Raw genomic sequence first — 144,179 nt, forward strand, 5'->3', positions numbered from 1 at the left:
ACTTCCTATAGCCTGTTCCTTGCTATGTCCACACTCTACACACATCAGTCTTCCCTCCAACTCAGTTCAGCTCATTATCTTTTTACCTCTGTAGAGCCTCTCAAAGGTCAAAAGAAGGAACAATCATTGAGCTAATCACTGGCCAGAATACATTTTGGTTTTCAGTTAACATTCAAGGATAGGACTTAACTATTTTTGATTACTATTGCCATTTTCTATTAAGAGGAGAAAGAGGGGTGGGGGTGGCTCAGTCGGATAAGCGTCTGACTTCAGCTCAGGTCGTGATCTCACGGTTTGTGGGTTCGAGCCCTGTGTCTGGCTGTGTGCTGACAGCTCAGAGCCTGGAGCCTGCTTTGGATTCTGTGTCTCCCTCTCTCTTTGCCTCTCTTCTGCTCATTCTCTCTCTCTCTCTCTCTCTCTCTCTCTCTCAAAAATAAATAAACATTGAAAAATTAAAAAAAAAAAGAGAAAGAACATCACAAGTAGAAGTAGGAGCTTTCTATTTTGGGTTTCTGTCTCATAAGACTATTTATTAGACCCAATTACTGAATATAATTCAAAAACTTTCCACTTAACTAAATATCCAGTGTTACTATTTGGTCATGATGCTTTAGACTAAATACAAGTTAAAAAAAATACTGCCTCCACCAGACTGTGAGTGCCACAAAGCCACAACAACATTTTATCTTCATATCTCAGTGCTTCCTTTCTGGATAAGTTAGCATATTTTATTTTAATCTTTAATATTCAAGTGTAACTTTAAAAAAATATATTTTTAATGTTTATTTTTGAAGGAGAGAGAGAGACAGAGCATGATCAGGGGAGGGGAAGAGAGAGAGGGAGACACAGAATCTGAAGCAGGCTCCAGGCTCTGAGCTGTCAGCACAGAGCCCAATGTAGGGCTTGAACTCATGAACTGTGAGATCATGACCTGAGCCAAAGTCAGGCTCTCAACTGACTGAGCCACCCAGGCGCCCAATATTCAAGTATAACTTAAACACCAACACACGGTTTAATGCACAAAGTCTTTTGTGCAGAGCACATCATACACATGTCTTATTTATTTATTTATTTATTTATCTATCTATTTATTTATTTATTTAGTGTTCATGTTATTCTGTTTGTTTTCCTTTTGTTGTCCCCATGGCCTTAGTTATTCTTTTTAAACATTCCCAACTGTATCTCAGCAGTGCCACAGGATAATAAAAGAAAGGCTGAGGGTCAGAGGAACTTGCACCTCTAAGAGGCCAGGACACTGGTGACAAAAGCTAATGAGCCAGGAATCCTGATGGAGGCACCCTCTCTGTCCTGAATCAAACTGGGAGCTCCCAGGTAGTTTATCTGAAGAAAGCAGCAATTTCCTTACAAGCATGAGGATCAAATACATTATATATATACACAGCACCTGACACATAGTGGGTCCTACATGAATGTCTGTCCTAGAAATTGCCCTAAAACTCCATAATTCCAGCTCAGTACATACTTTTCTTCAGAAATTTCTAAACATTACCACTGAGTGATAAACTGTACTTTCTCAGGATTACTGCCAGCTCTGGTCTGTAGCATTTCCTCTGTTTCAAGAAAAAACTGTCCCTTCTTTCTCAACATCATGGCGACTCAGCTGTCCATACACATGTCTTATATGCAGAGGATATTAACAAACATTTTCTCCTATCCACGTAGAAACCATGCTCTCTGTGGTTCCAGGAAAATATCATGTTCTCCCCACTTTGGTCTTTTATAAAGTCTATTCCCTTTGCTTGGGAGGCATTCTGTTGTTCCCTGCTTACTTGCCTATTGCTTGGTTCTCCCAGACATCAGATCCCCCAGGAGCACTTTTACAGGGTGGGAGCCCTTTTGCGGAGCTCTTGTCCTAATCATGAGGTACGAGACCTGCCTGTTTACTCATCTAGACAATCACCCCCTTGAAGAGAGGCGTTTGTGTCTTAATCACCACAGAACGTGAAACTGACATATAATTATAGTCACCCACCAAATGTATGTGGAATGAAGACAGGATAAGTGGAACACATCATCTAGATTACATTTGAAAACCTCTTCCATCAGTAGAGGTAGCACAAATGACATGTGAGAAAACTGCAAAGAACCACACTAGGATCTGCTCCTACCGAGGCAGGCCATGGAGCCCCTAAAGCAAGACGCCAGGCAGGGGCAGCCGCTTGCATGCTAGATGCTGTCTCTTCTCCTGAACTGAGAAGAATGGCGAGGAAAAGTCTCCCAAAGTCACACACAAATGCTGGCTCTTTCCTGACTTCTGCTCCCTATTTCAGGAAGAGGGGATTGCAGTTCTTGTTTTAAAAATTAAAAAAAAATTTTTTTAAATATTTATTTATTTTTGAGAGTAAGAGCATAAGCAGGGGAAAGGCAGAGAGAGAGGGAGACACAGAATCTGAAGCAGGCTCCAGGCTCTGAGCCTTCAGCACAGAGCCCGATGTGGGGCTCAAACTCATGGAACCATGAGATGTGACCGGAGCGGAAGTTGGATGCTTAACCGACTGAGCCACCCAGGTGCCCCGAGGGGATTGCATTTCTTATTTAGGATGTCATGAAATAAACATATCCTTATTAGGAAATTAAACTAATGCTAAGGGTTATTCAGAAAAATCAGTTTTGGAGAGTTAGACCTATCCAAAGCTGAAAAGGGCTGCCTCGGGGATCGGATATTCCTTGTCTTCACAGGCTGGATGAGACTTGCGTGAACATACCGGAGACAGAATATGTGCATTCAAGAGGTTGTTGAATCAGTTCCCGGGGAAGGCTCCTTATCCATGTGAGATCCTGTGGTGGTGTGATATGCACCTGCACGTGCGTTGTAGAAGAACCGAGTCACTGGTCTTATAAACCGTTAGCAAACCCTTCCTGGAGGCCAGGGAGCATATTTATAACTCTCACCTGGAGAAAGAGGTGGGGTCCCTGGATAGTACTAAACCTGCCCAGCTTCTTCTCGCAGAAGGTCACACCTCTCCTGTCCATAAGAGCTCTCCACACATGAAGGGCTTCCTGTCATAGTGGAGACATGGGAGCTACTCCTTAACCATCAGCTTTATTGTAGATGCAAGGCATGCATGAACATTAAGGGAATTCCTTGCCCAAGTATACATGGCAGCATTCATGAGAAACACTCGCTTCTCCCTTCCAGCTGAACATCTAGTACGATGTGTGAAACAGTGAAGAGATGTCATGAAACTAACCCTGTTTTTACGGAAGATTCAAATACAAGCAGTTAATTGTTAGGCAACTGAGGCAAAGGTTTGAAATGGAATTTAGAGAGATTACCTGATCCATTAAGAGGGTTTCAGACTTTGGACCTGATTTCTCATAGAGCCTGGGATACACCTCCATTCAGGTATAACGGCTTGTGGTAGATATTTACCTACACTGTTATCAGGACATTATTACCATTGCTTCATGCATAATTATTCTATTACATTCCTCTTCAAGTCTTCTGAGAAGTCTCTCTGGAGACATTCTGGTGGCAGTAACCTTGAACTCTTAGCCCCTCGCAGTCTGATTGCCACCAACCATTCCAGGGTGTTTTCTCTGTGTGTTTATGCCACGAAGCTTCCTCTAGTTCTAGTTTTGTCTTTCAAAACTCTGACATTATTGCTGGCACTCAACACAACATTTACAGGGAACTAGTTAAAATTTAACTGATACTTGGGGAAAACTCTTGTTAGCAAAGATTGTTTATGCGAAACTACATCTCATAAAGAATCTCCAGTCTTTTTGAAGACACAGAACTTAAAAGTCAGCTTTTGGGCCGAATTTATATATCTTTGTCTCTCTTTCAGTTGATCTTGGCAACTCCTCACATATAACCCAAGACCAAAATAAAGTTACATTCGGAAGGCAGTCACGACTCAGTGATCTTATCCTGCAGAACGCCTTCTCTTGGCGTTTACATCATATAATTTGGTAAGCGGTTTACACATTTTCTCCTGTGATTTTCAAGGGGCTTTTATGATCTGCCAAGTGGACAAATGTCAACAGGCTTTAAGGATTGATTTACCAGGATTTCTGTCTCTTGTGAACAGATTACTGTAGCTCAGAATAAAACACATGTAAACAAGCCCAGCAATCTTAGAGGAAAATGCAGTTCCCACAGGACGGGGCGGCTTGATCTGGGGTCCTGGTGGAGTTGATTCTGTCACTATTCAGTCTTGGAAGAATAACAGCTTTCCCTTTCACACGCGGCCCCGGAAAGGTTTCCTGAGTCTACACTGCCTGTGTGCAGCCAGAGAATCAAAGCGGCAAGGTGTCAGCACCCAGGCACCTGACCGCCCACACGCTGCAGGTCTCGCTAAGTACTCCTGCTCTGCTTTCTCCTGGCACTCACCCATCGGGTCTCTCAGAACCTTGAACCTGTCCGTGTAATCAGAGGTGATGCCCTCCCGTGGGCAAGAAGACTCGGTCCCAGCGCAGCAGAACTGGAGTTTTCAATTACCAGCGGGAACTGAGTTGAATGCCTCTGCAAAGCTGTTGGAATTTCCCATTTTTTATTCTTTGTAAAAGAAAAATAATGTCAAATCATAGCATTTATGACTTTTAATTACCCTGTTTGAAAGTCTTTGAGCCTTGAAGCTGATCCTTTTTTTTTTTTGCTTTATCCCTGATGAAGATTAAAAGGAAGACAAGGAGGAGGACAAGGTCCCTTGTTTCTGCAGACCAGCTTTGTCACGTTCCTCACCACTTGGTCATAGGAGGCAGGACCACATTCCTCATGACCTCCAGGGACCATGACTATTTTGGGGGGACTGCGGGGAGGAACTGGAGAAGCAATTCGTGGGGACTCCCCTAGAACTAACACCTGATTGTTTTTAGCATCTCCACAGCTGTCCAAGAATGTGGGAACCACTAGGAGAGCCTAAACAGCTTACTCCTTGTCATCTTGGCTCTGTGTCCTGAGTCAAGGCAGGCCAAGAAATCCACAGTTCTCAGGGGTGAGTTGAATGTAGATCTCCCTAAAGTTTCCATTTGCTACATATTTGCATACAATATTTATATCATCCACTTACTGACTTTTTAATCTTAAGGAACTGACTTAATGTCTGTTCGTAAGGGGGGTACTAATACTAAGATCTATCCCATTAGCTTACTGTGAAAACGAATGAAGAAACATACACAGAAAGCCTTGCACAGTACCTGGCACACAGGAGACGCTGAGAAAACCTTAACCTCGTTTCCCATTCAAGCGAACCTCAGGCATCAGTTCCCGCCTGTGTGGGCCACTGGCAACGCACATCGGCTCTTTTACATTCGCAGCCCGCTGGATGGGCCCCAGACATATGACATGGGCTGATTGCATTGAACTGGAACTTTCAGTTCTGCCTTGAATTGGTTCCCCTGTGTAGACAGTCTGTGTGATATCAACCCTCTAGTTCAGGGAGAAAGAGGCTGTTTGGGCATGGGTATTATTTTCTTAAATGCAGAATAAAACGGGATCAGCAGGATGTTTCAGTGAAATATCTCGTTTGAACTTTCCTATTCATTTGCTCTTTTATGCATTCGCAGCTAGGGGTTTCCAGCTGATCCATTTGATTGCTCTCATGTACAGAGTGTAGAGACAGCAAAGAGGGGATTCCTGTAGATTCTTAACTTGTTAACAAAGGCTGCTATGACTGTGGCAAGCCCCAGAGCTGACAGCCAGTTTCAGTCCTTTGTAGGGGTTAAGAGAGGGAGACAAGGCAGGGAAAGAGGAGTAGGAAGTTTTAATAGAGATGCTGAATCTAAAAAGCACCAGGGCGTAGAGAAGGGCCAGGAGGAGGGAAGCCGTGAGTCCTGGAAACCCCACCAGCAGGGCTCTGGACTTGGAGTTGCTCAGCTCCGTCCTGCTTCCAGACGCCCGTCGAGCAGAAATTCTGTGAATGAGGTGCCTCCCTTGTGACGGGAGTGCTGAACCAAGCCTCAGGACACCTGAAGACTAGGCTCAGTGCTGTCAGCTCTGTGGTTGTGGGCACATCTCCCAGCTTTCCTGGGGCTATTTATTTTTTTTGATTTGTAAAAGTCACTTACATATAGTCATAAACAGGATTGCTTCGAGGTTCAATTGCAAAAAGATATCATATAACTAAAGTGCTATTCAATAAATGGTAGCATCGTCGATGATTTTCATTCAAAATCTATAGTGTGACTATACTTACCCTTAGTTTCTTATTGGGGAGAATTCTGGGCCTGGAGTGAGGGTAGGGGGTGTGGAGGGGTGTGAAGGAGGCAGTGTGAAAGCTAACTGTATGGTACTTTTAACTTAAAAATAGGCAGTGAAGTTGGCTGGGTTATCGCTGTCACGTGTTCAACCTAAAAGGCTCGTGTAAGATGGACACAGTAGAATATTCTAGCCCATATGCCTTTCTGCAGCCAGGCCACAGAGCTAACACGAGGGAGACCTGGTTTCTCTCTGCTTCTTAGCGTCTCCGCTTACCCGGTACAGCAGCACAGAGCTACTTACCAGGGCTTTGTTCTCAGGTTTGAAAGGCTTTCACTCGGGGTGGTGGATGGTGTTTGACGGATTGAGCCGAAGCTTGCGGAAATCACCAGTGGCCTTCCGTTCTTTTTGTGGCTGTTGTGAACCTGCTTAAGATGCCTGACGTCTGCCTTGCTCTTGACTTACCCTGAAGCCATTGCTGAACAACAACTCGTCCCGTGTCCGCAAACCAGAGTCTTTGACAAGTGTGGATAACTGGGAAAGGTAAACTGACAACGAAATGAGTTAATTCTCAAAATATACTTTTTTTTTTTTGGTATACCCCTAGGACTTCCAGTCGGCAATCTCTAGGCTGTTTTATGGTTGGCTTTAATTTATCTAACTAATGACATGAAAGATGTAAAATTGGTGAAACTATAGTGTTTGGCTTGCTTAAATTAAGTTTATGAGTTTTGCTTCAGCCTGCCAAACAAGTTAAATATTTCATGGCTATCACAGGCTACAGTTCTAATATTTATAACTCTTGTGTACAGATTTCAAAAAATTATAATTACAACTCCCAGGATCCCAGATATAGCAGATGTTCAATATTTTCTACAATGTTGGCAGAAATGCTTCTCATGCTCTTTTTGATCCCCAACCCATGTATTGTATCTGTTGGAACAAGCTGTTGATAAGAAAGTCTACTGTCATTTTTTCATCTTAACGACCTTGGAAAAAACTCTAATGTGAAATAGGAAAAGAGATGGAAAAGGTGATTTCTCCTCTCCTAAAAATATGTTACTGCATGGAAATAATGTGTTACCTAAAGGAGAATGACACAAAAGTGCATTTTTGTCATGAGCCACATTTTATTTACTCTATGACCACAATACTTTTCTGTATAATTTCCATCTTTCTTTAATTAAAAATGCAAATTCACTTTTTTGGCTGCGACCGACTTTCCTTGACCCCTTTAACAAAATATCTTCCTCATTTGCCCTCCCGAAAATTTTGGAAGACCTCTATCAGTCACTTTTTTAGATTTTGAAGGTCTCTGTAAAATGGAATGGTGCTCTCAGCCCTGGTCATCGTTAATTCTGGTGCACAAATGTATTAACCCGCTTTTTTGGTGTTGCACACAGAGAGAAATTCATGGGCGGAGGAGAAATTAATTTTGTATTTGGAAGTTTCTGGCTTATGGGTTCTAGAATGCCTTCTGGCAGGATGCAGGCTTGAAGGGCTCTGAAATATTCAACTTCCTCTACTTCCCAGCTTGCCTAAGGCCTGCCTTGGATACAAGGAAGACATGTTAATTCTAAAATGAAACAGAACTGATTCTATTCCTCACTCAGCTTATGTACACATTGATAACAAAGAGAGACGTAAAAAATGCAACTTACATTTTAGTTGATTTTCTTAGTGTTTATATTTAAATATTTTTAAAGATTTCGAAACTTACAGTCTTTGTAACATTATTTGTACATATGATCTATGAAATCTATTCTAAGATCTAAAAATTTTCTTGAACCTCAAATTCAGATTCATTTCTTCCCAAGGCACAAGTGACTTCTCTGTCTTCAGTCTCAGAATCAAACTTTTAAAATACTCTGTGATGAAGTGAAATATGATTTCCAGAGAGCTTCTGGCCTGAGGAGACGCTGGAGGAGTATGTCTGACAGAGGACTACCTACTGGAAATGGCTGTTTGAGCAGTTACACATTTAAGAAACCAAGAATTGTAAAATGTACCTAATATCACTAACTATGATACTCAGGAACGTGACCTGGTTTTCAGGAGGCTCTCAGGTAGGGAACAAATGTCTTCTGAGTGGTTATATAGCCAGTGGTTTTATATATATATATAATATATATATATATATAATATATATACAAATGTCTTCTGAGTGGTATGACACACACGGTCACAGCCAGGCCACTCAGGCACATGAAGGCTCCCCAGGACATATTTGTTGAGTGCACATGGGAACATTCGAGGGGAGAGACCTAAGCTGAACTTTAAGAGTGCAGGCTAAGAGGGCTCCATCAGCTTTTCCCAACTCCTCCCACTGTCCGAGGGTTTTCTCTCCGGGGTTTACATTTCATTCCTCCCTGGACCTCTTTAAGTGACACTGAAGGGACAATGTGAAAAAGTGTCAGCTCTGTATCTATGTTGCTGTTGAGGATGGGGAAGTTGAAAGAAGCTCTTTCTAGAGGCTGTACATTGTCCTCGAGGTTGCCCTGAGGAGAACTCAAAGCCAGCTGAGGCCATGTGTTAATGCTCCGGCTGCTCCAAGGTAAAAGTATAGGAAAAGGGCATGGACCACAGACCTGGAGTAGGGTGCATTTGAAGCTCCAAGGAGGACACATAAGGGATCTTGTAGATTTCATCTGTGAAACAGGGAAGCTAATCACTTCACAGAGTTGAAGGATTCCGAGGAGTACACAAAGTGCCAGGCGGCCAGCAGATGGTCAATGCTTGTGTCCCACAACTCCCTTCTCTTCAGAGTTCGTGGACCATGAGAGACATTTTGAGTGACACTTGGAAGGTGCAAGTGAAACGGCAGCCATATCTCTTGGAGTTGGAACATCCATCCAGGGCACATGGTGCCACTGCAGCCCATGTATGTTGTCACCCATCTGTTGGCTCACCTGGTTGGTGTGGGGCAGCACGTGGGCCTGCTGGATCTCCTCCTTCAGTCTCTTGCACCCCCAGGGCCAGGTATGTGTTTAGCTCTCGGATGAAGAACATAAGCTTCACCTGTGGAACATCCTCATCATCAAAGGTGGGGTCTCATGGGGGGGGGTGTGAGACACAGATGTAGGTTCCTGTCTCCCCTTTGCAGATTCTAATTATCCTTGTGGTTCCATCTTGTCCTCGTTTCCCCTCTTCATGGCCATCTCTTCCTCCTGCCTGCTTGCCCTACGGCCTTCGGGCTTCGGCACCAAACACAAAAGCAACAGCCTTCATGTACTGTTTAACCAGCTCCCACAATTGAGCAGAGCCCAAGCCCCATGGTAAATCCCTTTGTATGTATATATTTCCTGGTGGTTCTGATTCTCTGTTTGAACTCTGACTCATATATCTGTCAAAATGCCTCACTTAGGCTGCTGCCAGTAGCAGACATCTCATTCATTTCACTTCATTCACAGTTATTTGGTGAGAGTTAACTCTGCTGGACGCTTAGGATACAAAGATGAACAAAGCAGGATTTGGGTCCACGTAACACACAATCTGGTGAACGAGAGTAAAGCTTCTATATTAATGTGATTAGCTCCTGGCAACTCTGCTCTCGTGGACTTCTTTGCAAAGAAATTGGATTGGATAATTCTCCTGGGCTGGTAGAGGACCTTGCATCTCCAGATTCTGGCCATGGGGCTATTTTGACATAGAGGAAATCCTAAGCGGTCCCAAAGAATTCCCAGGTATTAATAATGCTAACATGTGACATGTCTAAAGCACTCACACTTCAAAATCTCTTCCCAGTACATTATCTCATTGAACCTCACAAGGACATTATTAAGTACGCAAGGCAGGTATTATCACACTATTTTATAGATAAAGAAACTGGGCTCTGGAGCAGGATTTGAACCCAAAATTTCTGACTCCTAGGATAGAGCTCTTTCCATGATGGCACAGATTGTGTCCTCGACAATCTCAAATTAGGATCTTGTTTAGTGAAATGAAAAGCCTAGAGGCCTTGAAGACTTATGGATTGTCCTATAAAACGTGTGGTTATCTGAAGGATCACATACACGCCGTATTTTCAGTTTTGAGTAATGCCTAGAGCCAAGTCCAGGGCCTGGAGAGATCAGTGTTTAAGCCCTTAAATGTATTTCTTTTGGATACCACCTAGAATTCATAAATAATAGCCCATTTCTCAAAACCCAGCACCCTACGTTCTCATTAGGCATGCCTTATGTGTGCTTTCCATAACAAAATCCACTTAATAGCCCACAGAGATTTGTCGCATTGGATTTATCTTGCTGCCAGCCTCCAGAAATGTGTAAATGCTACTATCTCTCTTTTTCCTTTTTGGATTAAATCTGATTCACTTTCTCAAAGTTGAAATAATTTATAAATCGTTTTTAGGCCAGGGAACCTGAAGCAAAGCCCATTGCTGTTGGAGAGAATGAAGAAAAAGAGACATCCTTAGGGGAACATTAAGGGCTTTGTCTTACCTTCCAATATACAGTATGCGTTATCATGCATTTTGCAAAAATCAGCGTTAGGCGTGTGCTTGCAAGTTTTAGTAGGTGATTGTTCAAATTATGTACCACTTTACACCAACTGCTCAGAGAATGAAATAGCACTCTGAGTTGTAGAACTGATTTGCAAACCCATAATTGCCTCAGATGATCTGCTTGTAGTATTCTTTCATTTAATCTAGCGTTCTCTAGTACCTGAGAAATCTCAGGTACTTAAAAAATATCCAAAGACAATTTAATGCTCATCAAATGCCTAAGCGATAGTTATCTCTGGTCAAAGCCAGTGTTATGGGTTGGTGTCAAAGAGGCACGCGTAATATGAAACATTTCATAATTCTTCATAGGATGCATTTGTCATTGTCTCCAAAATGCATTTTTAAAAAAAAATTTTTTTTTCAACGTTTATTTATTTTTGAGACAGAGAGAGACATAGCATGAACGGGGGAGGGGCAGAGAGAGAGGGAAACAGAATCGGAAGCAGGCTCCAGGCTCTGAGCCATCAGCCCAGAGCCTGACGCGGGGCTCGAACTCGCGGACCGCGAGATCGTGACCTGAGCCGAAGTCGGACGCTTAACTGACTGAGCCACCCAGGCGCCCCCAAAATGCATTTTTTTTAACGTTAACTCTTTTCCTTTCTATTTTCCTTCCTTGAAACTACTTTAGAGTAGAGGTTGTGAAGCATATCAAGAAATATTAAGGGATTTTTCTAAAGTCACTAGAGCATAATGTAAAATCACAAACGGTGATAGTGAGGTTACTGTTTTCCTATAGGGCCAAAACACTTTTCTTCATTTGTGTTTAGTGCGCAGGAACACACATTTTCTTCTGCGTTGTAGTGAAATTAAGGTGCTCCTATACACAGGTGAAAAGTCCATGTAACCTCACAAAAGAAAGCAAAGCAAAACAAACAAAAAACAAGAGCAGGAGATTTGAAACATCAGGAAACGCTGTAGGATAGATGCTCTTTTGATCTGAATCCTCAATCTTTATTCTTTGAGTGGTTTATCTACCCACTGGATGAGAAAAAGCTGAAACTTCTCACTGCTTTCTTAAGACTGCTGCTTGGCTGTCGGAATATCTTTGAGAAATAGCCTTGGCAATGCGGGAAACTTTCGATGCAGACTTCTGTTGCAGCCTGTTCCTACGTGGCACAAGGTCGTTAAAGGTAAGACCCGCCCTCGTCGATGCTGTTGGCAATGTGACTCTCGGGCTGGCAGGCGTGGTCGTGGTCTCAGGTGGATGGCTTTTAGACTTGCTACTACCAGCCTTACTAATACTGTTTGCGGATTTCAGGTGGTGTCCTGGGTTTTATTTATCTTAAAGAGAGATTGTTTTCCAGATCTGAAAAGGCCAAGAAAAGTTAAGGATTAAAGTGCCAAAGGAAAAAGCATTCGTTTTCCACGGTCCTCAAAAACAACAACCACCACCAAATACTTCCTTTTATAAAAAGGTCAGCTATCAACTTTTCCCTCCCACACTGAGTACTGAGGACCTGGGAGTCAGAGTGGAGGCTTACTCCTCACTGGATGATTTTAATACCTTTTTGAATTTTGTATCATCTGCATGCATTACCGAATCAAAAACTTAACATAAAATTTGAAAGGAAGGTTTAAAATAGGATCTAAGGAGTGAGCTGTAGAGCCGCGCATGAACGTATTTATTTTTGTCAACACTAAATGGCTTTCACTAAGTCAGTGCAGTTTAGTTTAACCAACAACTATTATGTGCCAAGATTTGGGTGAGCCCTGGTGGGGTTTGCAAAGAAACTGCCTTCCAAAAGCTTAACATCCTAACCACGTCAACAGAAGTGGAAGTTAACAGAACAAAAGCTCAAAACCTCTTTTCGGTTGGGCAAGCGTCTTATTCCGTATTAGTGTTGTACGTTACTCTCAAGAAGCCACTTTTCTCTGTAGAACAAAGTGGTTTATAGACCGGGGGTGGGGACGGGAGGAGGTTATACACAGTTGTTACAAGTGGGGAGAGTTCTGCTCTTCCAGCCCATCCACGCACCAAGCAGAGTGTGTGCTACTTCACAGCCCTCGCAGACTGATGACAAGGTTGTAGGGTTCCTGCCCTCAAGGTGTCACCCTCTGGTTGGGGTGTTGACTTCGTTCTGAACTTCCCTTGTCTCCAGATGTCTGAGAAAAGGCTTTTGAGCTATTGTATTAAAAAAATAAAATTGTGGCCTGGGAGATTTTGTTTGCTTGTGCAACACAAATTCAACATTTATCATTCCTAAAGTCTTCCCGGAGGACTCCCTGGGGGAGATACCAGGGCGTTATTCCTAAAGCTTTAGTATAATGCATAAATAAGAATAATTCAAATATGTATGGTATCTTTTATAGATAAATCATTCCTTGATGCAGGGATAAATATATAGAACACAAAAGGATAACGGAGCTGCTTAAGTTCTAAGCACATCTCGAGTGGAAGGATCACAACTTTTTCGACAGGTAGGTGGTAGATTTTGCCATGGGATTTGTTAATAAAGTCTTGCCTGAAAGTAGATAGCAGAGAGATTTCCATCCCTCGCAATGAAGAAAAATGAATTCTTTAATTCCCACAAAGCTAAGAGAAATCTTAACGCAGCAGCAAACTAGCATCAAGAAAAAAAAAAGACACATACAGAAATGCTTTATTAGAAAGGCAACATTATTGGAAGTAGAAGGCATTCTCTCACAAGCGAGACAGTGCTTAGAGTTCTGATTTATTTGTGTGAGAAAGATACTATCTTTTCTCTTTTTAAAGTTGATAAGAAGGAAGACAGACTGTAAGGCTGAAAAATAATTCTGTCCAAAACATCTCTTAGGTTCTAATAGTTTACTTGTTTTTTTTTTCTCACCATGTCTTCACTTTTAAGAAGGAAATCACATATGAAAACTTAAAAAGTCCATGTGTTTTTATGTTTACATTGTTAACATTTATATATATATATATATATATATATATATATATATATATATATATATTTTCCATAATAGTTACATTATTAATATCACTTGAGAGGGTTAGTTCTGAAAATCAGAGTATCTTCTCATTTATTCTACTATAAAACTTATCATTGAAATGATATCTGCTGCCTTGCTTAGTTGGGGCCAAAAATAAAGTCATAATTCCAAGTCTCCAGCAAGGTTAGGCCTTATATGGGAAAATAGACAAATTGAATCTTAAAAGATTTAATCTTCATTGCCTTTTTCTTTTGGTAGCTATTCTTTTCCAAAAGCTAATATAAAGCTTTTGGAGCTTGAATTGTTTTATGTTGTATATTTGTCTTTGTTTTTATAAATTTAATAGTCTGTAAGTTCATCCTCAAACACTAAACCACTACATAGTTGAGATGAAATCTGATTTGAACCATTCAGCTTTGTATTGCCAGTGATGTTATCAGAGGAGCTACAAGAAGAATTTCTCTAAATGGTCGTATAAATCTCACAAATGTGAAGCTGGCTCTCGAATTTGTATTCCACGTAATGGGAAGACTTCTTTGAATGAAGGGGTCGTTGTGATGCTAGGTTGATATTAGATCATTGACACTTAACCCGCTGACTCTTTAGCCTAAAGGAACTTCCTAATGGAAATGCACTTGGTTTTTTCAGCTTGCTTTGGTTCTGACCAAAATTCATATCACCACTGAGTTCATAGATAGGAAATAAGCACATCCATGGGAAACACAAAGAAAGTCTTCTTGGGGTGATAAGAAAGAGAATAAGGAATGACCGAAAAGATCATCCTCTATGGAAACAAAATTCATATTAAGAGTGGAAAGATGCTATAGCAGTTGTTCAACCTGGCCTCAATGTTCAGTTGGGCACCCAGCGGTCTGGCACCCACTGCAGTGGGGGTAAGCCCCTTGCTTGATGAGAATAGCTGCTTCCACTTGGTGTATGTTGTCGGTTTCACACACAGGACTTCCTGGGGGGAGCAGAATGCCAATGCCAAGAAACTGGATTTCTGTTGTTTAGATTGGGAGGCTTTTCTAAAATACCCTACAGCAGATTTGCACAATCTTTTTTTGTATTAGATCCGTTACCTCTGCAGATGCTCTAGAACAGAGGTTCTCAAACTTTAATGGATGTACAAATCTTGTGAAATGCCAATTCTGGGTTAGCAGAATGGGCCAGGATTTCCAGCAAAGTCTCAGTGGGTCTCTGTGACTAATAAGCTCTGGGATGAGGCTGACCCGGCCGGTATGTAGACCACAGGATCCCAAGACTTGATTGGAAGTTCTCAGATGTGGCCCCTATACCAGCCACGTCAGAATTACCTGGTTATCTGTCAGAAATACAGGTTCTCCCCCTCGACCCCAGATATACTGACTCAGAAACTCTGAGGGCAGGACTCAGCCCTTTGTGCTTTAAACTCCAGATGCACCCTCGAATTTGAGAACCGATGCTCTCAAACCCGTGGTTTTTGAACCATACCTACAGTCTGGGGTCTTTAAAAATACCAAGGCTGGGCTCTCGCTCCAAGTTAAGAAGCTAAGGCAGCATTATTAGTTTTATCTCCGTCTTGCAAATGAAGAAAAAGAGGGTGGAAGACGTCCCTGTCCAAGTGTGAACAGTTAATGAGTGGGGGTGCTGGGGCTGAAATCTAAGACTTTTTATCCCAGAGTTCCTATTCCTTCTGCTCTCCTACCCTGTCTGCTGTGGGCATTTACAGGATGGAATCCAAAAGTGGAGACCGCTATCGTTTATACTGTTCTGCCTACAGCCGGGGCTGAAAAGCCCATCAATCTAACTTCTTTCGAGAGAACTATATTCTATGAGGTCCTTCACATCACTTGGCATGTCTCCCAATCAGTCACAAGCATACACTTAATTTCTTTTTAAAAGCCACCTGGTTTTGTTTTTTGTTCCTGCGTATGCCTTTTTGTTAAGTGGGTGAGGGATGTGTAATCTATCTCATGCATAATTTGTTTAAGACAAGTCATTAAAAATGCACTAAAGTTTAATATGCTGTATATGTTCCTGCTAGAATTCTTTTTCCCCATGTAAATGATTTTGAAAGTTTTAAAAATAGTTTTCAAGGTTTTATTGCATGCCATTGTTTGCAATACCTTGTTGTAAAGCTCTAAAATTAACATTTCTTTCCTATCAATTTTATCTTCTGTTTGCCTGTTATTGATTTTTTTCTTTCTTTTTTTTTTTACCCTCTGCGTGTCTAATGGAAACAGAGCTAATGGGTCTTTGCTTTGTTTATTCCCTTGCTTATGCAGCAGCATTGTTTTGATGCGGTCAGCACAGCTCTAGGAACAGGGCTTTGAGTGGCAGCAAGAGGGAGTTCACCAACACACTCCATTTTATTTGCGTAGACTCTAAAAGAATCCTCTCTCTTGTCCTCTTCTACCGTCTCTGTTCCTTTCTGTGCGTCTCATTTAGTTGTGTTCTGGTGAGGCGGCCTCATTTTCCTTCAAGGATATCCCTGTGAGTGATAATCACAAAAGATATATAACCTCCTAGAGTGGCTAGGAAGATCAAACCAACTGGCACCTGTGAGAAGCTTCACCCTGATTCATGAGGCAATCACGACTTCTTACTAATCTGCCACCACCAGCACTGGTTCTTTAAGCAGGGGAATCCTTGAGGGGGAAGCGTGGCGGGATGCTGATTGCTATATTTTATCTACCAACCTGCAGATAACATGGAACAAGCGTGCCTTTCACTTACTCCTTAATAAATGGAAGATGTATTTATTGAGGCTTCTTTACTAGGGGTGGGAAATGCAGAGTTTAAAAACATGAACATTGCCAAAATCCATCACACAGGTGATTGTGTCTTTTGTCAAATTTCAATTATCTGTGATAATAAGCATCAAGTATAGAATTAGAGAAAAGTAGGTATGCTGAATCAAAGACAAAAAGGAGCGGACCTTTCCCTGACAAATGAACTATGTTACCAATTGTTACTGAGTTCAGCTACCTCGTCTAGTATGGGCAGATTAAACCTTAAGGTTATCTGAATTTAGTGTCAAATTCAGTGTTTCTATCTCTTTGCCCACCAAATCTCTCACTAGACTCACCAGCATAGTAAATCAGCAGATCTGGTCTCTGATGCAAATATTAATGAGCAGTGAAATGGCCCAAAGACAGGAAGCAGGGCGAAGAAAGGGGCCTCGATAAACCACAAATGGATAATTATTCCCTAGATAATTAAAAGCTGACGCTATGCAAGGGATACAACTCAAAATACTGATAATATGACAAAAAATACTTCTTGTGGAATTCTCTTCTGAACTTTGCAGACGTTTCACTTGTGGAGTTCTCTTCTGAACATTCCAGAAATGACCAGAATGAGGCTCCTTTATCAAGTGATTTGCAAGTCCCGAGCATCAGCTTACTGCTCCTCTCCTGAGCACAGGCAGTAGAGGCGCTAGCGGCCCGGGGCATGGGTGGGAACTTGAGCTCCATCTCTTTCCCTGATTTGTTGCAAAGCTTTAAAGGAGTCACCTTATCACCAGCTCTCTATTTTCTTATCTGTTTAGGCAGGATTATGTTGGCTGCTCACCCAGCAAATATATTTAAAAGATTAATGGAGGAGTGCTTGCATAGTAACTTTGAACTCTTTATGTCAAAATGATACACCATTCTTGTTATACCATTAAAATTAATAAAGAAATATTGAACTCACTTTTATCTAAACACAGAACGCCACCAGCCTACGAGCTGTATTTAAAAGATGTAAGCATTTGGTCTCAATGTTTGCTAGAAGTAAGGAACAGGGAAGGTTAAGCATAGCTTCTGGCCAGTATTTTCTCTCAGATGTCTATTGCACATACCACACATCATTAGGATTTTCTTCAAATCAGTTGATTGCACTTTTAAAATGTTTCTTTTACTTCCTTTCTTCCATCCAACCCAGCACCCTTGTTTCTGGTTGTTTAGAATTAAGAACTGAGAGGATCTGCCTTTGGCCATCAACTGTCTCTGGCCTACAGCGGCTGCCCTTTTGGTAATTTCAGTAACCAATGACGAGTAAGGACAGTTACTTTAATTTGGCTCCCCTAAGGGCTGTAAGGAGTTAACTAACTACAGGAACTAAAAGACTAAGAGAAAAAATAGATCAAATGGCTGTGATCATGGATGACTAATATTGTTTATTAGGGCTAAAAAATGATTCAACTATGCTGGTGGCTTTTCAGAATTCTTCAACTATAAAAACATATAACTGCATCATACTACAAGTTAGTAAATATATATTGAGAACTTCCAGCATAAGCAGGGTTGACTGGGCCCTGATAAGATGCAAAATGGCTATGAGGTATTATCAGTAGGAAGATTACAGTCTCTCTGAACAGATGAAACTACCTGAAATTTAGAAATGCATCGATCTCTTCAGTAATTGAAATCTCAGCCAAAACCATGGCAAAAGGAGATTTAAACTAAAAAATATATAATGTGTAAGTCCTTGTTAATTAATGCTTGCCTTCTCATACTTGAAGTATTTTTTAAGCCTGATTTATTCCAAATGTGGTATAAACCTCACTAATTATATGTACATACTGAATATCAGACCATATTAATTTAGCACTGAGGTGCAGCTAGCTCTGAAAGAGAATGGGACAAGTATTTAAAAGTTCTTCATAATTTGAAAGAGCCTTTTAGGTCAGGAAATGAGGACTATAACATCTGGTTAAAACTAAAAGAGAATTTTAACTAATTGTTCAAGCTGGACTGTAGCCAAAACCCTGGAGTTAACACACCTGGATAATATCCATATAATGTTTCTAGAGAAATACATTCTGGTAAGGAAGCAAATAATGGAACTTTAAAGACTAATGAGGGGAATGGAGAAATTTTAGGAAACAAATTTATGGAATGATGTTGTATAATCATGTTTGAAGCTTTAGAAGACAACCTAGGTTATGCACCGAAAAATAGAAACACTATGAAATCTATGTTGTTGTTTTTTTTAAAAAAAAAACTCCAAAATTCTGTTTACACAAACAGACTTAGGTTTAATACTTCAGTTTTCTTCACAGATGACGTTGAGTTGCCATCTAGTGAGGTAGATTTGGGTTTATCTTTCATTTCAATTTTGATAAATATTTCAATTCCCCTAAAAACCAAAGAGAGTGCATTACGTTTGAGGGAATCACAGTTAGTGAAGACAAAAGAGAAACAGGAGAAATTTCAAGTTTTAGATTGTAAGTAAGAAAAATGAAAATCCTTAGACAATGTATTTAGTAACCCTTTGGCGCTCGTGTTTGCTCAGCCAACCACTTCCCTTACCCCTTCAAAAAAAAAGCCGAAGTATTTAAAAATAAGTTACTGAGTGATTGAATTAATAAATTCTAACTTTCGTGGTATAGTGACTGCACAGATGATCTCATATTCTGGTTTGGTGTTATTGAGAGGTCCAGTGTTGCTAATGGTATGGAGGCTGTGAGTAGAAGTCACTTTAAGGAGTGTGACCTTGTTGATGAGACTGTCTCTAGTTCTTTTGCTCCATTCTCACCAGTATATACAACGATCTGCTCAGACTGAATGCTTTGATTTCACATTGGAAATATGGAGATAGAACCAAAATTTTGGTTTATAGCTGTGAATTGGAAAGGGAGACTGATACTAAGAACAGTAAACCAAAGACCACAGTTGCCACCGCTGAAATCACAGCATAAATGAAGGGAAGTGGGACGCGGCCCTAATGATAGGTACTAATTTTCCCATCTGTATAAGATGCCCAAGCCGTGCAATAATTGAGCCAATATAGACTGGGTTTTAAAGAACCAGTATGAAACTTTAGATTTCGAAATATAAGTTAAAAAACAGTGTCTTATGGATTTAAAAGATGAAAGAGTAAAGTTATTCTAGGTACTAGATATAATTAGTTCAATTTCCACTAGAACACTGAAATAAATATGGAGGGGGAAAATTACTAATCAACCTCTAGATAATAGCAGAATGATGAGCCATAAGTATTTAAAAAAGAATAAATAATGATAAGAAAATCTGATTACTTTTTTGATAGGATTCTGGAAGATTAAGTCAATGAAATTGCTATATTATACTTTGATTTTGCTTTTACAGTTCATGAAATTATATTTGCAAATTTTATGCAAATTTACTAAGAGATTAATGTTGTCATGTTCTATAGACTTAGGACAAAGAAAATCCTGCTAAGACCATTGGTTAAAAAATGTATAAAGAGATTCCAAGGTCATGGATTCTGTGTCTAGAAGAGCTGGGTAGTTTCATTCTCTTTTTATAGCCATATTTCTCTTCTTGTTTTGGATGTATATGTTCTGTAAATACTTGTGGTTGATCATAAGAATGGGCCAGAGAAATCAGCATACCTAACAACAAAAGTTTATGTGGTATCATCATTATATCATTCATTCTTTCTAAGTTTTTTGAGCTCTTACCATATCACCCAGGCACTGTCTGAAGTACATGGGTTATATCAGCAAACAAAACAAATGAAATCCTTTCCCTAGTGGAGTTTATATTATGGTGGCTGGAGGGAAACAATAAACATGATAAATATGCAAATTATATAGCATGTTAGAAGGTGATTTGTGTTATAGAAAAAAGAAAAATCAGAACAGTGTAAGTGTATTCAGTATGTGGAGAAGGAGTCCAGTTTAGAATAGAGTGGTCAGGATAGATCTAATTGGGAAGATGACATTTGAACAGACTTGAATGCCATCGGTGAGTTAGCCACCTCAGGCAGAAGAGTGTTCCAGGTGGAGAGACCAGACAACACGGAAATCTCAGGGAGGGAATGTGGAACTGGTGAACTCAGTAGCAGATAAGGTCAGAGAGTTAACAGTGGGCCCAGTCGTGTTAAGTCCTTTTGGTCTTTGCAAGCACTTTAGCTTTTAATCTGAGTGACAGGGGAGTCGTAGACAGATTTGCATAGAAGAGTAAAATGAGCTGACTTATAATTTGAAAGGATCATTTGGGCAGATGTTGAAAATAGACTCTAAGTGGACAAGGATGGAAGCAGCATGACCTATTAGGAGGCTCTTACTATTATACAGAGTTAACTTTATAGAATAGAATCATTTTAGGAATTGCAGCCTTAAATTTTACAGCCTAAATTCCATGAATACAAATATTTTTATTTCAGTTACATACTTAAAATGAAATTATTTCCAAGAGTCATTTATTGAAACAATATTTGATCCTCAAATTTTCAAGAACATAAATCAAATACATAATTTAATTAGTGTAATGATTTATGTGTGCAATATTTTACAACTTTCTATACACTTTCACAGGCAAGAACTTACCTTAAACCCTTGAAAGACCCTGTAAGATTGGAGAGCTGATTATCATCATCTCATCCGAGGCAAAGATAGTTTATTCAACTAGTTAGTGGCAGAACCAGGATGGGAATCCAGGCATTCTTACTCTAAGCCCAAAGCTCTTTCCACTCTATCACTTTGTCTAGACAAGTCTTTGGAATTTGTTATAATAGGACATGACCTATATTAAAATTACTGTTAATGACCTACAACTGAAGGAAATTTTCAGAAAGAATTAAATCGGAGGGGAAGGGGTAGTGCACGGGCAATTAATGAAAAATAAATAATAAAAATCAATCCTGATAACTTTGGTACTTTATTTCCTGACCTCTTACTTTCACCTAGAAATCACTTATTCAAATACTACCAGAAATTGGAGTGCACTCAAGGTCAAAACTTATGGTGGTGTGGCTACTAGCCAAAGCTAACTTTCTGTCAAAAATATCTTTAAAAGAGGCTAAGCTGAAGGTGTCTTCTAGGTCAAATATAAAGATATTTCAAAAACCTTGGGTCAAACACACTTCTTAAAAAATTAAATGATGTGAGATTTGTCAAAATTTAGTAAGGTCTGTGAAACTCCATTTAAGAAGTTAAACTACCATAGATTATCATGTGTTGCTTGCCAGCCTTTTAAGCTTTAAAACGCTTTTTCCAAATCAGGTTGAAAAACAGTCAAATTGTTACTTTCAATTTCACTGCCAGTGGCTTTTCTTTCCCTACCTTATTTGCATCTCAAAAACTCTGAACAACCCATCTTATATCTGCAGAATATGAAATATTTCTCAATACATGATTTCAAACTCTCTAACAAGTTTGACCTTGAGTGAGGGTTTTGAACTTTGCCCTACAACTCTGGGATTCTACCAGCATCATGCAACATTGATTAGTCTTAGAAACGTTACTTCTTAGGTTGACCAGTAGGCTCACTTTGTTGGGCTCAGCTAGGATCCCAGAGAATTCAATTTCTTCATGTTTCCTTTGCTTGAGAGGGAAAAGCAGTGTGAAGACCAAAGTGCAGAATCTTTCCCTGAATAAAGTGAACAACTCAACCTAGATTGGGTGTAAAATAACTTTTATTGAGCTCCTACAATGCGTCAGGCACTGGGTTGGATGCTTTCACATTTATTATTTTGTTTATTTCCTTTCAATACCTTGAGGCAAATGTGAAATGTATTTATATTTTATTGATACAGAAATCAAGTCTCAGAGAGTTTAAGTAAGTCCTCTAAGAAAGAAGATGCCAACGAAAAGTTGTTTGACTCCAAATCTCTCAGAGCGTGTTTCGATTTTTGGCCATACTGACTCTCAAAATTAATCTAACCCCAGATCTTATACACGTTCCTCTGAGCCCCGCTGCCTGCATATCCTTCACATTGAATAGAGATGTGAATGCCTTCGGGTGTCTGGAGATGCCATATTCACACATATTGTGACTACAGATTAAATCCATTCAATCACTGGGAAAATATTCATTGGCTTGAGGACAACTCAGTCAATGTAAATTGTAGTGAAAATTAAAATTAATTGGCTGAGATAGCTGTACATCTTAGGACCAAACATTATTCAATGACATCTACCTTATTAGGTGTTCTGTGTACAAAATCAAAAAGACCCCACTTGACATTGAGAGTGATGACATAGCTAAAAGTCAGAATCCAAGTTCAGAGAACCTCTTTTTTCAATTTCTAGTTTGGTTAAATATAATTATGAAAATGAATTATTATTAAAACAGGAAAAAAATCACAAGAGGAAGTAAAAAGATTATTATGTATTCATCCAAGGAAAATATTGATGATTTCTGAAAGGGATGCTGACAGCCTATAGGTGAAATCTGATTAGAAAATTAATGTCAGATATATTAGCCAGAGATGATCTCTCCATATTGATTTAGATCACCTCACTCATAAGAAGGACCCCTCCTAAGGTTCGGTATTCTTTCAGTTACACTGACCTAGATTCATCGCACTCCATTTTTCTCTTCCTTGTCCTCAGGAAGATATCCTGGTACCTATTTGTCTTTGTCTTTCCTTCCCTAAAGTCCCAAAGTTTGCCCCCTCAAGATCATTATGCTTTCTTCAAATTAAAAAAGAAATGACTTAATTTTTTCCCCAATGATAAAAATCATACCATAACGTGTGTCATTTACATTGTTTTAGAGATATGCGATCCATTCTTGAGATTTGCCTAGCTGTCCGTAAGACCTGGCCTTGCAGAAGTTATGCAAAGTGCATTTGTGAGGGATACTATGATATAAACCTTCCCAATTTTATTATTTTCTACTTGGTTAATATTTGAACTTATTTCATGATGGAAAAATGTTGCATTTACCCACAAATTGTCAGATGGAGGCAATCTTTTCCAGGTTTGTGAGTTAAAATTTGGAAGAATAATGAGAAAATATTAAAATGGGACCAAATGATCGTGTGCTGGTCTCCCTCCTTTATTTTCCTTTCCTCTCTTCTTTTTCTTCCCCTTCAGCTCTCTCCCCTATGTTCTATTTATTAACTTCCTAGCTGAAAAAGGCAAAAACCTGAATAGGTACAGCAGAATAAACAAGTATGACCCCTTAGTACCATAGTGTAAAAAAGATATCAACACTGCTAAGTGTATATGCTGTGATACACACAGGTACCTAAGCCAATCTTTACAGCAACTGTGTACTATATCATGAGAAATATGCATTGCTCATGATTTTAAATAAAGGTGTTCTGACTAAATACAAGTTAGTGTTTATCATTGTTCTTTCTACTCATTTCCTTAATCCAAAGGATTATATTTCTTGTTATTCAATCAATCAAAATGTTCTGGGGATTGGTTTCTTTATATGTGAAATATTGGGGTTGGACAGATGAGGTCTAAAGTTGTTTTTTGTTCTAAAATACTGTGACCATAAACTATCTTCTGAAACATCAGGTTTGGTGTCTTTACATGCTGTTTTTTTTTTGTTTTGTTTTTTTTTTGTTTTTGTTTTTGTTTTTTTTTTTTTTTGCATTGTGAATTCATCTTTCATCTCACAAAACAATTTCCTTTATCCCCAAATCTTAGGGTTTCAATTTCTCTTTCCTCAGTGTTGGCAAGGCATAGAATCTCTCAGCTTTAAGTCTCCCAAATTTTACAGGAGATACATAAAGTGCCTAACTCTTTGTGGATAGTTTCTTTTTTTTTTTTTTTTCTAATTTTTATTTTTATTTTTTATTTATTTATTTTTTTTAATTTATTTATTTTTGGGACAGAGAGAGACAGAGCATGAACGGGGGAGGGGCAGAGAGAGAGGGAGACACAGAACCGGAAACAGGCTCCAGGCTCCGAGCCATCAGCCCAGAGCCTGATGCGGGGCTCGAACTCACGGACCGCGCGAGATCGTGACCTGGCTGAAGTCGGACGCTCAACCGACTGCGCCACCCAGGCGCCCCTTTTTTCTAATTTTTAAATGTTTATTTGTTTATTTTGAGAGAGAGAGAGAGGGAGAGAATCCCAAGCAGGCTCCTTGCTGTGAGTGCAGTGCCCTATGCGGGGCTCGATCCCATGAACTGTGAGATCATGACCTGAGCTGAAACCAAGAGTGGGAGGCTTAACCAACTGAGCCATCCAGGCGCCCCAGATATTTAGGTTTTATTGACGGATAACAGTGAGACTGAACTCCTGTTAGAGAACGAGTGTCACATTTCTCTCCGCTGAAGACCTCTCATGGAGAGGTGTGAATTTGGCTTAAACAATAGGGCAACTTTATCAGATATTAGACTTAGGATAACTTCAGGCCATCTTGTATTCACCCAATGGGAAATAAAACAGGGAAACAGGCTTACAACAGCAGGGAAGGCTACCTCAAAAGAGATTTGAGAGAATAGTTTTGTTTTCTGTCTGTACTGTTTATGAATTCCTTTAAACTTCTAAGCACATAGCATACAGTGTGGATGATAAAACCTAACCTTGTCTGTTTCAACAAAGACTCAAGATCCTTTACAAAGGTTTTGGACTCAGCAAAACAAAACAGAATAAAAGACATTTCAGCAAGGATTTTTCTCTTAATTGTTAAGCATATTATCCACACAATTATTTTTTGTTGACTTAGACTAAGTCATCAAAATGTGCTTAGCAGGACCCCTAAGAAGCCTTGTGAGTTCGTTTTCCCAATACAAATGAAATATTTTCACTTAGAAGCTGAAACACAATATTTTTCCAAGAAATTAATTCTATACTTAGAAAGTTCTGCTGAAAACAAACTATGGTTTTAATAAGGGCCCTGAAATTCAATGACATGCGAATGTTCCCATATTAGAGTACAGCTTATATTCATTAGGTGTGTGACCGAATTTCCTGTTTAATTTTAGGTTAATGAAATAAATACTTTAATATAACTCTCTCTCTATTTTTTCTAATCCTAATATTTTATGAATGAACAGGGCAACAATCCAAGTTCTGGGCTTAGTTTCTGCCTCTCACACAGGGTCGGAAGGCTGGAAGTACTTAGCAGGCCATCCATCCCACTCAAGGACAAAGGAAGTTGTAAGAAACCTTTGGATAATAACAGACATGCAGTGAAGATTCCTGTGAGATTCCGGTGAGTTTTCACCGGGGAATGGATATTTCACCATAAAACCCAAGGGGAGGCTACAAGATGGGTGTAGTGATCTTTTTGGGGGACTTGAGAATTAGTGGCCTCACTAAACTACAAGGAGGGCAAAGTGAAATGATACCTTTATCGTTTCCAACGGCTCCGAAAACTCCACTCTGCCATTTCATTTTACCTTGGCAAACAACTGCAATGAAAAATAGCCCAGACACATTATAGGATATGCCCTTATGCATGATATTTTGTATCAGATATATCAGTCACATTGCAAAGGACTTAGATCAACTTAAAAAAATAAAACCCAATAGAATGATTACAGCCGCTGCCTAGAATGACAAGTATTATCAACAAAAATTAATCAGGCGCATCTTTTAGTGAACTCAATTAATAATGTGCAACAACAGGGTCTCTTTTCTTAAGATGAAAATTAATTAGTGGAGGGAAGGTCACTTGGAGATGCTGACATCACTCATCAGAATGCTCTGGCAGCTCTAATTATTTGTCTTCCAGGCTTGGGTGATCAGAAATTATTGCAATACCTGAGCAACATTTTGAAAAAGCTTTGTGCATGGCTCTTTTAATTAGACCTGGTATTTGATTAATGCAGTGGAAGCGTTTAGATCAGCCTCTTATCATTGAGTGACTTAGAAGTTTTAGGGAATTATACTGTGTGAGACAGGGTCACTGAAGAGGTTTTGAATCTATATATTTTTATTATTAAAAGAGTTATAATGTTAAATTAGATTTATCCTTCTCTTATAAGCACTCCGTTCATTGCCAAGCAGGATAATGTATGGGATAGAATTTTATTAATTCATCTTTCAAGCATTTTTTTGCCTCTCAACTAAAATAGTCATGCTTAGAGTTTTAGAACTGAACAAGTTAATTTGAAAATCTTTAAGGACTCAGTGTAGGACAACGTCGCAAAAGATGATTATAATCATTATGTCAAAATTCAACGTTAAAAAATGCAATTAGGCTTTTTTATGTACAGACATTGCAAGCTCATAATGTGAATATAGAGACAAATTATCTTGGAAAACTAGACCAGGAAAAATGCAGTGAAATTGACAATGCTTATATAAATGTATTTATATGTATTAAATTTATTTATTTCATATGTTGAATAATTGTATTTCCAAATTTTTGAGGATTAAAAAAATTAACTATGTGATAACATTTGTCCATATTAAATATGCAATAGTTTTTATGTAAATTTGTGGCTTTTAATGCAATTTACATGATATTCATACCAAGAGTACTGCTGATGTTCAGATGCTATATGAAATGTCAGCTAGGGTTTGGCTATAGGTTTCTTTCGAGACCATGGGATGAAGTGGACTTAGGGTGAATTTCATAATAACTTTTTTTTATCTGCAGGGGAACATATTCAAATCTTTAACACTGTAATCTAGAAAACACATCTAACGTTGTACCTGACTTTTGGTGGTTGAAGATCCATTTACCTGTAATTTTCCCTTTTACCCTAGGATTGGGGGGAGGTGAGGCTCAGGGGTGTTGATACCTCTGCAGGGACCATCACGCACGGGAGTCACAGGCAGACCAGCAAGCTCGGCCTGGAGCTCCCAGCTTAAGACAGTGAAGGTAAAGTACATCCTTCTCCTTTCTCTTCTCCTAACCCCGGGGAGCATTCCTGTGCAGGAGACTTTGCAAAGGGTGAAATATGGTGTCAGGATTCTCATGACAATGCGGAGTGGTACTTCATACTTCAAGAGGAAATCTCCCCAACATTCTGTGTCTTCTACTTGTCCCTCTGTGTTTATTTATTGATCCTAGTCCCTTTCCCTTTATTCCCTAAGGCCATGCAAATCTCTGGATATATGTGATTCCTTTGGATGCCTGCGATTGCAATAGAAAATCTAAGGCAGGGGCACCTGGGTGGCTCAGTCAGTTGAGCGTCCCACTCTTGATTTCTGCTCAGGTCATGATACCAGGGTTGTGGGATTGAGCCCCTCATCGGGCTCTGCACTGAGTGTGGAGCCTGTGTAAGATTCTCTCTCCCCCTCTCTCTCTCTCTCTCCCCCTCCCTCCCTCTCTCCCTCCCTTTGCCCCTCTCCCCAGCTCTCTCTCTCTCAAGTAAAAAAAGAAAAAGAGAAGAAAAATCTAAGTCAGATAAAAGACTATCTAGAAGTCAAAACTCCCTCCACCCACCTTCTCATGAACCCCAACTGCCCCAAAGCCCTTCTGGCTGGAGGAAGGAATTATAAAGTAACAAATGTTTGCAAGGGATTGGCAGGGCTATACCTGCTGAACAAAGAAGGAGAAAGGAGCTAATAGACCTCAAATTTGGGTCTTAACGTTTTGCCATCCATTTTCTCACTGACCTACTAAGTATGAGTATTTATACACATGCATCTCTTGTCAAGTATGTAGCTTATTTTGTATGCAATTGTTAACCCCATTAGAGAAATAGCATGGGGGTGGTCAAAGGAATTTGATTTTAGATCAAAGAAACCTGGGATGAAATCTTGACTCTACTGTTTAGTCTGTGTGATCATGGGTGACTTACTCCATCTCTCTGGATCTCAGAGCCTTCACCTATAAATGGAGAAAACAGCACTAATCCCATGGACGACTGGGAAGATTAAATGAGATAGTGTATTTGAACAGGCTTACTATAGTGGTCAAAATGTACAAGCTCAGTAAAGGTTAATTCCCATTCATAATCTTAGGCACTAATATTTTGATTATCTTTCAGCTAACCGGTTTGCATTATTTTCAGTTTTATAGATCAACCTTAACACTGGATGGACTATATCTTCAAGACAATATATATATATCCTAAAACCAACAAGTTGATGGTGTTTATTTATCTTAAATATATAGCTTATATAGTCCAAATGATCTATATTGGAATTGTCTGGAATGTAGCTACGATTCAGATATTAATGAAAAATAAAGTAACTTGTCCTACACTCACTGGTAAAACACTTTGGGTACTTATTTCTATTGATGAATTATGCATGCAAAGGCCGAATGGGGCGCACTGATTTATTTTTCCTCTTTTATGCCTTGATTTTCAGGCTGTGTGCAAAGCAGTGTATATTTTTTCTGTCCTGCACTCCCACTGACTATATTATGCTCATGGGGCTCTTCAAGTGGAGGAGACACGCAGCTATGCTCACGGATGGCAGGTCGGCCTATAAAGCCAAGGTAGTGAGCAGGCATTTGGGAGAAAAGATTTTAAAATTAGTGTCAGATGTGGAATTGTTACGCTGAAGTACAACATCTCCACTTAGATGTCAATTCCATTCACACTTCTACTTCTCAAAATCCCACCATTTAAGAAATCTATGAACACAAATCTTAAAAACCTAAAGTCATGGCCACAAAGCACACATGTAAAACAATGAACCTGTATCGCTTTTAAAATTTCACAAATATTTATGGAGTACTTATTATGTGCCAGGTGCAATTCTAGGTCATCATTAAGTATTAAGGAGAAAGAAAAGCAGAAATTGAGAACGGGTGTCCTTTCCCAAAGACAATGGAGAGCAATAAAAAAAAATGGCTTAAGAGCATGTATTTGCCTTATGTATTAATTGGTATCACACCTCTGGAAGATAAGAAACACCTAGTCATTAGTTGCCGCCCCCTTTCAGATTTTCTGCTTGAGGTACAGCAATCCATAGTGAAACCCACTGCAGTCAGTGCTGATTGATGCTCATGCATGGATTCACAGGGTGCCCAGATACACAGGTGGAGAGGGGTACTGTCTCTAGCCTCTCTCCTCTCTGGTTCCCACTTACTTCCAGAGCTGCAGATCCAAGCAGGATGTGAGTGGCACAGTGGTGGAGAAGCCACACCACAGGATTAGGAGTCTGGAGAAGTGGTTTCTAGTCCTGTACCTGCCACAAATCTGCTAAGAACTCTTCAAGGAGTTCTGCGGTACGAGGAGCTCTGCGGTACGGTACGAGGAGTGTGTCCCAAACAGATTGGGAGTTTACCAACATCAGCTAACTCTTTCTCATTCATATTTGTATCTCTAGTAACAAAGGAAGAAAGGGCAGGTACAATTTCTCACACAGGGTAAAGTTTCCTCCTTCCTTTTTTCACCCTGCTTACTTGATGTAGAACAGCTTTGTCTTCCAAGGGCAGATAATTCCCTGTGTTGTGACAACTAATTCTTTTTATTGTTAGAGAAATCAATGCAAATATATCATCAGCCTGTGGCACCATGACTAACACCCCCATTTAAATATGGTGATTGAAACTTTTTTCAACATTCTGTTAAGTAATTTTCCTAAAATGACCTCCACTTCTTAAAAGTGGCAAATAGATTTTGTCAGCGGGTATTTTAGTCATTTCATAGTTGAAATCACTTCTGATACTTGCTAATTGTACGAAAACACATTTGGTACTCTGTTAACTGCCAGCAACTGATTGGCTCTGGAGAGTAGGATCTGAAAGTACTAAGTACTGTCAAAGGTAGAAAAGTTTTTGAAGTCTTGCAGGTAAAAGATGCAAAGTATCAGTGAAAAGAGAAAAACCTTTTCTGATAGGAATCTAAAGTGAGAAATGTTCAGGGTACTGTTTTAGGGACATCCATGTTGAGGAGTTATCATTAAATGCCGCCATCCCCGGCTGGCTGTGGGAACGTAGGCCAGCTACTTCACCCCAGAGCCTCAGTTGTTTTACTTAGAAACCGAATCTAGGCTGAGACGGGCTGCTTGGGCTCTGCAACTCTCCAGTGTCAAGATCTTGAAAATGGTACTCAAGTCACCCGAAGGATTGCAAAAATCACGAATCTTCTCTTAAAAGGAATAATCGAGCACGTCTGAACCGCAACCTGAACTCCGATTTTCTACAACATCTATTTGTTTCGTGCGGGTCAACTGTAAGATTGTTCAAAATTTTGTCGTGGCTTAAAAAATACCCTACTGCATTTACAGGTGAGTAACTCCTTCTTCCCTTCCCTCCCTGCTCATGTGAATGACAATTAGGAAGAAATATTCCCCTAGGATTATTCACCTAAAAGAACTACATTTATCCACCCAACTTGCCTACTGAGTTTAAATACATTATTTAAAGTTGGATAGACTTGAGGCGTTTTCAGATTTGAAGTAAAATGCCGTAGTTTTGAAAAGATTCTATTATCCGTTGCCTGCTGGAATTTGTATTAATTTATAGCATTTGGAGAAAATTACAATAAACAAGCCCTTTACTTCTTAGAATCATACATCTTATTGTCTACATGATCTGATGAGTAACTGGTGAAATTAGCACAACCTTCCTCTGCATTGGGACACTGGGTGTTATTGGCAGTAGTATATATCATTTCTTAACAAATTCCTCTGTGTTTTTCTGAAGCCTGCTAGTTTGATTCTATTCAATCAATAAAAAATGTTCATAAGAAAAATATTGCTAGTAAATTCTTGTGCCTTCTCAGGACACATCATAGTTTAACTTGTCAGAAATATTTCCATGTGTACACAATAAAACCTTTCTGTTTGGTAAATGTAAGGATGCTGAAGTTGTCATTGTCAAATGCATCACCTGAAGCTATATAGCTAATGATACGCATTTGATCAACTTGCCAACTGTTTTATATCTGAGAAACAAAGGAAACTACACATGTATATTAAAACTGATTAGCATTGTACCCTAAAGCAATTAAATAAATATTAGAAGAAACTCCCACAGCCCTTTGTTTTGCTATAAGGGGCTCAGCTGTGCTCCTTCTAACCCTAACTACATCACTTCAAATTACCAGTAAATTAACAGAGGAACACTTTCAACCTCAGAGCAGATTTGATCCAAATAGTCTTTAAATGCCATTTCTGTTCCTATTAACCTAAAGATCGGCATAGCAGATATTTTCGCGAGGCTGCCCAGCAGTCCAGGGCATTAACGGCGAAGTTGTGACAGCACTTTTCATGATGATTTATGATTCCGTGTTTAACTTGATTACGCCAATGCTGACTCTGAATACTATTTCAATTAGTGCACAGAAGGTCACATCACAAATATTCCTCTATAATCTATTCCTATTAACACTAATACACAGAGTAACCAAATCTTTTCACCCTTGTTGATTCACATCATCCATAGCCCTAACTGCCGCCTTGTTTACCAGTTTACTGCTTTGGACACTTCCGAAATGGTAATTTTCACTCCTTTGAGTATCATTAATAGCTGTACTATGACATGGGGAATAAAGCATCTCTCTGCTGGCGTTTGTGCATTAATAATTATCAAAGTCTCAGATTTATTAAACAGGAGGTATGCTTTCTAAAATGCCTGTCTAAAGCATTATTTCATGAGCAATTACTAAATAAATATACAAAAGATTTTTTAGGGAAATGAAACCGGCTTCCGCCTAAAATCAATTTTAGCAACAACTTTCTCTCATTATTGCTCCCTTAACGACTTCAGGGAATTGCTCCTGTATATATGTAACCAATCATAATCCAGTTTCCTTTTTTTTTTTCCTTTTTCTTCTTCTTTTTTTGACTAATTTCTACATCTAATCACTGGGGAAAACAGAGAATATTGGGTCATCAGGTCTTTCTTTTCTACCTGCAAACTGCTTATTAAACAGTCCCTGTGGTACAAAATTAAGACTACAAAGAAGAATGGAGTTTTACGAAAAAAAAAAAAAGTTTTCAATTTGTCCAAAGGTTAAAGTGAAACCAACTGCTAGAGACAAAATCCGCACGTCATTTAAACAATTAGTGAGGAACGTTCAAAGACCATGTTCAAAGTGCACACAATTTGTATTTTAAGTTGTATGTGGATGGGATCTAGACCCAAAGTTAATTAACAATAAACGAAGAGAGCTGCATCGCAGACGTTTAACTGCACGGATAGGCTGGCGTCCAGCGGGGACCGTGGTGGGAAGCCAGAGTGTTGAGCTGGAATGTCACCGTGCTCAGTGGGCCCCCAATAAATGCCTTATTAACAATGATGTTGTCAGCCTTGCAAAATATTAAAAAGGCCTTGTCTCTGTAGTTTGATTTTTTTATTTTTTATTTTTAGAGACCCGAAAAAAATCTTCTATCACAAGGTATTTACACAAAGGAAAAAAAAATCAATAGTAGAGAATTGTTGCACAAGCCACTGTTGCCCACTCCTTGGCAATCTTGCTTTCAGAGATTCTCCGGCAAGCAAAAATGACATTCGTACTCCTCTCACAGCTGCTTTTACTGATTTTTCATGCAATCGTTCATATAGGCTTAGTGCCTCTTGGAGCAAGAAACAGCTTTCCTTTTTTGGTGGGAGAGACTGAATTTGCATGATGAGGACAGTTTTTAAAAGTCAAAATAACCAATTGAATTTATAAAAATAGCTATCGACATGGCCTTATTTCTTTTCACTGTTTTTATACAATTACTCCATACGCCACTTCAGCAACATGCAGACAGCTAGCCAATACTGATTATGTATCAATCTGTCCCTTCGTCCCCACATACCGGCACACTTACTTCTCTTTAGAGTTCCCTTCCGGACATCCACCCTTTTCCTCGACTGGACTCCTAGGTCATCTTTCAGACTCTTGTCTCATATTTCAAAGGCACCGGTTATCTCTCACTGACCCTTGCTAGGCTATTAACTGACAAATGGGGTAGCACCCAATACTGAATTAACACATGACCCCACGTATAGATTTAAAAAGGGAATCTTGGAGAATGTAAAAACAAAGCTGCACTGGTAAAGTGATGTGTGGTGGGGTTACAGTTTATGGATGACAGTGTTGCTAAATAACGTTTTTCTGAAGACAGCAGAGAAGAAGGTATCTCTTTCATTTGTAAAGGTGTGCACTTGAGTTTTCTGCTCACTGGCATGCCAGAGAACACAGGCTTGGGCCCCCCGTGCAAGGAGTAACAAGGTCTTAGGAGGGTCAGGGTCAGTCCCTGACTCTGAGATGTGCGTGTCTAGTGTTACACATAGAAGATCCTGAAGCCGAAGGGAAATTTGACTCCAAGCTCATAAATTTCCAACTCTCTGTTGCTTTCATGTTTTACAAAGTCAACTCCAAAAACCTGAGAAACTGGGAAGAAATCATCCCTGTCCATAACATACGTGAATGTACTGTGTACCGTGCCTGCCACGTAGCAGGTGCCCAAGGAAAATTAGTTTTCTACCTTCCTTCCTCTCTGTTACTTCCTACTCTCCCTCTCTCACCACCCCCTACCCTGGACTCAACTTTCAAAGTGCACTGGCTGGGAGATGGAAGTCAGTTATTCTGGATGTGTGCATTGTATATCCTGACCCAACCCCAGTCTTGATTGATGTCAAAACAGTTGGAGCAAACAGCTGTTTGCAAAGAATTTCAAACAAATAAAGGATTAACTTTCCATTCTGGAATGCTGATTGAAAATTTATTCAGGAGTAGAAGAGTCTGAAAGGAGTAGAAGGGGGAGAGTAGGGGTAGAATTTCATGCAAGGATAGCAAAGTGAGAGAGAGAATCATCTAATTTCTCTTAGTTGCCTGAAGACATACTTAAGGGGGCTTAAATATGGACTGACAAAGATGAATGAATCTCCTTATTGTTGCATTAATAGGATAGTTAGAGTTAAGCATCAGTGAACATTTATTCTTATAATAAAAGCTTTCTTTAGTTTTCCATATAAATGTACTTCTTTGTATAATAGTATCTGTGTAGTAATCATAAGTGATGCTTAGCCTACACGTCTGAGTGATTAGGGAATAGTTATAAATTTTTATATGCATATATCTATATCTCCACGTGGATATAGCCTTCCTTCCTTTTACAGGTGGTTCATAAAAGGGTTGTAATAGAAAAGATCCACTTCAAGTGAAAGGTTGAGCTGTTACGTCTAGATTGAGAGCGATCACAGAGATTAGCCCCTTGCCCTGAGTAATTTATAAAAAGCAAATGAGGGACTGGTGGCCATGAAAATAAATATAATTAACCCACTTAGAAAAACCTTCACCCTCGTTATGGATAGTTTCTGCTTGATCAGGCTGACTAGAGTAACACACAAATAAATTAAGAAAAAAATTCCCAGATTTTAAAGTTTCTTTCTAATTTCTTCATGAATAATTGGACTATAGAAGAATAGGCCCATTTTTCAAACTCTGAATAAGCACCTCATGTATATGAGTCAGTTCATAATTTTTGCACAGATGTCACACTCCACAGGATATAAAAACAAACTAAAGATAGCTGGCCATATAATGTGTAGATATATCATTGTTACAGATGCTCAGTAGAGCCTTGTGCATTTTTTTTTCCAAAACAAATCTCAAATCTACATATTTTGAAGATATAAATTTCTCATTTGTTATTCTTGGACATGCTCTTTATTTTTTTTTTAAGTGAATTTTTAAGAAGTTGCAGGCCCACCAAGCTGGCATGAAACGGACTCGGCTGGAAAAGCGTCCCGTTCCTACACAAAGAAGATACAACAAAGACTGTGTTTTTCTGACACTGCCTAGAGATCCTGCTTAGTGAAAACCAACAGCCTCTCCCATTAATTCAGGCTTTTGGCTCAGTCATTTGGGGTCCTGTGCCCTGACAAAGAGCCCACAAATGTTACTGACACGTGTAATTTACTGCAGATCTTCTCTTTGGGCCTGGAACACAACAATCGTGCGTCGCTTAGAACTGGGGGGTAGAGGGAAACATCTTTCCTAGGCGGCTCTTCCCGTTTGTACCCACCAGTGATTCATTTGAGCAGAACCACTGTGTCAGCGGGCTGAGGAGATTGTGTGACTGTTGTTCCCTCTGTTTCGACAAGCCCCTAAACAGAGAGTTGAATAAGATTAGGGCAGTTGTCTGGGGATCCTGGGGACAGCTGCTTCGTGAAAGGGAGAATGTCAAATATCCATCATAATGCTTTCTTCAGTCAACACCCTCCCAGGGAGATGCCCAAGTGGAGGTTTCGTTTTGGTGGTGGAATAATGTTCTTATGGGAGGGATGTCGATATGAGTCTGCATCCCAACTCTGCTCTCTGTGTGTCGCCTTAGTCAAGTTATTTAATTTGCAAAGTCTCAGTTTTCCCATCCTTAGAATCAAATGACAGTAGTACTTAGCTTTCAGTTGCTGTGAGAATTGAATAACGTGCAAAGTGCCTGGCACAGAGATCTCATCTTTGTATTTATTGCCGCCCTCCTATGCATTGCATGAAAGGAAACACTGGGCAAGATCCTACCATCCTCCTCTATCCTTGGCTGGCCGAAGTGTCCTCAACGTATGTGACAGTTGAGGGACACAGCTCTGATCTCGGAGAATGTTCTTTCCTGTCATGGTAGCCTGAGAGATAAGAAAAGGGCACATTTATGCAGTGAGTAGTGAAGTCTGTTGTAAGCAGTTTTTCTCTTCATCTTTTGCTATCCTCCTCTGACTTTTCCTTTCTCTTTTCCTCTTTGGGGTAAAACTATCAAGTGTCTACATCTCAGTATAAATGTACCTCAAAAACTGCATACCTCCGTGAGGGAGAAAGCCCCGATAAGATAGTGACAATGATGGATGTTGTATGTGGGAAGGAGTGCCATCTGAAGGCGACCAAAAAGACTGAAACTGTTCTGGAGCCTGGCCGAGGTTAAAGGCCCCTCCTCTAAAAATGAGATGGACAGAGATATGTATTCACATAACGCCCGGCTGGAAGGGGGTGCGGCACGGAGCTCAGAGGACCTGCATTTCAGTTAATCCGCGACATTCTGGCAGTATGACCTTAGGCAGGTCCTTCATTCCTCGTGATGTTGAATCTTCTCGTGCATATGACCGTAATACCCGCCTCACAGGTTTGTTGTAAAAGTCTAAGAAATGATGTCATTCCACGCGGAAATCTTTGAAGGTTATGAGCACCACCCCCATGACGTTTGTTAGTGATAATAATTAAATCATACATATCAAAGATCTCCAGAGCTGTGAAAGACTGATAAGGCGATGTGGACGAGAATGAGAAAGCATTCTTCAAAGCATGAAACGATATAAATACCTAATAATTTGGGTGTAGAACCTTTATTCTACAGGTCTGTAGGAAATACAAGAAACAAATAAAGGGAAGCACTATTTCAAATGGAAGGAGGTAAACCCGGGGAGCTCATTCTTTCAGGGGTGACATGGTTTGAGGAAAATAGTAAATTTCTTGGCAACCACCATCCTCGTCATCATCATAACAACAATAATAATATAGTTATGGCAATAACAGTAGCTAACATTTTCACAATCTCGTGTGCTTCCTAAACTAAACTAAAATTTTGTGGAATGATTCCAGTATTGAAATGAAAAAACTGAACTCTTTAATTATGAAAAACCTTTGCAAGCGTCTTCCCTGGTATCAATCTCGATGGAGCTGGGAGGGGCACGGAGAACTGTGGAATGAACACTTTCAGAACAACTGAATTCCATCTTCTGGACAATTAGTGCTTGCAAGTTAAATCCAGAGTAGGGAGAAGGAGTGAGTTAGGGAGGAAAAAGAGCTAGTGTGGAAGGGAGGGAGAGACTGATATTTCTTAGGCAGCTACTATGTGCCGGTGCTGCACAGAGTACATTATGAGTGCGTGTATACAGTGAGGGACGAAGATCTCTTAGGTCTCTGGGGTCCAGTTTACAACACGAAAGCAATAGAAATTCAAGACGAATGGAACAAGCATTTCCCCAATACAGGTGCTAAGCTACTACCATAATTTTGAATACTGGGTTGGGGAGACCTGACATCCAACCCATTATGGTAATTCTTTTGTACTTTCTTTCCCTTTTGCAATTTTCCCAGAAGTTAGTGAGTAGATGAACCTCTACCACCTATGTTCAGGAGCACACTTTCTCTGATGTCGAGTTCTGGTTTATTATGTTATTATAAATGATAGATCAGGAGGACATTACGAAACATGGAGGGGTTAAAACGAATAATATTAAAACGAATAATAACATCTTTGAGTGCACAAAGACACTGAGTGCTTCCTATATTTTCTTTCTTTCTCTTCTGTTTTTCCTTTCCTTTCTTTCCTCTCCTTTCCTCCCTTTCTTTCTCTTTCCTTCCTCCCTCCCTCCCTCCTTCCCTTATTTTTCCTCTTTTCCTTCCTTCCTTCCATCTTTCTTTCTTTCTTTCTTTCTTTCTTTCTTTCTTTCTTTCTTTCTTTCTTCTTTCTCTTCCTTCCCTTCCCTTCCTTTGAGTTCTTCTTTCTCTGTTCATAGCAATTACAAACTAGATAAAATGATTTCCTTGTCATGCCTTTCACTATGTTTACCACAATTCTCACAAAACTGGATCTTTTGTAACTATTGTTTTTGTAACTAATTATTTCTTACTATTATACTATGCATATACTTTCTTAATCAGAATAAATTCAAGGATACTGACACTGCATTGGCAGAAACAGAATTATGTGTGTGCTGTCGACATTTATAATTTCCTGTGCAGCCTCCTTCCTCTGGTACAGATTCTGGAAAGACACATAGACAAAATGACTGCAGTGGGGTCTCATGTCTGAGGTGAAGTTCATTTCTAATAAATGTATCTATCGCTACAAGGTATAGATTCTTATTTTAAATTAAAAATTTCCCAAATGTGAACTACCTCCCCCAAACAAGCTTTGTCCACTACATTCCTGGCAGACTCACTAGTTAGACACATTTTTCTCTAAATATAAATTTCTCAGATCTATATGAGTGAAACTTAACAATTAATTTTAAACCCTGAATTTGGAAAAACAACCCTAGATTTCTTTTTCCTACACTGACTTCACCCCTATTGAATACTTCCTATAAAAAGTGACATTGCTTATGGTGTCGACAGCTAGAGAGCCTCTTGGGGCTGCACCAGGCTGCAATAAATGAAAAGCTCTTTTCAGACTGAATTTTAGTTGTGTATTGTTATTTGTCTTAGAATCCATTTATTAGTCCAGAGATAATGTGACAGTTGACTCTTACAGTAACACAGTACTCATTAGCTAGCTTGACAGGGAGGTGCCAACATCCGCTGGAGATTGTATTTTATTAATCTTCATGGCTCATTTGGAAGCCTGGCTGGCTATCTTGTAATGTGCCCTCGTGCTGACTGGGACAGGGATGCGTAACCATGCTTACGACTGAAGAATATCAACTTGCATGATAGGATCTTTCCCTTTCTTTGACCTGAAATGCAGAAATCTAGGAAAGCTCGAGTGGAATGCTGTAGAATCCAGTGAAAATTGCCTTCCTCGGAATCTGTAACATTCCTTCTAGATGCTAAGAACCACTTGATTTTAAAACTACTTAGTCCTCGGTTGGTAGATATGCTAAAATCTGAGAAGAGATTTAGTTTTAAGTTTAAGGTGAGAGTTGAAACGCCTTGAAATAGTGTAGTTTGCTATCACATCTTTGTTCCCTTATTTCATTTTTGTGTGGTAATAAAAATAGTCTTCTGAGCTGATCTGATTTTTTTCCAGCTTATTGAATTTGCATCTATCATGCTCTTTGGGTCTGAAAAATCTTAGTGTTTGAACACACTAAACGTCATGACTCATAGGTCTTATTCCGTTGACTTTTTGTTTTCAGTTGGATTTTTGCTACGAGTATATTTGTTTGGGATTTTATTGTGTCCTTTACCAATTATACAGCAATTTCTTATAAGGTCGTTGCTTAATTTCAAAAAATGAGTTTGATAATAAACAGTTTGCCAGAGGGTTGAAGAATTTCCAAGTCATCACACTTTTGGTGACTTTCTGGACAAATAAGCTATTATTTGATTTCTAAACCTCTACATATAGTATTCTGACTATATTTCTAGAAGAGTTTTCACTTTTTTCTTACCAATTCGAACATGTTTTACTCCATATTAACTGAAAATAGATTTGATTTGGATGTTTTCTTTGGCACTACACTAATAAGGCTAATCAAAATGAGATTCCAAGCCTTAAAAAAAAATGAAATCAACATGTGGTTTAATTCTCACTACTAATACTACCCTGAAAGACTGTTAAGCTTCTGATAGAAAACAATAAAAAACAAGGAAATTCACTGTTAAAACGGCAACATACCATATGTCCTTTAATACCTAATTACAACAGGGGCACAATAAGAAAGTCATTAAACCTGCACCCTATTGTGCATAGGTATCAGAGGACATATGGTGCATTTCAACCATTAGTATGAATTTGATTGCATCTGTGATTTTCTGTTACAACTTTGACTGTATTTTCCAGAAGAAAATGTTGGTAGACATATTGGTCATTGAGAAGAATTGCCAACAATGAGAAACGGGACCATTTTTACCCCTCCAGAGGTAGGTGATTATAAATTGCATAAAGGCCTACTAATAACCTTGTTTTCTCTTCTGACTTTCAATGTCTTTTGGTGCTTTATTCCCTCACTGAAAATTTCTCATTCAGGCAAATTATTTTTTCTTGCCAGATAAGGAAATTTGACCCAAGTCGTTGTAAAATGTGCATTTCTCACTAAATAGTCCCTGTAATATTGTAAATTTATATAACTATGTATCAAAAATTGTAGATGACGACAGGGAGTACCATGTCTGCGCTTTTTCTTCTTACTTTTATGCAGATGGAATTAATATTCAAAATTGGTAATATTTTCTCTAGGGCTTGGTTTCAGAGTCATATATACATATATATGCATACACACACATATATGTATATATAAAGCGAGAGAGACAGAGAGAGAGAGAGAGAGAGAGAGAGAGATACACACACACATTATGAAGGCAAATATCAGGCATGAAGGATGTGGAAAGAAGGCACCAGTTTTTACCCTTAATCTTTACATCTCTAATCCTTAACTTATAGCAGCCTAGTCATCCAAGTGCCTGACATGCTTAAAAGCATGATAAATATAACTTGATTTAATTCAATTCATATGATTTCTTTGTATTTCATTCATTCACTCCTATATTTATTGAGCAACTGTTAGTTGCTGTGAGCTATTCAAAAAAAAATTTTTTTTTTTTTACATTTTATTTATTTTTGAGAAACAGAGTGAGACAAAGCGTGAGCGGGGGAGGGGCAGAGAGAGAAGGAGACAGAATCTGAAGCAGGCTCCAGGCTCTGAGCAAGCAGTCAGCATAGAGCCTGATGCGGGGCTTGAACTCACAAACTGAGATCATGACCTGAGCCTAAGTCGGACACTCAACCGACTGAGCCACCCAGGCGCCCCTGCTGTGAGCTATTTTAAACGCTTGGACTACAACAATGCAAAAAACGGACAGGCCCTCACTAACCATACATGCTAGTGGAGAGAAACAGTGAGACAAATATAAACATAGTTTTTCAGATGATGATAAACGCTATGAAGGGAACAGCAGTGAAGGGGACAAGAGTGGACCAGGGAGTGTGGGTAGGGCTTGTGCTGCTTCTCTGCTCATGAGCCAGATGGTGGTTGGAGTGCAGGAGATGAGGGGCCAGTTGGGAGCCCTGGGCTTCACGTAACCAATGTAAACAAGAATAAGGGTGGAGACTCATCCCAATGATCTGAAGGCAGATAGTAGGCGGGAGGTGATGGGTGTTGGGGGACAAAAGTGTAGGGTCTTGTCATGGGCCCCTGGAGCTCTGGGTCCCCTCTCGCTCCCACTACTGGGAGAAAGTGAGCTTACCTGGAGCTCCTGGAGCACCTGAGCTCTCTCTCTTCCCCCTGAAGTTGTAAGGACTGAGCCAGGCTTGGGACTCTTCTGTCTAGCACGTGTTATTTAACTCTGTTATTGCCCCAGACCTAGATTAGAGACCTAGAAAAGATGACAAAAATCCTGAAGATATTACTACTGTTCAGGTTTGATCTTAAGTATGTTTTTCCTTTAGCTGGTAAATCATTACTTACTTTGAAAGCTTGAAAAAAATCCTAAAAGTAAAGTTTCATGTTCCATAAAGTTTTAGTAATTAAGAATGCTATCACGTGTTAAAAATTTATCTCAGACCACTGCAATGGGGGCACCTGAGTGGCTTGGCCAGTTAAGCATCAAACTCTTGACTTCTGCTCAAGTCATGATCTCACAGTCGTGAGATGGAGCCCTGCGTTGGGCTCCACGCTGAGCTTAGAGCTTAGTTGGGATTCCGTCCCTCCTTCTCCCTCTGCCTCCCACTGCTCACATTCTTTCTCTCTCTCTCTCTGTCAAAAAAAAAAAAGTACACTGCAATGAATTGTTTAGACTGTAAATATTGTATATTGTCTTTGCTGTAAAACACTAGTTTCATCAGTACTTACACATGTTGGCTTGCCTGGAACACACACTTTTCTCAAAAGAGTTCTAGCATTATAGTTTAAGGAACTTTACCAGTGAAGCTTGCTTCATGCTAGGGACTGGAGTCAGATTAGAGCCTGGTCCTAAAACCAGAATAACTAGAATTTAACTCCTTGAGTTTAGGAAATGACTACAATAAATGCTATACAAACAAGTGAAAACGGTGAACACAAGACTCCTGAATACGGAAGTCTTAGTGTTATGCAATTACAGGAAGTCTTGTCAAACCTAAGTTTATGTACTTTTAATAGAACTTTTCAAGCTTAGGATTTTTCGAGGAGGACAGAGAGGTGGAAGGGAAACTTTCTTAAAAACTGGCATTAGTGGGTAAAAAAAAGAGAGGATCATACAATGGTAAGGGTTCACTATGCATCTTAATGGTTTGTAACATAGTAGTCTAATTAGTGACATTTAAATATCGTTTCATTTCTCTTGATCCTCGTCTCACCAAAAGCATTAAAGGCCAACCCATTGGGACATAATTACAAGTCTAAAATATATGAAGTCAAATACTCTTCTGATCACTAAAATACAGTTAAATTACTGTTTTAAGCTTATTAAGGAACTTTTAACAGGCATTAAAAGTGGTGCATTTTACTAACTTTTTGATATGGTTATAAATTGAGAAGTTTTCTAGTTTGTATCACTGGACATAGGTCTTTATTTTTCACATTTGTTTAAACCTGAATGAACTGGCCAGTAGAGAAGGGACATCACACTGAGATGTCAATGAGTCTAGTGATAATGGACTGAAGTTCTTTTTTTCAGGTTTAAGCATTTCCATGAGCAGAGTAGAACTTAATAAATTAAGAGTTGAGATTTAACATTTGCAACTGAATTGGAGGGCCTGACCCAGCCATTTCTTTCTTCTGTGCTAATTTTCCATCTATAGCATTGTGAATATAATTTTTGCTGCCTACTTCCCAAGGCAGTAGTCAGTTGGCTGTGGATGGCATTCAGTGAACTAGGATACAAGTACAAAATACTGTTAACATAATTAACATAACTGAGACTCTTGCACTGGTCACTTAATCACCCATGGTGATTTCTTAGCACTTTATGGACATAACCCTATGCTAATTAAGGTATGATAGATTATCCATCTGTCTCTGTTTTAGAGACCCCTCCTATTATAAATATTGCCACCACCACCACCCCCATTGGACTGTGAATGCCCCAGTGACAGGAACTGTGGTAACTGCATCTGGTTCCTCATAGGTTAGATGCTCAATAAATGCTTGTTATTAGAAACGAGGACAGATCTCTGTTCACAGTAAATAGTCAATCCTGTTATGATTGATCTGTTTGGCAGGAAAATAATTCAGTAAGAAATTAAATTTTAATTTATTTTGCCCTCTCTTTTATGTAACGAAATTAACCAGAACTTCTGTTCCCTTATCTTAAGGCTGTTGTTTTGCAGAGCAAAAAAAATGGAATTTGCTTGAAGATACTGCTAAACTGCTTCTCCGACATCATATTTACTACTGCTCTTAGAGAACATTATAGCAGACTTTACAGAGGGGACAAGGGGAGAGAAAAATGCTTGGAGAAAGAGGGATGAAAGTGGGTGCATCTGAATTAGGGAGTGGGTCCTCAAGACTAAGAAGGAATGTATTGTACTCTTGGGGACTTCTCTGAGGCACAGGATTTGGTGGGAAGGTTCATGGTGAATCCAAGGGTTGAGCTTCTGCTAGGGTTCCAGGTTCTGTAAGAATTCCTGTGCCCTGGAAGCCAAGCATGAATCCTTCCCTCTCCCAATTGGGGAACATTCAGGTTGAGACAATAGCAAAGAGCAGCCAAGAGTCTTGAAGACCAGAAAACACCTCTCACAATGACTCTGCTTGCTGAAGTTTGCTGGGATCCATGTGGGTGATGAAGAAGACCCTGGAGTAAAACAAGGAAACTGTTTTTGAAAGTCTTATCTAATATAAGCACCAATATAAGCACTTATCTAATATGGCACCAAGACTGGAGCTGCACTGACCAAGTGATGCAAAAAAAAAAAAAAAAAAAAAAAAGATTCTATGGAAGTGGGATAGGAAAAGACATTCCCATAGGGTGATGCAGGGACCTAAATCCAAATCCCTTCCAGACTTTCTCAATGTTTTTTATAAAATAAGTCTACAGTTTTTTCTTTAGGGCATTGTTTCGTTGCCACAATCGGAACCTAATCTCCTTTGAAGCATTATTTCCAATTATACTTTCCCACATTTGAGTACTTCTAAATATGGGTTTGACTAACATCTTCCCATGTAAGTTAGGATCTTTGAGTGACGACACTGAGACTGTACGGCTTTGAGGGCTTCTGTGCCTTGATGACATTGTGGTAAATCTGAATCAAGTGTCTTGACTACACAGGAATGAAACAAAAGAGTAAACACCTTTATTTTTGAGATTAGTAATTCTGAGAAACTTAATGAAGTTCATGTAAATTTAGGCATTTGAGTGGTTAGAAGTAGGAAGAAGCAATGGGAAGAAGTCAGGACAAATAGAGATTAGGCTGGCCTGCCATGTTCTGCTTGATGAGCCCCTTTCTTCTACTTTCTAATTCGCACATGTTCTCATGCTCTAGTATGAACCCTTTCAGAGGAGATGGCAGCTGAAGACCAAGCAAGATAAAAAACAACAACAGAGCCTGAACCAAGATGATTAAAATGCCCTAAGCTGCCAGGGTCCCCGGGGCATGTGACAACTCCTGGCCCAACTGAGCACTGCTCATCAGGGACCTTTCAATAGTCAGTGTCTCCAGTTTTTGTGGCCTCTTTTACCTGAGAAGAAGGAGTTTTAAAACCTCTCTTATCCACCCTAAACCTTTCAACACAAATATAGGAACGAGACATACGATGGTTTCTGATGCACAGAAATGAGTCTTGAAGTGGCTGTTTCATTTGATCTATTTTGGTCGTTAGTGGATTGAGGTCTAAGTGTGAATTTAGACAGACTGGACCCCATACTTCTTTGTGACTTTAAAGACCATGTAGCTTATTGCTTCTATTGAAAACCTGGGTCTATTTAAATTAGGTACTTGATTTCTCTTCAACCTTCTCAGGTTTTTTTTTCCCCCTAAAACATGCATTATTCAGGATGAGTCGGAAATAAATTCTACATCATCCATGGGTATAGCCCTCTGAATAACATTTGCTAAGGTCAAGGAACTACTTTTAAAAATTATACTTTACTACCCATGCAGACTGTAAAAAATTCAGTTTTAGTGTACCTTATGAACTTAGTATTGTTACTATGCTTGTTAGAACTAGGTTTTTAAAACCATAATTTAATACAGGGTGAAGCAGGTCACAACGAAGACACGCTTATCAATGATGCAGAAGGAACTGAAATCTAAAACATAAAGTCAGAAATGTATTTTGCAGATATAATACGACTATGCTATTTTGTTACCCTTCCATTTTAGAGTGAATGGAGGGGGACAGCAGTTGGAGCCCAGGAACTTGCATTTGTTTCTCGATACTGCATAAGAGCTGCATAACCCTGGCCTCATAACTGTAACCTCTCTTAGCCTCAGTTTCCTTTTCTGCTAATTAAAAACCTAGCACTAAGTGAATTTCAGCTGTAGGGTTTATTGCCATCCCTATTGCTAACCAATGTATCTTTTTGAAGCCAAAATGTTATTTTAAGGCAAAGTTCTGACTCATGGTTTGATATGGCATAGACGAACTGTAGTTGAAATTTTAATTCAATTTCATTTAGAATGTTAACTTTTATTTCCTTGGGAGAAAAAGCATAATTGTTGAAGGCCGTGGACTTTTATCAAATGAAAGAGATGAGAGAGGCATGCTGTAACCATTGTTTCTTTTCTGCATTAATAATCAGTCCTGGTAATGAAAGATAGGTGATAAAGCAATTTAGTTTATGAATGGTGAGATGAATATATAGCATCAAAGATCATAAAGCCATATAAAAGTTTGCAATTATTTATGAGATCTTTGAGTCGAGCAAACTTGACACTGAAAGAGTTTAAGGTGGTTTAAGGTGTTGCTGGTCACTTACATTCCTAGGGTCATTTAAATATTATGCTAATGAAAAGAAAATGGACTAAAGTATTATCCCGTTAATGAACTTAAAAGTAGACCGTAGTAGAAATATATGATAAATAAATACAATGTCAAGTTAGAAAAAATGTTGTAGTTTCATGTTGTTGGTTTGCAAATTGAATTTTTACATAAAATTTACACTAAATGGAACCTCATTATATAGTGATGAGGTCCAGTATGATCCAAATCATTAAAATCACTGTACTGCTTAATGATTCACTAAGTGGTACTGCAGTGCCATAAATTTAGCACTAGTTTCATGATTCAAAACACCAGACTGAGACACCAGCAAATCGTATGTGGATCATTAAATTTACAATGAATGTCAGAGATGAAATAAGGGGGAAAAAACACTTTGAGAGATAGGGATAATATGTGCTCTAAGGTGACATACATCAAGATAAATGATCTTATACCACTTGTGCTTGGATAATAATGGGGGGTAGTTTTTTTTGTTATTCCTCATTTCGTAATTTCCAGAGGGGCTGGAAGTCTAAACTCCTACGAATTAAAGCAGCTGTCATTTTTTGACTACCCTGTGATCTGTTTCATTTATATTTATAATATATACATTTATATATGCCATTACATTTTAAACTTAGCTGATTTTGCCTAGACATTATGGCTCATCTAATTTCCTATCATATTAGTTCAAAATGATTTTTATGGTTGGATGAAATTTGGACTGGAATTACATGAAAGCTACTGAGAATATAAGGTTTAATTCTGAAATCCTTAACGATGCTTTAAATCACACCCTCACCGAATTCTTAGCATTATCTAAGTATTTATTTGGGGAAAAATCTGTGTGCTCCAACTTACAAAATTGCATATGTTAAATATATGCTAGATTCTCACAATCCATAAGTTTTGCTGTTTAGGGAACTGAGGAATTCACACTTGAGAGTACATTGCTTATGCATATGATTTGGAACATGAAAGGCAAACATTTCTTTGGGTCACAAGTAAATCCTCTCACAAGTCTTTTATATGGAGTAGGGTATGGAAGACTGTGATTTTTGATAGATCAACACTGAAAAAGCACAACAAATAGCTAGGTGGCATCTCAAACACATTGGGTTAGCCAACAGTGCTAGATCTTTGTCAGGAAAACCTTGCATACCACATAACGGAGATTCGGAGGTGCTGGCTTGAAGTTCTCAGATATGCTATACTAACTTCTGGATCTGGGGGCAATCTTGAGATGTACCACAGCCTATTTTACTCAATTAAATCAGTCAAGCTCTGTGGATTTGCAGACGAGAACTTTGCCCACGTGTTAACTTTGCCCACATGTTACCTTCATCCGTGTAAGTTGTATCAAATAGCTTCTGAGGGCCAGGAAGTTTTTGTTCGTTTGGCTATTTATGTCTATCAGAAGAACGCAGGAACAACGACAACAATAAAAATTCCAAGAGGATGCCAAACATAACTGCAAACTCAGTGAGGAGGCAGGGCATGGGGATCATGTCCTTTATTTCAATGATATGTCTGTTAAAAAGTCATGTGGGAGCAAAAGCTGGGTGCTGGTGAAGACAGTTTGTGGAAGTCGTACAGCAACTACTGCTGTCTTAACATTTTTTCTTTTAATGTTTACTTATGAGAGAGAGAGAGAGAGAGACAGAGTGTGGGCTGGCAAGGGGCAGAGAGAGGGAGACACAGAATCCAAAGCAGGCTCCAGGCTCTGAGCTGTCAGCACAGAGCCCAACACGGGGCTTGAACCCACGAACAGCGAGACCATGACCTGGCAAGTTGGACACTTAACCGGCTGAGCCACCCAGGAGCCCCCTGCTGCTCTCTTTTCCTAGTGCAGCTTGGAAGAGGATAGGCTTTTTCCTTAAGAGACAAGGATAGTTTGATTCTGGCTGCTGGATCCTAAAGTGGAACACGGAGAAGAGATTATTCCTTCTTGTAAAAATAAAACTGCTTTTAAAAATTCTGCTTTTGTTTAGGGGAAAAGATGGAAAAGATAAGAAAAGAGGAAATGTATTCAATGAAAGCATGTAAGATTGATTAGTCTACTTAACCTTTGGGGTTTTCCTCACTTACCTCAGTGATACCGAGTTTTATTCCAGTTGGCCAAATACTTAAGATAATCTCTTCTTTCGGAAAGAGTGGTATTATTAGTAACCATAAAAATGAATTTGTACAGCCTCCCCCCTCACCCAACAGTTATGAAGGTCTTGGACCATCCAAGTCAAACACAGGACAACAAACAAATCAAACACCAGAGACCAAAGGGAACCATAAAAAAGAAATGTATTCACTTTGTCCTTGAAACTGTGAAAACAATTTCTAGAATAAACAGGTTATGAAAACAGGATAGGGTATTCTGTCAGCCCGTGCAGGGTCTGTTATCTAGAAATTGCTCATAGCAGAGGGGTACAGATTGTTAGAAGACGAGACAAAAGTGCTATTGTAGTCTTCCTTAATAAGCCTTAGGACAAGACTGTAAAATGTGGCAGTTTAGTAAGGTTCTGAGACAAAACAAATGGTATATAGCATTTTGCTACTTATTCGGAAATCCACCTCTGGTCAAATGCTGGGCTCTGAAAGAATTTACCCTCTTTCTTTTCTGCCTCTGAGATTTCTGTTAACTCTGTGTAAGAAGGATAATGTTTCGTAAGTTTCTTGATTTATATGCCCTTAACAACAAACAAATTTCCCTCTATCAGGAGTCGGTCCAGGTTAAGAGGGAAAGGGGCTATGATTTTTGTAAGGATGAATTCCTTACAAGGTGAATTCCTTACAAGGTGAATTCCTCCTCTCTCCCCCAACTCCCCTAATCTCAGATCTGAGGATTTGGTGGGGAGATGAGGAAAGGTCTAGGGGAGGAAAGTTATCAGAAACGTGTTCCAACATTCTCTCTTTATGGCCTCAAAGATATGAACAGAGAGGAGGTAAATTAGCCAGGCTAAGATGCAAACAAAGAGTAGAAGGACTTTCGTTCCACTGTTTTTTTGTTTTTGTTTTTTTTTTTGATAGGCGTGTGTGTGTGTGTGGGTGGGTGGGGGCTATAAAGAGTGCAAGGAGCCTGTTCACTCATATGGGGCAGCCCATGTATCATAAAGTAGAAGAGCAGAAGGCTCAGGCAGAAAGAGGGCTTAGTTTGCACCCCTGAACTTCCATTGGTTACAATATGGCATGAATAAGGAGATGAGAGGCAGTGGGCAACCCTGGAGCTTGACGTCCAAGGGACTGAGAGGGACCCTGGAGGCTAGAAGTTGGATAGAGGATGTGACAGAGACTCAGGGAGTGGGAGTTGTCTGCAGCATCAGCAAGAGTGGAGGAGTTGAGCAGAGGTCAAGTCCATAAGATAGGCCACTAGGTGATGACTGAGCGAAGAAAGAGTGAACCACTAGTTCATGATCTGCAGTTATTAGCTGTGGAGTATAAATGAGTGCCGGTATGTGGGAAAGAGCCAACCATTCCACAGAAGATGCCAGATAGACAATCCATGTTCAAGAGCCAGCGTAAGGCCAAAGGATCCCATTAATCCCAACACCTTCCAGTTTTATGTCTCTCACCATACACCAAGACACTGTTTTGGAATGTAGCAAGGGAAGCAGGGAACAATGACTGAACATCTTCCAAAGACTGATTTAAACGAATGGAGAGAGTTCCAATTATTGGTTTAAGCTTCATGTTAATCCAGATTGGACTAAATTTAATTTTCCCTCCATTCCTTGATTGGTTGGAGCCTTTATGAGGAAAATCAAATCAGTTATACAGGAGCCATGTTTTCCTTGCATATTTGAATTGTAATGTGATAAACATATGTAATGGGGCAGAAAATTTAATCATCTCAAAAGTTGCTGGTTCTCTGTGGGTTGAAACTGGGAGGAACTGCCCTTCCTTGAGCCGGAACAAAGCTGGAGAGACCAGTGGGATGGAGTCTCTACAACTAGGTCATTAGGCTGGGGGCCAACTGAATGTGCTGCCCAGACAAGGCCTCGAGGTCCTATAAAGGAATACATATGTCTAGCTTGCAGAGTATATGCAACAGCATAATTATTGAGCCACTGGTGGAAAATTCCAATCTGAAAATAAGAGCATCTGGGATGAATGACTTCTCTGTAAATGTCTGGCGTGCGTCTGAACGATCTGTTTCTTCACCATTGTGAACATTGACTATCCATAAAAACCTCATCATTGTCAGAAACAATGTTCGGTCAGCTGTTGGTCAACAATATAAACAGCCTTGTTTGGATTAGGTCTCCCATCTCTTTAATGTGATTCCAGTACTTAATATATTTTGCATACTAATGCCCTTTGACTAGAGAAATATCTTTGTAGTGATCTCTCTTTTGACTTGTGAGCTGTTTCTTTTGCTTAACACAAGATGCCTGCTGTTTCTTTAGTTTCGGGATGCAAGGTGGTGCTTCAATCATTTTATGAAGAATTTTGACTCAATCGCATTTTAAGTGGGTTGGTTTCCTCTCTTTTGTGAGTAGAGATGAGGAATAAAGAAGAGAATGAGGTAGAATGGAGAGAGAAGGCAAAGAAATGTATAATTATTTTCCCTTTTTAGCATTGCATATACTGATTTATGCAGGTTTCTATTTTTACTCATCATCAGATTTCTGAACTTTATAGAACCTTGAAACTTTGTCTAAAACTAAGGCATAGAAGAAGCTCCCTTTAAGGATGTCATCTAAATAGCTGCATTTGATTTAATTTCCCTTTAAGATGGGAATTCTGAAAATACCTATGCTTTTTCAGGTCCCTTTTCAGATAACCCCAATCTTAAATCATTAACCAATGTGTTCTGAATATCTATGATGTACTGATTCTCTACAGAGATTCCATCTTCCACCTCATGGAAGTTCAGGCAATAAAGAACAGCAAAAACATGTGTTTTTGGAGCGGCGGGGGGGGGGGGCAGGATTACTGGGAGGAGTGTGTAGGAAATGGTGGAGAAACAAAACATGCAAAGTATCCCTTTCCACACAGATGTATTAGAGTTTGAACAAGAATGTTGGATGTCCTGTGTTTCCAGCCCTACTCCATCTTTAACACCCTGGGTGACTTTGGCCACATCTACTCTAAAGTAATCATTGATTTCACAGGCATGGTGTGGGTTATAAAAAGAGCTAAACCCTGTGAAAATACTTAAGTCATAAAATACCACACAATCATGAAATATTAAGCATATCCTAATTACTGAAATCATCTAATGTTTTTACATTTTATTCTCAGTTAACCTGCATAACATGACCCTCTTCCTACTCTCATTCTTTGTTCAAAATCCAGAGCTTCTGCTCCAAGCGTGTCTTCCTTATGGGGGTGACGAAGTTTTGTTTTCCCGGTCTTTCTTAAGTACAAGGAAACCCATATCCCCATCTATGTCGAGCATGTGACAGTTGATTGACTGTTAATAACCTTGACAATGTTATTTTTCTTAGAGAAAAAGGAGACTTGATGACTTCTTTGTTCAATTTCACCTAAAGAGTAGTCTTGCCCGGTGCACACTAAGTGTCATTGGTAGGGAATTGTCCAGGAGGCATTCAGTATGTAAATGTTCTAATTAGATCAATGTAAAAGAGCAGTCGTACATTCTGTTATAGCAGTGTGTCTGGTTCCATTAATAAAACCTCCCGAAGGCATGCACTACTAGTTTTCTCAATTAGTTTGTCCCAGATCATTTCATCTTAGGGGAGGGAGGGGAGGAAGGGTGGAATAAGAGGGTGAAGGGAGGTGGCAAATTACAGGTATTTTCTCCAGCTCAGAGAGCTGTCCCGATGTGTCCCATATTCCACCTGGTCACTCTATTGGTCTTCAGAAAAACACATCCCTACACAGTATTTGCGCAGGTTAAAAATAAAACAAACCTTTCCCTTCTTCTTCCCCTAATGAAACAAATAACACTGTCACTAGCACCACCTTTTCCTCTCCTCTTCCTCCCTCGCTTCTTCCTCCTCCACTTCCCTATTTTTTCTTTCCGGAGAGTGTAGCTCTATGTAAAATTCCTAGCACAGCGCCTGGCACCTAATAGTGATTTAGTTAAGTACCTACTCATTTCATTTTCTCAAGCCTACAGCATGTCCCAGGCCTCTGAAAATGTAGAACAAAGATCACAGCTGTAGGATGTATAATAAGGGTCCCCAATTCATAATGTCTGAAAAGACTGCAAGTCTTTATCTTTACATGGGACTACCCTTTTGGGGCTGTAGAACTGTTTGTTTCAGAAGGCTCTGAAAATTTTGAATGCAAGATGTGTGCAAGAGAGATTTTTAAATCTCCGGGACTCTGGAGGAACAGAGCAAGGCGAAGGGGCGTAAACTGGCTGAGAACAAGTCGTGTGTTGGGTCATTGGCTGTTACACTGTGCTCTTCACCATCCCTTTAGCTTGTTCTTTCTGCAGGTATTTGCCTCACTATTGGGGGGATGAGCCTTGACTCAGCATTATTTCCAAATTCCTCCCTTCCACTCACTCCTTCAAGAATTGAGAAGTCATTAAGGAATACGGAGAGCAGTACGAGGTTGACGAGTGGAGTAGGGAGCTAGGGCAAGGGCAATGATGTTAGAAAGGCTGGAGGCTGGGAACAGAGAACAGGTATAGACGCTTCTGGGCTCTGAGAAGTCTTGGTTTCCCTAGTCTACCTATCCTACCCAAGCAAACCAAAGAATTTGCTTTCATAAGGTGTCTTGACTCTTTTCACCTGTCCCTCTCATCCCTCCTGCAAGAGAGACAAAAAGGAGGTGAAGTGGCATGGGAAGACCACAGAATTAAAATCAGAAGAAATGAGCACTAATGTGACTTTACCACTTGCTAATTGCCTATATCACAGTCACCTAAATCTCTAAAAGTCAGTTTTCCCAACTATAAAATGGGGACATTACCTGCCTTACATAGTTTATAGAATTGTGCCTCAAATGTGATAAAGTATGTGAAAACCTTATGTAAATCTTATTACCTTATATACTTCTTTGCTCATTTTGTGCAGAAGCCACAAAAATAGTACTAGTGGAGTCTTCTCGAGCAGCTGTTTTGGAAAGTATGACAGAGAAAAAATAACGCAATAACAGTTCATCAGTATCTACAGGGCTAGTCCACAGAAGAGAACAAAACACCTTCTTGGTATATTATTTTTTGAGGAGCAATAGAGAGGAATAGGTTAGATTAAAAAAAAGAATTTATTGGGGCGCCTGGGTGGTGCAGTTGGTTAAGTACCTGACTCTTGATCTAGGCTCAGGTCATGATCTCACAGTTTGTGAGTTCAAGCCCTATATCGGGCTGTGTGCTGATGGTGGGGAAGCTGCTTGGGATTCTGTTTCTCCTTCTCTCTTCCCCACCCCCACTTGTGTGCACTCTCTGTCTCTCTCAAAATAAATAAATATACTTAAAAAAAAAGAGTTTATTTGTCACGAAATAATGGGATGGGTGACTATTTTGATTACAAAAGCTTTTCCCCTGGAAATCTTAATGACCAAGGAGACTAGGCATTCAGTGCATGGCTTCCATAAACATTTAAAAGGAAATACACTAGCTAGAAGTGGTTACAATGACTGTCAATTGCCAGGTAGGTTTATTTGGTAACGTATGAGTTTAAACCATATGAAATTTCTGATATTTATCAGCCTGTGACCTACAAAAATGATCTCGTACCATTAGCTTCTCTAAGAGCTAGAGGCAAGAGAGTGAATTGTGGAGGTGCTCTAGAATGTATAACTGAGAATAACTGGGTGGGTTTAGAAAAGGTAAAGGCATCTAGCTTGCTCAAGAAGCCACATTAGAACACCTAACTGTGGATCTGAAGATGAAGAAAGTCCAGAGTAGTCGTAAGAGGATGGTAAGACATCAGAAAAATTGGGATAGACTGTGCTGGTCTCTGCTCAGAATGCTCTTCTACCTTTCCATCTGGCTCTCCTCTACTCATCTCAGGTCATATCTCAGAGAAGCCTTCCTAGAAGAGTAAGTTTTAGATCTTTCTCTTACATGTTTTTGCAGTACTCTGTGATATCTCTTAACAACACGTAGGAAAACTGCTATTGCGTGTGTAGATGTGTTTATATTTCTCTTGTCTCTACTAGACTGTGGAACTCCTTATGGGCAGGGGCCATGTTTTCCTTGCTCATCACTATATCTCCAGTGTTCGGCACAGCATCTGGCATTCAGGGGTTTCAAAATGTTTAGGAGAATAAGGCTGAATAATGTCAAGGAGTTTGAAGGGTGATCAGTAAGAATGGTGATCTGTTAAGTATAAAACTAGATGGTACAGTGGAGAGGAAGAATGTGAATCAGAGGCCAAGGAAGACAGAAGAAATAAATCTGGTGATATGAGCTATGGGTGAAGAGGTAACCAACAATGAGTATGGTTTGAAGAATTTGAGGTAGACAAACTGAATTTAAATCATTAAAACTATGAAAAAAAGGTATCTAGCTCCATGATATAGTTGTGGAAGTGCCCCTAATAAATGAGAAAGCTACCTCCATTTGTCCCCCCCCCCCCTCCCATGGCCCTACTCTGAGCTGCCAGATATTGAGAGAAGACGGTCTTCATGACAGAAGCCATTGGAAGATATTGTGACTTAAAGGAGTCAAGTTCTTGAAGGGACAAAATGTGAGACGTGAGATCAGATAAAAGACAGTGGACCCACAGTTGAGTTGTGGTCTCAAAGGACAACAGGCAGGAGCTGAGGGAGAGTAGAGTGAGGGGGGAGAATGGCTGAGGGAGAAACCAGGTCTAGAGTGGCAGGAGTGGATAGTGTAAAATGTGGAAGTCCCTGAGGAAAGAGGTGAAATGAAACAGAGGAAAAATGTCCACTGTGATGAATATACCCAAGCAGGGCTGTGGAGCTGTTGCTAGAAGTCCCCGGCTGTTCAGTAAGACCCAGGGTTTCTGCCACGATGGAGGGCTGGTCAGTGTTTCCACAGCCTTCTTCCCCAGCTAATTTAAGATAGAAAAGGTAGAGGGGTGAAGTCCCTGCCCTAAAGTTTAGTATTAAATCAGGAGAACAAGCAAATCTCTCTCTAATTATTCAAGTTGTTTAATGATATGCTTTAACAGTTATTTTGCTGCATGGCAATTAGATTCAAATGGTAAGTCAGTCACATAAATGAATATAATTAGAAGTGTTTTTGCATAGTTAAATCAAGCATTTAGAGGCCTGTTAGGCAAATGGTGGTCCAGGGAGAAGGAGAATTTGTGGCTCTTAGCACTTTCCCTGCTAAAGGGAAGGATTGTTGCTTGCTCCCAAAATTCTCTCCTTGGTGTGGTCCTTAGGAAGTAGGCTGCCTGCCTTCTAGTCAGATCATCCTTTGACCTTACAGTTTATCCCTGTCCTTCTCCCCAGAAGGGGCACAGAGGAAGAAGGAGGGATGGAACAAGGGTGGGGGCTGGGCAGGTAAACTCCTTTCCTCCAGGGAGTATAGAGAATTCTTGACTCTGGGCAAGTATTTTCTCATGTCTTGCCTCAGTTTTTTTTTTTCTTCTCCTATTTTACATTTTTATTATTTTAAAATATTTGGCACAGAGAAAAGGAAAGGGAAAGAGCATAAATGCCCCCCCCCACCTATTATGAGCTTTAATACATTTCATATTTGGCATATTTACTTCAGGATTTAAGAAAATAGACGGTACATTGCAGGTAGAGGTGAGGTTCCCTTTTGTACAACTCTCTGAATTTTCCTCGACCTACAGGAGCCATCAGGTTGAAGTAGGTATGTATCACTCTTATGTGTGTTTTTATACTTTTCCTACTTATGTATGTTTTCTGAAGTAAATATAAACTTTTTGAGTGTTTTTAATTTTCAAATGAATGATACAATGTGTTCATGAGTTTGAAAGGTTTTATTCAGCAGTAAGTTAGAGAATACTCAAATATCAAACTCAAGCCACAGGACTTCAGCATTAAGAGTGTTAAGCACAGGGGCGCCTGGGTGGCTTAGTCAGTTGAGCGTCCGACTTCGGCTCAGGTCACGATCTCGCGGTCCGCAGGTTCGAGCCCCGTGTCGGGCTCTGGGCTGATGGCTCGGAGCCTGGAGCCTGCTTCCGATTCTGTGGTTCCCTCTCTCTCTGCCCCTCCCCCGTTCATGCTGTGTCTCTCTCTGTCTGAAAAATAAATAAACGTTAAAAAAAAAAAATTTAGGAAAAAAAAAAAAAAGAGTGTTAAGCACATGTAATTATCCTACAGATCAAGAATTCCATAAGTGGGCTATTCCAGGTCAGGTCGGGCAGTTCAGTGATACCATCAAAGACCCAGGCTGTTTATATCTGTCTGCCCTGCCATGGTCGGGAATTACGTTTCTTCCTTAGGTTTGTTGCCTCCGTGTAGCCAGATGACCGCAACCAAGAACCATGGTCTCACACAACTACATTCAAGGGAAGAGAAAAAGGGCCGAGAGGAAGATATTTCCCATGTAGCTATGCACTGTGCACAGTTCGGGACTGGGAATATAATGGATTTAACTCTCACGAATAGGTTACGTTTTATGGCACAATTAACTTTAAAATGGAGAGACTATCCAGGTGGTTCTAAGCTAATCCCAAAAGCCTTTTTAAAGCAGAGTTCTTTTCCCAGCTGGTCACAGAGTAGGAAGTCAGAGATTCAAAGCAGAGAACCATTCATTCAATGCCTTGTTGCTTGGTTTAAGATGTAGGGTATCATGTGGCAAGGAGTGCAGGTGGCCCCTCTGAGCTGAGACAGGCCCCGGGCTGAGAGCAAGCAGGGAAAGGAATACCTCAATCCTAAACTTGTAAGGAACCAAATTCTGACAATAAGAATGATCTTAGAATAGCAGATTTTCCCCCAGAGCTTCCAGATGGTAGCTCAGTCTTCTCAACATCTTGCTTTCAACCTTGAGATACCCTAAACACAGAACCCACCCAACCCATGCCAGATTTCTAACCTATAGATGGTGAGCTAATTAATGAGTATTGTTTTAAGCTGCTAAATTTGCAGCAATTTGTTACACAGCCATAGAAAACTAATACAACTTAGCCAATAATACTGAGTTAAATTAAAATATATCCAACGGATAAAAAATTATACTACTACTAGAAACTATGTTATCAAAGCACATTTAATGACATTTAAAATATTCATGATAAACTAAGAAAAAAAAAGGAAGATACAAAACTTGTGACTACATGTAACTATATATAACCATATGTATGATCCCAAATGTGTATTTGAGATCTTATTAGCCAGGGACCTTGGTCAAGTTGCTTAACCTCCGTTAGTGTCTTCGTCTGTAAAATAAAGATTTTACATTTTACGTGTAAAATAAAAATGTCATATCTCTCCAAATCCCCTAATATAACTTCATTAACTATTTGGCTTCCCTAAAATACAATCAAGAAAAGCAAATGAATGCTTGATTCTTTCTTTTTATTTTTATTTTTTAAGTGTTTATTTATTTATTCTGGGAGAGAGAAAGAGCAGGAGCACAATTACTCAAATCGAGGAGGGGACAGAGAGAGAGATAGGGAGAGAGAGAATCCCAAGCAGGCTCCTTGCTCAGGATGGGGCCCGATGAGGGGCTCCATCTCATCATCATTATGAGATCATGACCTGAACTGAAACCAAGAGTTGTACACTTAACCAACCAAGCCACCCAGGTGCCCCAATTCTTTCTTTTTCTTTACCAAGTTTTAGAATAATAAATTGGTGCCCTATCTACCTGCAATATTGACCCATGAGTTTTCAAAAGAAACATTGCTGTGAACCTCATGGGATTTAAAATATTTTGATTCATTTTAACATTTTAATTCATTGTAGTGATTATTATTCTGTTTGATGTTCAAATTGTTCCATCTTTGGCTAATGAGAGCACCTTCAAACTGACTTTTGTGTCTTTAAACATGACCTCATTGGTCCTTGATAACTTCTTTTCTTTTAAGCACAGTCACATATTCCACATATTCTTTTCTTTTAAGCACAGTCACATAGCTTAGCAGCCCTAGAATGGCAACCAACCACTTCTCCAAGGAGCTCTGGCTTATTTTAGTAGGAAATAGTATATAGACACCAAAATCTGAGTGATTGAGATAGTTCACATGGTTTCCAGGCCTTTCTGGTGTATACACGTAGAAGAAAATCTTGTTTGACAATGACATGAATATAAAACTTATTTGTTTGATTCTTCCATCTAATAGTTTAGATAATAACAATATTGCCAGTAATAGGCAAGACTACTGAATGCTATTTAAGATTTTTCTGGGCCTTTTTTGGTCTATATGATATATTCAACGGAGAATGTACAGTCACAATGATGTGTTTAAAACCCTGTGATATAATTATTCTCTGTGTGATCGTCATTCTAATTCAATATGTAATTAGTTAATATTCCTCTGTTTTGGTTGCCTTTTGATCATTAGAGATTTCTTAATTTCCTTTTCTATTTGATTTACAAATCTATATATTGTTTACTTGTTTCCAAAGTCAAAATTATAAAGCATGCTGTATTCAAAGGGGCTCAACTACTTGGTGCTACAATGATTACAACGGACTTCTTTCAACCTAAAGGATGGCAGTGATGCCTTCTTATCAGGATGTTGTTGTAGACACGGGTTTCCCTTCCTTGCCTGCACAAGATCTCTCAGAACCACCAGACTTTAAGAAGACTTACAAAATGGCTGATATATAAAAATTATATGCTATACAACGTTACTTCAGAGTAAGTGGCCCGTTTTATAGCAATAAAGAGATGTGAAATTCAGCACAAGATTGACTTTTCTTACCTAAACCTCATCAACGCAGCAGAATGGTGGAATTGGCCCAGGAAGCAGTTGGTGAAGGTGACAGCTTAGGGATAGCACTTCTGGAGTCAGGGTACCAGCCTCCAAGAGGTGGGATGTGCATTGCGCCCCTAATTTGGTTCTGAGTTCAGCAGTTAGAATGTAAGAGTCTGGAAGCCAACAGGTAAAAAACAAAATTGGCTCCTCTCCCAATTATGACTAGTGACTCATTGTGGAATTTGTACTTCCTATCCTTGTAAGCTGATTCAGCTGGATTAGAAGTTCTGCTTTCTGATGGGGATGGGGGAACCCTTCCTTCATGGTGAATTTGAAACTATTACTACCAGCGGGGTGCTTGGGACTCTTCATGCCAAAGAACTAGCAGTAAAAAAGCGCTATGATATTGGCAGGAGAAATCGAATCTTATTTTTGTGAAGAGTTAACGAAGGTTGCTGCTACACGATAGGGCAGAGAGGGGTGTGCCTGAAAGAAAAGGTGCACTGGAGTACTGCCTTGAGTTCCCATGCCTGGTGCTAACCAGCAAGTAGTTGAAGCGACCTTACCAAGGGCCAGTGAACCAAAGTCTCGTACTTCTTAGGGATGACAGTCTGGTTCTCCCCCAGGCACACAGTCTACAACACCAAGATGCTGCTAAAGAGTGAGGAAAATTTAGAGCGTGTGGTGAAAGAAGAATTATAGATTCAGGACCAAAGGCAGCAATGGGGATAAAAGTTTGTTCAATATGGCTTCTTGCATTCAATCCTTACATAAAATACAGTAGGCCACCACCATAAGAGGGACTTTGTGACAAAGTTTAGCGGCAGGCATAAATAGATCCACTTGTTCCCACATTTTACCTCAACTACTTCTGGGGTGATCAATTCTGTGAGTATTCTGACCATCCTTGTGCAGGCTTTTAATCGGCTTTGTGCAAGTATAATCTCATAGTACTTCACCTTGGGCTCGTGTGTGCACCTCTCACTTCAGTAGGAAGCCATTCAGTCCTCACACATGCTCAGCCCGCAATTTCAGGGAAGTGAATGCCTTGTGGCCACCTTTGACCAAAGGGTAATGAAAGCCAAAAGATAATGCCTTCCCTTTTCAACCTTTAGGTAGATAGTTTTTGAGAAACAGTTCCCAAGTCTCTTCAGTTGGTGGCCCTGTAGCATGAAGCACTCGTGACTCTTTTTGGTGGCCCATTTAATAATGCATTCTTAAACTGATTTTATCTCCTTTACTTGTCCTTCCCCTTATATCTTACTTCTACTTCCTGGGATAATGTTCTAAACCAATAACCTGCACGCAAACCTTTGTTTTAAGCTCTGCTAACAGAGAACCCCATGCTAAAACATGGTCTCAAAGCAGGCTCACTCTTGATTCTGTTCACTGCCGTGTCCCTAGTCTTAGGAACAGTTCCTGGCATTTATTAGGCACTAAGTAAATATTCGCTAACTAAATGAATGAATAAGTAAATGAGTTCCCTTTTATTTAGACCAACAGGAAAATGAGTTTATATTTTTAACTCCTAAAATATCTAGGACTGAGGAGTAGAACCAAAGGGGTCAAAGCAAGCTTAAATAATAGGTTTAGAAAGCCTACATATTTGTTCCATAGATTTTTATGTTTATCTTCTAGCGTGTAGCAAAAGACTGGGGGAAAAGAATTACTTTTAAAACACTAGGTAGCCAGTGCTAGAGGTTGAAGGCATTTTTGGAAACAACCAGCATCTGTACCATGAGGACATGTAACTTGAAGTGAGCGTGAACACAAAGAAGTGTTTTCAAGGGATGGTGCCATCTTAGAAGCTTACCCTTGGTCTTGGTTGCTGCCAGGTCAGACATTCAGCAGCAGCAGGAAAGCTGGATCAGCCTTGATGAAAGAGAATCTGTGCCCTCCTCCATCTTTTCACCTTGAATACTCTTCTGTGAGCCCGTTAGGCTGGTTAAAGATAGACCTTGGCTGATAACAACTGGCTGACCCATAACCTTTCCACTTGGTTATTTGGTGTCTACTCGGCAGTAGTTATTCTCGGATGTGCAATAATGTACTGATCGATTCAAAATTCTTTACATCTTATGGCCATTCCCATAAATTCACCCACATGTTTCTTCCCCAGATCTTCTTGTCTCCAGTATTTCATCTTGCTCTTTTCAGATCCCTCCTCAACCAACCAAGCCATTTGTCACTGCCCATAAGTCAAAGTCTTCCTTATTTTGGGCTCCCTCTCTCTGCACACAAGGTAGAGGGTCAGGTATGCACTTGAAGTTCTATCCACTGGGAGGATTTTCCTACACCGCTGTTTTTCAAAACCACCCTGTAGTTTAAACAGTCATCATTTTGGGGATTTGGGGATTGCACCCGTATCCTGAGCTGACTTATCTGTGAACAATGCTCAGGTTGTTTCTTCCTCTGTCAGCTGTCACAAGGAAGTCCCCATGAGACCACAGCTGTGACCTGAGCAAGTGGTATCACTGCAAAGTGGTGGGCAGGCTGAGCATCTGTTTGTCTCTCTGTGCAGCTTAGTTATGTCTTCTGAACATGCTTGAGCCTGATCCTGGTGCTTCTCAGCCTAGCCGATCTAGTGACTTCGTGTGCTTGGGATAGCCAGCTTATTTTAGGTAGTTATAGCTATATGGCTGTTTGATGTCCCAAGGTCAGATGCTCCTTCTTTACTGAGACCCAGTAGCATGGCAAGAACACTATGAATGGTGTATAGTTCTCTGTTGCAGATGGCGTTGTCTTACTTTCGAACTCCAGGAACCTTCTTGTGGGCTTTCTGATGGGGCTTGCTAGTGATACCCCATGGTACCTTTTCCTGGTACAGATTCCTTTTGAACCATCTAGTCTGCTGAGTCATATGGCTCAAATGCGAAGGCCAAGCTGGCTGGCAAGTGATTCAACTTCAAGATCTTAACCTTCAAGTTTGCTTCCAAGGAGCAGTCCCAGTACCAACTGTTTTAGGTCATGTTTCCTAGAAGCGGGGTCTGAGACAGGGATTCAGAGAGATACTATTTGTTTTCTGGGGATAAGAGGAGAAAAACAAGGTAGGCAGTAGAATGCACTTATGACAGGATGTAGGTCCAGATGGAGAGTAGCTTTAAACTATTCCATCGGGAGCTCTGGGGTATGAATTGCAACATCAAGGTGGTTCGTGAAGCTAGCCCATCCCTGACCCCAGAGAGAGTCATTGGCTTATCTGTTCCCAGGAGTGGAGATGTGACATAATCTCTCAGATCAGGCAACTCTTGCTTGGTTGAGATCAATTACCTGGAAAAGATTTTAGTTTATGCCATTAGTAACCAACAGCCCCAACTAGGGAATGGCTACACCAGTCCTGGTCAAAGAGATCTGGCCAAGACATGAGCAGCATTCAGTGTAGCAAGTAATATACTTTCAGAGCAAGATAGAAAATTTGACCAAATGTATTGAAATATCAGATAAATCACATTTTCAGGGATACTTTATTTTCTGGGCAGCACTGTCCATACAACCTTTTCTTGTGAAACTGAATGATGCCTTATACTGTAGATCTTTGCTAGTGTAGACACATCTGGATATTACCTCAAAAGACAGCACAGACATTAACATGATTTGTATTCAGTAAACTCTATGAATTTCTTCTAAAATTATGATGTTATTTCCATCAATTAATTCTGCAATTCTTCAAAATCTTTGAATATTTTGAGCTTTGATAGTTCAGGCATGGGAAGCGAGTACCATCCCCAGTTGCCATCTGCTCAGTCCACATGTCCACATGGAATCTGCTTATTCGTACTTTGAACAAATCAGCAATGCTCTTTTGTTCCCCTGCAGTCTCAGGTTCAGGGTGTTTAGACGTCTTGTCATATTCACAAGGATGTACAGCTTTCTGAGCCACTGGGGGGCTGACAAGTTGGGTCTCTCAGAGCCTATTAATTCCAAAAAGTCCTTCATCGGAGGTAGCAGCTCAATAAATATCTTCAACAAGTTTTTCTGACTCAGTCATCTGAATGCACTACAATAAAAGAAGTCCAAATTCTTTATCTTTAAGAAGTACATAAACCCTTTATGATTTAGAGCATACGACGAAGAAAATTCAGTTTTGATCACTTCTACATCATGCAATGAACTTGAATTGCACAGTTCATAGCACAACAGTGCTTTGGAAGCAGAACATGCCATTCTCACTTTTTGACTTGAATAAATTGCTGAAACCTTTCTTTTCCTTTTCACTTCAAGTGCCTAATGGTGTTACCTGAACTTAACATTTCCTGTTTAAATTCTGTTTCTCAAATTCCTTAGATTCCAAGCCATTAGATCTTAATAGTTTTTGAGTGCTAATTAGATGAAACATTTCTTTGTTTTTCATTTCTTCTCTATTTTTTCTTTGCTTTTCTTTGTACCCTTCCTCCCTCCCACTCTTTCCCTTCCTTCCCTTCTTTCTTTGTTAAAATCTTTTATTGAAAGTCTCCTGGCCACTGGGTGAGGGAGAAAAGGTGGACTGAATTTGACCTGCAGGGCTCATTTTTACTTTGGGCCCAGTGAATGACCTTTTATTTTATCTAGCAGAAAGCTTCAGGTAGTGACGAGTAATATATAACCTTCATGCTATACAGAATGAAGAAACATTGAAACTAAAATTTATTCTTTGGAAAAATCAAGCAAGGAATTTTTAAAAACTTACACCATTCCTGGGAATGCAAACTGGTGATGCCACTCTGGAAAAAAGTATGGAGTTTCCTCAAAAAATTAAAAAAAGAACTACCCTACGACCCAGCAAATGCACTACTAGGTATTCATCCAAAGGATACAGATGTGCTGTTTCGAAGGGACACATGCACCCCCATGTTTATAACAGCACTATCAACAATAGCCAAAGTGTGGAAAGAGCCCAAATGTCCATCGACAGATGAATAAAGAAGATGTGGTATATACACACACACACACAAATCTTGCCATTTGCAAGTTGCCATTTGCAACTATGTGGATGGAACTAGAAGGTATTAACGCTAAGCGAAATTAGAGAAAGACAAATATCATGTGACTTAACTCATATGTGGAATTTAAGAAACAAAACAGATGAACGTAAGAGAAGGGAAGCAAAAATAACATAAAAACAGGGAGACAAAACATAAGAGACCCTTAAATATAGAGAACAAACTGAGGGTTGCTGGAGGAGTTTTGGGTTAGAGATGGGCTAAATGGGCAAGGTGCATTAAGGAGGACACTTGTTGGAATGAGCACTGGGTATGATATGTAGGGGATGAATCACTGGATTCTACTCCTGAAATCATTATTGCACTATCTGCTAACTAACTTGGATGTAAATTAAAACAAAAACAAACAAACAAACAAACAAACAAAAAACCCTTAAACCATTCCTTCACTTCCAGGACAAATTTTTTGGAATTCTATGAAAAACTCTATCTTCCTTTAAAAAATTAGCTTTGAAGTTTGAAAAGTTCCCCATATAGAAAGCACTAATAATCGGGGTGCCTGAGTGGCTCAGTCGGTTAAGCATCCAACTCTTTTTTTTTTTTAATTTTTTTTAAATTTATTTTTAATTTATTTTTTATTTATTTTTTATTTATTTTTTAATTTTTTTTTTAACGTTTATTTATTTTTGAGACAGAGAGAGACAGAGCATGAACAGGGGAGGGTCAGAGAGAGGGAGACATAGAATCTGAAACAGGCTCCAGGCTCTGAGCTGGCAGCACAGAGCCCGACGCGGGGCTCGAACTCACGGACTGTGAGATCATGACCTGAGCCGAAGTCGGCCACTCAACTGACTGAGCCACCCAGGCGCCCCACCAACTCTTGATTTCAGCTCAGGTCATGATCTCACAGTCGTGAGACTGAGTCCTGCACTGGGCTCTGGGCTGAGTGTGGAGCCTGCTTAAGATTCTTTCTCTCCCTCTGCCCCTCCCCTGCTCGTGTGTGCGCGTGTGTGTGTCTGCCCCCCCCCCCAAATAAATAAAAAATTAAAAAAAGAAACGCTAATAACCAAAACTTTAAGGGCAATATGTTGCATCAAATTCATTTATTTAAATAATTTATTTCAAATAGCCTTGACTTCTTCTCAAGAATTCAAAGTACATGGGAAAAAGAAGAGAATAAAATGTATGCAAAGCTTTCTGTGATTATGTTTTTATTAAAGAAGGGGATCTCGAGAAATGGAATGATTCCAGATATGTTTTTCAGAATGAACAGGGCTTGGATATGGGTATGAAAGAGAGAAATGTCAACCATTTGTTTATAGAGACTGGATGGATCATAGTACTATCTCCTGGCAGGAAAGAGTAAGAGGGGAACATTTGGAGGCAGGAGAATGTATAGACTTTTAGTTTGGGGCACATTAAATTTAGATGCTTATCCAAGCAGAGGAGTGGAGATATCACATAGGCCATTGGCTAAAGAAGTTTTGGGCTGAGCAGAATGGTCTAAGCGAGAAATTAAAGTTTCAGAAGCTGTCAACATAAATATGGTGCTGGGAATCTTAATCACTTAAGGGAGTATAGAAGGAAAGATGCCTCACACAGTGCCTAGAAGAACTTCAATGTTTGGAGATTCAAGTTTTTTTATTTTTTAATTTTTAGTTTTTTTAGAGAGATAGATTGAGCATGAGTGGGGAGAGAGACAGAGAGAGAGGGAGAGAGAGAGAGAAAGAGTCTTAAGCAGGCTCTATGCTTCGTGCAGAACCTGATGCAGGGCTCACTCCCATGACCCTGGGATCACGACCTGAGCTGAAATCAAAAGTCAGACATTCAATGGACTCAGCCACCCAGGCATCCTCAAAGTCAAGTTTTTAAAGACATTTGACTGTGATAGGGAGCAGACCAAGGAGTGGCAATTGGAAAGGGATGAATGATGTTTTTTACATAAGTGAGAATGCTAGAACACATTGGTGTGCTGAAGAGGTGGTACACATATGTAAGAGAATATTACTCAGCCATAAAAAAGAATGAGCTCTTGCCATTTGCAACAACACGGATAGGCCTAGAGGGTATTACGCTAAGTGAAATAATTCAGACAGAGAAAGACAAATACCATATGATTTCATGCACATGTGGAGTTTTAAAAAATGAACAAATGAAAAAAGAGAAACAAAAACCAGACTCTTCAATATAAAAAACAACATGGTGGTTGCCAGAGGGGGCGGGGGTTGAGAGATGGGTGTAATAGGTCAAGAGGATTAAAGAGTCAACACTTGTCATGATGAGGACTGAGAAACGTGGAGGATTGTTGGATCACATACTGTACACGTGAGACAAATATAACACTGTATGTTCATCATACTGGAACTAAATAAATGGATAAATAAAAAAATTTTGAAAAGTAGTGACTTGTTCTAGATGGAGAAGTTGAAGATACAGGAGAGATATAGGAAGGTACTTGAAGAATAAGTTCTGATAAGATGAGAAAGGCAGGGGTCTGGAGCTTTCCTGGAGGGATAGATCTTTGATGGTAGAAGAGCCATTTTCTCTGGTGCAACAGGAGGAAAAAAAGAGTTGACAGAGCTGCAGAAGATTTGTGGACTATATAAAGATTTCGCTAATCTCTTTGATGTAGAATAACTTTCCTCTTAGGTTGGAAAAGAATCATGCCCTGAATTTTGCTGGGTGTTCTGGTAGCCAAATATTGCATCAAACCTCAACGCTCCCTCTAAGTGCTCTGCATGTCATCATTCATAATTCCCCTTTTAACACTCTCATTCTCCTCAGAAATTCTGCCAGAAGATCTATATGGCTTCCGGAAGTTCAACCCCCTCAACCTCTGCACTTTTAAACCTTTCCTAAAAGTTCAGCGATTGACCCATTAGCACAGTTGCTTGCCTTGACCTTCCACAGCAGGTTAAGAGAAGGTTGCTCTTAGTTCTCTCCAAGCTTATTGGATATGGCAAATAATATTTCTCCTTATTCCATCTACATTTTCCTCCAACATTTCATTTCTTGTCTTTACCCCAGGGTAAAGAAATAAATGCACGCTAATTAATGTGTGCAGTGGATGAGATGTTCCAGAAATCATTTAGCCTAGAAAACATTCTTTATAATTTCCAAAGTAAAAACAGTAGAGATTAAAGGGAAAAAATTTGATCCGCGTTACAACTTGTGAGCAGTTTTTAAATTCTGACAATACTTACCTAGTAAGCATTAGGTATTGCTATATATGCAATTATTTAAGGATGGTTTTTCTTAATCATTGGAAAGATGTGGCAGGTTCTTGCACCTCATAGGATACAGCAGCTAGAATACAGCACCTCCTAGAATTCAGCAGCTGACTCTGAAGAAAGACTGGGGCAGACTGGAACTGACATGATACTTTATTACATTATCTGCTCTTCTCCACTCCACTTCTTTTTCTGTTTGTTTCCTGAGATGAGTCTGTATATGGTAAAGATTAGTGTTCCTAAACACCTATGCTACGTCTTCTTTTAGGGCTGCTAATAAAAAAAAAAAGGAGAAATTCAGGATCAAGTATTTTAAAGTGTGATTAAAACTTTAGTCAAAATGCAGCAACTTGAAACCCCCTGCACTTGACTTTAAGGTAAAGGAGGGATTGCAGCACTGAGATACCATCTGAAACTTTGTTGGGGGGAAAAAGCCCAAACCTGTTAGCATAGCTTTCTTCATTCTCCCTGTTCTTCTCGTTCTCATCATCAGCTGAATTCCTGACCTGGCCCTCCTCAGTAACAGAAAAGCTTATATTCTTGACTGTTCAAGGCTCTCACCTTGCTGGGCTCTGGAAATTATTATTTTCCTGCCACCTCAAGTGAGTTTGGGTGACAGATTTTATTTTCCAAATAAAATATATACATATATACCCCCAGTACATATATATATGTATGTACATATATATGTATATACCCCATATACATATATACCCCAAATCACCGTGATACGATATGATGTTGCAATATGGCATTATGGTCTTTCATTAGAAGACGGGGTCTTTGTTCCTTCTTGAATCTGGGTGGGCCTGTGAATACAGTGGAAGTGACATTGTGTGAATTCTGAGACCAGGTCAGAAAATACAAGATACCTTGTGCTTGTTTTTTTCTGCTGAGATGTGTATGTTTCAATTCAAATGCTGTGAGGATGTCCCAGTTGGCCCACAGAGAGGCCACATGGAGAGTGTCGTGTGGAGAACTGAGACCCCCGGACAAAAGCCAGCATTGATTGTCAGACATGTGAAGAAGAGAGGCTTCAGTTGACTTTGGTCCCTAGCCTTTGAACCATTGCAGCTGACCCCAGGTGGCACAGGTGGCACTGATGCTGAGAGCCCTTGGACAAATTGCGGATTTGTAAACAGAAGAAATGTTACCACTTATCAAGCCACTAGGCTTTGGGAAAGCCTACATCAGCAACTACTGGAACATTCTGCTACAAAAGTATCTCTTCTTGGGGCACCTGGGTGGCTCAGTTGGTTGGGCGTCCGACTCTTGATTTTGGCCGAGGTCATAATCCCAGGGTTGAGAGATTGACCCCTGTGTCAGCACGGAGCCTGGGTGCGTTTGGGGATTCTCTCTCTCTCCGTCTGCCTGGCAACCCCTCCCCCCCCCAAAAAAATTCTTCTCTTTTGGTACATTTACTTATCAACTCTTTCTCATCACCTATGAATTTACTCAAGTGTCTCATTTGAAAAAAAAAATCTAATCCTGTCTTTTACTCTGCACCTCCTTCCAGTGATAGCCCCATGGCCCTTGCCCCCCTCCTTCAGTCTTTCCTTTGCTGATTCCAGACTTGTTCTGACCCTCCCTTTTTCCAGTTTCTTCTCCCTATTGTCCTCTGTCCATCCACAGCCTCTTCTCTCTGCCCTTTAGTCTCTCCCTGGTGTCCTCTTGAGCCCATCCTCCCCAGCCCCCACTCTTTAGGAAAGTCTGCCCTGGGTGGGCAGTCCGGGCTGTGTTGGGTGCTGTGTGCCTACTTCCCTTCTCTGTTTTCCTGGCAAAGGCCTATGGTCTCAATCCCACCTCCTAATTTGTTTATATCCCAGCACCAGATGCAAACGGCACATTCTTTAAAATGCTGCTATAAAGTCAAAATGAAAACAAGCCAATTAGCAATTCACAAACCTATAAACTTTATAAGAAATACAATGTTGGCAAATTGGTAGAACTGAGAATTTAACAAATTGGTCATTTGGCAAACTGGTTACCCAGCAAATTGACATAATACCTGGGGTCCTCACTCCTGTCCTTGTCAGATCATGTCCGTTCCTTGCTCATTTGATACTCCTTTTACTTGCAGGCAAACTCTAGACTCCTTGCAGAATATAAATAGCCACATCTGTCCACTGTGTGTTGCTTCAATATCTTTTCTCAACTCCACCCTCTTGTATCTTATGGAAGCTCCAGGAACATGGAACTGATTAGTTTCTGTGAACACCTCGCTGCACATGCCTTTTCTGTTTGCAACACTAGCTCTGCTCCTGACCACTTGGCAAATTTCTTCCCAGTTTCAGGTCTGTGACTCCCCACGGGCAACCTTGCATATTTCAGCCGGCAGGTCAGCCATCAAGGTTGCTGCCTTTGTACAAACCTTTATCACCAGGGGAGTGTTTCATGACAAATGAGTTTCTCCAGTGGACTGTTAGACCTTTGAGGGCAGGAATCCTAACATTCACCTCTGAATATTCATGACCTAGCATAGATATTGACACATAGTAGGCTCTCAATAAATCTTTCTTAAAGGAATACCATTTACTTAGAAAATATTACTCCAGCCATCTGTTGTTTAAAGATAATTCCTTCACAAAACCCATTTAAAATTACTCCCTCAGGCTATATAATAAAGGCACATATAAAGAACACGTCTGCATTTTGTTTAAGACTTCTACTAAAATCAGAGTTCACTTTGTGGTTTAAAGCCCCTTGTATAAATATCCATATTACTAATTTCTCTTAGTTTTAATGGAAGGTAAAAGCTTGTATCTACTGGCCCAAGGCATGCTTCCTTTTATTAGATATTTTATCAGATAACAGGAGGTAGGTCCCCTGCTCCCTTCCCCCCTGCCCCTCCATTTTTGCCTTTACTTGTAGGGAACTCAGGGCTAAACTAACTTTTGTGCATGTGCTTTTTATCATACTTGAATTCAGATCTTAGCTATGTTCCTTCTTAGCTGTGTGACCTTTCTGGGCCTTAATTTCCTCATATATAAAATTGGGTTATCATAGGTGGACTCACAAAATTTTTGTGAGAATCCAATGAAACTTTGTAGGGAGATATATTTTGGAAAGTGTTAATCCAAATATGTTATCACTCTTCTTCTTTTTAAAGAACTGATATCTTAAAACTATGACATTAGAATTTGATATTTACAGTTCCTTCTCTTGCAGCCAGGAAACAGAGAGAGGATTCAACTACAGTAACCTCCATTTCCTACCTTGTAGGTTAACTTGTCCTATTTGTATTTTTACAACAGTACTGAACACATATCTTTAATTGTAAGTGACCTCAAATCCTTTTATGAAGGTAGATGAGATATGTGAAGTCAAGTAGAACTTCAATAAGAAGGAGTTAATCTGTTACTGAAAGGTAATTTCATAGGACACTAGAGAGATTTATTAACTTTTTCTGCGAACAATATTAATAACTTATATTTCTTGAATTCTCATTGTGGGCCCAACACTGTGCTAAGTGCTTAAATGCATGATCTTTTAAATCCCTACCACAAACCGATGAGGTAGATACTCATCATCTGCATTTTGTAAGGAGAGGAAACTAAGGTAGAAAGGAGTTAAAGAGCTCACATAGCTAGTTAGTGCTAACTGCTAAGCCTGTGTCCTTACTTAACTTGTCTCCTACCCTAAACAATATTCAGGCACATTTCAGACATTTAATACATTAGAATTATGAGACATTCAATAAGGCGGGAGACAAATGCTTATTTTGAAAATTTTTTTATTGCAATGATAATTTCTTTTCCAGGATTTTCTGTTTTTCCTTGATACTCTCTCTAAAATGATATGTATTCTTATATTTTTCCTAGGAAGTCATTACTGTCAATTTTTCCTCTTCAAATCTGTTGCCTCTTATCCTATGTCCACTTTCAGTATTTTTTGGTACTATGGGCATAATTGTGTTATTTTTCATTACTATATTTTAAAATCGATTCCAGCGATTATGATTCCATTTCCTTACTTTTTTTTGTTAATTGCATTTGTTAATGTCTTGTGATATTCTTGAACTACAAATTGGAAGCAGCCTTTTAGACGTGATCTTGCCTTTACATAAAATTTTATTTCAAGTCACTCTGCACTGTGAAATCAATCAGACTCAATAATCATCAATAAAATAAAAATGTTTCTTTTTCCTTTGGATTCAAATTCATTCAGTTTCTTATGAGACTGTACGGGTATTCTTTCCTTATTATAAAACTTCAATTTCTGAAAGTAAGCAAAATCACATCATGAAAGTTCTTTCAGTTTAGAGTGTTGTTACAATTTATAGATTCATAACAGGATTTCTTAAAAAAAAACTATCTTCCTTAGATCATCAAAATATCATTTGATTTACAAACAGCTGAAGAACACTCATAGCAGTGAAGTGTGAGAAACCTGACTTATTGTTGGCCAGTGTTAGGAAATATGTCAAAAGATAATGTTTGATCTTTTTAAAAACCTATGTAAATTGTTTTGTTTTATGGAACAAAATTGTGCGTGTGTGTGTGTGTGTATATACACAAGGTACCACATATCTATAAAAAGTATACATATGTGTACATATATATGCATGTAGGTATGTATGTGTATCACTGATAGACAATGAAATATGATCCGAATCTCTAAAATCTCTACTTGAATGTGGACATATCTGGATGGATGTTCCAACATTCTCAAAGGTGTCTCTCTTACATGTGGAATGTGTCACTATTCATAAAGTGATCCTAGACTCAGCTTACCTGTTAAGGTTTTTGTCAGTCTGAAGTCCTTTGTTTCGCACTCACACATTTTACCGCACTTAGCCATGTGTCTTGCACTTCGTAAATCCTTGATAAACCAGGTATTCATGTCCTTCTTCTCATCGCACACCTCACATCTATACCATTATTGTTTTGTGCCTACTATAACCTTCTCACGCATCTCCCTTGCTATGATCCCTTCCCCTCCATTCTATAGACACATACCAGAAGAATACTTTAAAAATACAACTTTATAGGAGACATTCCTCGAAAAAGGGTTTTCAGGGGCTCTGGTTCGTCCTCCAAACTCTTTAATTTCTCTTTGAACTTTGGTCTTACCTACTTCCCCACCTTCTTTCTTACCATGCCCCTACACAGATCCTCTGTTGAAACATAACTGTCTATTCCGTGTCCCAAACCAGCGAGCCCAACCTCACCGAATCTTCTGCTTTGTCTGTAATTCCCTTCTCTTTTCTCCATGTTCCTCAGTGTTCTCTTTCCTTGAGCCTCCATGTTCACATCCTTCAATAATTATTGATACTCTAGTAAGTATCCACTTTTCATTTTCACTGAGCCTTTTTCATTCATGCCCCAACTGTACGAACAGATGATGTGTCTCTTGAAGGCAGGGATCACCTCTCACTTTGCCTTCTACTTAGCAGGTCACCAATAAGATGTAACAATGATGCTGCCTTCTCACTGAAGTCAGGCATATCTGGACTTACAGAGCCATCATGACCAGCTTCTTGCTTTGGCTGGCTTTCCTATGCAGATGGCTACCTGAGCACCCTGGCTCTATCACAGTGGGGCCGAACCCCCAAAGTCCTTGCTTCCCTCTCTGAGCAGAGGACATCAGGGCCAGACACTGCTCCTAAGAGCCATCTCTTTATTTTTTGACCTGAAGTGAATGTAAGGTTAGCCAGGCTAACCTGAATAGCCTGAGTAGCCAAAGCTCTGTTCTGTCTCCTGTGAAGTATTCTGTCAAGAATTGCCTTTCAGGGGGCATGTGGGTGGCTCAGTCAGTTGAGCGTCCGACTTTGGCTCAGGTCATGATCTCACAGCTCATGGGTTTGAGCCCCATGTCTGGCTCTGTGTTGACAGCTCAGACCCTGGAGCCTGCTTGGGATTCTGTGTCTCGCTCTCTTTCTCTCTCTGCCCTTCCCTAGCTTGTGCTCACTCTCTCTCTCTTTCTCAAAAATAAATAAATAAACTTTAAAAAGAACGTTTAAAAAATTGCTTTTCATTTACCTTTGTTGTCCTTGTTAAGGATTCTTACTCTTTTCTTAACTCCTAATTTAAGTTTACTAAGCAATTAAAATGTTCTTCCTTCCTTTCCTTCTTTCTGAACCACATCAGCTCTTAAAAGAGTAAAAAAAAAAAAAAAGGTCAAAACTTATTTGGAGCGACTTTTGAACAATTTCATTCACAATTATTCAAGGAAATGTAGCTGAATATAAAACACAGTAAAATTTATATTTGCAATAATCCATCCCCTTCCCCCATCTGTTTGGTGAAACCAGACACTTTGTTAATTATATCCAGTTAGTTTACAGGGAGAAACATCCAATTTAGAAACATTTGGCTTTATTAAAAGAAACAAAATACAACTACAAGGGAAGACAAAAACTGCTTTAATACACTCATAGACTTTTATTGCTTCAGTGAGTAGGTAAGGAAGAGAAGCAATTCTTTATTTCCAAATTATAAAGTACGATCAAATTTGAAGCTGTGAAAATATTGAACTTTTTCAAGAAAAAAAAATAAATGATTTGAAGCCCTGGTGATCACACAGAGAATCCAGACAATTTGACAGCTATGAATTTATCTCACTTGTGAATGAATAACCTTTGTAACTCACTTGGGACTTAAATATTCCAAACACATTTCCCTGGAAACACTTCAAAAGGCATAGTTCATTTCTGTCTTTACCAAACAGCTCCTTTGGTTACCTTTAGTTTGCTGGCTTTGTGGTTTGAGTACAGACTTGAAAGTTTGAAAATTAACATAGTTAAAGCTTGCCAGTGGGTTTTACTCCTGTAAGAGTGAAACAAGATTAACTCTTTGATTATTTTATGGTGTAAACAGCTTCTTTTACCTCTGTAATAAGGGAACTTCATTGATACTACTTAACAAAATTTCGACTTTGTCTGAGCTAAAGTTCAATATATTTCTATTTAGAGAGGAAATACCTTCACCAAAGTGCATGTAATGGACCAGAATTGCATCCGATTTAGTTGAACTCTTTATAGTTCTTAAAGACTTGCGGAAAACAAACTACTTTTTATATTTTATTTTATTTAAAAAACATTTTTTTAATGTTTATTTATTTTTGAGACAGAGAGAGAGCATGAGCAGGGGAGGGGCAGAGAGAGAGGGGGGCAGAGAGAGAGAGGGAGACACAGAATCCGAAGCAGGCTCCAGGCTCTGAGCTGTACTCAGAGCCCGACGCGGGGCTTGAACTCAAGAGCTGTGAGATCATGACCTGAGCCGAAGTCGGATGCTTAACCGACTGAGCCACCCAGGCACCCCAACAAACTACTTTTTAAAGATAGATCCAGGGTTTCAGGTTAAGTGTACTAATAGTTTTAGAGAGTTTTGTCTATGTATGTTTTCCGAATCACAAAGTACGAGCACACTCTCAGCACTGTGCTAGGTTCTAAACACTAGTCAAGCAATCCTGCTTCTTGGGATTGAGGATGGGTTCACTGTTTTCCTCGCCCCACTCCACGCAGCAGGCACAATGAATATGGTTGATGGAGTGACATTCCTGTAGACTGGCATGTCAAACCGGTTCCTGTCTAGTGGTAATACTTGAAAATATTGCCTAAAAAAGCACAATTAGGACACTACTATTCCAATGTAAAAATATGCTCACTTGTGGTAGTCTTGAAAATGTTTCTTTCAGGTTGAAGACTGCAGACTTCATGACTTTAGTCTTATCCCTGGGAAGATTTCATGGAGAAGGAGGGATTTCAGCTTAAAGGAAAAAAAGAGATATGTCCATTTTAGGTTTGAAGATGTTTATAGAAATAGAAAGATTATAGTCAAAATAAAAGTTAACTTTCAGAAGCTGAAATTTAACCCACATTTGCTTTTTCTGTCCTCATTAAAAATATAATTTACTTTAATAAAATTTGCTTCATAAGTTTCTTCTATTTCAAAGTAAATGTGCTTGTGTCTTTAACAAAGAGTAAAGAAAGATCTTAGGATAAGCTTGACCCCTCTCCCCTCCCAGGTCAGCTCATTTTTTAAGAGAGCCTTCACTGGAAATCTGGCAGTCTCTTCGACCAGTTCTACCAGGTTTTCTTCTCCTTTCTGGCAAGGGTCTCTGTCTTCTGTCATACATGCTCACTGGAGAGAGAATTTCAGCCATTATCTTTGTTTAAGTGACCAAATCAACATTTCCAACCCCTGCCCTAGCTTCACGCCTGTTATTTCAGTGCTGTGTTCAATGCATAAATGTGTTTAAAGCTCTACTCCCCATCTCCCTGCTGTCTCCTCCTAAAATCAGCTTTTTCTCTTGGCTGTTCTATTTCAGTTTTTGATACTCTAAGGAAGTAGAGTGAAATTTTCTTTGCCAGGATAATCTTATTTTAAGGGACAAACCTCCTTTTAAACTAGCTTAAGCAAAAGGAGACACTGGAGGAAATATACACCATACCTGACCAACTTAGGCAGCGGGTGCTGCTGGGTCTCACTAGGGGGTCGGGAATCAGTCAGTAAGCCAGACCAAGGTAGACACTCTCTCCTTCACCTCTAGTGCTAACATGACTTGTCATTACTCTTCTTTACTTATCTGCCAATTTCTCATGTGCGGTCTTTCTTTTCTGTGTCTCTGCCCATTTCAGCAGACTCCTTCCTTTATTACATTTGTATATCACCCTTTCCTGGATTCTTCAAAATGGCGCTCTCAGCCCTGAATTTATGTCACCTCAAGATTCCAGTACCTGCAGCTGTCAGTTTTCTGAGATTTCATTTCCAAGTTCTGGAGTTGGATGGCCCAGAATAGCCCCATGTAGTCTCTAGTGTTCAGTCCAGGTCAGCATAAGCTTGGTCAATAGAGGGATGGATGTTGTGAAAGAAGTCTGATGAGCTGTGAAGAGGCATTTTGAACAGGGGAACATGAGCCGAGGAGCACCCTTCAAGTATCTACTGCGAAGTAAAAAGGAGAGTTTTGCATCATCGCCCAAAGGGATAAAGTTTACTACGGTAGTTTCCATGTCTTTCTTTCCAATATGAACCTGTTTTGCAAATTAGTTGTGGTGTGCGACGTAAGTGCAAGATGCTTCTGTCCTGTCAGCCAGGCTTGAAAATCTGACGTCGCGGATGCTCTTCTTTGTCTCCCACATCTTACCGGTCACCAACTTTTGCCAGGTTTTCTTCACAATGTCCCTTGTTCCACTTCTTTCCCCAGTTCTCCCACTAGCGGAATCACTATTCTTTCTGAACTTTATCATCTCCCCCTATTTCTCTTATTTTAGAAGCTTTTCAACTTTAATTATTCACCCTACTTCCAGTCTCTCTTCTTGGCAATTCATCACTCACAGTGCCGACAAATTGGCCATAAAACACTCTTTCAACCTAATCATTCCCCGACTCAAAGACTTCAGTGACTCCCCACAGCCTACCAGATGAAGTCCAAGTGGCTTATTCTGACCATGTAAGACCTTGACCGTTGAGCTGCAACCTTTGCCGACAGCTCTAACTATCCACCTCGTTGGCACTGTACTCTCGCTAAACTGTGCCCCAAGCTGCCTTGAACTTTCTGATTTTATGCTTTTGCTGAAACCGATCCTGCTGGCCTGGATTGCACTCTTTTCTCTCTGCCTCTCTCAATCCCATCCATCATTCAAGTCGTAACACAAGTCTTTTCTTCTTTGTGAAGCCTTCCCAATTCAGTGCAGCCCAACTAATTTTTTATTTCTTTGAATCATTACAGATTTTTTCCCTGCCTCATTCATTTAATTAGTCCTCTACTTCTAAAAAAATACAGTGTGTCTTTTTAAATGCAAGTTTAAAACTTTTCAATGGCTTCATTTCTTCAATTAGATTTTACATTTCATGGAACAGAGACATTTTTACTATTTTACTCCTCCTTATGACACCAGTTACCATGCCTTATACATAGTAAGGGCTCCCAAAATACCGGTACGATGCAGATGTCTTAGGACACTTTGCTACGGTGCTGGATGCAAATCAACCTGCTAAAGAAGGTGTTGTTGATTTTGTATTTTCATTCATTCTTCGCATTATAAACAAACCAAATTGATGACCATGTTAACTTATGAACTTGCAAAATAGGAACTATTCTGTTTTATACTAACATTGGAGTTACAGAGTTTTCAGGTTGCAGGGCAATATATTAAGTGGCAGTTTGGAGGGCAGAGTGGGAGCTTGTTGACTAACTCCTAGTATCTTATTATCCACATGATGGAAAAAGTGGGGAACAGAATAAATTTCCAAGCACAGGAGAATGTCCTGGGACTTACAGAGCTAGGCGGAAGGGAAGGAGTATGTCAAATGTTAAGATGAAATTGCCCATTTCCAAAAGAAATGGAAAACCGTATGAAGAGTGAACTGCTTGTTCTAGAAGTTCCTAATGGCTTGGGACAGGGCTCTTGTCAAAGGGAGAGGCTATCCTCTTTCTTTCTCTCATCAGAAATTCCCACGTTCCCTGGGAACTTTTTCCTGTGGGAATAGATCTTTGATAATATATTTGGACTAAATGGAAAAAATAAGATTTATTTAGAAAAAAGCTTAGCAATTTGCTTGTTTATTCAGCAAATTGAAGACTTGGTGGGCTAAATACCAATGACATAATGCAATTATATACAGTTTCTGATCTGTCATAGGGAGATGAGTATAAACCAAAATAATCACAAACATAAGTCCACAGAAATAAGATATGGGAACTGAGATATTTCTGATTAAGTTGGAGGTAGGTGGGGTGGTTTTAATTTTGAACTTTTTGTTTTTTTTTTTTTTGGCTGGAGATTTGTACCTTTTCATTCCCTTCACCTATTTTTCCCACCCTCCTACCTTCTTCCCCTTGGCAGCCACCAGTTTGTTTTCTGTATTTAAGGGTGTTTTTTGTTTGTTTGTTTATTCATTTGTTTTGTTGTTTAGATTCTGCAATTAAGTAAAATCAGATGGTGTTTGTCTGACTTATTTTACTTAGCTTAATATCCTCTTGGTCCATCTGTGTTATTATGAATGGCAAGATCGCGTTCCTTTTTATGGCTGAGTAACATTCCAGGGTGTGTGTGCATGCGTGTGTGTGTGTGTGTGTGTGTGTGTATAGACAAGTACACACCATATATATAATATAGGTACACACTATATATATATATGCCACACATATATATATGCACTATATATACACCGTATATACCAAATATATATGTACTAAATATATGTGTATATATACCATATACACCAAACACACACATGCATGCACACACACACATGCACACACTAATTATATATATCACATCTTCTTTATTCATTCATCAATCCATGGACACTTAGGTTGCTTCCATATCTTGGCTATTGTTAATAATGCTACAATAAACATGGCAGTGCATACATCTTTTTCAAATTAGTATACTCAGTATACCCAGTAGTGGAATTACTAGATCACATAGAATTTCTATTTTTAACTTTTTGAAGAAACTCCATACTGTTTTTCATGATGGTTGCACCAATTTATATTCCCACCAACAGTGCATGAAGAGTTCCCTTTTCTCCATATCCTCACCAATACTTTTTATTTCTTCTCCTTCTGATAATAGCCATTCTGAGTAGTGTGAGGTGATATCACATTTGGGCATTGATCTGCATTTCATGGATGATTAGTGATATTGAACATCTTTTCATGTGTCTATTGGCCATCTGTATGTTTTCTTTGGAAAAATGTCTATTCTGGTTCTCTGCCCATTTTTAAATTGGTTGGTTTGTTTGTTTTGTGTGTGTGTGTGTGTGTGTGTGTGTGTGTGTGTTGAGTTGTAAGAGTTCTTTATATATTTTGGATATTAACCCTTTGTCAAAAATATCATTTGCAAATATCTTCTCCTATTTTAGTAGGTTGCCTTTTTGTTTTGTTGATGGTTTCCTTTGCTGTTTAAAAGTTCTTTATTGGGGCGCCTGGGTGGCTCAGTCGGTTAAGCGTCCGACTTCAGCTCAGGTCACGATCTCGCGGTCCGCGAGTTCGAGCCCCGCGTCGGGCTCTGGGCTGATGGCTCAGAGCCTGGAGCTTGCTTCCGATTCTGTGTCTCCCTCTCTCTCTGCCCCTCCCCCGCTCATGCTGTGTCTCTCTCTGTCTCAAAAATAAATAAACGTTAAAAGTTCTTTATTTTGGTATAATCCCAATAGTTTATTTTTGCTTTTGTTTCCACTGCCTGAGGACACAGACCCGTAAGTATGTTGCTATGGCTGTTGTTCAAGAGATTACCATCTATGTTTTCTTTTGAGAGTTTTATGGTTTCAGGACTCATATTTTAGGTCTTTAATCAATTTTGAGTTTATTTTTGTATATGGTGTAAGAAAGTGGTCTGGTTTCATTCTTTTGCACGTAGTTGTCCAGTTTTCCCAGCATCATTTAGTGAAGAGATTGTCTTTTCTTTACTGTATATTTATGCCTCCTTGTCAAGGTGAAGTTATTTTGAATAGATTTCTTCTTACCTTGCTTAAAATTGTAGATGTGGGTATATGATTCTTTTGAAAGAATCTTCTGATGTTAAAATCATGTTTATCTTATCAATTGAAATTCTTCTTTTCCTCATTGAATGTGTCATTTCTTTGAGATCCTTGTTCTAAGGGCTTTTTAGTTTTCTCAACTTTAATTATATTTGTGACCTTTTTAATGTTTATTTATTTATTTATGAAAGAGACAGGGGAGAGAGAGAGAGAGAGAGAGTGAGAGAGAGCGAGCATGTGCCTGAGTGGGGGAGGGGCAGAAAGAGAGGGATAGAGAGAATCCCAAGCTGGCTCTACGTTCAGTGCAGAGGTGGACGCAGGTTCCATCTCACTATGGCAAGATCATGGCCTGAGCCAACATCAAGAGTAGTACATGTAACTGACTAAGCCACCTAGACACCCCTTGAGAACTTCTTAATGTAATGGGTTTAACATTTCTTTCAGTTTGTATCTTTTCAAAGGCATGTAGATCTGAAAATATTAATCCTGGTCATTGATACATTTATTCTACATTCTGCTGAGTGTTTGTGGCAGGCACTATGTCAGTTCTGAAGATAGGATAGAAGTCATAGAATCACAGAGCTTTAGGCTTGGGAGGGATTATTTTCAGTGTTGAGATTTTTCTGCTCACAATAATGAAAATTTAAGAGCTTGTTACCGATGATCTTAATAGTGGACTTATTCTTCCTTGACCTTCTTGAGCCAATGAAAGCTGTGTACAGAAGTCCTTTTGCTAACCTTTGTCAGCCATCTCTTTGGGATCTATCTTCACTGTTGAATATATCTCTTTAAAATTAGAGTTAATCAGAAAGCTCCCTCTTCATTTATATAGATTTCTTTACATAACTGTCCTTTCACATTTTTATAGAATTATGTCCTTAGCATAGTTGTCACCAACACTTAAATTATACTGGAAAAATGCACATGGCATAAAAATGTCATACAGAAGGAAAGGTGCCACCATATAGAAAGGAAGCAAAGCTAACAAACACCAACCAACCAAACCAAAAATGTGTAGTTTCTACATGTTTTTGTACTTGGGAAAAGAATAATGCTATTATTTCTACAAATAAGGAAAAAATACTGTAAGAAGTAAAGTATATAAATATTCAAAGGGTCACTTTAAAAAAATTTTTCTTAATGTTTATTATTTTTGAGAGAGAGAGAGAGAGAGACAGAGAAGCAGGGAAGGGGCGGAGAGAGAGGGAGGCACAGAATCGAAGCAGGCTCCAGGCTCTGAGCTGTCAGCACAGAGCCGGATGCTGGGCTGGAACTCATGGGCCGCGAGATCATGACCTGAGCCATAGTCGGCCGCCCAACTGACTGAGCCACCCAGGTGCCTCAATGGGTCACTTTTTAAAAATGAAGGATCAGATATGATAGCAAATACCGCAAACGCTTAGAAGATTGTGAAGACACAGAACCAGGCCTGCGAGGCTGAAACCTAGCAGAGAGCAGGCATAAATAAGAGCCCACGTGAGGCATTAAGGGGGACGGGCTGCACAGGTTCTCATGTGGAACTTTCTACCTCCTCAAAAAAGGAGGAAAAGGAGCTAACGTGTTTTGATAGAAATATTTTCTTGTTTTCTTGACCGAGGAAAGTAACTTGTGCTCAAATATGAAACAAGATCATAAAACTGGCAAGATGGCAATGTGAGTGTGCACGTATTTGTGTGTGTGTGTGTGTGTGTGTGTGTGTGTGTGTGTGCATGTGTATCTGTGTGTCTTTGTGAATATTAGGGTTTGGCCTCCGGTTATCCTAAATGCAGAGACCATCCCTTTTTCCCTGGACGTCACATCTTCCAGGTAGCTGCATTTGGAGAATTTAGCTATCAGTTCTCCTGTGTGCTACTTCCTGTTTTTGAAGTTACAAACTTGTGGTTCAGGCCTGTGTGTCCCATAGAATTCTTCAATTAGAAGACCAAATATGATAGCATATGTTCAAAATACTTAGAAGAACATTGGACATACGGTGTGATAAGTGGTGGTGAAAATGTGATAGCTGTACCTAAGAAAGAAAAAAAAAAAGGGGGAAAAGGAAAAACATCCTTCACTTAAAAATGGAAATCCTTCAAAAATTTATTTAGGTCTAAGGAAGATGATTATCTTAGCTTATACTCATTTAACTGATTATAGAAAATACAGTTCTGTTTCCATAGTGCAAAGAAGGTTAAGACAACTTGGCATGGAAATCATTGTTGCTAAAATTTCAGAAAAAATATACAGCATTTGCTGCACTACATTTAATTATATATATACACACACATATATATATATACATATTTATGTATGTACATATATATATATTTTGCACTTGGAAGGTGAATATTTTAAATGAAAAATCAATGGAGGAGACAACATTTGGCATCATTTCAAGATTTGAAGAAGCAATTTCTTACTCTTTCTGCCAAAAAGTATTTAGGACTGATTCCAGCTCATTTTTTTTAGCCAAACACCTAAATTTTGAATTTTTCAATATTTCCAATATTTCAGAGCAAGTATGAAATTACCACCTTGATAACCTGGTACATTTAACTGGAACATCTTTATATTCCATAAACAGATGTGACCCCTGTAGCAGAATGTAATTTTTTCCTGTTTTTTTATTTGCCTATCTTCTCCACAATTTGGAAAGGAAAAAATATCTTGATCAGATTCAGAACCATTATAGAGAGTTTTTTTGGTCCACAACTGAATGAAACACAGTCTAAAAATCATAGGCATAAAAATTAAAGATCTAGTTTTTTGACTCCTGTATGGTTACTGTATAGTTCTCCATCTACTAATCCAAATGGAGATTATCATGAGCTTTGGTGCATTTGTGGGTATTTATGGACTTTATCCTAAGAATAAAAAAGGCAGGAATATTCCAGTCTCCTTCTACAGCAATATATCCAAAGTTAGTTATCTAAGGTAAATGAATTAAGTAAAGTATCTATTAAAATACCTATAGGTATTTTTAGATTTCCAAGAAGAATTTTTTACAATGCTGCAATTTGTAAAGCTAAAAATCTTTTCTTATTCTTCAACCTCCAAGTGTTTGGGTGCATTTTCCTCTCATTTAAACCTCAAGGGCATATAAGCTTCAGAGATCATAAAAGAAAAAACTTGGAGGGTGTTAAGAGTAAATTGGTTTTAAAAAAAGGAGTAAATTAGTTAACTTATCCAACTGATTAAAAAAAATTTTTTTAATGTTTATTTATTTTTTTTTAATTTTTTTTTTTTTTTACGTTTATTTATTTTTGAGACAGAGAGAGACCAAGCATGAACAGGGGAGGGTCAGAGAGAGGGAGACACAGAATCTGAAGCAGGCTCCAGGCTCTGAGCTGTCAGCACAGAGCCCGATGCGAGGCTCGAACTCATGGATCACGAGATCATGACCTGAGCCGAAGTCGGCCGCTTAACCGACTGAGCCACCCAGGCACCCCTTTAATGTATATTTTTAAGACACACACACACATACACACACACAGTGCAAGCAGGGGAGGGGCAGAGAGAGAGGGAGACACAGAATCTGAAGCAGGCTCCAGGTTTTGAGCTGTCAGCACAGAGCCCCTTGAGGGGTTCCAACCCATGAACTGTGAGATCATGACCCGAGCTGAAGTCAGACACTTAACAGACTAAGCCACCCAGGTGCTCCTATCCCACTATTTTTTTGAAAGATGACCTAGAAAGCCAAGAACATCACCATCCTCTTTTACTGCACTAGACTTTATGTCAATAGTTTCTTGGGTGATCATTCTAATGGTGTAGGAATATACTTTATTTTCAAGCCTAAATTAGGCCCCTTCCGCTTGAGCACTATAAAATTTTTTACTTACTTTTTGGTGATGTGGTTGACTCTTTCTTCTTATGGTTGATCTGAGAACGACTTGCTTTGCATGAAGCACCACTAAATAATACCTGTTGACTACAGGGTGCGTCTGCCAGAAGATAACTAACATTGCTGGTCTACATTGCCAGAAGTTTCCATTCCTTATCTCCAAACATAATTTCCCATGAGAACTTTCTGAGTATATCCTCTAAGAACCATCGAATCTTCCGAATTGAAAAGGTAAAGAAATAGTTCCCCGTCTATCTTTTTATTTAAATTCATTTTCCTATAATTTTTGGTAATAGCTTTGATGAGATATAATTTAAATGCCATATAATTTACCATTTTAAAGTGTACAATTCAGGGTTTTTTAGTGTATTCGTTGAGTTAGGCATCCACTACCACTGTCTAATTCCAGAATATTGCATCACCCCAGCAAGAACTCCATCCGCGTAAGTACTTATTCCCAATTCTTCCCTCCCAGGGGTTGGCAACCACTAATCTACTCTCTATCTCTATGGATTTGCGAATTCTGGATATTTCTTATGAATCGTATCATAGAATATGCGTCTGACTGGTTTCCTTCACTTAACACAATGTTTTTCAGGTTCATCATGTTGTAGCATTTATCAGTATTTCATTCTTTTTTATGACGAATAATATTCCATGGAATGGATATACCACATTTTGTTTATCCATTCATCAGTCGGTGAACACTTGGGTTGTTTCCACTTTTTGGGTTGGTGTAAATAAAGTTGCAGTGAACATTTGTGTATGAGGTTTTTGGTAGACATATGTTTTTAATTCTCTTGGTCATATACCTAAGGGTAGAATTTCTGGGTCGTATGGTAAGTCTATGCTTAATAATTTGAGGAATTGCCAAACTGTTTTCCAAAGTGGCTGTCCCATTTTCAGTCCCATCAGCAATATATGAGTTTTCAAATTTCTTCATATCCTAGCCAACACGTACTATTTTTTGTATTCATATCATTTGTATCTGTGAGGGAGCAGCCCCAAGTTACATTTATTAGATATTTCCTAAAGAAATTCTGCTTTTCCCCATCTTTGCTTCTCTGACTATAGTCCTTTTCAATTTCATCTTTTCCTTGGACAATTACAACAATCTTATCTCCATCCCCTTGTTGTAGCCTCCTTGACTATATAATATCCACAATGCTTTTTTAGACATAGATGCGGCAAATATAAATGTTATTTCAAAAAGTACACATGCTAGAATTTTTGCTGTAGATACTTCTGTGCCTGCAAAGAACTGTCAGTAAAATCTAAGTTCTTTTCAGGCCTTTTGAATTTTTATGTTTTAAAATACATTTATATTTTATGTTTATATTATATTTTATATTTCTTTTCAATACATCTCTGTGTCTTGTTTTAGCACTGATGAAAATCATCATGCCTCATTTGGGTTTTATCTGTAAGATATTTATATTAGAACAGAAGTGAAAGTCAAGGGGCTGTAAGACGATATTAATAATTACCTTTATTGCGTGCCTAATATGTACCAAGCAGTTTTCTTAGTATTTTCCATGTTGACTCATTTATTTATCACAACAAAAATCTTCTTATGAGATCGATGTGATTATTATTAAACTCATGTTCACCCTGTGCAATAGAGTTGCAGAGAAGTTAAGTAACTTGCCCAAGGTCACACAGCTAGCAGATGGTAGAGCCAGGATTTCAAACGTGGGGTCTGGCATCAGAGCCCACATGTGTAGCCATGAATTCATCGTGCCTGTCTGGCTCACCTATTGTACAAAATCCACAAAATTTAAGATAAAAAGTTCATCATTCTGAGATGTTCAATACGGTAGGTTACATGGGTTCATATTTTTATTCATTCCTGTATGGCATAGTTATATACAGTTAGAAGATTGTAGGTTTAAAGTTTCTTGTTTTTACTAACCAGAGGTTAACAAAATCAGTTCTGCCAAACTTTAAAAAAAATAGTAGCTTGAGCAAAAATTACTGGACTACTTCAAAGATAACTTGTAAAAGGCATTCATAGAAAAATAACATTTCCAGAAATTTTTACCGTAGTCATCGTCCTATTACTTTACTGCCTGCCAGTTTATGTGCCCCTTCCTCTCCCACCCCACCTCTTTTTGACCATCTAACAGAGCATTTTGTGTTTCTGAACATTTACATTCAATTTGTTAAGTGTCACCGAGGAAAAATAAAACGGAGGGGACACCAGTTAATAATGTACTCTTACATTCCGTCATCCCATGATTCCATGTCTCGCCATGGTGACCTAATTTGCCATGACAGGAATATGGTCCTGGTTTCAGAACATTCCAACTGTAGCAATCACTAAACCTTATGAGGAAGTTTTGTCCCCTTAGCAAATTGAACCAGATTGCTTTCCTCAGGACCGTTTCAGATGGGTATCTGTGACAAGCGGGTGGTGCGGTGGAGAGTTGAGGGGTGGCTCTTTTATACATAAAACAGACACTGAAGCATAATGTTAGTGGGTATCATTATGGAGTGCCTGAGTTTTACAGTTAAAGTAGGTTGGAGGAGACAAAAAATTTTTAAAGCATATTTTATTAACCCTTTCTAGCCATGTGGCCTTAGAAAAAGCTCTTAGTTTCCTCAACTCCAAAATTGAAACAATAATAATAATAATTAGATATAATGGTAAGATCCATATTTCAGACAATTGGATGATTCGCTCTCAGTAGGAGCATTTTGAATAACACTCAGCATTCAAGAAACATTAATTCTAATTATTATTTTAACTTTAACATGTTTGAAATAAGTGTGAATTCTATGTTCATAAGTGATTTCCAATTTTTTGCCTGGCTTAGAAACTACAATTTAGAGATTGTATTACATTCCTAAAACAACTTGTGGTGGATCAGTACTTGATCATAGGTATGTAACCTTACTTATGTCCCAGGCTTCACCAGCCCACAGGTAGAAGTGTCTTTTATCAAGAATAATAGTTGACTTTTGAGGGGTGCCTGGGTGGCTCAGTCAGTTGAGCGACCGACTTCAGCTCAGGTCATGATCTCACGGCTGGTGAGTTCGAGCCCCGCATTGACTGCTGACAGCCCAGAGCCTGGAGCCTGCTTCAGATTCTGTGTCTCCATCTCTCTCTATCCCCTCCCAACTCATGCACTTTCTCTCTCCAAAATAAACATTAAAAAAAAAAAAGAGTAATAGTTGACTTTTGTCTCTCGATTTCACATGTTTGACTCAAGCTGTCAGCTCTCACTCTTCTGCATTTCTTCTGGGAGCCCCAAGTGTCAGGAAGATTTGATCATGTTCTACTATTTGGGCTTCTTCGTCAAGAGGTTCCACTAAAGCCCCAGTCTGGGAGCCCTAGGGAGCTGTCTCCAGTTGTGCCCCTGGGAGTGTTCCTAAAGCAAGAATGTCTGCTCCCCAACTCTCGGTCACTCTTTGTCATTGGGACCCCCGATGGGACACTACCGGAGCCCAGAATCCTGGTTATTGTCTTCCCAAAGAGTATCATAGGAAGCACCTTGCACGAGTCCAACTGGCACTTCTAAAGTCTTCCCTTTGAAACACGTTGTCGCCAACATTTCAACATTTCACCTTCAGGCGTGAACCACAGGCTTATTGCTCAGGGATGGAAAATCCTGATGTTGCCTGGAGACAGAATTTATATTAACTTCGTTTTGTTTTTGTTTTTGTTTTTGTTTTTGTTTTTGAGCTCCTCACGAGGCTGCAGCTTTGCAGAAGAGACTAGAGAAGCAGGACTCAAATTTTTGGTCTCAAGATACCTTTTCACCCTTAAAGTATAATTGATGCTGTGCCTGGGTAGCTCAGTGGGTTAAGCGTCTGGCTCTTGATATCAGCTCAGGTCATGATCTCATGGTGCATGGGATTGAGCCCCACTTTGGGCCTGTGCGGAAATCATGGAGCCAGCTTGAGATTCTCTCTCTCCCTCTGTGTCTGCCCCCCTCCTTGTTGCTCTCTCTTTGTCTCAAAATAAATAAATACTAAAAAATTTAAAAAAAGAATAATTAAGGATGTTTGAGAGCTTTCAATTATGTGAATTATTGAAATTTACTTATTAGAGTTTAAAACAGAAATTTTAAAGATATTTCTTTATTTAATTTAACATGTCAATAACAAACCCCTTAGATGTTAACATGCATAACATATCTTCATTAAAAAACGATATTATCCCAAGCCAGAAAAAAGTAGTGAGAAGAATGGGAGTGCTTAACATTGTTGCAAATGTCAGGTTTAACAGAAGACAGCTGGAGTCACATATCTGTCTCTGGGTTTCTTCTTTCATGGAATCACACACCACATCACTTCTGGAAAACCCCGCTGTATACTTATAAAAGAATGAGGGAAAATAGCAAATAACGTGTTAATGTTAGTGTTTTAAAAATGATTTTGATCTTGCAGACCTGAGCGAGGCTCACTGGATCCCACTGTGTGGACGCCTCAACCACATTTGGCTCTATGGGGATGTCCCAGATAAAATGTAGACAAGAGCTGCCTTTGCCAGCCTTGGAGATTGTGGGAAGAATAGGGTGAGGAGCAAGTTAAGAGAGGTAGAGCAGGGATATAACTGATCTCCTCTTTCTGGGGCCAAGCCTTGACTTTGTGGCTTTGGGAGTTGCCTCTATCCAGTGCTGTCCTTGGGAGAAACCTCACAAGAGGGCCAGCATACCTTGGTGAGGGCAGTGTGAATGCAGCTGTCTCGAGCTGTACCTTGTACCCAGGTGGATTGGACTGGATGATGGAGGGGGATGGATGAATGGGAAGCTTCCAGAGGAAATCATGGTGGTGGGATGAAACGGCCTGGTTGCTGTGGGCTGTGGGCTGTGGGCACACCTCACCAGACCAGGACCAAGGGGGAAGTCGCAGCCACATCTCAGAGCTACTCAACACCTATAGGGACTAAGTAAGAGCCTGGTCAGCAGGGACAACTGCAGACCTTGGCCAGATGACAGGAGAATTGACTACAGATACTAATGGCAGAGAGGAAGTGGCTGTGAGATTTGTTGCCCGAGGACAGTGAAAAGACCTGCGTGTAATTCCCCTTACCTCTTTCTGTCACAAGCCCCTTAGACTCTCCGTTTCCACATGCCTAGTTGCCATCTTGAAGAAAAGCAGACTGTGGTGGAAGAGATCAGACAGGTTGACATTTATGTAAAAAAAAGGGGGGGACTAAGGAACCTTTTAAAAAAAAAGGTGAAATCTATAGATTGACAGAAATTAATTAATTAATTAACTACTTAGTGTAGTTGTTTTTTCTCTCCCTGTTCCCTAATTCATTGGGCCTTATAAGTGAGCTCAGATAGGCATAGAAAACATAAAAACACTATATTTCTTTGCATGTTTGAGTTAAGTATGCTTAAATTAGTAAATCCACCACAGCTCAAGACAAGCCCAGGAAGTCTGTAAGAGAGGAAGGATATGGCACTTCTTCTTTATTACCCTCATATCTCCCTGTGTCTCCATGTCTGAAACTTCTTGCCTCCTTTTGGCCCCAGACAAGATACTCATGCATATTGCCTTTTGTATATAGAGCTTGCCAAGGGCAAGCAATTGGGATGGGATGTGTCAATTCCCAATCAAAGTTTCTGAGTCTGTGATAACTAGAATACTCTGCCATGTCTATGTGTGCAGAGAAGCAGGAATTCTCTTAGATTCTATTTCTAGAGTTTGTAAGTGATCAGTTTCTTTTCTCCCACCCTCCCTCCCTCCCTTCTTTCTTTCCTTCTAAATATGAGTTTCAACCAGGTAAACTCCATCTCAAGATTCTTTTGTAGATTGGCAATAATAAAAGGATTTTGAGACAGTTAATGTCATAGAATAGTGTTTGTTTGTTTGTTTGTTTCCCACTTGAACCAAAATAGAGCTTTCAAGACAGTTCTTTCTTGTTCCGAATAATAGGAATTCAGTGGCTACAATATTTCAAAGGTCAGGCCCAATACATGGTGGAAAGCTGATGCAAATAGCTCTTGACTTAAAGCAGGGTAAAACTGGTGGTGTAGAACAGTAATTGATAAGAACAGGGTTTGGGCTAGGCACATCGTATATTTACGGTCAGTTAAAGGTAGTGAGATCTGCCCAGGAGAATTCTGAATCTGAATCTGAGTTGGCTCACAGCAAAGAAAGCATCAAATCAAGTTAATCATCCCTTAAATAAAGAGCAAGCATTAGATCTCAGGCTAATATTATAACTGAGACTTTGTAAAAGCTATCTTGAATATTACATGAAGATGGCTGTCAAGATAACTGTGTATTCAATAGCACATCAAGGATTTTCCTATTGACAGGATAAAACACTGGGACTACAGCACCTGCTAGTGTGATAATGCTGCTTCTTTACATGTGCTCGGAGTGAGCCTGCCAAATGCATCCTCATTTGCATTTTATTTCATAAAGGAATTCTTGTTTCTCTTAAGGAGTACAGTAAAAATGTTCTAAATAGGTAACCTTAGTTTGTACTTTCTCTGTGTGTAAACGTTGGATATTTAAAATAGGGATCTCATCTATGGGGACTATTTCACTACAAATGATTCGGTCAACCACTAAATTACTAATGGTTGTCTTACTGTGGTTACTGAGGAGTGTACATTAAACCTTGGGCTTCAATTCACATCTCCAATATCAATCTGAAGCATTTGCTTTTATGAAATTTTGATCTGAGCCCAGTACTGAATTTGAGAGAATGCTCTGAATCAGTGAGTCTGAGCCTTCCATGTCCCTCAGATGTTCCTGGTTTTTCCCTTATCAACATCCTCCCAACCATTCAAACCAAAGAAAAATGACAATTTCTCAGAAAGCTTTACTGGATCCCTCAAGTCTTAACGGCCCCTTGTGACACGTTTTTAGTGTAAAGTATCACATGTACTTTGACTTAGCCCTTATTTCTCTCTACTTCATAGCAGAGGAACATTAAAAGTAAGCTTCTTTTTTTTTAATGTTCATTCATTTTTGAGAGACAGAGAGAGACGGAGCATGAGTGGGGAAGGGGCAGAGAGAGAGGGAAACACAGAATCCGAAGCAGGCTCCAGGCTCCGAGCCATCGGCACAGAGCCCGATGCGGGGCTCCAACCCACGTACTGTGAGATCATGACCTGAGCCGAAGTTGGACGCTCAACCGACTGAGCCACCCAGGTGCCCCAAAAGTAAGCTTCTTTAAGGCAGCTTCTTTCTTACTTTAAAACAAATCTGGTACCCATACAGTTTCTTGTGCTTAATCAAGATTGTTCAATAAGGGAGTTAGATTTGGTAGGGCAACTATGTTTTTATTAACACACTCCTAAGATCAATGCTCAATGATAAAATGTTCTACACAAGTTACAGATAGATCATAAGGGCACAAAGAGAACAACTGAAAAAAGAAAGATGTTCTTCTCTTGAGCTAACATTAAAAGAGAAAGCTTTGGGGCAAAAATAAAAAGGAATTTCCCATTCTAATTGGAAAAATTTCAATGCGGGTAAGAGGAATTTTGAAGTTGATAGACTGTGTCTATGTGAAGGAAGATTCTTTGAATTACATTTATTTTCAACAGGTTGGGGAACTTGAAATTTGCTAATGGTAATACAGATGAGAAAATTCTGACTAGCAACAGTATCTTTGTTTGAAATCACTCTTTGGTGCACAGTTTTCACGCACAGCATGCAAATGCGTGTCATGTTCATAAATCCAATCACAAATGATGGTTTTACGACCAAACTGTATTTCTTCCAAACAAAGTGGCGGTAATATTTTTAAAAATCTGCAAGCCCTTTGAGAGTCTTCAAAAAGAATTTCATCATCTTTTCTCATTGAAGTGAAGATATTTATAACTGAGAGGATGCTGTATTGCCACTATGGGGAAGAATTGCATTCCCCACCTAAAATATAGCCACCAACAGTGTACATGTTTTGCATTTAGCATTCAAAATATATGAGGAATAAGATCTAAGTAGATGCAGTAGGATCTAGAAATTAGCCTAAGTCAGCTCTGGAGACCAGATTTAGGGAGGACCATAAATCATACCCTTCGAGTAGAACATTACTGTTCAGAATACTCTAAAATGTACCATGGTTCAGAAACCTTTTTTAGCTGTTTGTTTCTTAGGTTTTAGCAGACTTTCTGTGGTTTCATGGAGGTGAGCTCCTCAGATATGAATGCTATCTTAGGATGTTTCCGTAAACATTGAGTCTGATAGATACAAAGTTCCTTGAGGGTCTATTATCTGTTTTCATGAAGGGTAAACCTAAAGACTGAAGAATATTCTTTTCCAGGAAGCATCCCTCCATCCCACTTCCTTGTTGAAGATAAGCTTTTAAAGGATGTGTTTAGTATTTTTTTTCAGTCGCAAGAAAAACTAGGTTGCACTTTCTCAATGCAACTTCTAGGAGCACTTATGCCATAATTTGGAAGAGCTCACAGCGATTTCAACACTTCAGTGAAGGTCACTGTGAAAGAGTGTTTTGGAAGACGTCTTCATTGATTTATTGACTAGCATCAACTCAACTCTGTCTCCACCAGTAGCCTATAATTTGGGTGAGCCCTGTTATAAATTCAGTAGTGCTGTGGAGCCTTCTCTCTGGATCTGCCCAAATTGCAAAATCATAGTGAAGATCATGGGAGAGTGCTCTGTCATAATGGTCCTGAGATTCACTTTAAGATAAACCTTTCAGGGCGCCTGGGTGGCTCAGTCAGTTGAGCATCTGACTTGGGCTCAGGTCATGACCTCCCGGTTCGTGGGTTTGAGCCCCGCCATCGGGCTATGTGCTGACAGCTCAGAGCCTGAAAGCCTGCTTCGGATTCTGTGTCTCCCTCCCTCTCTGCCCCTCCCCCACTCAGGCTCTGTCTGTCTCTCAAAAATAGATAAACACTAAAAAAAAAAAAAGGAAAGATAAACCTTTCTGTCACGGATTCTGTGACCTTCATCCTTGAGTTTACAAGGGAAGCACAAGTGTGCACTTCACATTCAAGACAGATACTTGAATGTCTGAACCTACCTACCCGTCTTCTGGTGCACTTCGGTTCAGTGTTTAACCGTTACGTTGCTGAGGATGTTCCAACGCTCATTTGTTCAAAAGATACTTTCGAAGCATCTATTGCAGGCCAGGCAAGTTCTCATGCTGTGGCTGCTACAGCGAACAAGACAAATCCCTGTCCTCATGGGTCTTGTATCTGGTGGAGAAGGGAGGCAACACACAAGGAAACAAACACCTGATGTAATTCTAGAGAATAGTGAGTGTCAGGATGAAAAAGAAATAGGACAAGGGTTTGTTTTTGGTAGGCGGTCAGGGGAGTTGTCTCTGACAATACACAACATCTATGTTATGGTCATATATTTTATTTGAGACAACTTCTTTAATTGAGGGCATGCAGGCAATGCCATCTCAATGCTGAAGTCGCTTTCTTGGACTGTCACACACGTGTGCTTTTGTTTCTGTTGGGAAGTGCCGTTGGAGCACTCTACGTAAACCCCACGTATGCGCAATTCTACTGCAGCAGTTAAGAGGCTAGTGATGCAGCAGGTAGCATGGCTCGGCAGTGCAAACAGCGACCTCTTCCTGAGAGCTGTCGATCGCATTTGTGAAATGTAAATCTCTGAGCAATGACTCCTGGTATAGGCTAGAAATATGATCTCAAGATCTTTGGTGAGAAATATGCCTTTCAAGGAGTCTTGTAAAGGTCCAGGGAGAATCCTTTCTCAGCCAAGTACTTGATTCTTTTACAAGGCAGCGAGACAAAATGGTCAGAATTCAAGGAGGCAGTAATTATCCAAAGGGGTTTTCAAAAATATCCCTTTTGCTTGCTATTCTAAGGGATGTGGGACTAGTATTTGAGTAAGACTTACAGTGTTTCTCAGCTCTCTATCACTGAAGTCTTTTCTTTTGATTAAGTCCTCACCCCTCTTCTTTCTGTTCTAGGGCATGCAGTGGCCATGACCTGATGACTATTTCTGAAGGAACAATCATTTGCAACCTGCACGGGGGTGAGCAAAACATCCAATTACAACAAAGAGGGTATATCTTTATTTTTGGTTAGAAATAGTATTTGTATAGTAATGTAAAAGCATGCATTGCATATCCAGACAGAAAACAAGACGCAGGAACTTTGCAGACCATCTCATGCTTCCTTGTCTTTCCCCTACTACAACTTATTAGATAGTATCTTTTTGGATGGAAAGGTACTTCTGATACCTTCTGCTACCAAGTTCAAAAGTCATTAGTAACAGTTTATAGAGCTCATCTTTTTCCAGATGCAAGTATCCAACCAAGATCTTCCGTCTGCAAGGCTCCACGTTTCAGTGTTCTCTAGGATTAAGGCTCACTGAGAGAACTTTTTACTGTGTTTGTTTGGAGTTCATAGAGCTTCAGGGATGCGATTGGATATTATTCTGGACCTTTAATCTTGTTTGTGAGCAGAATTTTTCAAGGCATATCAGCATTTGGGCTCCCAAAAGTAAAACAGCTGACATTAACTTTTCGGGTTCCTACCAAACGTTATTTGAAGCTCTTTGTAGAGCCAAGTTTTAGAGCAGAGGCTGTAGTCAAGTGCCTACTCTCGGTATTGTTGTCAATATCCAACCATGGCTGTTGACATGCATATTGTTTACTCTCGTCCTGATTTCTTTGCCTTCATTAAAGAAAATTGTCTGGCTGATTCCATTGTTACTCCATCAGCATCCACGTCGGCTGAGAATAAGGTAAGAGGAAACTATCAGAGAAATTAAACTAGTGGAGCCTCGGGGTATGAAACACTAGAATGCTGCCATGTGATTTCGGCCTCATATTCTCCAGAGACATCTCTTGTCTCTGTATTGTCCTTCCACAGTTTAAATTGTATTACATTGAAACGCTCTTTATTCATATTACAGCTGAGATACTTGGACTTCATAAGAATTTTCTCAAATTCAGGGAAATTTCCTGACAAGTAAGTTGGGAAATACAATAGACTCTTACACAACAGTACACAGCATTGCTATTCCTTCCCTTTTTCTTCACAAGTAAGAGAACACTGAAAGAAGCTAAGTATTTTGAGAGGGGGTAATTGCAGACTGCCCTCTTAAGATACGGTGCCACAACAAAATGATATGGTTTGGAAATCCACCTGGCACCTCTGAAAATGTAATATTTTTGCCTTTTATACAAACATTAATACTCTATGAAAAATAGGAAATCACAATGGCAAACATTTTCATTTGGGGAAGTGGGAAGAGAGATTTAAAAATCTTTCAAAATGGTAAATTGGCATAACATGAAAGCTATATGAGACATGAGTATGACTACCTTGTATTTTCAAGCTAATTTTAAGAAAGAGACTGACATAAATTTATGTGCTTATGGTTTATTTTGAAATTATTTTTTTAAGTTTTTTTAAATCAAAACATTTTTTAATGTTTATTTTTGAGAGAGAGAGAGGGAATGGGGGAGAGGCAGAGAGAGAGGGAGATACAGACTCTGAGGCAGGCTCCAGGCTCTGAGCTGTCAGCACAGAGCCCGACTTAGGGCTTGAACTCACAAACTGTGAGATCATGACCTGAGCCTAATTTGGACACTTAACCGACTGAGCCACCCAGGCCCCCCAGAAATAATTTCTAACTTACAGAAAAGTTGTACAAATTGCAAAAAAAACCTTCTGTATACCTTTTCCCCAGAATCACCAATGTTTAACATTTTGTCACATCTGTTTTATCATTCTGTGTGTGTGTGTGTGTGTGTGTGTGTGCATTTCTAAACTATTTGAGAATTACTTGAAGACATCATGCCATATTACCCGTAAATATTTCTTAAGAGTAATAATAAGAATATAAACACAGCACAATTGTTGAGATCTTGCAATTAAGATTGATACGGTAACATTTTCTAATACACAGATTTTATTCACATTTCACCAAATTTTTTTTTCAGAGCAGTTTTTTTCTCTCATTTACCATCTAATTCAGGATCACACATTGCATTTAGTTTTGCTATCTTTTAATTATGATATATTTTGAAACTTAGAGAAAGACACAAAAATATAAAGAACTCCCATATGTTCTTTACCTAGATTCTCTATTTGTTATTTATAGATACAGATATAGATATAGATTTAGATATAGATATAGATATACACGGTATATATTGTTTAAATATGCAATATGCATATAATGCTTACTTACAAATGAACAGGCTTTTGCTGAATAGTGAGGTCAGATGAAATGATCTAGAACTGCATGAGGCAAAATTCAGAGTACACTTATCATGATGAGCACTCAGTAAATGTATAGAATTTTTGAATCACCGTATCACACACCTGAAACTATTATAGCACTATATGGTAATTAGTCTGGAATTTTAAAAAGTTAAAAAAAAAGGAAAAAGAATAAAAAGAAGTACCTCATAATCTCTGAACGAATTCCCCCTTTTTAGAATTTATTCTACATATGATTTTCAATATTCTTTCCCTTCTTTCCTAAAGTTCTTTGAGCCAAGAAAGTTACTTTAAGATGTTGACAGGGACCCGGGGCTCAGGTTGGGCACTGAAGCCACTGAAGAATCTTGTGACTCAGCCTCTGCCAACTTGTGGTTCCAAATTAGAGGCTGCAGCAAAGGGAAGCCTGAGAACATTAGCATGCAGCATGAAGTCTTTTTGGACTTTTTGGTGTATGAAGACTTCTCCACAGTTAATAAATAGATTCACGAAGTCAGAGAGGACACAGGGCCTTGCTGTGAAGTAGTGGGGCAGAGATTCAAGACTTTTGGGTCTAGTCACAGCCTCAATTAAAGTCCAGGAGCCTTAGTTTAACCAGCCTTCTGGAAGGTCATTTTCTACTTCTGACAATGGACAGGAGTCTGAATACTGAGGATTCAGCAGATACCACATTTGGTATGTGCTAATGTACCGGAACTATGTGATCTGATCTCATCAAGAAACTTTTGGATTTGTCACTACGCTGATTCTGATAAGCTCATTCCCTTCAGCGAGGCAAACGAGGAAGTCGTTTTTATAAGTAGAGATTCATTTTGGACGGACCTAGTTCTTTGAGCTGAAGGTGAGGACTTGGAAGATGCAATTTCCACTGAACTCAACTTGCTGAAGCAGATGCCAGTGAGACAGTGACTGGCACATAGTAGGAGCTCAAATCAGCATTGTTAAGATTACATTCTGCTGTTGAATCACCTTTGGATCTGTTTCCAGTTTTTTAGATGCTAATAACAAAAATCTGTGACTATGCTAAGATATTAATTGTCTCTCTGACCGCTTATCTAGTTTACATTTTCACAGTTTGTGAAGTTGAAGAGAAGTAAAAAGAGATGAAGCCCCGACCTGCCAATTTTTTATTTGTGAGCAATCTGAATTCATGACTCAATGAGACTTGAGTTCTGAACAGTTGCTTAAAAAATGTCTTGGGTTTATAGGTGCATTGATTTTTGCAGTCTCTGCTCTGTCAATGCCTTGGATAACAGAGAATATATTTTGTTTGTGGTACTCTATTACTTTAATTCAGTTAAAATGTTTTGTGATCTGTGTCATTTTTATTGGCTCGATTTTTTAAAAGTATTTGTTTATTTCTGCCATTTCTTTTTCTAGACTTTTACTATTTATTTATATTTTACTTTACATAATGAGGCTGTCTATAAAAAGTTAACCATTTGGAGACATAAAAGAAATCATGCAAAAATAAAATATACTTCTACAGAGCTCAGACTGAATCTTCAGCTCTTTATATCCCTAAAGTATCGCTAAGTGCTTAGTCTGTAGTTGTTAATGAATACATATGTAAATCAGCACGTGCCAACCATAAGAATGACGTGTCATAATATGGTGGTTGTGTCGTGCATAAGAATGGCAGGTCACTAGTGTAGCAACTAAGGGGGTCCTTTCATGATAGACTCACTCTATCGTTTTCTATAGAAAACATATTTAAAGTGGAAGAAAAACATTGGTGCTACGGACTGAGATATTTTTTTATCGGGAGCGCTTATCACACTCCGAGCCAAAAAAGATTTCCATCTAATTCTGGATGACAAAGGTGAACTACAGTCACCCTGGGAGGGTTGGGGCTTAAATCTGCCTTTGTTTTCTTCATACATAGTGAATACGGTTACAAATACTTAGCTTTTTAAAATGCCAGATGCCATTCCATTCAGTGTAAAGGTATATATGGAGTAGTACCTGTCCTCTTGTTGGCAATCCTATAAAGGTCTCCTAAATCTCCTAAATCTCGCTGCCTAAAAGTCTTACACTGTTTGAATTCATAGCAGACATCAAGATCTTGCATTACGTAGACTGCATAACAATGACAAGACCTCAGGGTATAAAGGTATTTCTAAAGTTTAAGCCCTCACATTTCATTATTTTAATAAAAAAAAAACTAAAGAAGTATATCTGAATGATCTTTGACCTTTAAGGAATCACCGCGCAGATGGACTCTTAAGAGAAGAAATTTCATACTAACCCCGTCTGGTACGAGACTATAACAAAGTTTCAAGCAGCTATTATGAGAATTCTTGGGAAATCTTTGAAGAACTTCTTATCCCATGACAAATGTGTAATTATTACCTGTCACCATGTTAGATGTGGGATAGAAAATGGGAACCAGTGGTATGAAAAATTAAATGAAAAGGCCAGAATGTGTGTATGAAACTGTTTGGAAAGTGCACGAAAGAACTGAGCATTCTAGAAAGCACAGTCCTTTCAAGAATTACTGAATCATGGTTAACCACGAAACAACTACATCAGTAATGCAAGTGCGCAGCAATACCACCACCATCATCGTTGCCAAGAAGTCATAATCACCTTGGGGATGTGATGAGGTGTTGAACGTGTGTGTTAAGTTGTTGACAGAACAGACAGATGGAGCCTGAGCTGTGGTTTTCCTGCCTGAATGAATTGTCACATTCTAAACAGTGTTCTGTCCAGATGACATTAAAAAAAGATATAGATAGATAGATAGATAGATAGACAGACAAAGATAGAAAGATAGTCAGCAGACATGTGTTGGCTATTAGTTGTCTAGATCAGGTTCACCTGGCTTCTTTTTGCAATACAATTTTGATCTGTAGAAAAATCGTCCTGTTTATTTCCTTGGATGGATATTAGAAAAGACTGTGTTTGAATGGTTCCTAGAAGTGAATAAATACTTCCTGCTAAGGGTGTACTTGATTTAGAAAAATCCCCGTATTTGTCCCTCTTACCTTAATAGATACAAATATCATTGATGAAAAAAGATTTGAGAAAGTTGGAATTATACTAGTTTGCTTTATAAATTGTCTTCATTAATTCGATAATTCTAATTTTATTTTGTCTTGGCAGGTCTGACTTAAGAATCCAGCTTTTTTTTTTTCAAAAAAGAAAGAAAATGAAGGAAACAATTTTAGGAACTCAAATGAGAGATAAACTCTTTATTGATAGTGAAAAAATACACTGAGAGGGAATGGAAGAAAGAGTTTGCTTTCACCAAAATCTATTTCCAAATTATGTTTAGCTGATCTACCTAGACAGAGTGAAGAATTTCCTCCGTGTTCTTGTACTTCATGTTCAGAATGCTTCTTAAACAAGGAATTTGAAATAAATCACCACTTACAGTTTAAGTTCCTTCTAGAAAGAGTTTTAGTAGTAGGTAAAAATTAGACATAATAGAAAGAGGAACAAAGTAATTATACTTGAAAAAAGCATACAATTGTAATATAAATAAAAAAAGACTTCCTTGTATATATAGAAGGAGAAACAAGCAAGCTTATAAATTTTGGTGCTGTATATGTAGGTTTCCTAACTAACAGTAGTTACAAATGAATTTTTAAATAAAAAGTTGTTTCCTTACCATCAAAAACACCTACTAACACTTCTCAGTATAATTATCTGAGATAATTATCTTTTTTTTTTTTTTTTGTCTTTAGTTAATAACACAAGATAGAATTGATCTGAGCACACAACAGAATCCACAGTAGTTAGGCCAATATAATAATGAATAATGAAAATAGCAAAATGTGTATAGGTAAAGAAATAGCAGGAAAGTAAGTGACTGACACAGGTCAGAGACATTTGTTATCTCCTTTTCAGTTAAGACAGGCTTCACAGAAGAGCCCAATACTAAGAAATAGCAAATACCCTCCAACAAAGGTGAAATTTAGCAATCAGAGGTTTTTTTTTGTTTATATTTTTAAAGATTTGCCTTAGTATAACTTCTTAAAATTATTCTTTTCCTTCCCCCTCCCTCATACTTTTAGAAATAAGAATGTGGCTCCTGGAGCACCTGGATGGCTCAGTTGTTTAAGCATCTGACTTTGGCTTTGGTCATGATCTCATAGTTAGTGAGCTTGAGTCCCACATTAGGCTCTGTGCTGACAGCTAAGGGCCTGGAGCCTGCTTCCGATTCTGTGTCTCCCTCTCTTTCTGCTCTTCCCCCACTGGTGCTCACTCTCACTCTCTCTCTCTCTCTCTCAAAAATAAACATTAACAAAAATAAAAAAAATTAAAAAAAAAGAAGGGAGCCTGAGTGGCTCAATTGGTTAAGTGTCCAACTCTTGGTTTTGGCTCAGGTCATGATCTCACAGTTCATAGGTTCAAGCCCCGTGTTGGGCTCTGCGCTGACAGTGTGGAGCCTGCTTGGAATTCTCTCTCTCCTGTCTCTGCCCCTCCCCCACTTATTCTCTCTCTCCCTCTCTCCCTCAAAATAAATAAACTTAAAAAAATGTTAAAAAAAAAAAAAAGAATGGACCTCCTATTTTAGCCCATCCTCCTTTACCCCTTTAGTTTGGTGTTTCCCCAAGTTGTGCCTAAATGTGCTTGTCACCAATTTTCCATGCTCAATCAAATGCAAAAGTGATAATAACAAAAACAATCATCACCAACATACTTGAAATGGTTTTGACTAGCCCTTAAATGATAAAACATTTCTTCATACCCTATTTCACTTGTCTCCCCAAAATTCTGTGATAGAGCTAGTGTTGACATCTATTTTTTAAAATATGGAATTTAGACTGAGAAAGTTAAATGATGTAGGCCAAGGTTATAGGATTTGCCAATAAAGAGATGAGAGTCGAAGTTCCAAGTGGGTGCTCCAAAGAAAGGATGGATTGGAGACAATGTGGGGTCCAGCTCAGGGCTAGACCTGGAGCAAATACCGAGTCCGAGAAGACTTGAGTCTGCCACCTATACTTTGAGCCATACTTGACTAAAATGCTAGGAGGGCATGGCATTGAGAGAATTCACCAAGACTGAGACTCTGTAATGTAATTTATTATTTTGTCACGTGCCTCCATTTCGTAGACTAGATGTAGGCATTAATTCGGAGAGTATTACTATACGGAGCTGTATTCATTGATTTGTATAAATATATTATGTGAATTAGTAATTCACATTTTTGCCATGTGAATTAGTATTTCTTCTTTTCATAGTATTTCCTGAATTTCAAGAATGCAAAGGCTCACCCCAAAGTATTCTAGATTCATATATTAGTGTGAACTTTGATCCAGCCTCAACGGAAATAAAGATTGTTGTGACTTAAGTGGAGAGTTTAATGTATTACTTGGGACATGACTATACACAGGTAAATGACATCGAGAGCAAAGAAACTCTAAATTTCATCCCCATTTAGTAGGTTGTCTCATACCCAGAAAAAAGTACCTAATACTTTATGTCTCTACTCTTTTATCATTTCAGTTTGCCCATGCATTACGTTATTTTGTACAAACATGTATATATTTACATATACAAATTCTTTCTATGTTACTATTTAAAAACATTGTCCTCAGTGTTCCCTTTTATAATGCTTTTGTTTTGGGGGCACCTGGGTGGCTCAGTCTGTTAAGCGGCCGACTTCGGCTCAGGTCATGATCTCGTGGTTCATGAATTCGAGCACCGCGTCAAGCCTGTGCTGACAGCTCAGAGCCTGGAGCCGGCTTCGGATTCTGTGTCTCCCTCTCTCTGACCCTCCCCTGTTCATGCTCTGTGTCTCCCTGTCTCAAAAATAAAACGTTAAAAAAATTTTTTTAAAAATCTAATGCTTTTGTTTTGGTCTCCCTAGCTCTGTCATTAAAAATATTATTTATAAGGGTTGCCTGAGCCGCTCAGTCGTTTGAGTGTCAGACTCTTTTTTTTTTTTTAATTTCTTAAGTTTATTTATTTATTTTGAGAGAGAGAGAGAATGTGAGAGAGAGAGAGAGAGAGAGAGCACGAGCAGGTGAGGGACAGAGAGAAGGAGAGATGGAATCCCCAGGAGGCTCCAAGTCATCAGTGCAGAACCCGATGTGGGGTTAAAACTCCTGAACTGTGAGATCATGATCTGAGCAGAGGTCAAGAGCTGGAGGCTTAACTGACTGTGACACCCAGGCACACCCCAGTGTCAGACTCTTGATTTGGGCTAAGGTCATGAACCCGGGGTTGTGGGATCAAGCTCTGAGCTGGGACCCATGCTGAGTATGGAGCCTGCTTGAGATTCTGTGTCTCTCTCTCTGTCTCTCTCTCCCCCTCGGGCCCTCTTCCCTACTTGTGCTCTCTCTCTCTCTCTCTAAAATAAAAAAAAAAGATAAAAAAAACTGTTAAAAATATATTATTTATAAATGAAATTTCACTGTCACCTCTTTGACATGGAAGAGTTTGAGGTATTTTTCTTTAATCATTGAGGTACTTGACTCTTCAACATGAGCTGTCATTGAGGATAGTCTTATTTTATATTAATTTCTTGAGTTTTAGTTTATCTTTTTTTCCACCAACCGTTATAAAATATAAACATTTTCCGTAGTTTTAAATGACCTTTCAGTTTAAAGTTTATAACAACAGCATAATGGAATATTCCTTCATCCATTATAGTAGAAATTGTTTCATATTATCCCATTAGAGAAGTAGTTTCCAGTAGGATAAACTCTAAAGTAAGCACTGTTTTCTGCATTCACTTTAAAAAGAATTACTTGGTAAGTACAAAGCAATTAAGCAATACGACATGACAGGCATTGCATTTTGGGGGAATTATTATACATCTCAGATGTCTTGAGAGGTTTGGGCCAAAGGCTGAGTGGCTTCAACCACCCAAGAAGTGTAATAAACCCTCAAGAACTGCACCACCTGTCATACCTTATTGCTATTATGAAATGGAAATCACGAAACCAAAACAGGGGGAAAAGGTTAGATCTGTGCCCTTGCTGGGGATTACTTACATGCCTATGACATCACTGACAGTTCTATCTGTGTCCAGAGAATTCTAAAGCCATTGCATAATTATTGCACAAACAACACAACTCGTTTGAAACTGCTGCTTCAGCACTCTACAATGCTAACTTTGTCATATACCAGTCCCCCAATGCCCTCTTCTTGCAGAAATCATACTGGTGCTCTTAATCCCTAGCTTTCCTCTTTCACCGATCATACAGCTTCAGGGGCAGGGGAGGGTAAGGAAGAGGAGGTGGAGATTGTTATGTAGAAATAATCTTGCCCCCTAGAGGATTGGAGGCATTTGGTTCCTTGTATGCCTTGCAACACCCCAAGGTCATTATCTCATGATAATCACATCTCCTGGAGTTGCCTTATTGCTTAAGTGTAACACTAAATTTTAATTACAATGAAATAGAGCTCTTCTGGTAGTTTATACAACATCTTGTGTTCTCATTGCCAGATGGAAATAATGCAGAGCTTTTACTGTAATCGTATGTGGTGGTCCTGGGCTCCAGTGCAATAAACACATATTGTTGGTTTGTTGAGAAAAGCACTTTGCTTCATGGAACGATCTACTGTCTTTTGGAGTATTTCAAGTCGACCGTTTGTGAAAAGATTTCCTCTTTGTTTAAAAATATTGAAACACAGTAACACTTTTTCCTCCCAAATTTGACTGTAATGGGTGAATTTAATTAAGGAAATCAAAATAGAGTGTTGCCCATTGATAGACGAGACAGATTGTTTTACACTTTGGATTTTATCTGCATGGTTTCTCTTTAATCATTTGTGCCATTTTGACAGTTGATGTGCCTGAATGCACTTTTTTTTTAAACAACCTTGTATTTCCTCATGGATTTACCACATTTTTTCAAAGGATTACCATGCATATTTTTGTTCCAGCATTTGGTCAGCTTCTTGGGTGTCCCTATCATTCCGGCTGGTGGTAGAGAGACAGTTATTGAAGATGCTTGGTAAAGAGTGGCAAGGCAGCTTTTATTGAAGGGAAGAGCATCGTGATAGGGGTAGCAACCACTGCAACGGGGTCTTATAGTGGGAGAGAGATTGGGCTCGAATCTGAACACAACAAGGAAGAGTGGAAACTTATAGCCAAGGAGCAGGGAGGGGGCCAGTGGATGGAAAACGACTCAGAGGAAATGTGCGGGGAAGCAGGGATTCTGGCTCACTGACAGGATACTTGCTGAAGTCAGGTCAGTGTAATCAGACATCACCCGGGGGTGGCGGAGGATGAAGAACCTGAACTGGTATCAAGAGTGCCCGGATCTGGAGGGTGAGAGATTCTGAGTAAACCGTCTTCACAGCACTCTTGCTAAAAGCGGACAATGCGGAGATGACAAACGAAGACCGAACGTTGAGGACTCGGTGGAAAAAAGGACCCGGTTAGAGGTTGATCAGGGAAAGAATCTTGGTTGTCTCATGACCAGTATTGGTTTGTCAGATAGATGCACAGTCTTGGAAAGACTGAGCCAGGCCTGAACACGTCGGGGATCACTGGGGTAGTGGTGATGGAATCACCGTTAAAGAGTGATAATGATGATGACTTTTGAATAAAATGATCTTTAGAGTATGTTCATGTTTGTATTGATTTGTGACCAGAATTCTACAGAAAACATCATGTTTGCTGTCAAAGGGCAAATTCAAACTAAGTCTTGCTACCACCATTCCTTTCTTCTAGGCTGCTGCTTCAGGTTTTTTCCTTTATTCAAATGCTGGGCTTCCACTTCACGGGCACCAGGCACCAGAGAGGACGAACTTACTCTTCTCCCCTGCTCATGCAGCCACTGTCACTAGAGCCCTTTGCTCTTCTTCTGAAACGCCAGGCCTACCTACCTTCCTCAGGGCCTGGCCTGGAGTGTGCTTCCCTTCAGATGTTTCTCACCAATTTCCAGCCAAATCTTTGCTTTCAAGTCCCCGTTCAAGGAGTCTCACGTCCGTCATTTTACTTAAATTTGTAACCCGTTCCAAGCTTCACTCCTGGATCTCCCTTATCTTGCTCTGCTTTGTCTTTCTTCCATGGCATTTATCATTTCTAAAGTACCATATAATTTAGTCATTTATTATGGCTAATTTTTAATGTTTGTCTCTTGCGGATAGATAGGACACTTTCTGAAAGCAGGTGCATTTTGTTGTTTTGTTGACTGATGAATATCAAATGTCTAGGATAGTGCTTGGTACATAGTAGGTGCTCAATAAAGAACTTCTGAATGAATGAACAAATGAAGAAAGAGACTAGAGGTGAAATTTCTCAGAGCTTTTGGCGGTCTCTAGGACTTCAAAGTAGATCTTAGGCTGGCCTCTTCTCTGCTGAGGCTGGTCTTCAACAATGTATGGGGAAGGTAAGTACTATTCCAGCTCCTTCCTTCAAAATAGAAAGAGATCAGGGCACCTGGGTGGCTCAGTCGGTTAAGCATCCAACTTCAGCTCAGGTCATGATCCAACTGTTCGTGAGTTCGAGTCCCGCATCGGGCTCTGTGCTGACAGCTCAGAGCTTGGATCCTGCTTCAGATTCTGTGTCTCCCTCTTTTTCTGCCCCTCCCCTGCTTGAGCTCTTTCTGCTCGCAAAAATAAACAAACATTAAAAAAAATAAAAATAAAAAAAATAACGCTTTGGCAAGCAGAATCAGAGGGTTAAGACAGGTGAAGTTATTTTAGAAAGAGGTCCAAATCATTATGCCCTTTATATATGCTTGTCACAAAATACTTTAAAATATCAATATCATATCTGTAATACTGTTTTGCATTCAAGTGTTTACATATATATTATTTCACCCATTTTTCTGAATGCTCTTTATTTTCTCAGGTCCTCTTACATAATTAAAAACATACTACCACAAGTCTATCAATTGATGTTTTCATTTATGGTATTCCCATAAGAATTTCTAAAAATTTGTAATAATTCTATTGCAGGCTGGTCTACAACTGAGAGATGTTACTGTGTTAAATTATTCATGTTCAATGTTAAAGACAGGTATAGACACCCAAATATTTATTAAGCAGACAGGGGCTGATTCTCCCATTTTATTTTGTGCACTCTGTTTTAGTCATTAATGCTCAGTTGTACCGGCTTTTTCTAAATTTCTGTTTCTAGAATTTTCCAGGTACTTACTGTTTTCTAGCAAGAAACACCTTTCTCCTAGTTTTCAGATAATCAGCCAACCCCTTCTCTTTCTAGGTATTAGCTTAGATATCATCTCCTGAGAGAAGCCTGCCCTAACTAATTTGTTTCGTTACAGCATCTGGTTTATTTTATGTATTGCATATGAAAAGCCAGTCATTGTTTTATATATAATTTTTGTTCATTGGTTTTTCTTCCATTGTAATATAAGCTTCTTGAAGGTAGGGCCTTTATCTGTCTGGTTAAGCATTGTTTCTCCAACAACTCATATATATCAGGAATTCAGTGGTTGTTGAATGAATGAATGCTGGATTAAAAGTTGGGGTAGATTGACTAGATATATACCCCTATTGCTGTGAAATTTCCTTATATATCACTAACGGTATTTTTTTTTTTCCAGGACCATTGTTTGTATTAAAAGCTAGACAAGGACAGGATATCTAATAAATGTCTGTGGGAAATAGAGGTTTAAGATTTGGTAGGATTATTATTTTTAGTACTGTCTAACCCCTTCCTGGCAACCTCTTCCTCCTTACTTTCCCTCATTCCATATAGTAGGGTCAAAATTTTGTGCTTTTAAATGCCCTATACTAATTTTACCGACAATCATATTTTGATATGTTTTGTTTTATATAGGGTTTTGTTTATATAGTTAAAGAAAAATAACAGAATTTAAAGAGTGTCTTAAGGAATTGTCTCAGCTATTCTTTCAATCAGTGCACAGTAGGATCTATGCAAAGGGATTCTTCAGACACTGTAGTTTCAGTGAGAAATCATTTTGGTGCTTGCCCACCTTAATAGTTCTTAATACTTTCTTTAAAGCTGTCATTTGTACCATGAGAACCCAGATTATCACGCTATCTGACACCATGAAATTTGATCAACTTTGTTTTTCTAATTGGCCATATGAAATAATACAGGGTGTGTAGGATGCCTCAAATTTATTGTTTCATCCTTGGAAGTTCAATATCAACTAAACTGGATTCTCCCTCTTAGCATGACCAAGTGAAAACATAAAGAAAACACTCAACCTCATTTAGTAATTGTCTGGAAACAAGAAGCCAAACTATGATCTATAGTGCAGGGCGATCCCATTGTGGAAATTTCACCCTGACTGTAACCTCTTATCTTGTTCTGCTCTTACATGTGGGTCATATTATGCACTGCTTTGTGCTAGTTTGACAAGAACTAATGTGGATGCTTAAATATTTTAAAGGCTGAACGCTTCAGAATGATAAAATACAGAGCTGATCAACCCTTCCTGTTGCGTTTGTGGTTAATGATAAAGTAATTTAATACTTTCTTTCTTTTTCTTTTTTCTTTTCTTCTTCTTCTTTTTCTTTCTTTCTTTTTTTTTTTTTTTTTTTTTTTTTGCTCTATTAGTAGTTTCAATAACAAACATTAAAGTTCCTTGAAGGAAAAATCTTCAAATAAGGCCATGCAATGACACTTTTTAACTACAGTTGTTTTTTATTCAGCCATAAAATCTATCTTTCATAAAGAAACCCACTTACATGTCTTACTTCAGTGAAGGTTATTTGTAGACTGAAGGTCTTTTCTTGTCAAGATATGATGAATACCATGTGTGAAGACAGAAGAGCATCAGACCTGTATTAGCTGGAAAACCTACTGATCTGTGAATAACCTAAAAAAGAAAACCTGAAGATTAGCAACGTCGCTTTTAAGAATGATCCATCAAATTCAACAAGCAGATTCACAGAGATGAATCATCTGGTTCCTTTTATACCTACTATACAGTAAAGGTTATTTCCTTTCCCTACAAATAGAAGTTTGAAAATAAAGGGAATGGAGACTTTTGAACAGCCCTTGGCATAAGTCAATAATCTTAAAGTGTTTCTGATTTTTTAGATGTAAATCCTTACTAATGACAATTAAAATGGTGTAGTCAAGTATTTCAGTATTGGGTTCAATATTTCAGGAACTTGGTCTCTATTCTTCTGAGACTGTGTTGTAAGGAGGCCAGATTCTCCGTATACACCCTCAGATTTTTTCACACAGGACTTTAATTTTAAGGCAAGTTGGACTATCTGTTTGAATTCTTTTTAGGAATTTCCTACACAACTCGCCCGGCCGAGTAGCATTTAGATAAATGAAAATAATTACGTAAGTTATTCTTTTGGTTGTTAAGTCTGTTAGTTAAAAGAATGAAAGATTCAAAGTACATACAATCATCACATGACCTACAGAGTTGTTAAAAGTAAACCCTTTGTTCTCTAATTTTTTAAATTTCAGAACAGGTAAAAGTATAGGTTTAAAGCACATACTTCACATTCTCAGTATTAAGTAGTATGTTCGTAGTGTTTTCATTTACTTCTTTTCACATTGAACTTGAATGGACAGAATGACTTAAAAATATAAAGCACTTAAGAGGAATCACTAAGGACTTCTCGAATTTCACTCTTATCAGTGTTTCAACAAATAAACAAATCCTAATATAATTAAAAAGCAATTAATTTTTTTTAAAGATAGGTTGATAGAAAGGGATGCTGACATTGTAATACAGCTACAGAAACTGAATATTTGTGCTTCCCCTTCTAAAGATGATTTCTGGCAAAATACACCTTAGTAATTCAAATTAGTCCTTGGGTGATTTTTGTTGTTGTTGTTGTTAAGTTAGCAGTAATTTAGATTGCAAATTTATTTTCTTTAAAAACATACGTCTCATTTTTGGGGGGTATCTTTTGGTGAAATTTTGCTATTTGTTTCCAACATGCCCAACATAATGAAAAATAATTTTTATAGTGAGTGAATGACAAACTTTTACCGTGTTTAAGCAATTAGTAATCATTTAGGCTTTGATATTAAGTACTGTGATAATGTTATTTATAACTATTTTCATTATGTAAATTAAATAGGAAAATAGAAACACCATTCCTTAAAGCGTGAGTTATAGTTTCATGAATGAGAAGTTTGCTGCTAAAAAAATTTTAATGTTTGAAACCGCTTAAAGGCATTTGAAGACTTCATCTCTCATCAGATTATCTTGGAGTAAAGACGAATTAAGAAAGAGCTAAAAATCTTTATTCAAGGACCTAAGTTGACTTTATTTTATGTGAAATTTGAGGGCCTGTTTTACAGGAGTACATTTTTTCCCCCTAAAAGTCAGATATTAACCATTTCAGAAAACAGATTAAGCTCTGAACTTTTAAAAATTCTATTTTTTAAATGGGTTTCTAAAATTGAGAATGACAGTCTCAGTTCAAAAAGAGTAGGAAACGAAAACTCCTCTGATTATTGGAAGCTTAAACACTGCAGGAGGCCTTGAAGCCTCGTCCCACCTACTAGAACAGCCATAAATCATAGATGAACACAGGAGAAAGAACAGTCAGTGATGTTTAGATATAGGGCCGCTGCAAAGTGCAAAACATGGGGTTTCAGAATTTAGCACCTAGGGCCCAACTAAATATTATTGATTTTAACCTGAGCTGAAATAGTCACCCATTCAGTTTAATAATACTTTTTGTGAATGATAAAACAAACTTTAACTAAATAAAGCATGGCTTTAAAGAGATGTGGCACTTATGACAAAGAGTGAAACAATTTAATTAAGCGATAATGTTCACGGCACTGAAGCAATAAACAACATACGCAGTTGATTAAATGTAGGAGGGAGTTCAGGGTGAAATCTTCCGTTTGGAAATAGCTGTCCAGAAATCCTCCCGTCCTCTCTTCTGATGGTGAAAGTGACACGTGGCCTGAGGAGAACCTCAGCCATTTGCTTTTTTCTCGCATTTCCCTCAGTTGAGCACTGTGGACAAGTCCAACCATTGTCTGAACTTAAGACAGAGTTTTAGACTACAGAATGGTCATTCCTTTTCATTCAAAACTGAAAACCCATCTTCTAGTTTTAAGAAGTCTACTGATTCTCTTATGGGAGCCACTGACTTTAGGTGACATTGTTGGTGGCCACTGGGGGGAATTAATTTTTTTATTCCGTAGATGGTTTTAGGGTTTCTACTTATGGGGCTCCAAAAATAGGGGTTAATTTCTGTGTATCAGTTGCTTTCCAAAAAAGGACTTGAGTAATCTGGGACAGGTAGTGTATGGAAGTGTAGCAGTAAGGGAGTTCAATTCCAGAAAGAAAACTAGACTATAGTAGATTTAGGAAGGCAAGAAAAGAAACCAGATGAATTTAGCATCAAAGGATTCTGTTTTGATGACTTGGAGAAGGTTAGAGCAATTAGAAAAAACTCTTTTTCTTTTCATAATCTCCATTTAAATTTTGCTTTTGGAAATTTGAAGGTATTGTGTTGGCAGATGAATGTATATTTCAAAAGTCAAATTTTTGTTCAAAAATGTATATGTGCTGGTATGAATATATGTCTGTATAAGGTCAGGAAAATACACTGGAAAGATTAGAAGGCTATGCACAAAATTCTTAGCCGTAGTAGACACTGGCCAGTTTCCATTTAAATCTTAAATAATGCAAGTGATTAAGTTATGGGTAATTTTTATACATGTGTGTTTTTGTATATATGTTTTCAAATAATAAAATGAATATTTTATTATAAAATACAACAGCGAGAAAAATTCATAAACAAAACCTTTCTTAATTTTGCCACTGCAATCACTAAATAGTATAAAATTTGAATTTTTAATTTAATTTTACTTTTCATAAAAATATACTTACAAAAAGTTAAAATTAAAAAATTAAATGTACTCTATTTATAAACACTTATTTTCTTCTAGCAATTTAAAATTATTGATTATTGAAAGTAAGAATACAAGTTATTCATGAATATCAGTACAAGCATTTAAACAAAGTTGAATCTCAATTTGATATTTTAGAAACAAGAAAAAAGCTGATGGGCATTACTGAGGAACAATACTCCCCATGTAATATTGTATTCATGTTCTTTGAGAAGAAGAATTTAATTTAATTAATATGTCTTCTTTGTAACCTAAGTGCTTCTGGTTACTGCAAAACCTACAAAGCTTAGGACACTGTAACACAGTTGTCTTGTTTTAAGGACACTGGGCAAAGAGACACAGAGAAGTATTTCTGTGGGGCCTGAGCTCTATTAGATACAGCGCAGATGTTTAACACTAGGAGTCATGCTGTGCCAAAGGTAAGTGATGGATCCTAATGATAAAAGTACCTTTGTGTTTTTTAAAAATATTTAGTTTTGCATGTGTGTTTGTGATATGCAGGGACCCCTAAAGCATGAGGGCTACCGAGGGGAGCAGTCCCTCTTAACCTGAGTCTAATGGAGGTACACTCTACTGTCTATCTCAAGTCTGTAAATATTTAACAGGCACCTGCTATGTCCAAGGTACTGAGCTACAGAGAAAACCTAAGAACATATTTCAAATTGTGTTTCTATTGAACAGATTTTTAACATCTTAGATGTGGTATGAGTGGAGAGGTAAGTACTCATATAACTTGCACCAGAAGCAGGCAGACTGGAAAAGGGGCTATATACTGAAGATCCAAAGGCTAATTTTAGTTGGGGATATCCTGGATTACACTGCATTTACAATAAGCTGTAGAACTGGAAGAATTTAAATAAGAAGGGGGCATTCCAGGAGTAGAATGATAGGAATAGACCGCTGCTTTTGAAAGAGATGAAGGTGGCTAAATCTGGGGTATAGGTTTAGGGGATGGTGGACTGGACCAGCATGTTAGGCTGAAGAATTTCATTCTGTATGTTGTGGAGTATAGTAGGTTTCTGAGCAAACATATAGTTTAATCCCTTGACCAATTACAGTATACGCTTAACTGAAAGGCTCCCGCTTATTTAAATAATAACCTACCTAGTAACGGACTTGTCAAAGTACTGAGTATGGATGGATTTTGATGAAGTTAAATATTCAGTGGTCACAAGTCCTTGTCTAACACCATACTGATTTAAGTATAGGCATTTCCCAGAACAAAAGATGGATTATAAAAGCCAGGTATTTTATTCCTTAATTGCTGTGGAAGCTAGTCTCCAGTTACAGCTCTAAGCTTTAGCTGATGTAAGAGTGTTTCAGCAAAAGTTAAATTTAATAGAATGCATTAATTCTTCCCCATAACAACCAGAACCTAGCACAAATTTTAGAATGCATTTACAGCATGTTAAAAGGGCAGACATTTATAAGGATATAACAAACCACCTTGCTAAGTTTTAGCTAGATTATAGGAATATAGGCTACTGTACTATAAAATAATTGACTTCATAGCTCTTTTCAAAAAAATAAATGGCGTGTGCACTTATGAAGTAACCCGTTTTATGGAGAAATTTTCAAAAAGTGTTGGCGATTGCTAATTGAGTCATATTTGGGGTTTTACTCTTTAACCAGTTTTATTTATTTATTTATTTATTTATTTATTTAGAGGCATAGAAGATAGAATGCTTGCAAGAATTATCTTTTCCTTCTATGAGAGGCATTCAAACTATTAGGTGATAAACACAGAAAAATAACCACAAAGACCTAGATAATACAAACTAACTAACTGGACAAACTTAGAGAAAAGAGCATGAGCTACATTTTTGTTTGTTTAGTTTGGTGGTTTTCTTTACATGTTCAAGAAATACTTGGAAAGTCACCAAACATCGCTTGCTCTTCCAGCTTACCTTTTATATTGCAGATCAGCTAGCTAGCTTGTTCCTCAGATAAATTGTACCAATCAGAGAGTTCACCAATTCATTTTCAAGGAGGTTGGAGACAAGGATTTGTCTCAGATGGGAACAGGAGACGATGAGATGAAGCAGCTTTGGGGTCTATGCCAGTGGTCCTTCCCCACGCCTGCAGGAGTAACTTTGTTGTGCGTTACGAATAAGCTCTTTTCTCTAACATATGTGACAGGGAAAGTTCTCACAGGGAGTGTGGGTCCAGGAGTTCAATCTTGTATGTGTATTGAAGAGGACTTAGTAGGGACATCTGTGATAGATCTTGCTAAACGAATGGGGTAGAAACACATGGCAACAATAAATGTTGTTATACACTGTCTGATTATACTTTAATACGATTTTAGTAATCTGCTTTCCTCATCCAATGTTTGCCATTCTGAGGTGAACTCTCACTGCTCTGCCCTTATTTTCCTTTAAAAAGATTAATTTTCTTAATTGTTTGTTGCTGTGGCATTTAACTCCTTGTCATAGCTCTTTAACTAGAGTATATAAAACTATATTGCATTCAGAACCAGGAAATATTAAATGAGATCCAGACCTCAGCAAATCAGAAAACTAATTAGGAATTTATCTCATTCTATGAAGAAAAACATCTTATTTTTATTGTTCTCATTAAATGAATAATTTATTCTTTAAGAAAGCTTTTTTTTAAAGCATTCATGAACACAGAAAGAGTGGGACCTTAAGCAAAGTAGTGATCACCATGATTATCTTAAGTTTATCAATTTTTTGTCTAAATAAAAATTCAAAAGATTTATGAATATTCTAGATAAAATAACTTTATCGTGTAAGGAAGACATCTGTGACTACGGGAGTATACTGCTTTATCTTGGGTATATGTGTTACCAAAAAACATACAAAATTTATTTTGTGTCACATAACCTAACTAAAACAAAACCTACATAAAGCATTACGTGAGTGGTTAATATCAAAGTCCTATTTTAATAGATATTACATTAACAATGAACTCTATTAAGTCCATTGATATAATCACTGGCTATGTCACAAATGATATAAAAACATGTATCCTGGTTCCTCCTGGGTCCTGGTAATTCACGACCATATGCACATGACATTATATATATACACAAATCAGGACAACAGGATGAACTGAGTTTAAACCAGCTTGAAAGAGACCAAGGGCTGATACCCAACAGTGCTGCTATATCATCAGAGATCTTAAAAAGTAATTGAAAACACTCACCTTGTTTTGCTACTTTGGAGGTATACTGGCAGATTATATAGCCATCACTGGAACATTAAACTGAAGTATGAGAGGCCAATGTATCCCTTAGGAGAGAAAGATTTGTTAGAAGGTGTTAATGGTTTAGCATAAAAGCTCAAGGTAAGTCAAGCAAGTCAGCGGCTCTGAAGCATGGCTTTGCTCCCTGTGTTATCCTGCTGTTTTCTTAGTGGTGTCACCAAAATTCTTTATATTGATTGAGAAGGTTCCGTAAAGTTTAAATGTATGAGATCTCCAGGCTTAGGTCACTGATATTCACACTTTTAATTTTAAGGTAAAAAAAAAATACCATAAAAAGAGCAAATAAGAGGGAGATCATAGGTAACGTAGGAGAAAAGACTAGCTTCTGAAAAAGTTTATGTAGCAAAGTTCCAACATTAATTCGTTGACTAATCATTTGATTGGTGGTAATAGAGATAGACTGATCGATCAATCAGCATTAGCTGGTCAGTAGCAATGGTGGTTTTCTCTACAGGCACATGATCTTTTTCTCTCTGAGTTTTTATTCATTTTTCTAATACACAAACTGTACAAGTTTTTAATACATCATTCTTTAATGACGTATCTGAAAGATTAGAGCCCTTCTACTTTACAGTATTTGTTTGGTATCTAGGCTATTTTATTGACTGCTATTTGTCTTTTGTAATATATCTAGTCTTCTGTTTTCATTTCCCTTTCTACACTGTAAACTTCTTAAGGGCAGAAAAAAAATCCCTTAACACCAGAGAAAGCATTAAATAAATAATTTCATTGCTTTGGATTTCAAGGGAAACTTTCACTATCATCCAATGACTATTTGAGATACGGTCCTGAAAGAATATTTATATCCTTTTCTGGAAAATATATATGATCTTTTCTAATGATTATAGACAAGTATATTCTGTACTATCTTGAAGGCATTTTCAATTGTTTAAAAATTCTATCAGAAAATCATCATAGTTAATAGATATTCATACTTTAACCTGATTTTCCTTCCTTCCTTCCTTCCTTCCTTCCTTCCTTCCTTCCTTCCTTCCTTTCCCTCCCCTTCCCTTCCCTCTCCTCCCCTCCCTTATTTCCTGCTTGTTTTCTTTGTAATACATTGAAAAAGTATTGAAGTAATATAGTTTCTTTTTGGATCTAAATGAACGATTCTATTAAAGATAGGCTAAAGAACTATGTAGGGATCTTCAATTTCTCTATTACAGATTTCCCGAGATTTGCCAGAAGTAGGGGAGGTGCTATAAAAAGTTAATACAGAGTGGTCTGAATGGAAAAAGAGGTAAAGTGATTCAATTGTGTCAAATAAGCATCTGAGATTTTCTTAAGGATAAAATGTTAGATTTTTTAAAGACTGAAATTAGTTGAAATTCTCCTCTTCCTCCATAATTAAGTAATAATATGTGACAAAGCATGAGTTATTGCATAATAATTCATACCTTTTGCTTTGCTAAGAATGAGGCCATAGGATGAGTGCTTGTTGAAATGCACAAGTTATGAGTTATTGTACCATAATTCACACCTTGAAGTACCATATTGTGATTATAAAATGGCCCTGTGCAAATATTATTAATTTTTAAAGTTCAGAAATCAATTATTAAAAATAACACATTACGACTTCAAAAGAACCTCTCTAATGTGAATTCATTAAAAATGGAATGAAAAATAAATTAGTATACATTGAACCAGAATTATATATAACCTTTCTTTCTTGATGAACTATTTTCATTGACATAGTGTTGCAAAGCATCTACTCTACAATTTGTAGCTGTTGTGAAGCTGTTTCTTTTTTGTAACATCCCAACAGGTGATGTATTCTTACTTGATTTTTTCTCTCAAGGCCATAACTTAATGGTGGCTGTAAGTCAGACTTTGCAGTCAGTTTTAGTACTATTTATTTTGTTCATCAGGGTTGCTTGTAGAAATCATGAAGGGTAACTCTCTTCAGCGTTTGAGTACTGACCTCCAGTCTTTGAAGCCAGTCCTTCAATGGCTTCTAGGACAATGCCTTTTACTGGTCTCCCTCTCCCTTCCTCTTTTCCATATCTTCCATCAGTTTCTATTCATTTTTCCCCCACTGGCGACAGGTAGTCTCAAAAATTCTCATCATATTTTATTTTCTTCTCTGTTCAGTCCTACTCCAGCAAGGTATTATCTATTTCAAAGATTCTTTCTATGTAGATAACAACATAATTGAGCACAGTTTCTAGAATTTCACTCATACTTCAAATTACTAATATTTCCTGTTACTATCCCAGTTATTAATCCATATCTTAAAATCCAACAAATCAAGAATGGACCCCTGTCACCTCCTCCCAAACCAGCTCCTTTTCCCATTTCTCTCACTACCGCTATCTGCTTTCTGCTCTGAGATTAGAAGCCCTTCCATCACTTTTTATCCTTTTCAAGTATTGAGCACCCATTTTGTGCCAACTACTCAATGAGGAATAATTTAAGGTGAATGTCTTTAAAGAACTTACATTGTAATAAAAGAAGCAATCATGCAAATAAATACATTTAATATGAGAAAGAATGTGATATGCACAATAGGGCAAGTAACCACATTCCACTGTCTCTACATGCTTATCATGAAATATTTCATGGAGAAGTGATTCTGGAGGTGGTCCTGAAGGATAAGTGGAGTTTCAAAGAGTATGGGGGTCACGCCAGGGCAATGAAAATCGCGAGCAAACACCTGTAGCAGAGAATACAGGAAAATCCTCGCTGTCTTTTACTGTTAAAATATCTTCTTTTTCATGAAAACATGGCAATGGTAGGTGTTGCCTTGTTATTTTAATGTTCTTACTTGGCAAAACAAGATTCCACAAAAACTGTGTCAGTCCTGTAAAAATGTTTACATGGTAATAAATTTGAAAGAAAGGAAATCGCTGCTCTCTATATAAAAAGTTACCAAGTCCTTATCTGATATGCTGATCTCATATTCCATTTATCTCATCTGTTTCAGACTGATCTCTAAATTCTCCATCTATATGGCTGTAACCCTCATTTAGAAACTCACTATTTCATTCTTAATTACTATAGCTCCTTTTTAGCTGGTCTTATCCAATCTATCCTTTTTTTTCTTTTGGTTATTCTGTGGCACACTCTGTTGCTAGATTAGGCTTCCTGAAAATTCTAATTTCTTTCTTTCTCTCCTCTGATCATGAGATTACAGTATCTTTCTGTTACCTTACAGTTCAAAGCACTGTGCCCAACTATCAGGCTCCTCTGACATCTACCTTACCCCATCTCCAGCCATATTTCCAGCAACTTTCCCAAATGTGACATTAAATAGTGCTGGCCTTCCAGTTCCCTACACAAGTAACCTCTGGCATTCATACTTTTGCAGATCTATTTATTATTCTTCAAGTCACTCTGTATAGCCTCTATTCTTCCTTAAATTCCAGCTGAAGTTGGACTTTCTCTATGAAATAATCTTTGATCACTGCAACTCCCATCTTTCTACTCCATATTAGTTTCCATACTTCTATCACACCAGGTATGAGTTCAACTTATTACGCCACTCAATAGCGATTATTTAAAAATACCTACTAAAGCAAAAGAAGGAAAGAAGAAAAGAAGGAGGACAGAAATTATTATTGAGTATTTTTTAGGTGCCAGACACTGCTTGGCATTTTCACATATGTAAGTTCTGATCCTTAGGGGGCTTTCAGTCTAGGTATGAAGAGTCAATGTGAAAATTTGTTATGTAAAGGAGACTATGCTAACTGTGGGCTATAGGTCAAAGAGTAGTGATGTTGTGAAGAAAGGACACAGTGATTCTTAGTGGTGTGACTAAGAATGGCTTTAGAATAAGGTGGCATGAACTGAGGAGGAAGACTAGACTTTGGGATGTGCAGAAATGGGTGCAAGGCAATCCAGGTACAGGGAATATTGTGTTCAAGTGTAGGGAGGTAGGAAAATGTTGATTGCATTTAGAGAAGAGTGATTAGTCCCATTTGGTATGTCATGGTTTAATCTGTCATTGATCTGTAATTGCTTCATTAGATTGTTTCCTTATAGCTGTGTTCAAAGTTTCTAGAAGCAGGGAATGCCACATTTTTAAAAAATGTCCTAAGGATGCAGCTCGGGCTAAAGCTATAATATTCACTCAATAAATATATATTTGATTTGTTTAATTTCATTAAACATAAAAGCTATTCCTAATAATATTTAGCATCTATGCAACAGTTTTATTCTTCAGATCTTTATGTAGTCATTTGCTCATTTGGCTTTGCATAGGGATTGCTGAAGTTGGAAATCTTTTAAGTCAACTTTTAAAGAATGTTTAAGCAATTAGCTGAATGAGCAATAATTAGGATTTCATGCTTCAAATGAAGACAGCTTTTACAGTGTGTAATTCTCCACTACTCTAACTTTTTAGACTTCTTATACTTTATGGCTACCAAATGTTTCACATTTATTCTTCTTTGTTTAGTAAACAAGTATGTAATGCCTATTTCATGCCAAGTTCTAGGATAGAGATTGGAAGATGCAGGGGGAACCAATTTCCATGATGACTAATGTGGAGGACACCTCAGAATGAGGAAATAGCTTGTTCACTAGGTAAGAATGTGTACTGAGAATTTAAGAAGCATTAGGGAAAAACATTCATTACATGAAACAGGTTTTCCAAAGTCTAGTCCAGTCCTGTTCAATATACATACATTGAAAATCAACTGGGTGCCAACCATTATAATGCGTGAAACATAATTCCTGTCCTCAAGCAATTCGGTCTTGAGAGGACCTACGGTGTGATGTTTGTATAATTTTCTAAATGTAGATTTGAGATTGCTCTTACCAGCTTCAATTCTACTTTTTATTATAAGACACGAAGCTTCCACATATAAACCATAATGATCTATATTAAATGATTTTCCAGCATCTATATACAAGGACAAAAAGTAAACCTCTATAACTCCTGACATATTTTAACTGGGCTTAATGCACAAAAGGCAACCGGCAGCATCATTATTGGAATCAGCTGAGGTTCATCACTATAGTTGGACTCCTGTGCCAACAATCTACAGCGTCCAAAATACACGTCTAATTTTGCGTGCATAAATTAACTGCTTCATTATCAAACTTTGGCTAGATAGCAGATGACAAAGTCAGTCAATGATATGGGAAAAAAAAAATCCCTGACTCTTGGAACTGCATTTATGGCTTAGTGAAATGTATCTAGCAAGACTCTTTTTATTTCAGCCACTAAAAGTAGGTCCTTGCTGAATTACTTTTCCTGCCTTTAAACTCTTTTTCTAGATAAGATGATGGAGGAAGGGCAAGAGAAAATCAAAAAACAAACTTAATAACACCATACCTTCGAAGCAGCTTGATTTATAATGAGTTTGTGGGAACATTCTGAACCTATTTCATGTTGAATTACAGTCCACCTTTACAAGTGGCTGCTAAAGGAGTTCATGAACATACTCCTTGTACTACTTCAATCCTCTTCCTGCTCAGCCACTAAAATTTAAAATGCGATACAAACAAAATGCATCTATAAATTTATATAGTAACTACACAAACAAATGCAAACTCATTCTTAGTAACCATAAAATTACCTTCTGTTATCTATCACTTTGTGAATTATAGTTTCATCGCGTGCAACAGCCAACAGCACCGAATTACACTGCTTCTCTTCTTACCCCTGTGTCACTGCGGTTCTCTTTGCTGAAGTGGCAATCAATAGTCTTGTGGATAAACAAATGATTAAAGGCCAAGATGAACTACTGTAAATAGGGATCGTGTTATCTCTTTTTGCACTGAATAGAATTAAAAAAAAATCAGTGTCTACTTTTGGGCACCTGGCTCGAATCATAATATAATCAATTTCCTTTTGTTTCTCCGATTTTGCATTCTTTGAATCTTTGGAAAGGACAAGTTTATAAGCATGTAAAAAATAAACAATGAAATAAAGGTAGATTTCAATGGATTTCTTCTTGTAGAGTATAAATTGGATATACCTAACTACATAATGAAACATCACGGAAATTTTAGCTCCAAAGTTGCTAGAATGTTAAAACCTTTTTAAACTTAATACTAGTTCAATATCCAAACAGTGTCAGTGGATTAGTGAATATGAGATCTGTAAAGTTTTATAAGCCTGATAACTGTATGATAATATAATTCAAGTGATGTAAAGATTAAGACAATTTTTTTTAATGTTTAATTCCTCATAAATATATAAATTGATTTTTCCATAACTAATGGGCTAGGTAATAGTTAGTTATTATGTTTTAGATGAAGAAAATAAATCTGACAGTAGAAACATATTCACAATGTATTTTCTTGATTAAATTTAGATTATAAAGATAAACTATTCTGAGCTTATTTTTACTTCACCAGTCCACCGATGCTTAGTGATAGCAAACTAAAAGTAATCAGTATGGTCGGTGACCATTCTACTTACACTTTACTTGAAATTTGAGAAGTTGTCTTATGCTATATAAAACATTGTAATGTTTTATTACACTCCAATGCTAACATTTATCTAGATTCATTTTTTGATTCGTTATTATTTAGTCAACTGGTGGCTCTACATGAAGAGATCTTGGAAATGTAATGTGATTGCAGAAATCAGAATTTTAACACAAGCTTCGACAAAGTCAAAAAAACAAGAAAACCATGTGAGAAGTAGATTAAAAGGGCAAAGATATTAGATAAGAGATAATATATTTACAAAATCCATGCAGGTAGGCCGATGTCTAATAAATAGCACCATCAAAGATATAGTAAAAGGGGCACCTGGGTGGCTCTGTTGGTTGGATGTCTGATTCTTGATCCCGGCTCAGGTCTTGATCTGGGAGTGTTGGGCTCTGCACTGGGCATGGAACCAATTTAAGAAAGAGAAAAAGATGTAAACAGAAGCATCAATACCTAACATAATATTGTGTGGGGGAGGAAAAGCATAGAGCCATAATGGTGAGGTTGTCACAACACCAAGGGTAATGTAATGACTTAAAAAGCTTCTCGAAAAGAAATAGTTCAGTTATAAAACAACAAACAACAGATTAGCATCAATTGCACATCTGCATAATTGGATGCAAGAAATTAATACAACAATGCATTTGAAGGTTTGAGAAATAATGATTCAATCTAGAGTTACATACCTAGCTAATCTCTCCATGAAACTTGAAGCTAGGGGAGACATATTTTTATGTCTGAAAGGCACACAGATTTATCTCCTTTTCTTTAGAAGTTCCTGGAAGATAGATTCCAGGCATTTAAACCAGGAAAGTGGAAGATGTAGAATCTAGAAGCATGTTGAAGGTTGACTCAAGATTTAGTGGTGCAGTAGCTCTGGAGAGTGATGAGTTCAGATGGGTATGGGACTGGAGAGAGGTTTCTGGGAAAAAAAGAGAATCCCAGATATTCACCTTTATCTCTGTTCAATGTTATCCTTGAAAATATGGAACAATTTAAGGAAGCAATAAGGACACTCAATATAAGAAAAAAAATTCACATAGAAACTCCAGAAACAAAGCAAAAAAAAAAAAAAAAAAAAACAAACCCAGAAAAACAAAGCAAAATGATAAATCTGTGCAAAAAAGGAAATGCAATCGTAGTACATTATTGGTTATATAGTGCATAATATTTACATAGTCATAACAATAGAGCCATTGATTTTTGTATATACAAAAATTATGCTGAGGGACATAATTATGCTTTACAGTACAGAACATAAATGCCATTACTCTTATTAAAAGAAAAGCCCATATGGCTGAATTTGGAAGTTGAAAGGAGGAAAGGAAAGTTACAGGTAAAGAAAGGAGGTCTGGTATCCTTATTTTTCACTGCAGGGAGTCAGGAAATTGGCCTACTGATGACTCAAGAAGTAAAGCCATTTACATATTATTCAACGTTATAAAAGTAACCAATAAAAGACTAAAAATGACTGCTATGGGGGAAAGAATGTAGAAGTGGTACAAAGGGTTTAAATACCAATCAATTATATAAGAAATAAATATTCTTAATAAATTTTCACTCTATACGTTTTGCTGGCTGAAGGAAGAAAGGAACAAAGGACGGTGACTTGGCAGCAAAATTTGTGGTCGACAAATGATGTTGGCATGCCAGATTCTGTCCACCAGGAACTGAATGGCTACTCTGTGCCATGCACTGTTCTAGCTGCTGAAGCAATATAGATGAATAACTTACTAGAGATAACAGTAAGATGTGAGAGAACAACTTGTTGAATATTGCAATCAAAATTATGAGTAGCACAACAGAAGTATGTATACATTGCTGTGGGCAGGAAGAGTACTAAAGCTTGTGGGAAGTATCAGTTAAGGTTGCCAATAGTTAGTAACCTTTGAGTAGAAGGTCACGTTTTGAACAGCCTTACATTTTATAGTAACAAGCTTGCTGCTCTATCCTAAGTGTAGAGGGGGGTCATTGAAAAAGCCTAGTCTGAGAAGTAGCATGGTAAATTTTGTTCTGACACCAAGCTCTGACCATAGTGCCAGGAACAGTTTGACTGTGGCCAATCATGGCATGGCAGGCATTTTATTTTATTTTATTTTATTTTATTTTAATCTTATTATTTTTAATGTTTATTTATTATCTTTGAGAGAGACAGAGACAGAGCATGAGCTGGGGTGGGACAGAGAAATGGAGACACAGAATCTGAAGTAGGCTCCAGGCTCTGAGCTGTCAGCACAGAGTCCGACCCTGGGCTCGAACCCATGAACTGTGAGATAATGACCTGAGCCAAAGTCAGATGCCTAATTGGCTAAGCCAGCCAGGCACCCCATGATGGGCATTTTAGAAGCGATTTAAAGAGAATATCTTTAAATGTTCACCAGGAAATGTTTACATTCTTAAAAAAATGCTTTCATGGAGGATTTTACAACAAACATTGGAAATTCCAGGAGTGAATGAGAGTAATTTTGGAAGAGGGGGCAAGGAGAAGGATAAGAATAATAAAAACTGTCTATCTTGTAGATACTGGTAACTTAGCACAAAAAGAGACTTGCCATGAGCAGGCACACTGATGGGGCCATGTAAATTAATGTAAGATAATAGTAAGCCAAATGATTTCCATTAGACCAAAGTTTTCCCATAACTCAGGTTCTCAAACATAAAGAGCCCAAGTGTAAGGGCCTCAGGGAAGTTTACTGAGTCACCTTCAGCATGCAGTTGGTGAAATGGGAAGAGGAAAGAAGAATGTCTTACAGTTCCTAATGTCTTAGATCTTTTTCTTTAAATTTAAACTAAGGATAGTAGTAAGGAGGTTGAATACATTTTTAAGTCAATTGAGATTTTTCAAAGTCAAGATCCTAAGGTAAGAAACAATGCAAATCAACGGCTGGTGGGAATGCAAACTGGTGCAGCTGCTGTGGAAAACATTGTGAAGGTTCCTCAAAAAATTAAAAATAGACCTACCCTATGACCCAGAAATAGCACTGCTAGGAATTTACCCAAGGGATACAGGAGTGCTAATGCATAGGGGCACTTGTACCCCAATGTTTATAGCAGCGCTTTCAACAATAGCCAAATTATGGAAAGAGCCTAAATGTCCACCAACTGATGAATGGATAAAGAAGATGTGGTTTATATCTACAATGGAATACTACTTGGCAATGAGAAAGAATGAAATCTGGCCAGTTGCAGCAACATGGATGGAACTGGAGGGTATTATGCTAAGTGAAATAAGTCAGGCAGAGAAAGACAGATACCATATGATTTCACTCATGTGTGGATCCTGAGAAACTTAATGGAGGACCATGGGGGAGTAGAAGGGGGGGGAAAGTTACAGAGAGGGAGGGAGGCAAACCATAAGAGACTCTTGAATGCTGAGAACAAACTGAGGGTTGATGGGGAGGGGTTGAGGGAGAGGGGAAAGTGGGTGATGGGCATTGAGGAGGGCACCTGTTGGGATGAGCACTGGGAAACCAATTTGACAGTAAATTATATTTAATATATAAAAAAAGAAACAATGCATATCATTTCAGACTGTTCAAAAATGTTTTTCATGACTGTCCTGTGAATGATGAGCCATTGTCCTATCATAGGGATTTGCATAGTACAACCATTTGCTAATATCACTAATTTTTCTTAGTAACTTACATTCACAGTCAGTAAATACTCTATTCAACAACTCTGCCAAGGAAATTTATATTACTACTTCAAAATTGATTATTTTGACTCAAGTCTTCTTAATTTTTTTTAAAGCTAAGCTATGCTTAAGACACTTTCAGAAAAGAACAGAGGAGAGGAAACATACAAGTCTGTATTAAAAGTATTTTTATTTTTATTATTATTATGAAAATGTTATAATTTCCTAAGGGAATGGAGTTTAAATGAACATTCTGGAGTCCATTTCCTAGGCCAATCAATAATGACCTCATTTGTAGGAAAAAGAGAGTACCTGTACACTTCAAAGTAAAATTTATGGCACCCATGTAAGTAAAGGGAAAAGAATTTCTAACACTTTGAGACAGCAAACACAGATTTATGTTTAAATATTTAATTCAGCATTTGATAAGTCCTTATATTCCTATACAAATATGTATTTTCACTAAATAAAGCTTGAGATCAATTAGAAATCTAGGTCTCCTATCATTAACATTAGAAAATCATCTGCCCCCAAACTCTCATGATACTCTTCTTATGAGGTCAAATAGCCAATGTCTCATTTGCAGAGAGGAACTAGAATTTGCTGGCTAGGTAGAAATGAAAGTGATTTTAACTGACCCATTAGCAAGTAGCAGAAATGATTTAGCATAAGAACAAAGCAGTTGATAGGACTGCTAAGTACTTTTATTCACAGAGAGGAGTTCTTCAGTTTGGGCAACCATGTATTGCAAGCACTTCCTTTCTGAATATTTGTGTGTATCATCAAAATAACTCTCTGTTTGTCATTTAACAATGTTCATCTACACAGGTAAAGGCAACTTGCAGAGCAGAGACATCAGTCAGAAGTTAGGCAGAATGGATACTCCCAGTCCTTTTTGGATGGGGTGCCCTTACACACATCTCTGGTTTGGCTGCACAGCCTCTGCACGGTTATTCACATGCATTATCTGCACAATAATGCTTCATTTACATAGCTTTTTATATGCATGCTACAACTGCCAACATTTCAGAGTTAAAATAATATTGGAATTAAATATGAACAGAAGAAAAGAAAATTTAATAGTTGAGATGGAAAAAAGATGCTCTCATGTGTGATTAGAAAATGATGGGGATTTGATGAAGTGGAAAGATAGGGAAAGCTGTTCTGGATGCCAACTACTTGCATAGGATCTTGCATGGATGACAGTGACGAGTGATGGCAGTCTGCATCAGAAGGAGTCCCTTTGCGATCTTGATACGTGTACAAAGTACAAAAGTCAGACCACTGATGAACTTAAAAGAAATAATTGATGATAAGAAAGGAAGCAAAGCTATTTATTTGTTCATTTAAAACAGAGATGAGATGTCTATTTTTGCTGCTTACTTTTTTGAGTGAGAGTTGGAAAGGGCTCCCTCTGGAAGAGTTAAAAACGAAAGCAAGCTGAAGACTGAAATAAATAGCTAGCTGTTTGTTTCTGTGTTTTCTACCATTTCGTTGTAAGCAAAATTCCTTGCTGAATAGTGCTTTTCAAGTTATTTAAATAATAGGAAACGGAAAGGCAATTTCGAGTTTGGGGTGAGTTCTAATTTTATTTTCTTTGGAAATCTCATGTTGATGGAATAAATGTAAATACACATGAAACTGAGGCAAGCCACCTGTCAATTCAGGTTTAATGTGGATTCTATTATGTGGTAGTAATAGTGATCAAGGCAACCTGTTCACAGAGTAGGATCAGGGAAGGTTCAAGAGAGCCTGTTATTTAGAATAAGAAACCACAGCAAAGAAAGGTTGGTGCAACTTCGTGCAATTAAAGATGGGGGGATGTGGCTTAAAGTTTACTACCAAGTTTTTAAGATGATGAAAGTGAGAGATAGGTTTCTATTATTAGTAAATGTATCATACATGGGAATATATATATATATATATATATATATATATATAACCCAGTCTACTGTATGGTCAGAAATGGAAGTCTAGTGGTCTCTTTAAATGTGAATTTGGATTTTTCTTTGCTGAAGGTTTCAAAGGCAGAGGGACATTACAAAGTATTTATTTGTTTGATATTTTTGTTAATTTTTAAAAATTAAGAAGTAAAGTATTTATGTTTTATAAAAGTTGGACAATTCAGAAAAGCATAATGAAGAAAAGAAATACATAGTTAGATGAATTCTTAATTTGACTATTTTATAAATTCAAGAGAATGTTTTCAGGTGAAAGATTTTATACTTCATAATTTTCACACCTATCACATTATATTCCAAATGGAATTAATCACAATTCACATTGTGATTATAATTTAAGCTTATGCTGCCTTTATTTCAACTCTGAGTGCTTTTTCTATAATTTCTATTGTATAGAATAGTTGGGACAGATGTTATATGATTTTGCCCAAATATTTAAGACATAGGTTGAAAAATTCATGTAAAATGTGTTTGGCAATTTAATATTAATAATGTAATATATGAGGAAATAGATACACTGAAGCAAAAAGCAAGCAATGCTAGTAAAAATTATTATAGGCATTTCAGAGAGGCTATCTCACAACCAAAATCACTTGCTATTTTTGGAGAACAGTAAAAAATTAAACATATTTTACTTCCTCCTGTAACAAGTCTTTACTTAAACATCGTAACGTTTTAATATGAAATGAATTCTGTGGTTGTGGCCCTTTAATAGGACTGTCTTTTCTTTTCTCCAGTTTTCCAAACACAGTCATACCAAAGGGTTCACAAAGTCCTGAGAAAATACTTTACATTGGGGCACCTGGGTGGCTCAGTTGGTGATCCAGGTCATGATCTGGAGGTCCATGAGTTTGAGCCCTGTGCTGACAGCTCAGAGCCTGGAGCCTGCTTCAGATTCTGTGTCTCCCTCTCTCTCTGCCCCTCCTCCTTTTGCTCTCTCTCTCTGTCTCTTTCTCTCTCAGAAACGAATAAACATTAAAAAACACTAAAAAAGAAAAAGAAAATACTTTGCATTGAAAGACTAAGGCAGCAAAGTTGAAACTCAAGAGACACTGAGTTTTAAAAATATGATCCGGTTTATGTATTTCTTGCAGAAATGTCTACTTTGTAAGTGAGATCAGTGTGGACTCCTTTATAATATATATCTTGTAAAACCTAAAGGAATTATGGTCAATTTTTTTAGTAAGGGGCACACAATCCTTTTCTATCAGTATGGTTCAGATTTTGCCATCTGGAACAAACGAGGCCTGGAAGCTGACCACTTCAAGAAGTCGCTGTCCACAGGCATTGCTGAGAGCCTGTCTGGTGATCAGTGGTGTTTATCAACTCAACCCGCCGTCCTGTTCTGATGCTCTGGCTGGGAGGCCGCGCGCTATGGTGCAGGGTGCCGTTTATCTGCCTGCACAGCAGTCTCGATTGCTAGGCCATCAGTCCCTCATCTCTGCTCTGAGGGAACTACTCTTCTAACCTGGCTGGACTCCGACCCAGCCGGTAGAGCTACCCGCAGCCTTCACCTCGTCTCTCCTGGGGCACGAAGCCACACCTGGCTGCGCTCCTCTTTGCAACAACATTTTCAACAATATATAAACTGGGACTAACGTCTATGGACAAACTATTATCTTGATTATCCGCTCTAGTGATTTCTGTGATTTTATGTGCTCTATCTCACGGACTGGAGGGAGAGTCTTGAGAACAAAAGGGAAAATTTGGGGGGGGTGGTTAAGAAAGACGGGGTTCACTGTGAGAAGAAGGGACGTGGCTGGAGACAGGTGGGCGTGGCTGGCCTCGGTAGGAGGAGTCGTTTCTACACTTGCCCCCACTCTTGAGGTGCACCATTCATTTTCCTAAACGGTTTTCTAAAGTAAAGCTTTTGCATTACTAATGCTGCTTGCCTCATAGGGCACCGTTCACTGCCGATTTAAAGATGAGACCTTTAGGCTTTCTGCCTGGGTGTGTGCCAGAAGTTAAGATTGCTCACCGTTTTTTCCTTCCCTGACATCCCAACGAGGCAGGGCCAGGCCTGGTCACAAAGGAGAGAAACGGAGACGCTTTTCGACTGTGGTATAATACACAGGTGCTGGGCAGCCTTTGGAAATATCTCCCTTTCTACCCGGGCCTGCTCCCTCCAAGTTGGAGGATGGTAATCCTCAAGTCCAGATAATGATTTGAAACAAAAAAAGATCGTTTGAAAATGAGAGTCCCAGGAAAGAAAAAGGAACTCTTAACCTTTAAAAAGAAAAAGGTGAGTGATTCAGCCAGCAAAATCTAGTTTGCTCAGGAATAGCAACTGGGGACAGCCACAGGCCAGGCCAGGGAACAAAGGAGGAGAGCCCCCTTTTATAGAGGAAAGGGGGAAGTTGGGGAGGATTGTTTTCAACAAAAGTTCTTGGAGGAAAAGGAGAAGTGGAGGTGGTGGTGGCTTCTCATTGGCTGCTGCGGGGGAGGAGGGGGCAACTTGCTCCTGCTGGGTAGAGAGAAACCCTTCCTTCTTCTGGTTGGACTCTGGAAGCTGCAAAGAGTGGTACCAGTGGCGCTCTTGAGAACCCTCCCTTCGTGGCTTGCCGAAGCCAAGTTTGAGTTAGGCTTCCTTAACGTATTTTCACAGAACAAATCTCTCTTAGGAGCACCTTGGTGACTCAGTTGGTTAAGTGTCTGGGTCTTGATTTTGGCTCAGGTCATGATCTCACGGTTCCTGAGTTCGAGTCTTGAATCGGGCTCTGCACTGTCAGTGCTTGGGGTTCTGTGTTCCTCTCTGTCTGCCCCTCCCCTGATTACTCTGTCTCTCTCTCTCTCTCTTTCTCTCTCTCTCTCTCAAAACTAAAAATAAACTTTATTAAAAAAATCTCTTTAGACTCAAACTAAAATGCTAATTACAAGAATGGGAAACCATATATTATTGTCACTATTCATAATTCTCAGATTAAATGGCAGTAAATGTCAACCTCATACAGGAGTGCCTGGCTGACTCGATCTCGGGGTTGTGAGTTTGAGCCCCATGTTAGGTGTAGAGATTACTCGAATAAATAAAACTTTAAAAAAACCCTCAAGGTCATGCAGGGCAAACATAAGATCTCTTTAAGTGAGAGATATGTTTGGTTTAGCAAGAAATGAGAGAAGTAAAGCAGGTCTGTTCATGGTGGTAGATAGCAGTTTGATCAGGAAAAAGGATTTTAAACTAGGTGCTTATTAATACAATCTCTTTGGAAGTTAACCAATATTTCAACAGCTTTATATAACTTTGGAAGCAAAAGCAGAAGAAAGACTGGCCAGTAAAAGAAAGGTCAGGGGCACGTGATTGGCTCAGTTGGTTGAGCATCCGACTCCTGATTTCAACTGATCCCAGGGTCATGGAATCAAGCCCTGAGTTGGGCTTTGCACTGAGCGTGGAGCCTGCCTAAGATTGTCTCTCTGTCTCCCTCTACCCCTCCCCCCAACTCAAGCTCTCTCTCTAAAAAAAACCCAAAAAACAAAAGTCCATAGAAGGACTGGAAGTGCAGACTTAGTACTCACTGGCTGTGAGACTGTGGGCAAGTTACTGAACCTCTTTGTGCTTCTGTTTCTTCATTTGCACGGTGGGAATGATGACGATAGTAGGTGCACAGAGTTACGAAGATTGAAAACATCAGATATGGAAAGCTCTTATCATGTAGAAAGCATCGCAAAGCAATTACTATTGAACTTGCAGTTTTATTAACCAATGAAGTTTAGGTTTGTAAATGGAGTAATCTTATCCATAGGAGTTTGTTTAAAAGGGTAAGAAGTGCAGGGTCATCTTGAGGTATAAATTAAGGGAATTGCCTTTGTATCTTTAATTGTGCTCTATTTCCTAACAGTAGCCCAAGTATTGTACTATTTGCTGTTGTGCCTGCATGGATCACTAATCCAGCAAGCTTGTCAGCGAGAATTTGGGCATTTACCTGCTTATAAAAAAGAGGAAGTTTATACATCATCGATGTTGGTGCTTTCTCATTTAGAAATAAGGCATTCAGTCGGTAACCATCTGGCTGACAAAGATTCTTTGAGAACCCTGTAGATAACTGTCCTGAATATTCCTCACATCTGTAACCTTAAAATTTCGAGTATTTATTGAAGCTCATGAAACATAGGTCAGTGTACACAAATCACTTTTAAGATGATGTAAGAACAAGAGAACATAACTCGTTCCATCCAAAATATCACCACCCAATGCAGAAATGTGTGTTACCACCATTTCAATACTTGACCAAACTACCAAAAAGTTCAGAAATGTCTGAATATTTACATGGCTGAACCTATATTTAGCATTCTGCAGATTCAGTCAAAAATACACGTTGCCCTTCAGGGTGAAATGACAGAGGGTGTACAAAGGGAATATTGTATGAGAAAAACACATTTGGATTTTTGAAGAACATACTTTGTCCCAAATGAAGATTAAGAGGCTTCTAAATGTATTTCATTTATACAATCAGGGTTAAGACTACAAATTACCAAGTCAACTCCCTGAAGAGTACTGAAAGTTTCCAGTCTGAGATTGCTTCCTGTGTCGGTTGGGGCCCTGTGGAGGGGTGTGAGGCCATTTTTAATGCATGCTCTAATAGATCTTTTTCATGATTCTAAATCATCTAATATTATCAGTCAAGCTGACTTATTCTCTTGATCTTCAAAGAGAAAATAATTCAAACTCTTACCTTCCCTGAAATTTTCACTCAATATCTTCTATAAATGACTTTTAATACACTTTTAATATCAGTAACTTTCACAATATCAGATGCAAGTTCACAGTGCATTCAACTTGTGAGTTTTTATTGACCATTAAATCAATAAATACACTGTTTCCCCCCTCATGGGATTATGCGCATGTTAAGAATGAACATTTTTAGGGACTTTAACTCTAAATTTTGTTGGAATGAAACAAATGATTTTACACTGGATATCTTTTTTGTTCTTGCTTTTATTGAATAGGAAACCTAGGAAGAAGGCACATTGAGCTGAAAGATAAATGAATGGTGCTCAACATTGACATTGAACAAAGATGAGAAAAGACATCATCCTTTGTCCACCTTCTTTGTTCCTAGTTGAAACCAAAAATGGAATTAAAGCTCTGCTTTATGGTGCATGCAGAACTCTAGATAAATGCTGATTGCTAACATGGATGTCATGCCTGTGTCACTCGGGCACCCTTTCACACCTAAGGACATCTCCTTAAGAACGGGTGTGGTGCTGAGAACTCTGATGAATGCCTGCTCGTGCTATAACAACACTGCTCACTCCTTGAACAATAACCATCTGCCGAACAAACTCTGAGCACACACCTTCTGATGACAATGTTTGAACCCTGATATACTGCACCGTGGAGGATCAAAGGTCTTTTGGAAGCTGGTGCGTGTCTGTAAGACAGTAAGATAGATGGGTCCTACTCATGAGATTTAGCTATCAATATTCCAATAATGTGGTGTAAATTCTATGCCATTTCAGCCAAATATAAACTCAACAGAATTGTAAAGTCCTGGAGAAAACAGTTTATTATTGGGTAACCTTGTTTTTGATGATTTAAACGCACACTAATTTATCAGAAATTTGTCTGCCATAAGAATACAAATTAGAAGCTCTACTATCTGTTATAACAACTTCCACATGTAAAATGTCTGTAAATCTGCACCCTTTTCCAATAGATTGCTTGTTCTTTACATTAGTTATGACTTAGCTTTCATCTTATGTACATTTCCGTTTCCAGACATGGAATGCCCTAAGTAACTCTAATCAGAGGCAATGTGAATAAGCAAGAGATTTTAGTTAGTTTATATTGCTTTTTGGATATTTGAAAAATACATAAAGTCATTTAACTAATTCTTTCAACATTTTATTTCATATGGAAGAGCTCCTAACTTGGTCACCTTGAGCAGCGATTACTTATTTCCTTATTATCTCTCCTCATTCCCAAGGTTTGTCTGCCTTGCACACAAATTAAGGTCACATTTTGTCATCAAGACTGCTTACACAACTTCTTCCTCAGATTTCATGTTGAATAGTGATCATCCATTATATGCTAACTGATTACCTATTGGATTTTCTGGAAGCTGCTGAAAATGGTATACAAATGTTTCAAACATAATTTTATAAGCATAAACTGAGCTAATGCACTGTTTCTCAGTATGGGATTTTAGTGCACCTGACTACTTGTAAAGAATATGTCTGGACAGTGACTCAAAGAACCTTTTTAAAAAAGCATATGAATCATACTCAATGATTTATTCACATATCTATTTAAAAAATTCCATTGGTCATGCTAAAAAAGGTTGCAAGCCCTTTGACTTAAGTATTTCTATAATGGCTGTTAAAATCAATTCTGGCATTAAAGTCTCCAAGAATGAACAATGCATTGAGTGGAAAATTGATTACATGGTCAAAGAACAGTCCTTTGTGGCCTCGTTTGCTTTTTCGATTAGCACAGCTGTCATGGCTATTGTAGGTGGTCCTCAAAACTTATAGGGAAAAAAAATCTGCCCTTGACACTTAATGTTTGTCTATGGATTTGGGGGGAAAATTATGTTTTTTCTTGCTTATTAGAACCTACCAATGTAGGTGCCAATGTCAAATTGAGTTTTGCAAAGATAAAGGAGGGATACAGAGGAGACTGGTGTGTGAGGAAAACAAACTGAGTAATGTAGAAAACCACTTCTAGGATTTCTGTCTAGTTTACAGGAAATGCATTTGTTCGTAAGGGCAGTTGCTCTGATTCTCACTACAGCCATACCTGTAGTCAAATATCTTACCTTTGGTGGGAAATCAGCTGATGCACGGACTTGTGGAAGAGAAGAGCGAAAAGTGGGAGATAGTCACTTTTTCATCTTGATTTCTATCTTTGCCATTTCTGTTCTGCCATCAAAAAGCAGCTTTCCAGCCAAGCCTCCTCCCTGGCACTCAGGGAGGGACTTTCCCACCTGCATTGATCTTGTGCACTTTACCTTGAATCACAGGCCGCGGGTGTTTAATAAGTGCTTATTGAAGTGGGCTATCGATTTATCTTGGATTTATTTATTTATTTACTTACTTACTTATATTTAACTTTCCCTTTCTAATGAGCAGGTTTCAGATCAAATCCTCTTAGAATTCTGGAATGTTGATCTGCTCTGCTTTCTTTGAACCTTCCCTAGAAAAGACTCATCTACCAATCTGTCTGGCTTCCCAGGCTAGCCACCAAAGGAGAATTTCTCCATTTCTTCTTGCATGTTGTATTAGTTTCTTGTGGCTGCTGTTAACAGTTTTCCACAAACGTATTGGCCTAAAACAACACAAGTTTATTATCTTACAGTTCTGAAATGGGTCTCACTGGGCTAAAATGAAGATGTTGGCAAGACTGTGTTCTCCCCACAGACTCTACTAGAGAATCTATTTCCTTACCTCCTCCAGCTTTCTAGGGACCCCTGGCATTCCTTGGCTTGTGTCCTTTCCATCTTCAAAGTCAGCAATGGCCAGTTTGAGTCTTTCTCACACTACACCATCCTGACACTGATTTTCTTCCTTCCCTCTTTCACTAATAAAGACCCTTGAGATTACCTTGGGAACCACCTGGACAATCCAAAATCATCTCCCCGTCTCAAGGTCGTCTGACTAGCAATCTTATTTCCATCTGCAACCTTAATTCTCCTTTGCCAATATGAATAGGTTCCAGGGATTTGGGGTGGAAGGGGCATTATTCTGCCTATCATACCTATATTCAGTCAAAGGAAACTTATTGCATCTACACCGTTTCTAATAACTACCTTGTCACAGCCAATATTTGATATAGGAAAGATATCACAAGTCTGGAGAACTCCAGTGGCTTTCTCACCAGCCTCCATATGGCTGGCCTTTCCATCTGCGAAAAGAATTTTTAATCTGAAGTTTATAGGCTCCTTTGGGTTTCATACTTGTAGGTCTTTGAATCCCTTGAAATTTCATGTTAAATATTTTGGTAAACGCATCTTTTGTTTTCAGAGGAGTCATGGACAAAGTTATACAATTATGTATAGTTCTATATATCCCTACATTCAATTATTATTCTAAAATTATGGCTTTGGTTCTTTTCTTTCCACCTCAGAATACTAGAGTGGTTTCCAATGGTTTTAAACTTATGGTAAAACTTGCAAACATTTGGGGGTGCCTGAGTGGCTCAGTAGGTTAAGCGTCCAACTTTGGATTAGGTCATGATCTCACAGTTTGTGGTGTTGAGCCCCGGGTCCAGTTTTGTGCTGACAGACCAGAGCCTGGAGCCTGCTTTGGATTCTGTGTCTCCCCCTCTCTCTGCCCCTCCCCAACTCGTGCTCTGTCTCTCTCTGTCTCTCCAAAATGAATAAGCATGAAAAATAATTAAAAAAACTTACAAACATTTGATGCAAGATCTATCAGAATCTACTTAGGCTTCTGGAAGGTGAACATGGAGATTTTGATATTTTACTGTATTCTTAGATTTGACTGGGTACCATTGGTGACTAAATTTCCAGTAAACCTTTCATTAGGCTTTCTACTTGTATAACTTGGCTGAAGCTAGAAGAACTAAAGGTTTGAGGGAATGTTTTAGCTTTCCCTGCCAGTCCTGTTTCTCTTTATTCAATCTGATATTTTTTTTCACACAAAACTCTTAATGCCTTTTGCTTTTCATGTCTGAGATAGTATTGAGATATTTTTAATGTCAGGGGCGAAATGTAAGAAAGAAGTCTGTTGGATACCAAATTTCTCTCAGAAACTCTCTTCCTTCCCTCATGTCTCATTATCCTTTCACTTGATTATAAATGAAAAGCCCTGCGCTTTCTTAGCTGATAACTAAGACTTGGGCTTTTAGAGTGCTCAGATGTTAAAAGGAACATGGAGATATAGGAAGAAACCTCTTAATGTTCCCTCTTCTCCCTCCGTCGTGACTCTAGGTCACCAAAAGACCTGTGAAGCTCTTGGTTTCTGTTCTTGGCATTTTTGTTCTCTTGCTAAGGGACTCTCAAAGCTGTTTCATGCTACAGTGGCCTCCGTTGGAGCAGGTGGGTAAATGATCTGTGAGACTCTGCGAAGTTTCCTTCTCCCAAAGGCATTGGCGTGCACCTGACCTTGGGAAGGAGTGGCAGGATGCAGATTTGGCACATCTCTGGAAGATTGCTAAGCCTGGAGACATCCTATGGTCTAGCTACCTATCATATCTCATCCTTCAGATCATAGCTCATCAATTTAATCAAGTCTTTGCAGGTACCTCTAGGCCTCCAGTATAAGGTTAAGTTTTCACACTCACTTTTTAAGTCAACAAACTTTTATTGAGCACTTACAGAATGCAAGCAACAGTATTGTGTGCCATGCATTAATGTGTCATAACGTGGCAGTTTACTGCATACTTGCTCCCATAAAAGCTTAAAATGTAGTTTCAAAGATGAGAGAGACAGAGAGAGAGAGAGAGAGAGAGGGAGGGAGGGAGAGGGAAAGTCAGGGGGTAGAGGAAGGGGAAGAAAAGAGAGAGAGAGATTAAATAATATCAATTAAAGAAATATCACAGGTCATTACATGATTAATTACCAAATGAGTGCTATAAATTTTAAGTGCCTGGCTTCAGAGAAAAGAGAGATCACTGTGAATTGGAGGGTGAACTTGAGATTGTTTTGAAGGGTAGCTAGGTGGAGACTAAAGAGTTGGCAATTTGAATAGGTGGACCCAGCACAGGAGGGAATGACTTGATATAGATGCTTTATAAAAACGATCATTATCTTCTTAGTTTTATTCATATCTTACAAAAAGCTCACTATTTAGTCTTGTTAGATCAATCTTGGTACAACTCCACACATTTGGTAGCCTAAGCATAGAAGAAAATGGTTAGGTTACATTGATTACAAATGTAAATATATACTTTTATTCATATATAGACAACAATTATACCTTTGATATTAAAATACATAATTAACCCTGTCAGTAATATTCACAAAGACACATATGGAATTTTTTTAACCCCAGCAATGGAATGCTTTTTATCAAGATAAGTCAAAAACCTTCTTTAGAGTATATTAACTTTTCACAATCAGAAGCTTTTTGTGGGCTTCTGTTTGAAGCTTGATTTTTCTTTGATGCTTGTGATTGCCTTACTATATTTACTTGTGATTAAATGGAACCCTTAGCTAGTTGATAATGACTTTTCACTTGTAAAGAGCAATAAAGAATTTAAATCATTTAAAGTATAGCTCTTCTTTGATATCAACTATCCAATATTATGCTACTAAAAGAATGCCTAACATACTTTTAATGAATTTCCTTTTATATAAGATAAAATATTTAGCACGAGAATTTGAGATGCCCATTAGAGCATCTCATTCATAAATGTCCAGGATGTTCATCTTGCAGGACCTGATGATTCAAGGAAAGGTTTATGTGCTGGATAGAATTATGCAGCAAGTGCATTCCCTTTGGAGAAGAAACACCAAAAGCCACGCTTACAAAGCCCTCTCTAGGATCATTTATTAAAATTTGACTAAGAAAAATACCTCTTTTTTTCCCCTCTCACAAAGCTCTGGAAAGTGTGAAGCTTGCCCGTTTTTCTTTCTTTCACTCTTTTTTTTTTCTTTTTTTTTCCATAGGAAGCGCATAGATGATAGGAATTTTCGGTTGGTTGCTAGTTAGTTAGTGACTTTGAAGGAACTTTTAACAGCTGTTCAAGGCCAAAATAGATTACTCTGTTTTATGCAAAACCTATCAGCATTTTTGCTATTGCGCATTTCTTTATTTCCTTGGAGTTAATTGCTAAATGTCATCCACTCCTGCTGTTCTAGTGAGCTTGAATTTTCTCAAGATGTTTCATAACTTTCTCCTTAGAGATTTCAATCTCTGTCAAATATTCTAATTTTTCTTAAACAGTGCCTTTGAAACAGGAACATTCCAAATGTCCTTTATAGCAGAGATGAGTAGAAATATCAACCTCCCTTTGTTATCTTTATTCTGGATTAGAAATGTTAAGGATGCTTCTATATATTAGAAAGCCAAGTTGAAATGTAAAATTTCCCTTCATACTCCTTTTGCCTTTTTGTTTCCCAAATTCACTTCCTTTAGAGTAGCTGCATTTTTCTCATTCTTGTATTAGATGACCAAATTATATCCTGTATTTTCCTGCTTCAATCTGAGAAAATGATTTAGCAGTGAGCACATTGTTTCAAAGATGTCTTTCTTTCTGAAAGCAGGACAGGATGTCATTCGCACGCACTTTAGCAGGAGTCTCTTGAGCTCTTTCAAAAATGTCTGAGTTGAAGACATTTGTTTATATTCCTTACCTAAAGGGTACTTTCCTCTCTTCACAATGTAACTAGGTCCTTTAGTCAAAATGTCACACACCGGCCTGTCAACAAATCGTGAAATAGGTAAGTTTCCTCTGAAGGTCATGCATACAATTGCTCATCAAAGAATCATACCAAAGGTCTTGTAGCTTTACCACTTCTGTTTGCTCATTTTGCATTTTTTTTTCCTTTCCTTTTTTTCTACCATCCTCCTGACGGGTTTTCTTCACCCCCTTCGTCCTTGCACTACTCTGAAATTCTTATTCTTTTGAATCGTAAAATGTGCTCATCTAATTAACCTCTAGTGCATTCACTATGTTAGATAGATGAATTAAAAAAAAATCCCTAGGGGCCTGGGTGTCTCTGTTTTCTCCTTGCTTAAGGAGGACCTGGGTGGAGGGGGAATGGGGGGAAGGGAAGGTGGAAAAGGGGAAGGATGCAGGGAACTCTCAAAAAAGAAAACTAAAAACAACTTCAGCAAATGCTAGGACCTTAAAAAAAAAAGACATGATGAAACAGCTGTAAATTTTCCCTGGCAATCTAGATGGGAAATTTCAGCCACAATTTTATCTCGTTATTCAGGGCAAGGTGTAGGTTGCAGAGGGGCCTATTAAGATATAAATTTTTATAAGGTCTTTTAATGGTATTAACTTCACCTATTATACCTGAATGTAGATTTCTCTCCAATGAAGCCTTCCGTGTAGGCATCCTACATTAAGGCCTTTTTGTTATCCTACCCAAACAGCCTGCCAACGTGCCTCAGATCCAACTACTGAACAAAGGAATTGCTTCCAGCGTGTCCTTTGTCCCTGGAAGCCAAGTTTAAAATCTCACCAGTTACCTTGGGGTAGTAACATGCTACTTGTCTGCAGTGGCACGAATTCATTAAACAATAAAATATATGGCTGGTTCTGATAGTGCAGGCCTCTGAGTAACTGGGGTTAGAAAATGGATGTAGTCCGAGGAAGTCATGCAAAAATGTCAGTGAGATTACTATAATAGATGGTGATAAATTTTGCTTACTTCACAGTTTTTCTGGTCTTGAAGAAATCTCACCCAAATCCAAAGTTCTGAGCATATGTTGTGGATAAAGAGATCGGAAAACTGAAGGAGTTTCCTAGAAAAGGGTAATGCTATTCCATGAACTCTATGTGTTTTTCACTAGCCTTAAATGGACTATTAAGTGAGTCTTTAAGAAAATCTAAAAAAATAGTTACATTGGATCTGTACATTTAAAAAAGATTTTGAAAAAGCACGATGCCTTAAAAAAAAAAAAGGAAGGGATTTGTTCCTGGTAGACTCACTACTCTACTTTGTGGTTGTTTTAGTTTGTTTTTCTTCTGTTGTAGACACTGAAGGTGATGCCCAACCTTTCATAGAGACACCCAGAGTCATCCCAAGGTGATGTTTTCTCAATGCAGAGTTATTTACCTGGCTTTTCCACCAGCTCCTTTGCATTAGTTTTAGATGGCACAATTTTTTTAAATTAATTTATTTATTTTGAGAGAGAGAGAGAGAGAGAGAGGCAGGGAGAGAGAGAATCCCAAGCTGGCTCCATGCTCAGGGTGGACCCAGATTTGGAGCTCGATCTTACGACTGTGAGATCACCACCTGAGCTGATATCAAGAGTCGGTTGCTTAACCCACTGAGCCACCGAGGTGCCCCTTGATGGCATGATTTTAGTCTTTGTTTTTCAATTGAAAAAGGCTGTATATACTCCATCATTATTATTTTTTTTAATTTTCAAAATTTTTTATTTGAGAGAGAGAGAGAGAGTACATGTGTGAGTTGGGGAAAGGGGCAGAGGGAGAGAGAGAATCCCATGCTCAGAGCCCTATGTGAGGCTTGATCCCACGATGCTAGGATCATGACCTGAGTCAAAATCAAGAGTTGGACACTCAACCAGCTGATCCATCCATGCACCCCCCATCATTATTTTTAATACCTGCATATTATTCCATTGTTTGGAAGCACTATATTTTATTTAATCAATCCCCATGGTTAGATATTTAAGTAGTCACTGATTTTTCAACATTACAACCATCCCTGAGTTAAACATCTTTATTCAAACATATAATAATGTCTCAAATTATTTCTTTAGGAAATATTTCTAGAAACAGAATTTCTTGGTGAAAGAAAATACATACTTTTAAGTCTTTTGATGCATCAAATGTTCACCAATCATAAATTCACCAGTAGTGTATTAGACTGCCCATTTTCTCATGTCTTCGTAAATACTGGGTATTAAAAAAAATCTTTACCCACTTGATAACTTTCATTTGATTTGCATTTCTCTAATTATTAGTGAGATTAAATTTGTTTTACTTGTTTAGAACATGGAATGCTCTATAAGCAATAGCACACAGGCCAAATCTGGCCCATGGCCCATTTTTTTATGCAGACTTTTGTTAAGAATGATTTTTTTACATTTAAGAGAAAAATCTTTATTTATTTCTTTTGTGTGTGAGAGAGAGAAAGCTCAAGCTGGGGAGGGACAGAGAGAGAGGGAGACAGAGAATCCCAAGCAGGCTCTGCACTGGTAGTGCAGAGCTTGATGTGGGGCTTGAACCCACAAAACATGAGATCATGACCTGAGCCAAAACCAAGAGCTGGATGCTTAACCAACTGAGTCCCCCAGTTTTTTACATTTTTAAAAGGTTGTAAACAAACAAAGAAGAAAGAATTTTATATCTACAAGGAATTATGTAGCCTTAAGGATGGAATATTTATCATTTAGCCCTTAAACATAGAAAATGTTTAAGACACCTTGGCCAGAGTGAAATAATAATAATACCATCCAACATTATTAATCTCTATGATATAGACACAATGCTGAAGATATTACATGTAGTGTTTATTTAATCTCCACATCAACCCTCAAGGTTGATATTCCTTTATGACTATTTTAAAGCTGAACAAACAAGCTCAGGGAGGTTAAGTAACTTATCCAATATCTCACAGTAAGATGTGGATCTGGAATTCTAACTCAGCTGTCTCCAAAGTCTGTGCATTTAACTATTATGCTAAATCACACATGATTTGGTTACATTTATACATCAATTTTGAGAAACCTGAAATCTCTCCAATATTGAGGCTTTATATTAGATATATGATGTCTCAAGGTATTCACACCTTCTTTTATATTCCTTAGTGAATTTTATATTTTTTTCCATAAAATACTACATATCTTAAATATTTTCCCCTAAGTATTTTATATTTTGGCTTTTTTTGTGAATGGAATCATTTTCCATTTCCAGATTCCCAAAGGCTATTATCTAGGAAAGGAATTGAGTTACATAGGTTAATTTTATAACTAGTCATATTTGTGAACTTCCCTACTAGTTGTAGTTAGATTTCATCTGTTTCCTTTTATGTTGTTCAGGTAGACAGTTGTCATGATAGCTTTGCTACCTCATCTCTAATATTCATAATATTTTTTCCAGCTTAACAATTCACTGCTGGTACTTCCAAAATGATGTTGGTAGGCATCCTTGTATTATTCTGCTTCTAATAGGAAAGACTACTGCCTAACATTCAGCAGGATCCTGGATGTTGGTTTGTGGTAGATTTTCACATTTAATTCTTAATCGATTATTCAGTTCATTTATGGTAAGAAACTTGTCATATTCTTATTTTACTAAGGCTTTTGATTCTGAATTTTTGTAGAATTTTATTAAATGTATTAAAATTTGCAGAATTTGTGTGCATATATTGACATGATCATATAATTTTTATCCATTGGCATATTAATATGATGAATTCTATTGCTAGATTCCTAAGATCAAACCATCTTTGCAATCTGGAAATAATCCTTACTTGGTCACATTATTCTAAAATTTTAAAATATTGCTGGATTTGATTTGCTAATTTTTTTGAAGGGTATTCCTAAATGAGTTGGCTTTACCATTTTATTTCCCTGATATTTTCTCCATTGGGTAATCTGTTGAAAAATGTTTTCATATTTTTTCAAAGTATCTTTTTAAATGCAGGCAGGAATGGTTTGTCCCTTGAATGGATAATCAGCTGAACTTATCTATTTAAAAAAAAGAGCTCAGTGCCATTTTGAGGGGTAGTTCTTTGATAACTATTCTAATTTCTCCCATTCCATGGATCAGGTAGCATTTTGAGCCAGTTCTGGTGATTTAAATTTTCATGATTTATCAAAAAATTGCCTAAAGTTTTTATTTATAATCTTTAAAATATTTTATAAATGACTGTAACTCCAATGTTGTGCTTAATGTTTTACATATGTTATTTGTTTTTAGTATTACCAGAATTTTTCTAATTAAGTCATATTTTCAAAAAATCAAATCTTGGTGTTATTTAAAACTTTATTGCTTTTCTATGTTCCAATTAATTCCTTTCATGCTGTTATTTTTATAATGTCACATCCTTTCTTTGGCTTCTTTTGTTTTGTTTTCTAGTTTTCTGATTTAATTGCATAGTTCTTTTATTTTCATTCTTGCTTATTTAATGATAGAAATATTCAAGATTTTGAATTTTCTTCTGATGAGTACTTTGTTAGCCACATCCATGTTTTTACAGGTAGTATTATCATTGGAATTAATTTCCAATTATTTTAATTTTTCTCTGATAATTCTTTAGAAGACTGTTTCTTATTTTCATGAACTTGTATCCTTGTTTCTTGTATCCTCACATGATGGAAGTGGGGGGCAGGGGTTAGTGGTCTCTCTCAAGCCTCTTTTATAAAGGCACTAATCCCATTCTTGAAGGCTCCATCATTAGTCACTTCCTAAAGGCTCCACCTCTCAATACCATTACTTTGGGCATTAGGACTTCAATATATTAATTTTGGGATGACATAGACCATAGCAATTACAAAGCTAACCCCCCAAATAATAGGTTGCTAACATTACCTAATATCTATTTGCATTCAAATTTCACCAGTTCACCAAAAGAAATCTTTTTACAATTTGTTTGCTTAAATCTGGATCCAAATAAGTGGTACACACAGGGTTTGGCTGATATGTCTCTCCCTATCTCTCTCTTTTTAATCTCTAAGTGTCACTTTGTTCTTTTCCATGCCATTTATTTGTGAAGAAAACCTGGCCATTTACCCTGTAGAGTATCCCACAATTTGCATTTGGCTGGTTGCTTCCTTGTAGTGTCAGCCTGCTTTTTTATTCCTCTTATTTAAGATGAAGACTTTTTTTTTTATATACATACATTTTTTTTTTAAGATTTTGGGGCACCTGAATGGCCAGTTAGTGGAGCATTTGACTCTTGGTTTTGGCTCAGGTCATGATCTCATGGTTTGTGAGTTTGAGTAGCCGTGCTGGTGGTGTGGAGCTTGCTTGGGATTTTCTCTCTCGCCCCCTCTCTCTGCACATCTCCCACTCGTGCATGCACTCTCTCTTCCTCTCTCAAATAAATAAAATTGAAAAAAAAGATTTTATCTTTAAGTAATCTCTACCCCCAATGTGAGGCTCAAACTCACAACCCCAAGATCAAGAGTCGCCCATTCCACCTGATTGTGCCAGTAAGGCACCCCTAATAAGCAAGACAATTAAAGCAAGTTTTATACTGGTTTACACATCATGAAACTGTGACTCAGAGAATTTAAGTAACTTATAGTTGGTGGAGCTGGCATTTAAGTGCTCATCTGACTAATTTTAACGTTCAGACTCATTCTACTACACAGCGCTAAGGAAGTAGAGAAACTTAAGAAGGGAAATGAGGGTGTAGAAAGGAAGAAGTGGAGGTTAGAAAAGGCTGCATATTTTGCTTTCCATCATGCACTTTTCTTCACGGTAGCGTGAAGTGAGGAGAATGTAGAATACCTCAGGCGTCTGCTGTCCATTTGTATTTTTTTTGTTACACATTCATAAATATCCAGAAATCAGAAGCTCTTTAGGTCCCTTGAAAATGATTCCCTGACACTAAAAGAATTGATTGCAATGTAAATTGTGCTGAAGGTGCTGTTATGGAGGTGGCACAAGGTAGAACATTCCCATCCTGTGCTAGGGCTGCCATAACAAGCACCGTGATCTGGGCATCTCAAACTGGAGAAATTTGTTGTCTCCAGTTACAGAAGCCAGAAATCCAAGATCAAAGTGTTAGTAGAGTTGGTTTCCTTATGAAGACTGTGAGTGAAGGATCTGTAGTTGGCCATCCTCATGTACACTCACGGCATTCTCCCTTTATGCATTTTTGTGTCCAAATTTCTCTTTTTTATAGGGATAACAGTAATATTGGATTAGGGTCCACCCTAATGACTTCATTTTAGCTTTATTTCTCCTGTGAAGACCCTACTTCCAAAAAAGGTTACATTGTTATGTATTGGGGTTGAGGAGTTCAATACGAATTTGGGGGTGGGGGCACTGTTCAGCCCATAACAACATATAACACAGCTCCACAGAGCTTGTGTATTTCCCCCTGGTCTTTCTAGCCTTGCTGCTACCCTTCCCCATGAAACACCAAGTTCTGTTATAAATGCATTTCTCTTCTTGTTCCTGCAAGAAGTTCCACACAGTTTTCTCTGTTCCAGGTCCCAGATACTGTCTCTGACGTGGGCTTTCAAAACATTCAACCTATGAAGAATCCTCCTTGGGTAGATATTCATTTTAGCCTCTGGCTGAGCAAGAAACACCTGACAATACCAGCCTTTAAAAATTCGAATAAATAAAAAACATAGATTGAGAACAAGTTCAGGGAATACTTATATTTGAAAGTATTTTATGAGTTGAAAAAATCCTTCTCAGTTGTTATGAACTGTGGTTTAATCAATGAACTTCCATGAACTACGATTTTATCAGTGTTAGATTTCTTTTTTATTTCTGTAGGTTTTGTTTTACTTCTTAAATGTAGTTCTTGGCAATATCATTCATGTTCAGGTGCTTCTACTAACTATTTTAATTCTGATCTGTATAAAACTGATAAGTAGAGAAATTTACTGTTCTCTTTCAGTAAACCATGACTATAATCCAAACCATACAGTACTAAATTTATACTACTTCTAAGTGTATCTCAACTCCACACGTAATTCTTTGAAGATGGTAAATAAACATTTAGAACATTGAATCAAAACATTGAAAATAAAGATGGTAAATCACACCCTATGAAAGGAATATACTCACAAATGATCTAATATAATATAAAATATCAAAGTATTTTAGAGTGAGTTATACAACTTTTAAATTAGAATGATTTGCCTTCTTAATTTGGATTTACTTAGGCTGCTATTTCCTGAGTTCATGCTGGTGGATATCCAGGAAAGGGGGTTGATTCAGAAGTGGGTCAGTTTTTAGGTATATACAAGGCAAAAATTAAAATGAATGCTATAAGTGTCCCACAAATTGGATAATCTGCATAAATAATTTAAAGTTGTCTGAAGTTAGAATTAGTGAAATCTAGTGACCTATAGGAAAATTCCACATAATTTGTCAAGGAGAAAAAAATCTGTGAACCCGAGGAAATCAACCATTTTTGATCTGTTATTTTCTCTCAGGAAACCTTGCACATCGATGAAGTCCCAGTTAAAAACATCACTCTAGGAATAAAGCTCCTCCATTATCTTGAGCTCTGCCACTATCTTGCATGTCAATACTCAGACCAGAAACCTTTTTCTAAGGTTGATGGATGCACTGTGTCTCAGTGTGTATGTGCCTATAGTTAGATTTTGCTTTTAAAAAGGAGCCATTAACCATGCCTATTTCAAAGTGTTTTTCCTTTTTTTATCAACCCAATCAAGCTAATGTTTAACTATTTCACAACATCTACTACCATAAAATGTAGCAAAGGTAAATAAACCAGAATTCTCTTTAGCACACGACTTTTATTTTGAGTGGTGTGGAAAGCAACTGTAGTCTGTTCAGACAAGTAAACTATTAGAGAGGGTAATTTTTCGCCAAGTCTGATAACTCAGAAGACTGCAATCTGAGGTCTAGAAAACTGCAGTTGGGGTCTTGAGATTACACATCTCTAAAGCTAGTCAGCTGGACTGTATGAAATTGCAATATTATACCATTTTCTATCTACAAAGACAACATTTCATATGGATTATAGTAATTTTTATGATTGAAAGAAATCTGTTATTTTGAATGCAAAAAGGAAACTATTAAAAGGCA

Source organism: Panthera pardus, unplaced genomic scaffold, assembly GCF_024362965.1.
Source record: "Panthera pardus isolate Hobbes unplaced genomic scaffold, ASM2436296v1 HiC_scaffold_1, whole genome shotgun sequence".
NCBI classification, from domain to species: Eukaryota; Metazoa; Chordata; class Mammalia; order Carnivora; family Felidae; genus Panthera; species Panthera pardus.